We start from the raw sequence: 124,281 nt of genomic DNA, 5'->3' as shown, positions 1-124,281 counted from the left end.
CGAACTCCAACAGTGTAGAGAGCTCATTGTCTAATGTCTGGGAGCCACTCAAGGGTCTTTTGGGCTCCTCCAAAGACTTTGGGTCACTTCCCTGCAGCACACACACAGCTGGTCTTCTAAGCTCTGCTGGAGCCACTCTACTACTGCTAGGGGTTTTGTTGTTGTTGATGTTTTGTTTTGTTTTGTTTTTGGTCATCTCATGGTGCTGGAATCTTCAAAATGCTGCACTTTTACCAATATCCTTTCCTGGGCTCTCTTAGTGAGAGAGCCCGCCACATAGCAAGCCTTGGATGCTTTTCCATGACCCCTCCATGCTTTCAAAACCAGTTCCACTGTAGCGACTCTTACACTACCAAGCTTGGTTGCCAACAGGAGGTACAACCTTCTGCAGCACTTCTGGAAGACGGCTTCTGTGTATTGACCCTAGGGAAACACTTCCCAGAAGACTTGGCATCAGTGATGCAGTTGTCTCCCTAACCACAGCTGATTGTTCAGCCCCAGCTCACCAGCATTCGCTGTTCCATCAGAGTGAAGGTTTTCTTTAGTGGCTCTGACCTCCTGTTAATTACAGCCAATTTTCCAGCATCAGCTGACCCAGCCACCACATTCTTCATACAAATGGCCTGGAAGTCTTTGATTTCCTCAAACTTAACAAGGCAGGCGTCCATTGTCTACACTGCTCTCAGCATTCTTATCTTCCAGGCTCCTACAGAACCGCTCACTGAGCACTCAACACTCAAAGGCTTTTCCAGCCCAGACTTCCAAAGCCCTTCCACAATTCTCCCAGAAACCTCCCCAAATTGTCAGGTCTGTCACAGCAATACCCCCACTATCCTGGTGCTTCTGGTATTCCTGTCTTTCTTAGGGTTTCTATTGCTGTGATGAGACACCATGACCAAGGCAACCTGGGGAGGAAAGGGTTTCTTTGGTTTATTCTTCAACAGCACTGTTCATCACTGAAGGAAGTCAGGACAGGAACTCAAACAGGTCAGGAGCCTGGAGGCAGAAGTTGATGCAGAGGCCTTTATGGGGTGCTGCTTGCTGGCTTGCTCCTCGTGGCTTGTTCAGCCTGCTTGCTTACAGAACTCAGGACCACTGGCCCAGAGATGACACCCCACCCACAAAGGACTGTGCTCTCCACGATCAATCACTAATTTTAAAAATGCCCTAAAACTAGATCTTAATGAGGCATTTTTCTCAATGGAGGGTTCCCTCCTTTCAGATGACTCTAGGTTGTGTCAGCTGACGTGAAACTAGCCAGCACAGAAACTGTAGAGCTATTTGCAGCTGTTTTTCTTTCAGGCAAAATATATACAGTGAAGTGCACAGATCTTTTTTCTTCTGTTTTTAGGGGTTTTTTTTCCTTAGAAAAAAATTTTCATATGCCATATATTGCTCATATTTCTCCCTCCCCCAATTTCCATACTTCTAGATTAAGTTACTGATGGTAACTCTGGAGTGTATGAGTGGGGACAGAGAGCCTGCCTTGTCTGTGTTGGTTACAAAACTTCAGCCAATGACCCTCAGGAGATGAACAGTGGTCCTGAAGGCACTTGGTTTTCATTTGTTTCAATTTATGTATTTCCTCTTAGCACTTTAGTAATCATTCTTGTTAAGTTGGTTTGTTATCCATGTACACCCCAGAATGTAAGCTCCTGAGGGCTGCCATCTCTGACCTACTACTCCCTTGCCGTGTCCGGTGTCTGATCTGCATTGGGAATAAGTGAGAGAGAACAACTCGTTGTTTCCTTTACTAGACACAGAAAGGTGGGCTGAGGTGGGGTGGGGGCGGGGAAGTGACTTGACTCATAGGGAAACAGAACTCCCTTCTTGCTATCCTTCAGCCCTGCTATTCAGATTCTTACCTACAGGTAAGGGGGGGGCAGGGAGACTGAGGGGGGTTTCCACTTATCCTTCTCTTGGTTCCTCCCCCCCCCCCCCTGCTTCTCCCAAGACCGCTCTTGATTGTGCTAATTGGGTAGGGAGCTCTGAAAAGGACCAGGAGTCAAGCAGGACAACAGCTGGGCGGGTTTCACCAGGGAGGCAGTTAAGATAAGAAGTCTATTCTGTAGTTGTCTACACCGAGCCTTCTTTCCCAGGGCCTCTAGGGTGGGTCACTCGCTCTGGAATTCTGTCACTCCTGCACAAATACCACACTGCTCAACTATTATATAGAGAAAAGAAATTTCCAGGTTTTTTTGTTTTTTGTTTTTGTTTTTGTTTTGTTTTTTTTGAGAACGGGTTACTTTGCCAAGCTGCATGTACCTGGAAGGTTCCAGGAAGAGTCAGGTAGGCTCAGGTCATCCAGCACATGACAGGCCTGGAAGCCCAGGGCTCTGACTCCACACCTGACTGCAAATTTTCCCAAGTGTGCTCAAACCTGGCAGCGCCCTTCACTTGGTCTCATGGACAACCACTTATTCTATTTAATTACATTACCAAATATTAGTATAGGAAATCATTTTATGGAGCTGGACGCCATGGCTCACACCTGTAATCCCAGCACCTGGGGAGGCAGAGGCAGGGGCATCTCTATGGGTTCCGGGCCAGTCTGGTCTACAAAGTGAGTCTAGGATAGCCAAGGTTACACAAAGAAACTGTCTCGAAAAACCAAATTAAGAAAGAGAAAGAAAATCACAGGCTTCTTGAACTTGTAACAGTCGTCACTGGCTAGAGTCTGACATTTAGGAGACTGGATAGAGCTCTTGGGTAGGTTGTCTCTGGGGTGGACCTGCTGAGGAAGAGCGAGAGTCACAAATCTTACTGAAGGAGGGGTTTTTACTACCCAGTGGGGGGAAGTTTAAAGAAGGCCCATTTCAAAGCACATTCCCAGGCCCTGGCTCTGGTCAGTACACACTTACTCCACAAATATAGAATTGTTTGCATAGAATTCTAACGTGTCGTCCCAGGTCTTGCAGCATCCAAAGTGCTCCAATTGGGGACTGCTACCTCCTGAAGCACCTATGGTTTAGGAGCACTAGGCGAGGGACCGCAGCCCAGACGTCTGAGAACGGAGTCCGCCGCGCCCTTGGTCTCACAGCGCTTTCAATCTTCCCCGCTTCATCTCCCCGCACGCTGCAGAGCACCACGTGCCGTGCTTCCACCCAGCTGAAGAGAGTCAGGCCCAGCAAGCACATCTGGAAAGCAAGAGAGATTTCCCTGGGGTTCGGGTGGGGATGACGTGGGCTGGTTTATTTAAGATGACACTCACCCGTTCTAGGAACTAGGCAAACTCTTTGCAATTACATCCTTTGTCCTTTAAGTACCTTGCAGCAGGATGCGTGTGGGGATGGCGCGCGGGGGGGGGGGGGCGCAGTGAGGTCGTGGGAGAGATTACGGATGAGGATCTCATTTGGAGAAGGATGGAGCGATGGCTTTCGAGCGCCTGGGCTCTACTGGTGTGGCTTGCGCCTGGTGTCAGGCTCCTCATCTGTAAACTAGGAAGAAAGCCCATGCCCAGGGGCGTAGGACTGTGGCTAGGTGGAAGACGTTAGGTGCCAAGGGAAGGCAGGGAGTGAGGGTCTTGTCGTGTTACCCGGAGACCCCCCCCTGGTCGCCCGGGGAACTCCGAGGCGCAGCCCCGCGCGCAGGGGTGGGGCCCGCGGAGGCGGAGACGCCCGCCTGGCGTCAGCGAACCAGCGCCCGTCTCTCAACGGCCAATGACGAAGCGCCTTACAGCCCAGGCCGCGTCGGGAGCGAGGCTGCGGCGAGTGAGGCGCTGACAGGGACTCGCGGGGCCATCTAGCACAGACCCCCTGGACCACGCCGCCATCGCTTCCTCCCGCCCAGTCCCTCTCTCTGCTGCTTCTCCTCGCCATGGAGGCGAGGCCGCCGCCGCCGCCGCGGGGCTTCGAGCAGCGGACCGGGCGGCGGCCCTGAGGGGAGCGGCGGGCCGAGACGCCGCCGCGGTGCTGAGGCGGAGCTGCCGTGCGCGTCCCCCCCGCGGTCCCGCCCAACGCCGGGCTCGGTAAGCGTTCGCGCCTGCCGCCGTCGGGTGGGCTCGGGAAGGTGGGGTGGCCCTGCCGCGCGTGGGAACGGTCCCGGGATCCCGTCCTGGAGGAGCGCCTCTGGCTTGTGCATCCTGGCACGGGGGCCAGGGGGAGGGGGTCCCGGAAATGTGCGGGGCAAGGACTGGCTAGAACTTTGCGGACGTCCTCCTCCGGCCGGGCCATAGTTCATTCTGAAAGGGGGGGAAAAAAACAAACCAAAAAAACCAAAAAACTTTTGAGCAGCGAGAACGGTATTTGTTCAGGTCCATTTAATGGGAGGAGATAGGTGGCTCACGCAGTGATCATTTTTCGCCCCCTCAAAAACCCTTCCTGGTCCTACTCCTAGGCCCCTCTCTGCCTCCCATTCCCAACTGTTGTGTATGCTTAACCAGAAAAATACGGACTCAAAATTCTTCCCCGAATTCAAAACGAGCCACTCGGGAATGCACATCTCTTCTGTTTACTTTCAGTAAATCTTAAAAATTGCCACTTGGAAGCGGGAGGGGGGCTAACACCTAATTGTATTTCCTAAAAATAAAAACCACAGAGGCAGCGATGATCCTGGTATATTAAGGCTTTTGTTGTTGTCAGTGGTATTTGTAAGACAAGGGGGAAGAAAAAAAAGAAATGTTCCAAGACAGAGCAATGCTGGCTGAAGCCCTTGGCCAGCATAGGGAATCCCTGTTGAAAAGCAGTCTGATGCCCCCGCATATGGCATCACTTGTTACCTGCTAACTATTGAGGCATCCAGAAAACCAAAAGATGGTGGATGGGGATAGACCGTGATAGGATGGACAAACATCTTTCTGCCTGGATACTCCCTTCAAAAACGTAGATCTGATGCTGTTATTGTGCACTTAAAAAAAAAAAACCACACAAACAACCCCTTGCTTTCCTTCCCTCATGAGATGAATGAAACCCCGAATGCCTTATCATTTCCTGCAAGGCTCTAGACAGGCTTGCCTAAACTTAGTCTTTTATGGTTACCTTGATCCTTTCATTCTCCTAACCCTGCGGCTTCAGGATTTAGCCATTCCGAGCTGCTAGCCTGACCCTCCATATTAACTCTTCGAGAAGCTTCTTGAGAGGATGGGCCTATGTCTTATTTAAGTTCTCCCTATTAGAAGTCTTCTTAGTTATCTGGTAGGTCCTTAACTACTTCCCTGACAGCCTGCTTGGAGTGTAAGGCTAGGACTTTCTTTTTCTGATTCCCTGTCTCTCCAAGTCTGGCACACCCAGCACGCATAAGTAGTCACCAGGGAGAAACTGGCAGACTTTATATCCTACTTGCTTTTAATCTGCCCAGCTGTCCTTGGAAGGCCAAAAACTCCTCAGTGGTTTTCACCTCTACCCCAAGTGACCTCACCTGTTCACTCTAAGGCATGGTTGGATCCAGGAGACTTCACTAGGTACCTTTTAGCCACGGGTGAATACAGAATCACAAAAGCAAACAAACCTCTTGGTTTAGTAATTCATATGCTTGACAGGCAAAGTGCTCGGGATTCAAAATGAAAGTGAGAAAGTCATATTCTTACGTTTGAGAAGATTACAGACCAGTGCAGGACAGACGGATATAAACAGTTACATCATAGGTGTTACTAGAGTAATAATAATTGCTGCTTTCTATTTGCCTGTGACAGGCTATATTATACATGCCTTGCACGGATTATCTCGTTTAATCTTTTCAGTAATTCTAAGGGCTCATTCCTACACTGCAGGACTAGGAAGTTGAGTGAGTAGACAGATGAGAAAATAGTCAGAATCTGAATTCTGACAGTCTGTTTCCAGAGCCTCTCTGCCTGGGTAGTCCGGGAAGGCTTTCCTGGGAAGGGATCTTCAGATCATGAGGAGATATCAGCGGGTGGGGGTGTGGGGGTGTAATGGGTGGGGGTGGGAGGTGGCAATGGGAGAACAGGCTGTCTTGGAGGAGAACTCTTAGGGAACTGGGAAGAGGTATGGCTGGACTGGAGGTTTGGTTCAGATCAGAGTGAAGGCTTCTGTTGTTGTGTTAGGGTTTTGACAATGCAGAGGAGGCACTGAAGGAATCAGGGACTGGGAAGGGTCATTTGGGGGCGTTATGGGGCAGTGTGCTCATTGATAGCTGTGTAGTTTAGGAGCCAGTGGGCCAGACCCACAGGAGGAGGATCACATTCTGTTAGACTCAGGATGAATGTTCCTCTTAAGAGAGTCTTTTTTTTTTATTTAATTTTAATTTATGTGCATTGGTGTAGGGATGTCAGATCTTGGAGTTACAGACAGTTGCAAGCTGCCATGTGGGTGCTGGGAATTGAACCCGGGTCCTTTGGAAGAACAGGCAATGCTCTTAACCACTGAGCCATCTCTCCAGCCCCATCTTAAGAGAGTCTTACTCAGTTTAGGAAAAGCCTGTTAAAACATTGGAGAGGAAAATTCTAGCAGCCAAAAAGGATATGTAGAGAAAGAAAGTCTTCCTATTATCTCCAAACCACTTCCAGGGATGGCTGAAGTTTCTAGGATCTAGAATCTAGAATCTTCCATAAACCCTCCTCCTTTATAAGCATGTATTCACTCCTCGCTCTGTGGCTATACCAGTCATACTTTACTCTTTTTAAATTAGCAAGTATGTAGGAAATCATTCCATATTAGCATAAAGATTGTTTACTCTTTGTGTTGATGTTTCTTTTTTTAAAATTTCAATTAAAAAATGTATGTGTGTGTGATTGTTTTGCCTGTATATATGGTTGTGTACAACTTGTGTGCCAGGTGCCCTTGGAGGCCAGAAAAGTTGTTGGATCCTATGGGACTGGAATTACAGACCACTGTGGGCTGCCGTGTGGGTGCAGAGAATTGAACCCAGGCAGGTGGGGAGGAGAGAACAACAGGTGCAGCCCGGGCTGGAGCGCGTGTGGAGCAGCAAACAGGCTGGACCAGCACTCGGGCCAGAGAGACACCTAAGGACCTGTCCCGTGGAACAGATACCGGAAGGTTCGCTCTTTTGTCCCTTTAACTTTTTTTCCTTCTTGTGTAAGCTAGTTGGGTCGTATAATAAAGTTTAATTGTTAAGAAACAGAGTCAACATAAGCTGTTTTATCTAGACACAGGACTGTTACATGTATTTGTAACTAGTCTTTATGTTAAACTTTTGTTTCTAGGTTTTTTTCTTATAAGAATACAGTGAGCATCCCTTGTTATATGTTCATATGTACACTTATCTGAACAATGCATTTTAAGAAAAGGAACTACTGGCTCAAAAGACCTGTGTGTATTTTTATTTTTAGATACACCAACAAGTTGCCACTCCTTTGAGGCTGTGCCTGTTTATTCTCTCCCCTAAAGTGTGGCTCAATAAATTTAAGACAGAATATCTAGCAGAATCGTCTGTGAGGGTTTTCCAACACTCCTATGCCTGCTCCTCTGCAACCCTGAACTCCAGCCTAGTTCAGAAGAAGTCACGTGATTTGTGCAGGAAGGTCAGAAGTGGATCATGGTGGTTTACTTTCTGCAGTTCTGGCTTTTGTATTTGTCCAGTACCGTTCCTGGAGGACCTCAGTGTCAGTTTGTAAACATTGTTGCATTATTTTTGCTATCTTCATATAAAGAAATGAGATACAGGCTTGAGTTTTAAGCAGGAAGCTGGTCAAATATAGAATCTTGTCTTTTTCGTTCTAGTACAGGAACTAGTAAGTGTTCCAAATTCCAAAACGGAAGAAAAAATTTTTGCTTTGGTCCCGGGTGCAAAAATAGTATTAGTGTAACACAGACTTATTAAAGCTCAGCAGGAAACTAACTGCCCAGAATTAAGGTTTATTTTAATATATTCTCCATGGAAAAGAGAATCCACTAAGTAAAACTGTATTTACTCAAAATTCACATCAGTTTGCATCTGACATTGTACTGACATTGATGTTATCTGTAGTCAGTACATGTAGAATACGGTTTCTGAAATTTTAATATCATATTTACTCATTTCTGTATCTTGTTTAAAATGTAGTGTTCCATGTAGTATGTGAAGGCTGTTTTATTATTTCCCTTTTTTCTTTGTATGGTTACTTTTGGATGATTTTATTGGACACTTACCCCTCAATAGGGCTTACTGAGTCCGGGGATTAATTTAGTGCTGAAGTTGAGCTGATATGCAGTAGTGTCACTGTTTCTTGGCATTCTATTAGCACTATCAAAGACAAATCCTAGTCCTTACTTTATTTCTTAAAAAACAGATAGGTGTAGGAGCTAGAGAGATGGCTCACTGGTTAAGAGCACTGAGCGCTCTCGCAGAAGACCAGAGTTTGTTTTTAGCACCCGCATCAGTTGGCTTATAACTGCCTATATATATATTGCCAGCTCCAGGTGCTCAGACGCCTCTGCCCTGCAAGGGCAGCTGCACTGGTGTCCACAAATACAATTTAAGAAATAAAAATGAAACATTAAGAAAAAGGAACCTAGTAGCCATTAGGAGTAAGGACTGCTCTTGCAAAGAACTGGAATTTGGCTATCAGTGTCTACATCTGGCAGCTCTCAGCTGCCTGGATATCTAGCTCTAGGGGATCGGATGTCTTCTGGCTTTGTAGGTTAAACAATCACATGCGCACAGTAATTTTTTTTTTTTTATTAAATAAGCTCAAGGTGGATGGCTCCTCAGAAATGACACGTTAGGGTGTCCTCCATACACACAGGCAGATGGGTAGTTTTGTACTTCCACACATACTTGTACACAAAGAAGAGACTCCGTTCCTTGTCCCCCCTGTGGGCAAACAAGTCAGGTTATCATTCCCTTGTTATCTTGTGGTAGTTGTTGGTGACGTGTGTATTAGTCAGAAGTCTCTAGAGGAACAGAACTCAGAGAATGAGTGTGTGTAAGCACATGCACTTATGGGATTTGTTAGACTGGCTGACAGGCTGTGGTCCAGCTAGTCCAGCAATGCTGTCTACCAACAGAAGGTCCAAGAGTCCAGTAGCTGTTCAGTCCATGAGTCTGGACGTTTTCTCTTGGCTCCAGTATTGCCAGAGCTCCAAAGAAGTCAGGCTCCAATGCCAGCGAAGGAATGGACTTGCCAGCAAGAGTGAGGGCAGCAGGCAGAGAGTGAGCGCTTCCTTCTTTCATGTGTTTTATACAGGCTGCCAGCAGAAGGCGTGGCCCAGGTTACAGGTGGTTCTGCCCACCTCAAATGATTTAATTAAGAGAAAGTTCCTCACACATGTACTCAGCCACTAAGGTTTTAGTCAATTCCAGATGTAGTAAAGTAAACAACTAAGAATAGCCATCAAAACTTCCGTGTGTATGTGTGTGTGTGTGTGTGTCTCCATGTGTGCACACCAATTTTTGCTAGGCTTGGTAATACATACCTATAATCCCCATACACCTCAGAGGCTGAGAAAAGAGGATTAAATGAGGCTAGCCTAGGCTACATGATGAGATCCTTATTTTAAAAACAAATAGCCAGCTTTTTGCTGCCTAAAAAAGTATTAGATAAATAATCTGTGACTGATCTCTTCAAGATTTTAAGGTGTTATTTTTTATTATTGTATGTGTATATGTATGCGTGGCTGCTCTCTGTAGGCACCCGAGGAGGCCACAGAAGCCGTTAGATCCTCTAGTCCAGTGGTTCTCAACCTTCCTAATACTTCGGCCCTGTAATACAGTCCCTCATGTTGTGGTGACCCCCCAGCCATAAAATTATTTCGTTGCTCTTTCATAACTGTAATTTAGTTACTGTTATGAATTGTAATGTAAATATTTGATATGCAGGGTGTTTGATCTGTTACCCCAAAGGGGTTGAGACGCACAGGTTGAGAACTGCTCATCTAGAACTAGAGTTACAAACAGTTGTGAGCAGCCTGATGTGCTTGGAATTGAACTTGGGTTCTCTGAAAGCATAAAATGCTCTTACCTATAGCACCATCTCTCCAGCCGCAAAGGTCTCATTCTTGATAATGAATGAGAAAGTAACTGCTTTTTAAGTTATTTTATTTTCAGTTTTAAATTATGCATCTGTGTGTATAGGTATGTACACATGAATGCCGGTGCCCACATAAGCCAGAAAATCACAGTGGGTCCCCTGGAGCTGGGGTTACAGGCAGTTGTGAACCATCTGATGTAGGTGCGAGAAGCCAAACTCAGGTTCTCTGAAAGAACAGAATAGTCTCTAAACCTCTGAGCCATTTCTCCAGCCGTGAGAGTAACGGCTTCCTTTTTTCTTAGAAAGACAGCCAAGACTACACAGAGAAACCCTGTCTCAAAAAACCAAAGGGAGGTGGGGGGAGGCTCGATTGTCTTTCTGTGTGTTTATGGCTATTAGTATATGACACTTGAAAAAAGTCTCTTCAGATTTTTCAATTTTTAAAACATGGTTTCTTTTATTATTGAATTCTTTATGCATTCTCGATCTGTTCTCTTATTAGGTATATGATTTACAGGGTTTATGCATATAATTTATCAGCTATATAGATCTAGTGGCAGAGGTGCTAAGCAGATGCTTAATTCTGTTCAGTTTGCCGAGGGGCTGCGGAGCTGCTCTCTGGAACCATTACAGCATCTGACAGCCCAGCAGCTGCCTGAGAGTGTCTGTTTCTCCGCTCTCTTGTCTACACTCACTGTTTCACTCCCCGGTCATCTTAGGGGGACTAAAGTAGTTTTGATTTGTGGTTTGATTTACAGACTTAGAATGTCATTATGATTTTGTTCCATCTTTAAAAAAAAATCCTCATAATTTTACACGTAAAGGAACTTGCAAACAGGGTTTTATAATCTTAAATCTGTTAAATGTTAAATCTGCTTCTGTAAAATAAAGTTTCTGTGTGATGATCTAATGAGATAAAGGACCTGTGCATTAATCATCAATAACGTTAAAACCATTTAACAAACTTCAGATAAATCACACCAGCTCCAAAACTGGCATAACTAAACCCTTACGGCTGTGTGCAACAGGACAGGAAGAGCATGGCACCATTCATGAATATTCCTGTTTCCTGCTCCACAAATTAAATAAGAACTACGACTCAAGATGTAACAGTTTTAGGATGTTCTTAATTATGTTGTGAGAAGTGCTGTAGAGCAAAGTGAGCTCATTGACATCAGATGCATGTCAGGAGGAAAGGAGAGAGTGTCTGCATGCGGAAAACAGTAGACACCAGCTAAGTGTAATGTGCAGACCTTATCTGTACCCACATAAGTATAAAACGGCGTTTTTGAGGCCATTGGGAATCACTTGAGTAGCCCTCATATGTTAGATGATTTTCAGTGGATTATAGTCTTTTTACATATGATGATAGTGTTGGCATACTTAAAATGAATATTTCTGTCTTAGAGATAAGAGCTGAAGTACTGGAGGATGAAGTAATATGTCTGGAAGTTGCTTTAAAATATTCCGTGTATCTGGAGGGTTATAGATGAGAAAAGATTTGCCATATATTGGTAATTATTAAAATTGAATAATAGGCCTGAAAAGATTTGTCTTGTGTGTTTGCTCCTGTAGGTACATATGTATGTACACACATCTGTGTAGGCTGGAGATCAACTTGGGTGTTGTTCCTCAGGTGTCAGACACCTTTAAAATTTTTTAAATTTTACATTTACTTCTTTTCTGTGTGTGTGCACTCCTGTGCCATGGCATGTGGTTGGAGGTGAGAGCACAGCTTATGGGATTTAGGTTTTTCCTTCCATTATGTGAGTTGTGAGAAGGCAACTCAGATTGTCAGGCTTGGCAGCAAGCACTTTTACCTAATGCTCTATCTCACCACGCCTTGTCTTGTTATTTTTTAAAAAGATTTTTATTTTATTTTGGGGATTGCATGTATGTACAACCGTATGCAGATGTGTGTGGAGAGAGTGCATGTGTGCAGGGGTATATTCATGTTGAGTAGAGGCCAGACGAGGGCATTGGCCCCCTCTAGAACTAGAGTCATAGGTGGTTGTGAGCCAGCTGACGTGGGTACTGAATTTGGATCCTCTGCGGGAGGACTATGTAGCCTTAACCGCTAAGCCATCTCTCCACACCCCCAACACACACACACCTTGGGATGTTTTTAAAATGTTTTTTTGAGACATAGTTTTTCACTTGGTTTGACCTCACTGTTTAGTCCAGTCTGGCTGGCCAGTGAAGCCCAGGGATTTTCCTGTCTGCATCTCCTATCACTGAGATCATAAGTGCAACCCCCCCCTCCCCACCTTCTAGGTAGTCTCTGGAAACCAAACTAAGGTCCTCATGCTTGCCTGGCAGGTGCTGTCAGATCGTAGTCCAAGTGACATCTTCTAACTAGTTGTTAAGAGTAAATGCATCAGAGAAGATGGACATTTGCTAGACCAATTAATTAGTTTATTTTTGTGGTTCTGGGCTTCTGTTACTTTTTAGGGCAGGGAGTATATGAGATGGAGTTTAGGTTTGTAGCCCAAGCTGGTCTTGATTTCCCCACTTCAGTCTTCTGAGTGCTTGGATTGCATGTATGAAATTGCTTACCCATTTGTGTGTGGGGAGAGGGTATGTGTGTTGCTTGCTGTGTGTGTGTATGTGTTTGTGTTCAGAAGTCAACATTGGGTGTCTTCTGCACTGTATATCATTTTTAATGGTCTCCCACTGAACCTGGAGTTCACAGATTCACTAGACTAGCCAGCCAGTGAGCTCCAAGGATCCACCTGTCTCTGCCTCCTCAGTGCTGGAATTGCAGACGTGTGCCACTGAGCCCGGCTTTTGACATGGGCACTGGGGACCCAAAAATCAGTTCTTATACTTATGTGTTCTGTGGCAAGCACTTGACCCACTGTGCCATTTCCCCAACCCCATATCCAGCTTTTAATTTAAAGCAGAGTGTTTGTGCTGCTGAATGGTGGGGAAATGTCACCTCACAGAGCTTCTTCCTTTTAGAACCGTGCTTACCTGTCAGAACCAAGTGTTGACTTGAAAGTAGACTTTTGCACTGCTTTATTGTGGAACACTAGAATGAGCTTTACAAGGATGGCAGTGTAGTTTAGCAGTAGAGTACCTGCCTCCATGCACAAGGGCTTGGGTTCAGTGCCAACAAGGAAAGGAGAGAAAAGGGGAAGGTAGTTTTTCACCCATAATGATGAAAAATAGTTAATTTCATGGATCACAGAATTTTTTAAACTTTATTTTTATGTGTTATTATTGTGAGTGTGTTTGTATGATATATCTGTGAAGAGAAGTACACATGCCACAGCACATGTCAAACAACTTCATGGAATAGACTTCTTCCTTTACATGGGTTCTGGGATTGAACTCAGGTCAGGCTTGCATAGCAAACACTTTACAGACTGTAGGCTCACATGAAAATATGTTTAAAATTCTTTTAAATTTTTATGTTGATGGGTGTTTTGCCTGCATATATGCCTCTGCACCCTTTGTGTGCCTGGTGCCTGCAGAGGCCAGAAGGGGGTGTCAGATCCCAGGGCATCAGATTCCCCCAGAACTGGTGATTGCATTTGGACCTAGTTTAGTGTGAAGCCATGGCGATGCAACTGGGACGCACGGGTAAATCTGACTAAGTAGGAAAAGTGGTACTAGTTCCAGCTTTGGGGACCAGGCACAGTGGTACACGCCTGTCATCTCAGCACTCTGGAAACAGAGGCAGGCAGATCTCTGTGATTTTTGCAGACAGCCTGGTCTACAAAGTGAGTTCCAGGACAGCCAGGACTACACAAAGAAACTCTGTCTTGAAATACCAAAATAAGCCAGGCTGTGGTGGCGTACGCCTTTAATTCCAGCACTTGGGAGGCAGAGGCAGGTGGATCACTGCGAGTTCGACGCCAGCCTGGTCTACAGAGTGAGTCCAGGACAGCCAAGGCTACACAGAAATAAATAAATAATAAAACAGTTCCATGTTTGGGTCTTTGAAAGAGGGTTATTGGCAACTGAAACGTCTGTGTAAAGGAAGAAGCTGAAATCCAGCTGTTGGGAATTGTGCATGTGGTTTCCAAGTATGAACTGATTAACTGATAAATCAGTAAAGAGAATGGCACTTAAGGACTGTTGCTAGAGTGATGGGGATGTGTGAGGGACCGGATCTTTTCACCTGGATGTTTCTGTTTCCCTTGTTCTTATGGTATCTCCAGTGATGTGCATCCTTCTCCACTTGGCAAGAAGGGAGGCCTGTCAGTAGCTTGGTGCCAGAGCTGGTGCCTGTGCCTGTGCCTGTGCTGTGGCTGCTCACCAGTGTTACCTCCTGGCTGAGCCTTCTCATTTTGTAATAGAACATTCAAACAATATAACACATGGCTTTGGAACTGTTTTAACTATTTTCTTGCATTTAAAAATGATATACATGCTTAAGTAATTGATAGTTGTATATGTTAAAATATTGAGAAAATCATAGTAAAAGGTAATTCTCTTCCTCCCAACCTCCAATTTCCCCTTTACAAAAGCATCTTTAGGAGTTTGGGGAGAAAGTTCAGTCAGTAAAGTGCTTGCAGGGCAAGCATCAGGACCTCTGTTCAATTCTCCTGAACACAAGTGAAAAAGCCAGGCCTGGTGGCACCTGTAACCCTGGCACCAGGGAGGCAAGGACAGGTGGGACCCTGCTATCTTGTTTATCATCACCCAGAGTTTCCAGAGGTTCTGCTTTGAGGGAGCGCCTGTGGAACAAGCTGTGGCTAGAGCAGCCAGTTCTGTGTGTAGATTGGATGCTGGGGAGGGCTTTTGTGAATAGAAGGGCTGTAAATTAACCTAGTAAAGTGGCAATAAAACCCATGTTTTTAAGGCTTGTTTAATTGTAGTTGTAAACAGTAACTTTGTATAGAAGTGGGAAAACTTACTCCTTTTCTGTATTTTGTCTTTACTTTTTTTTTCTTCTGGCTTTTCAGACAGCATTTCTCTGTGTATCCTTGGTTGTCCTGGACTCACTTTGTAGACCAGGCTGGCCTCGAACTCACAGAGATCCATCTGTCTCTGCCTCCCCAAGTGCTAGGATTACAGGCCTGTACCACTGTGCCTGACTCTTCACTCTTTAAAAAAAATAAAATGTTAAAATTTCACAGGTGAAATTCTTCCAACCCCTTAGTGACCTAACTGAACTTCCCAAGTTGTTTAAAATGCCTTCATTTATTTATACATTCAAGTCCAACAAGCACAGCCAGTCCCACCTGGTTGGAGTGAAACACCTTCCCACAGTCTGTCTCCTAAGAGTTGAGCAATCTGGGGCTCTAAGGGGTTAAACCTGCAAAAGCAGCAGAGCGGGTTCTGTCAGCCCAGTGCTTTTCATTGGCAGATCTGAACCACCAACACTTAGAACCACCTAAAGTAAGAAGGATCATTACTTTTTTATTACTCATAGTCTCCCTGGGTCTGAATGTCACTCAACTTTAGGGGACAGTTTTACCATCTCTATTGGATGGGAAAGGCCAACCATGATTACAGCAGTACAGTGGTAGGGCCTATGGTTGGGAGGAGAGAGAGGCTGGGTGCTCTGTTTCTAGGGTACTTTGACTCTCAGGTTGGCTCTGTGTATGTATAGAGTCTCGAATGTAGCTCCTCCAGTGGTTGTTCTGTGTGCTTCATAATCACAGAAACTGCCTTTTTTTTTTTTTTTTTTTTTTTTTTACCTTCCTGGTTTTAACAAAGGAAAATGTAGAAAGGTCCAGGGAGGGAAGAAAGGGAAAGGAATTGGGTAAGTTAGTAAACTATAGTGTTTAAATCCTGAACAGATTTCCCCTTCATGGCGCACTGTCCTGTCCTGTTTATCTTTACCTCTCTGGTCTCCTCACTTCCCTCAGGCTGTCATCTGCCAGTGTTTGCCTGGTTTTCTTTGTCCGCTCTTGGACTTACCTAAGTTCATCATCAGCCTTGTGTCTTACCATACGCATTCTTGGAAGGACTTGAGTGTGTCTGTGGTTTCGTATTTCTTGTGAATTAGGGGGAAAATGTATCCTTAGATCAAATCTGGTTGATAAGCAGCAACCTGCTTGTTTTCCCGTTGAGATGTTTCCCAGACACCTACATCAGACTTAAGACAGACCTGTTCTCGAATCTTTGTCCTGGCGAGTGGAACAGCAACCCAGCAGCTACACCAGTTAAATGTTGTTACTCATATCACTGGCAATAGGTTATGGTTTTGTCTCTCAAATTTGCCTGCTTTGGACCATTTCTCATGTCCCTGTGTCCCTCACAGCAGTCCCCACCTCGAAAAGACTTACACATTCTCTAATCATTATTCCTTCCTTGTTCTAAGTTCTTGGGTGCATACTACCTGAAGAGATCTTTCTGGCTTCCTGATCTAATCATAGTACTTCATGGCTTAAGTCTCTTTAATAGAACAAGGTTCTTAAATTCAGCTATTATTATTTTTTTATTACTGTTATTATCATTAACAACAGTTTTAGTGAGGTATTCTAGTTAGTTTCTGTTGCTTTGATAAAAAGAACACTGGAGAGGAAAGGCCTTGCTTAGCTTACATGTTCCCAATATCTGAGGGATATTGCTTTGATAAAAAGAACCCTGGAGAGGAAAGGCCTTGCTTAGCTTACATGTTCCCATCACTGAGGGAAGCCAGGAACAGAGCTGGAGGCTGGAACTGAAGCAGAGGCCATGGAGGAGTGCTGCTTACTGACTGGCTTTCCATGGCTTGGCCACCTGCCGAGGAGTAGCACTGTCCAGTGGCTGGGCTCTTCCACATGAGTCATCAATCAAGAAAATGTCTCACAGACCTGCCCACAGGACAGTCTGATGGAGGCAGTTTCTCAGTCGAGGTTCCCATTTTGCCAGGAAAAAAGGGAATAAGCCTTTTTAAATTTATGGCTCCAGTTTATATCCAGTGACAAAAACCAGCACATGAGCTACAACAATATGCATTAAACTATATGGTCAATGTGTACAATTTGATCAAGTTTGGCATAGGAAACTGTGAGGCCATCACCAAAATGATTGTAAAAGACATGTTCATCACTTGCAAAATTTTTCTCGTGTGACTTTTATTTTTGTAATAAGAACACATAATACGGGCTCTGCCTACCTAATTTGTAAGCATATCATACAGTGTTGCTGATGCAGGGTTATGCTGTACAGTGGCTCTCTGCAGTCAGTGGAAGATGACACAATCCCCAAGCAGAGAAGCACTTCATTCACTCTCTGTATAGCCCATTATCTCACACAGCCCTTTTAGCATTCTACAGAATCATGGCAAGACTGAAAAGGTTGACTGTTAAACATCTGAGCTGGGTCTTGAACTCATGTCTGCCCAACCCCAGGGTTGTATTTGTTCTACAGGACCAGGCCTTCTACAGATGGGCTGAGTGGTAGCCCCTGAAAAGAAATTTTTATGGAAAAGGCGTCCTCCCTGCAGATACGGTGTTAAGATGGAATTATTTTGAATTATTTTGGTGGGTCTAATTCAAGTACTCTTATAAGAGACATCCAGTACACATATGTATGTGAAGAAGGAAGCAATATTAGAGTTGTATCAACTTTCTTGTTTGTTCGCATTTTTTTGGTTGTTGTTGTTTTTGTTTTTCGAGACAGAATTTCTCTGTGTAGCCTTGGCTGTCCTAGGCTTGCTTTGTAGATCAGGCTGGCCTTGAACTCACAGTGATCCGCCTGCCTCTGCCTCCCTGAGTACTGAGATTGAAGGCATGTGCCACCATGCCCGACTCAACATTTATATTTTAAAAACAGATAGTCTTCCTGTGTAGCCCAGACTGTCTTCAGACCCTGTCCTCTTGCCTTTACCTCTCAAGTGCTAGGATTATAGACACAACCCACTAAACTCAGCTTCAAACAGTATTTCTTCAGTGCTGCAAGTCTGGTGTCAGTATTGGTTCTGTGTTTCTGTTTCTTTTAAGATTTGTATCTGATGAGTGTTTTGCTTGCATGGGCCTATGTGTACCACATGGGTGCCTGGTTCCCACAGAGGGGAGCAGAGGGCATTGCATCCCTTAGAACTGGAGTTACAGAGGCTTGTGAGCTACAATGGGTGCTTCAGGGAACTTGGGGAGCAACCAGTGCTCTTAACTGCTGAGCCATCTCTCTAGTCCTCTATAATTTTTCTGTCAGGTTACTTAATCAAATCATGTGGTAGTCCATATGCTCGTATGATAATCCACATAACATATAATGTAAATGTTGGTCTCAGAAGGAACTTTGTGGTCTACAGTTTGGTGATGCTCTTACTTACTGAAGCATGCTTTGCATTACTTGCACATTGAACTCCACGGCAGCAGAACTGAGCTGAGCCCGGGTAGCTTCACCTAGCACCTCATTCTGCCTTCTGTAACTCACTTTGGTTACAAAGGACTAAAACTTTCTGTATAAAAAGTAATATTTATGGTTGGGTAATTCAAGGGCTACCTGGCTACGCAGTAACTTCAAGGCTAACCTGGTCAAGTTATAGTAAGACCTTGCTTAAAAACAAAGAGTAAAAAGAGCTGGAGCTGTCCCTCAGTTGAGAGCGCTTGTCTAGCATGCTCAGGATTCAGTCTCTACCAGAAGAAAGAAAAGTACTTGAAGGAATCTTGTGTCATCAGATTAGATTTAAATCATAACTGCTGTCCAATAGTGCTTGAAAACTTCTACTTTTTGAATTTAATGTTTTTATTTTTGAGGTAGGATCTTGCTGTATTAATAGGGTGGCCTCAGACTTGAACATTCCTTCTGAGAGCTGGGATGATAGGCAGCTGCCACCTAAGCTCACTTCTCTGTTTTCTTTCTTTTTATATTTGTTTATTTTATCTTGTGTATTTGGCCTACATATATGTGTATGTACCATGTGCATGCCTGAAGCCCACGAAGGTCAGAAAACGTCACCAGATCCTCTGGAACTGTAGTTACAGATGGTTGTGAGTCACCATATAGGTGCTGGAAACAAAACCCAGGTCCTTTGGAAGAGCCGTAACCACTCTTACTTGCCAAGCTATCTCTCTGGATTCCTAACCTGACTTTTTATGACTCCTATTGACAACATTCTGTTAGTTTCTTTCCTTCATATACTAAATTACTCTCTTGAGGACAGAGGTATGAATCTTAATTGTTTTACAGGCTTTTTTCCCCCTTTATCTCAACTCTAATATGATACCTAGTAAGTATGAGTGAGTGGTTAATCAACAGAACCATCTTGACTCCACTCCCACTTTGTGCACTGCAAGATAAGTGAACTAGAACTCATTTCTTTTTCTCAGTAAAGATCTCTCTCAGTAGTCCAGGCTGGCCTAGCATTCATGACCTTTGCTGCCTCAGCCTCCCCAGTGCTAGGATTTCAGATGTGTGCCACTGCCAAGCTTGAACCAGTACTCCTAAAGGAAACAGCGTGATCTAATAAACATGTGACTTCCTGGCCAGTCCAACAGGACAACTCTTGTGAAAAAGATAACTCTAGAAAAGCTTTAAAATTGTATTTAAAGAAAGGTAGATACTAGATACTAACTTCCTACTGAAGCAGATTTTTTATTTTAAAGTTATTCATTGTAATTAAAGATTAATAAGTTACTAATAGATAGTAACTTAGGAATGCTTTGGGGTTTCCGTCCCTGATCCTCTGGCTCCGTTGCTGGTGATGTATAATAGTGTGACAGAGGGGGCTTACCTCACGGCAGCCAGGAGGCACAGAGTGACAGGGACAGATACTCAGGACAGTGAGAGCTTATCTGCACCAGTGCTCTCTCTTCTGTCCTGTGTTGCAGCTGGAACCCTGGCTATCAGATGGCTCCACACACCTCTGTGGTGAGCCTTTTCCTGCGGGTGCGGCCGTGGCGGTGATCTTGGAAACGCTCTCGTAGCCACACCTAGAACTGTGCTTCACTGACTCCAGGCAGCTCTCCATCCATTCAAGTTGATAATCAAGGCAAAGTGTATCCCTGTGGCTTAGGGATACTGTTAAGCACTTGCTTGTCATGTTTCTTCAGTCTCTTTCAAAGAGGAATGGTTCATCAGACTTCTTTTTAGTAATTTGACATTTTTTAAAGATTTATTTTAATTTTGTGTGTATGAATGTTCTGACTGCATGTGTGCCTGGTACCCTCCAAAGACAGAAAAGGGTGTCAGATCTCCTGGAATGGGGGCTGTGGACAGCTGTTAGCCGTCATGCAGGTGCTGGGAAGAGCACACAAGTGCTCACAACCACTAAGCCATCTTTCCACCCTCTGACCCCCCACTCCCACCCAAACACACACAAACTTAAAGAGATCTGCCTGCCTCTGCTTCCCAAGTGCTGCAATTAACAGCTTCCACCACCACCTGGCTGACTTTTTTTTTTAAGTAGTCTAATTATTTTGCAGAATGTTCCTCTATCTGAGTTAGTTTGATGTCTTCTCACCAGTAGATTTGAGAATTTATTTTTGGTTGTGTGTATATGCTTTTGCATGTTTGATTGCTGATGCTCATGGAGTCCAGAGAGGTTGGATTTCCTGTGGGAAATTTGTGCATTGTGAGAATCGCATTCAGGTCCTCTGCAAGAGCCGTTCTGAGCCATCTCTGTCTCCTCAGGAGTACATTTAGAGTATACATCTCTGGCAGAATACTACAGATATTTTGTGCTTGCCACTGCGTTTTGTCAGGAGGCATTGCCATTACAGGTTATCTTCAGTTCCATCACACGATCAACATATTGTCTGACAAGCCTTTGAAAAGTTAGCTAAAAGGTATTTTTGTGCTTATTAATAAGTAAATGATATGTATTTTGTGGGAGTGACACTTTGAGGTTATTTAAATTGCCTATTTCAAATTCTGACCAACAAACTTTAGTAGCCATTGAAGATTTGTGACTGAATCCATTATTACTACAGTGGTTGCCAGATGGCAAATTAAAAAACAAATTCATCATTCATCTGACATTTCCTACAAGAAAAAGCTTTCACTTTGTCTTTTAAATTTGTAAAATTACCCAACATGGTTTCCTATTTTATTTTATTCCTTTTAAACTTATTTTGATGATCAAGTTGTCCCAGATTTAGCCAGCTGTAACCGTTTCAGCTTGTTTCCTTTTTTTCATGTATTCATTAATTTTTCCTTTAGGCATAACATGATTTTTCATTTTCGTCTTGTCCTTTATCAACCTCCCCCCCCCCCCCAGGAACTCTAGTTCTTTTTAAGAGAATGTAGTTAGGCATCAGATCTGATCACTACATGTGCTTCTTGCAAATAGGATGTGATTCCCCCTTATACCTTGAGTGCTGAACTACAATTTGTTGTAGAGACAGGGCTCATTGATTCTGTAGCCTAGGTTGACTTAGAACTCATAGCAATCCTCCTGCCTCAGCCTCCTAACATATAGGGGCGACTGAGTAACAGCCCAGGTCAACACCATTAAAAGCTTATTATTCCATGGTTTCCAGAAGTAGGATGTACACCATGCTGCTGTGCAAGACCAAATGAAAAACCACTAGGATGGTCATAAGGCATGAAGCCAGAGACAGACATGAGTGGAAATCATTTTCCTATAGTGGTGAGAAGATGTTGGGTCTGTGTATGGGCTGTTATCATTTGACTTGTGCACGCCCTCAAAAACAAGGATGGAAGAATGGAAATAACTTTGCCTCTAATTTTGGCATCTGCTTCAAGGTGCCAAATAATTATAGGATATTAAGATTATTATACATGTCTGAATATACATGTGCATATAAATAAACACAAACACCTGAAAGCCATTTTCCACAAAAATACCTCTAATTCTGTTCTAACCAATAGAATTGGTTTTTTTTTATTGCTCCTCTTTTTCAACATTAACAGATATGTCTCTCATTCTTTTCATTACACCCCCATACAGATATCAGTCTTCTGTCTGTGAAGGCCATCTCATTGGCCCCACCCCACAGAATACCCCTTCGAATTTGATAAGTTGTTCTAACATCATACAGTCTTTACTTTACACAGCTCCTAAATGCAACATTTCTGTTAACATTATTTAATTAAATAGCATTGGTCCCAGTCTACTGAAATAAATGATCTGTGGAGAATGGAAATGCAGCTTAGTTTATAGAGTACTTGCCTCACATGCACAAAGCCCTAGGTTTATTTCCCAGCTGCACATAAAACGAGGCTTATGCACATTTCTGTAATCCCAGCCCTGGGACTGTAGGATCGAAGCAGGAGATCAGGAGTTCAAGGTCTTCTCAACTTCATAGGGAATTTAAGGCCAACGTGGCCTACATGAGATCCTGTCCCAAACCAAGAACAGAATATAACTTGTGATCAGAAACAACTCAAAACTTTTACAACTTGTCTGATGTTATAGAGGCTAGCTAATGTGTCTCTGAACACTATAGTTGCACCTTTCTCAGCTAAACATTAAATAGTTCTGCAGTCATCCTGTCAGTTCCTCTTGGAGTGCTTGGTGGGTAGCAGAAAGCGGGATGTACGGATTTGTACTTTTAGTTCTTTAGAACAGGGGGGCTGCCCCAGCAGTAGTTCAGGGAAGGAGGTGGTGTGAATCCTGCTTTAAGAAAACCTAGGATGAGGCTGTACTTATATCATTTTAGCTTAAAAATATAGGTGAAGCACTTGGGGTATGGTGGCTGCACCTGTAACCCTGTCAGTGTCTTCTCTGTTGCTGTGATAAAACCATACCAAAAGCAGCTTAGAGTCTACCATCTGGGGAAGTCAGGGCAGGAGCTCAAATAGGAACTTGGAGGCTGGAACTGAAGCAGAGGCCATGGAGGAGTGCTACTTCCTGACTGGCTCCTGATGAGTTGCTCAGCCTGCCTCTCATGTTATCTAGGCCCATCTGCAGAAGAGTGGGATAGGCCCTCCACTGTCAAGTCATCCATCAAGAAACTGCCCCACATACATGTTCACACCCATCTAACGGCAGTAACCTCTCAGTTGAGGTCCTCTCTTCTCAGATGTCTCTATAAAGTTGACAAAACTAATGAGCACAAATCTCCAGGAAAGATTTGGGGTTTGGAATGTGTCAAGGCAAAAGCACAGCTCTTGTTTCAAAGGGGAGAAGAGAAAAAAAATCCCTCTGGAACAGAGATTTAGGTTGCCCCAAATTCAATGTTTCAACATGGAAGCAGATTGATCACATTTTTATAGTTACAGAACAAAGGAAGTCTCAAGTCAAGGCACTTTTCACACACATTGGTAGAAACATAAAGTGAATGCTGATGGCACAGAGGATTCTCTGTTGTAGGCTTAGATGCTGTTTGAAAGCATTCTCAGGGCTTTGGTTGGCAGAACTAGGGTTTTATTAAATTAATACATTCTAAAGGTTTGTTCGTTTTATCTGTTAGGATATTAGGTACAACTTTATTTGTGACCCAAAGGGGCACAAGGAATAGCTACTTTGTAAACTAACAGTAGCCCAAGATAAATTGCAATTAGGCTCTCTGCCTACAACCTTTCGTCCTGTCCATCATTGAAGTTCTTATAAGTCAGCCAGTCTTTGCAGACGCAGCTTCTGTCTTAGCTTGCTTTCTGTTGCTTTTCTAGCTTGATCTAGTGATCAAGACTATGGCAAAGGCAATTTGGGGAGGAAAGGGTTTCTTTCTTTGGCTTACAGGTTACAGTCCATCATGAAGAGAAGGCAAGGCAGAACTCCAGGTAGGAATCTGGAGGCAGGAACTGAAGCAGAGATCATAGAGGATTCTACTTATTAAAAGACATATTAGTGCCATAGATGGACAGACAGACGGCAGCACGTCAGGGGCTCTCCAATGCCATGTGATAGTACATACTTTCAGCCAGGCTGTCTGGTTCCTGGCAGGCAGGTGGGAAAGAAGGAGTCTGTTAGGCTGGGGCCTGTAAGCAGAATCAATTTAGGGTGAGGAGAGCAAGAAATTAGAAAAATCAAGAAAAGCTTTTCAAAATGGCCACATTCCAAACTTATGTTTCTCTTAGGTAAGTGAAGGGCAGGTGGGGGCAACTATCACCATTTTATTTGCCTTAGTGTCCCCTGTGAGAACCAGACCTGAAACCTTTCACCTACACTTGAGATGTAGAAACAGGAGGATCATGAGTTCAAGGTTACCTTGGTTATATAAGGAGCTCAAGGCCAGCCTGAACTACAGGAAACCCTGTCTTAATGAAGAAGAAGAGGAAGAGGAGGAGGAGGAGGAGGAGGAGGAGGAGAGCTTGTAAGTGAGATGAATGCAGTATTATGTTAGGAAATATAGGTATTTTGGTGAGCATATTGAATGTTTCATAACTTGGGAAAATCTCCCATTTTGGCGTTTCCAGTATTTAACACCTGAGACAATAGGTCCTTCCAGAATATCCAAGGGTATGTGTAATTCAGGTGTTAGTAGCATGCAAGTTGTACAGGAAAGGTACTTTAAAAAAAAAAAACCTAATAAATGGGACTTCATGAGGCTGAGAAGCTTCTGTAAGGCAGGAGACGCTGTCAACAAAATAAAGTGACAGCCTACAGACTGGGAAAAGATCTTCACCAACCCTACATCTGACAAAGGTCTAATATACAAAATATATAAAGAACTCAAGAAATTAAACACCACCAAACCAAGTAATCCAATTGAGAAATGGGGCTCAGAATTAAACAGAGAATTCGCAACAGAGGAATATCGAATGGCTAAGAAACAAAGAAATGTTCAACATCTTTAGTCATCAGAGAAATGCAAATCAAAACAACTCTGAGATTCCATCTTACACCCATCAGAATGGCTAAGATAAAAAATTCAAGCGACAACACATACTGGCGAGGATGTGGAGAAAGAGGAACACTCCTCCATTGCTGGTGGGAATGCAGACTAGTGCAGCCACTTTGGAAATCTGTCTGGCACTATCTCAGAAAACTGGGAATAGGGCTTCCTCAAGACCCAGCTATTCCATTCCTTGGAATATACCCAGAAGATGCTCCAGCATACAACAGGGACATATGTTCAACCATGTTCATAGCGGCCTTATTCATAATAGCCAGAACATGGAAATAGCCTAAGTGTCCCTCAGTAGAAGAATGGATAAAGAAACTGTGGTACATTTACACTATGGAATACTACTTAGCTATTAAAAACAAGGAATTCCCGAAATTTGTGGACAAATGGATTGATCTAGAACTGATCATAATGAGTGAGCTAGCCCAGAAGCAGAAAGACTCCAATGGTATATACTCACTTATAACTGGACACTAGCCCAAGGGGCGTGTCCCATGAAAGTCTTCACTTACCAGGAAAGTGGGATAGAGGAGGACATCCTATTGGGACTCTAGGTGAGAGAAATATAGGAGATGGGGAAATAGAAGGATCCAGAGGATCCTAGAAACCTACAAGAACATCACTATGATGGGCAGATCTGGGCCCAGGGGTTCTGCTCAAACTATGGCACCAGCCAAGGACAATACATGCAGTAAACATTGAACCCCTACCCAGATCTAGCCAAGGGACAGGACATTCTCCACAGTTGGGTGGAGAGTGGAGACTGACTTTCACACAAACTCTGGTGCCCCATATTTGGCCATGTCCCCTGGATGGGGAGGCCCGATGGTACTCAGAGGAAGGATAGCAGACTACCAAGAAGAGACTTGATACCCTAGCATCATATTCACGGGGACGAGGACCCCCTCAATCACAGTCATAGGGAAGGGGGATGGGGTGAAAGCAGGAGGAAGGGAGGAATGGGAGGATGCACAGGATGGGATAGCAATTGAGATGTAATATGAATGATTTTATTTTTCAATAAAAAAGAAAAAACTAGTAAACATTTTCCTCATTTAGATTTAGATATGATTCATAAAGTCTGTATTAGTACATCTTATATCACTATTCTTTTAAAGATTGAAAACAAAATCATACCCCCCCCCATGAATCTAATTTGAATTTTTCCACTCAGGTCCACACAGCTTTCTCAGGATAAGACATTGTCTATGATTGTTGTGTGCAAGAGGCACATTAGACCAGCTTGAAGTATTCTAAACCAATCCCTCCCTCTGCAACCCCCCCTCATCTCTCTCCTATCCCTTTCTTAATTGAGGGAAGCAAAAAGCTGGTTTCCAAGGATACGCATTCTCTTATGCTGGTTTCAGATTGTTGTAGTCATGGAAACTAGGCTAGTAAACTCGGTTTTTGGCAGCTGCTGGCATTGGCCTGATCTTTTCTTTAAAACGCATTACAATCACAGTTTAAAACAATGCATTTGGGGAAGGTTACTACCATATGATTCTATGTCATCCTAGAAGCGGGTTAGGGATGTTGCCGAGTTGGTTTAAGTGAGTCAGTTAAATAGTAACAAATGGCTAAATGAAACCTCACAGATTTAACTAAAGGTAATATACACAGAAGGACCTACATAGAAGAAATTAGTATTTAGTCTTTTTATTTGTTGTGTTTTTATTTGTGTGTGCACATGTGTGTGTGCTTTTTTTCCCCCCCATGTATACGGTGTGTGTGTGTTATATTTGTGGAGGGGATATGTGTGTAGGCTGGAGGTTGGTACAGACATTTTCTTGATTGCTTTTCCACTTTATTCTTGAAGCAGGGTCTCAGTCACACCCAGAGCTTGCACATACAGCCATTCTCCTCCTCTTACCTGGGTGGAATCGGTTACCATGCCCATCTAGAGCTTATGACAGCAGGTTGTCTGGTAGGAACTGTTCCCGATAGCCCTGACTGCATTAGGTAGTCCAAGGCTGTTTGACAGTTATTTTGCTCAAGGCAGCCAGTAGCTGCCAGTTAGGGAGTCAACGTGCTCCATTTTCCTCCATCTTTGTTTACTGAAGAAAAAATGAGTGTCAGGAATGGTTATAATAAGAAGTTAATGAACTTATTATTAACATTAATAGTGTTTTTAGCAGTGCTTAACACTGCCCCATGCCCTAGAGAGAGATGAGGTCTTGTATCTGTCTCGCCCTTATGTAACAACTGTTCCATAATAGGTGGTACTTGTGATATGATGGGATTTTATTATGTGACTATGTTACATCTCCTCACATTAAAGGAATTTTACAAGCATAGTAAAGTTATTAGTCAGTTAGTTCTCAGATTGTCAAAAGGAGGAGTATCCAGATCTGACCTAATCACATGAACCAAAAGTCAGAATCACAAGAAGTAAAACCATTTAAAGCATGAGAAGGATTTGATGAAAGGAAAATTTATTTATGGCTTTAAAGATGGAGGTTATGTGTGAAGGATTTCATACTTCTTCAGAACTGAGAGTGGCCTCAGGTTGAGAAGTTCAGAAACAGGGACCCTGGTCCCACAGCTTCAAGGAAGTGAGTTTTGGTATAGCCTTGAGAATTCGAAGAGTATCCAGAGACGGGAAAGTTAAAAGTCTAGCAGACATACTGAGTTTATCTTAGTGAGAACCTAGCCAAGAATCCAGCCAGGCTGCACCTGAACTTCAGACATCTAAATGCGTGACTACTAGGTAGTGTATAAAATTAATACACTAGCAAGATGATAAAGCCTTTCTCTTATTAGTTTAATTAGATTTATCTCTTTATTTCTATGAGTGTTTTGCCTGTATACTGCCTGAGGGAGTCAGAAGAAGCCATCAGGTCCTCTGGAACTGAAGCTATTAATTGTTGTGAACAACCACACGGTGCTGGGAACCTAACCCAGGTCCTCTGCAAGAACAGCAAGTGCTCTTAACCATTGAGCCATCTCTCCAATCCATGTTCTCTGCCATTGCTTGTCATAGCATACTATCAAGTTTGCTGTCAAGAACCCGTCAGCTTTTCTTTATCAAAGTAGTATTGGAATTCTTGTGTGTATTTTACAAGCACTTGCGTATTTATATACGTACAAACACAGATCTGCTGGAAGTCTAATTGAGAATGTGCTTAATATATAGATCAGTTTGGGGTTACTGCCTTTGTAACAATTTTGAGAGGGGGGGGAAATGAGAATGTGTGTGTTGTTGTTGTTGTTGTTTTGTTTGAGATGGGATCTCTTGAGGCAGCCCAGGCTAGCTTAAAACATACAATTCTCTTGCCTCAGCCTCCTAAGTACTGGGTTTACACCTGAGCCTCCATGTGTGCCTTGAGTCTTTTGATCCAGGGAGAGACTATATTTTTAAGCTTTTCTTAAGGGGCTTATATATGGTATATTCCCGTGTGTGTGTGTGTGTGTGTGTGTGTGTGTGTGTGTGTGTGTGTGTGTGTGTAAGAAAGCTGACCTGTAACTTGCTATGTAGACCAGGCTGGCCAGGAACTCAGCGATCCACTTGCCTTTGCTTCCAGCGTGCTTGGATTAAAGTGATAAGCCACCAAGTCTGCTGGGTTTTGATTTACTTTTTGTTCTGCCAATTGTGGTTTTCTCTAATATCACTTATGCTTTTCAAAGTATATTAGTATTTATCCAGCATTTCCAGGACTTAGTAGCCAAAAAAGTTTTAATTCATTTTCTAGACTGCCCTATTATTAGTTGGTGGGGGGGGGTGAAGAAAAAGAAGAAGGGGGAAAAAAGCTGTGCTTTAATGGTTAAGCTTCTTTATTAGTGTGTATGACAGCTTTGTACTGTTAGTGCTTTTGCCCACAGAACCATCCTCCTGGCCCCTAAACATTGAATTTAATATATGGAAATACTGAGTATTAGCCAAAGTACAAAACTATTTTTTACATCGTCTTCTATTTAAAATTCTATTTTTAAACAGCTCCTGTTCAACAAGTAGATCCAGAACCATGCTTTCCTGTCTACTTTCCAAAGAACAAAAATTACAAAAAAATTGTTGAAGAACAAAACCAGTGGTTGCTATAGTAAGCCAGGAACTTCCTGTCAGTGGTTCTGTTGACTGTGGGGAAAGAAACCATCGCATGCCACTCTAGTTGGCCACAGTTTTGTTTTCCATCTCTGAGAGCTGGAAGCTAAGGGCTCACGATTGGTTCTTCCCATTTGGTTTGTTCAAGTAACAATTGAAAAGTCTTGGTGAACTTTGTAACGGTATAACAGTTGTGATATACTGGAAATGAACTTTGACACTTGACAGTCGAGAAAGCCTCTTTTCTCGTGATTTAGTGACCTGCCTGGGTTTAGTCTTTCTGCAGTCAGTGAGTGACAGCATGATTTAACAGTTGAGTCAGGGTCTCACTCTGTGCCACAGTTTCTTCATCTATACGATCTACAAAATGAAATAAGGCTAAACAATGTATGCCGTGGTCTGGCAGGATAAATACTTAGTGACAATTACTACTGATCTGTTTAGCTGTTTAGTTGCTTCCCTTTGATGAGTTCTGTCAATTATGGCTTATCTCTGCATGATAATGAGCTTTTTAAAAAAGTATTTTGAGACAGCATTTCCCTTGTGGTGTTGGTTGTCCTGCAACTCATTCTGTAGAGCAGACTGACCATGGACTCAGAGATCCACCTGCTTCCGCCTCTCAAGCCCTGGGACTAAAGATGTTCACCCAGCTGGGAATCAGCTACTCTTTTGGTATTCTCAAGATTTAACTAAATACTAAAGTTCTAAGCAGAAGAAGCTGTCTCAGAAACAGCTTTCAAACAGTTATTAAAGCACTTAGTAATAATGGCCTCATATGTTACCTGTGCTTATTAAGGTGTGTATGCTTTATTCCTGCCTTCACCTTTATTTTATATGTTCTAAATGTTACTGTCTCTCTTGGTATGGTGATTCATGTCTATAACCTCAACACTTAGGAAGCAGAAACAAGATCATCTAGACCAGCCTAGACTTATGTAGTGAGACCCTGTCTCAAAAAAAATTGCTGGTTTTCTTTTCCCTTTAAACCTTACTAACAAATTCAAGAATAAGCTAAGCTAAAAAAAAAAAAAAAAAAAGGTTAATGTCTTAACATTAAAAAAATACTAAAGTTAGCTGGGCGGTGGTGGTGCATGCCTGTAATCCCAGCACTGGGGAGGCAGAGGCAGGTGGATCCCTGTGAGTTCGAGGCCAGCCTGGTCTACAAGGCAAGTCCAGGACAGCCAGGGCTACACAGAGTAACCCTGTCTCGAAAAACCAAACCAAACCAAAACAAAACAAAACAACAACAAAAAACTAAAGTTAAAGTACTTGCTCTGTAGTCATGAAGACCTAAGTTTACCTGCTGCTAGTTTTTGCATGGAGGATAAAGAATTGTTTTTACAGTATGTGTTCCTTTGCTGGTGCCAACATGGGGGTGGGGTGGGATATATATGTTGAGAGGGGTGCACATGCATGCACATGCCTGCAGAGGTCAGAGGACCACCTCCAGTTATTCCTTAGGCACCTTCCACTTTTGTTTGTAACAGGGTCGGTCATTGGCCTGGAACACTGCAAGCTAGCAGGCTCCAGGAATCATCCTCCTATCTCCAGCTCCCATGTCACCATCACCGGGAGTAGAAGTGTATGCCACCAGGCCCCCATCTTTTCATGTGGATCCTGGGGAGCCGACCTGTACACGTGTGGGGTCGTTTAACTAGAAATGGTGGCTAAGAGAAGTGATGGCTGTTGTGACTTGAGAGCAGAGCTAGTAGCCAAACCACAACAGAGCGTCCCCTGGCCCTGGGTTTTGCATTTTTAGTAACTGAAAAAAATCAAAATAAGATTAATAGTTTTTGGCATGAAAATTACATGAGATTCAAACTTTAGTGTTCACAAATATATTAGAATACAGCTGTGCTAAAATGTTATTTATAGTCTGTGGCCCCTTTTATACCATGATAGCAAAGCAAAGTGACCATGACAGAGACTATTTGGATTACAAAACCAAACCTTTATGTTACTGATAGTTGCTGGCTTCTTGGATAGATATGATTCTAAATTATTTTAATTAGCATACAAACCAATGGATTTCATTATGGCATTTATATATATTTGTTCTAATTCATCCCCTTCTTATGTTCTCTCCAGTGTCTTCCTCTAAATTTTTCTAAAACTTTCTTCAGTTTTCATGCCATACATAGTTCATTACCATCTCTTTCTCCTCCTCCCTTAGGAGCTCTTTCTTCCCTCTCCTGATTCCCCTTTCTAATTAAATCAAACACAAGCACACTCATGCACACATACACACTATCTAGGTTCTGTCTGTGAGAGAAAATATTTTGTCTTTTATATCTGCCTTACTTCTCTTAACATAATGATTTCTGATTCATCAATTTTTCTGAAAATTACATGATTTTATTTTTTGTGGCTGAATAAACTTTATTGTGTATAATGGTCTACATTAGTGCTTCTCAACCTGTGGGTCTCAGTCCCTTTAGTGATCAAATAACCCTTTCACAGGGGTTGCCTAAGACCATTGTAAACACAGATATTTATGTTATGATTCATAACAGCAAAATTACAGTTATGAAGTAGCAATGGAAATAATGGCTGGGGGTCACCACAGTGTGAGGTACTGTATTAAAAGGGTCACAACGTGAGGAAGGTTAAGAACCACTCTTCTGTGTTGTATTTGTCTGTTCATCTGTGAGCGGACTTCTGGTCTGGCTCCATTTCCTGGCCATTGTGAATAGTGCAGAAATAAACATAAGGTGCAAGTACTCTGGTGCCTTAGCTTAAGAGACCTTTTCATATACCAGAGTAGCCAGCTATAGGGTAATTATACTTCTAGTTTTGGGAAGCCTCCATACTGATTCCCATAGTTGCTGAATAAAGCTGTGATTCTCACTTGCATTAAGGATTCTCTTTGCCAAAATCCTTGCCAGCAGTTATTGCCATTTGTTTCTTGATGATAACCATTTAAACTGAGGTAAAAACCAAATCTTAAAGCAGCTTGAGCCTGCATTTCCCTGATGACTAAGGATGTTGAATACTTTGTCCAGTATTTTTACTTCTTCTTTTAAAAATGCATTCAGCTTATTAGTCCATTTATTTATGTATATTTTATTTGCTTTCAGAGGTCTCTGTTCTTTTGTTTTATGTACTGACTGGCCTGGGACTTGCAATGTAGATCAATCTGGCCTCAAACTCAGAAATCTGCTTGCTTCTTCCTTCCAAGTGCTGGGATTAAAGGTATGGGACCACCATACCTGTCTTTATTTAGTGTTTCTTTAGTGTTGTTTCTTTAGTGTATATGGGTGTTTTGCCTGCATGTATGTTTCTATACCATGTGAATGTCTGGTGCCTGAGGAATTTGAGTGTCAGATTTCCTAGAATGGATTTACAGACAGTTTGTGCGCTACCATGGGCGGTGCTGGGAATTGTACCGGGTCCTTTGCAAAAATAGCCAGTGCTCTTAACTGCCAAGCCATCTTCCCAGCATCTTTTAGTTTTTTAAGACAGGGCTTCATGTAGCCCATGCTGTCCTCAAACTCTTTGTAGTTGAGGATAATCTCGAATGCCTGCTCCTTCTGCCTTTACCTTTCAAGTGCTGAGGTTACAGGTGTGAACTTCTGATTCAAATATATATGGTGCTGGGATCAGACCCAGGATCCAGTGCATGCTCATACCAACCAGGATAAGTCCACAGCCAAGGCCATTTTTATTGATTAACTTTGTCCTGACAATTTCGTACACATATATAATGCAATCTGATTATATTCATCCCTCTCATCCTCTCTTATCCCTGTCTCCTCCTTACCAAGCCTTCCTCTCCTCCCTAGTTGTCTTTCTCATCTTGTTTTATGAGCACAGGTATGGAATGATCCAGTGGAGCCTGCTGGGCCCACTATTGGTACACATCTGATAATGACAACCTCTTCCCTAGAACGCATCAGAGTTAATGGTTTCTCTGGAGGGGAGGGACATGAGGTCAGATTTGTATAGGTCCACCTTAGGCAACCACGGCTGTTGTGAGTTGGTTGGTGATTGGAATGGCCATGCCTTACCCAGAAGATAGCATTTTACAGCCTTCCTCCCTGCCTTCTGGCTCTTACATTATTTTCTCTTCTTTTTCCATGATATTCCCTGACCCTAGAGGGGGTGATAGAAATACCCACTTAGGGCTGAGCACTCAGCCTTTTCTCATTCTCAGCACCCTCAACAGCCAAGGGTCTCTGCATTCATTCCTGTTCATTGTAAAAAGAGGTTTCTGTAATTAATGCTGAAAGTAATATTTTTCTGTGAGGTATAAAGAAAGATGTTCAAAAGGCAGTCTAGTGCCATGTGAATTTAGCTAAACAGCAGCAGTAAGTTCTGTTGTAGAGCCTATTTCTTCCCTAACCATGTTTATTTGAATAGATTTACAGTACCAGTTATGGATTTCCTCCTGTGGAGTAAGCCTGGAATCCAGTCATAGAGCAATTGATTGCCACCCCAACCCCCCACCCCCCACCCCATGACAGTTATGCCACCCCTGCAGCAGTGGACACAGCTTACCTAATGAAGTGAGGACAAGGTGTGGTTGAGGAGAAGGTTTTTATTGTAGATATGTAGAGAGAACAGCCAGAGACATCTGGAAGAGAAAGTGGTAGGCTAAATGGTCAGTAGAAGGTTTGGGGTCATGATGCTGGGAGGGGTATGTGTGTCAAAGGAGGAAGAGAAAGAGAGGGGAGTGGGGGGGGGAGAGGAAGAGCTCACAAAGAGAAGGGAGGAAAAGAGCCAAAAGAGCACATGGCCAAAATGGCAGTGTTATGTAGGAATGAGAAGCTGAGAGAAAGGAGGCCCATGAGCTGGAGAATAGGGGACAGAGTGGGAAGAGCTGAGAGGAGCAACAGGTACTGAGAGAGCCTGCAGGCCAGCCGACGTTGTGGTATGCTAATAAGTACACAGTTAGCCATTTGTCCCCGGGGTTGTTTTGGACCTGATACATGGTAGGTTGGCATTTGTAGGTTCGCTGATGCGTTTCCCCCCTAATAACCTGCATAGCTCCTTCCAGCATTATGAAAGCTAGCCAGCAGGGAAGAAAATTCCAGCTTAGTTGCGCTTGATTTCTTTATATCTTGCAACCAGAGTATCTTCAGCAATAAGGTTTTCTCTTCTAGTTTTGGTGAGCCCAGCCATTTATTGTGTGGTTTGGGGAGTTTCAAGTACATAATCTTTGCAGTTCTTTATACGTTCTAGCTATTAATCCCCTCTTGTGTGTAGTTGGTTAAATTTTTTTTTTCTATTTTGTTGGCTATATTCCTTGCTGTACAGGAGCTTTTAAATTTAATTTGTTAACTTTGGGATTATTTCCTGTGCTATTTGAGTTCTTTTTAGAAAGTCCTCACTAGTGCCTGTATCTGGACATGTTTTATCTATGTTTCCTTCTAGCATTTTGAAAGTTTCTCACTTTACATTAAGGCTTTGGTCCATTTTAAGTTTGTTTGGTTTTTTTGTTTGTTGTTTTGTTTGTTTTTGTGTTTTTGTGAGAGATGAGAAATATGGATCTAGTTTCATTGCATATTCTCTCTCTGTTTCTCTTCCTCACCCCACCCCGTGTGTGTGTGTGTGTGTGTGTGTGTGTGTGTGTGTGTGTATGGTGGTAGTGGTGGTGGTGGTGGTGGTGGTGGTGCTGCTGCTGCTGCTGCTGCTGCTGCTGCTGCTGCTGCTGCTGCTGCTGCTGCTGCTGTTTTGATTTGTTTTAAGGTAAGGGCTTGTATATCCAGGCCTTAAACTCAAGTGGCCTTGAACTACTGGTCCTCCTACCTCCATATCCTGAGTGCTGGGATTTTAGGCAAATATCAGCATACTTGGTTTTATGTGGTTCTGGACAATGAACCCAGGCCCTTGCGTATGCTATCCAAGCAGTTTATCAGTAGAGCTACGTCCTCAACCCAAGAAGTTTCATTCTATATGTGGAAGTAGAGTATTCCCAGCACCATTTGTTAAACAGGCAGCCTTTTTTCTGAATATATTCTTGAAACATTTGTTTAAAAATTTATTGGTTAAGGGGCTGAAGGGATGGCTCAACAGTTACGACTCTCCTTGGCTCAATGGTTAAGAGTACTGACTTTTTTTCCAGAGGACCAGCGTTCAATTCCTAGCAGCTACATGATGGCTCCATCTGTAACTCCAGGTCCAGGTGATTCGGTGCCTTCCGCACTAGTGGCCACCAGGAGTACATGTGCTACACAGACGTCAGACAAAACACTCACACACATACAAGCTTTTCTTTTTGTTTTTAATTAGATGTCTGTAGCTATGTGGGTTTATTTCTAGGTGTTCTATTTTATTCCATTGGTCTTTGTGTCTGTTTCCATGCCAGTATCATACTATTTTTGTTACTATTGCTTGGTAATATAATCTGAGATCAGTGTTGTGACTAAATGCCTTAGCCTTGTACTTTCTGTTAAGGATAGCATTGGCAGTTTGGCTCTTTTGTGCTTCTTTCTATTCCTAGCTTGGGGAGGAGTGCTTTTTATCAGGAAGGATGTTGATTTGTTGTTGTTATTGTTGTTGTTGTAGGCCTTTCTGTATTGATTGAGATAGTCATGTGATTTCTGCCCTTGAGTCTCTCTGTGCTGTATAACACTCACTGATTTGTATATGCTGATTCAGAATGAAACTAAATTGGTTATACTGTATGATTTTTTTTTTAGCTTTTTCATTATTTTATTTTTAACTATAATTTTTAGTGTTTGAATGTTTTGCCTGCATATATGTCTGTGTTCCACGTGTGTGTCGGGCTGCTGGGGTCCAAAAGAAGGCATCAGATCCCCTGGAACTGGAGTTAGGGTTGTTGTCATTCACCATAAGGATCCTGGGAACTGAGCCGCTGCAAAAACAAATACTTTAAATCTCTGAGACATCTCTACACACACACACCCATTTTTCTAGGTAATTGTTTTCAGGATATGTCCTAATAATTCCCTATATTCATTGAGATGTGTGGTACTTTCTTCTTTTTAATCTCTAATTTTATGAATTTGAGTCTTTTCTTTTGATTAGTTTGTCTGTGAGGCTGTCAATCTGGTTTATTTTTTCAAAGAACCAACGTTTTTTAGTTAATCTATATATTATCCTTTTAAAATACTTTTATTTATTATGTGATATGTATGTGATTTCTGGCATACATGTGCTATAGTGCACATGTGGTAATCAGATGGTAGCTTTTGGGATTCAGTTCTCACCTTCCATCTTGTTGAGGCAAGGTCTGTTTTGTGTCTGCTTGAGCTTTACCTGCTCCCAGATAGTTTCTCCATGAGCTTCTGGGTGATTCTTTTGTGTATGCATTGTCCTTTTAGTCTCCATCACTAATTTCTGCCCTGATTTTCATTACTTCACACCATGTAAAAATTTTAGGATTTAGATTGTCCTTGTTTTTCTAAGCTTTTGTAGTGTTAGGTTATTTATTTGTGATTTTTCTGGCTTGTTTATTTGAGACAGTCTCACTTTGTAGCCCTGGATGGCCCAAAACTTTGTAGACCAAACTGGCCTTGAACTCACAGAGATCTGCCTGTTTCTGAATATATATTTTTGTTTTCTGTTTTTAATACAAGCATTCATACATGTAAACTTTCCTCTTAGAACTGCCCTAGCTGTATCTCGAAATTTGTAACAATTTTTGCTTTCATTTTCATTTGACTCTAGGAGCTTTTAAATTTCCTCCCAGATTTCCTTCATGACTTACTGGTCATCCAGGAATAAATTGTTCAGTCTGCAAATTCGTATAGTTTTTATAGTTTTTCTTCCAATGATTCTAGTTTTATTGCTCAATAATCTGATAAGATATAAAAATTACTTCTGTTCTTTTGTATTTGTTACAATTTGATTTACAGTTTAGAATATAGTTGTTTTATATAAGACTTCATGAGGGCCCTTGAGAAGAACACGTATTCTTTATTTATTTAATGGAATATTTGTATGTCTATTAAGTCTACTTGATCTGTGATATCATTGGGTGGTTGTTGAATTTTAGTTTCTATGACGTATCTGAAGATGAGAGTGGGATATTAAAATTACCCATTATTACACTAACATTTTTAGTAGTCTAACATCTATTATTGTGTGTCTAACATTTTATGCTCATTAGCATTTGTTTTGTGAAATTGTTAGGCTCAGCATTTGCTCCTTATATATACTTATAGTTATTACACCTTCTTAAGTAAGTTGCTCTTCTGTCACTGTGAGAGAACACTGTGACAAGAACCAGTTGAAGGAAGGAAGAAAGGGCTTATTTTGGCTCACAGTTCCTGGATACGCTCCATCTTGCCCAGCAGCTTGAGTTTTAGTCGATTCTAGATATAGTCAAGCTGACAACCAAGATCAGCCACCATACTCTCTAAATTAATACCTTTTTTGTTTGTGGTGTTGTTGTTGTTGTTTTGGGGTTCAGGGTTTCTCTGTGCAGCCCCGGCTGTTCTGAAACTCTCTTTGTAGACTAGGCTGGCCTTGAACTCACAGAGATCTGCCTCTTTCTACCTCTGCAGTGCAGGGATTAAAGGCATGCGCCACCGTACCCAGCTCTAATTTAATATCTTCTTTGGTGGTGGTGGTGGTGGTAGGTGGTTGGTTGGGTTTTTGTTTTGGGGAATTTTTTTTTTGGTTGGTTGGTTTTGTTTTTATTGTTTGTTTGGAGGTTTTGTGGGGTTTAAAATTTTTTGTTTGTGTGTGTGTGTTTTTTTAGGGTTTCTCTGTGCAGCTCTGGCTGTCCTGGATTCTCTCTGTAGACCAGGCTGGCCTTGAACTCAGAGATTCTCAGAGAGGCAGCGCTGCCTCTGCCTCCCGAGTCCTGGAATTAATGTAGTACACCATCACCACCCAACAATATCTTATTTTAATACATTTTTATTATATAGAAGTAGCAGATGATCCTTAGGAAATATTTGGGTGGTGCAGAAGCCTAACTACAATTGCTAACATTTTGATTTACTTCTCTATCATTATACATACATTTCATCTAATCTTCAGTGTGTTCAGTGGGCTCGTTGGGAACAGTGACAGTGGAGAGAACAGGCTTGTGGGAGTGATCAGACTGCAGTGGACGCCTGGCTGAGTCTCTGCCTACCTAGACTGCCTAACAAGGCAGGTAATGGAGCGGAAATTCCATTCCACTGCCTAGTCACTGATTAAGGGCTAATGCTGAAGAAAGGTGTCTTGTGCTTAAAGCTGAGCTGGATTCTAAAGAAGCAAACAGTAGATGCTCTCAAGCTGACCTTTTCCTCACATGATAATCAGTTTTTGTGTGCAGAAGGGCTGTGTTCATCTGAATACATTTCTATGCACATGTGTATGGAGCCTATTGGTCAACCTTGGATGTTGTTCCTCAGAAACCATCCCTTTGTTTTTTGAGAAGATGCTTCTCATTGGCCTGAAGCTCACTTAGTAGGCAAGGCTGGCTGGCTAGTATGCCCTAGAGACTCACCTGTCTGTCCCCACCACTCCTGGACTGGGAGGACAGGGAATCTAAGCCCCGTCCTCGTGCTTATGCTACCAGCTGAGCCATCCCACAGCCTGAGCCTCTTATTTTTTCTTCTTCTTCCTTTTAAAGAGCAATGTATTTGTTGTTATCTTTGTATCTCCAATTGCCGTAAAATTTTGTGTCCTGCATTTTCTACTAACACATGCAGGTTTTATTGTGGTCTTCATAAACATGTAAATGTATATATAATATTCCAACAAGTGCTTAGCTCGTTTGACCTATCTACTCCCTGGGTTTCTATATTTTCCATATTAATAGAAACATAGCAGTGAACATCATTATTTTAGGTAAGATAGGATTGTTTTATTTCAGTAGAGTCTCAGAAATAAAATAGATTGAAGAATGGGAAGGTTTTTGAGTCCTTGAGTGAAAAGAGTAATTGTCTTTAGTGTTTATGTGTCAGTGAAAGTAATAAGCAACCTGTGGCATCAGAACCTCAGTAAACGTTTTGTTCTTGTTGTTTTAAATGTTGAGACAGAGTCTCTAGCCCAGGCCTGCCATAAACTCCCTGTGGAGCCAAAGATGGCCATCAGCTTCTTATCCTCAGGCCTCTACCTCCCAAGTGTCAGGATTATAGGTGTGAGTCACCACACTATGAGATACTGGAGCCTCATGATGACCCACACTGGATCCCTTGCCCCCTCAGCAGCCTTGGACTGCTGCTCCCATATGGCATTCAGTAGTTTGTAAATTGAATGAATTTGTTGTTGTTGTTTTGTTTTTTTGTTTTTCAAGACAGGGTTTCTCTGTGTAGCCTTGGCTGTCCTGGACTCACTATGCAGACCAGGCTGGCCTCGAACTCACAACGATCTGCCTGCCTCTGCCTCCTGAGTGCTGGGATTAAAGACGTGCGCCACCATGCCTGGCTAATTGAATGAATATTAATTGAGTTCTTTGTCCAAAGGGATAGGGGGAAATAATTTTAAGAATGAAGGCTTCAGAACCAAACTCACCAGATTCAGACTTTTGTCTTTGCCTGTTTTCTTGTTTTTAACAAGTGTCTGAGTATTAGCTATTTCCCTAAATAGCAGGAGTAATAGTTTTCCTCTTACAGGGAGGACTGTTTGGAGTGAATTAAATAAAGCAGAACATAGAAAAACACTTTATGAGTTTGTATCTCATTGGAAGTTCCTAAATGAAGCAGGTGGTTGTTTCTGGGTTTTCTTGTTGCTCTTCTTTTTGTTTGAGACAAGATCGGGCTATGTAGGTAAGACAGGCTCACCTCAAACTTGTGATCTACCTGGCTCAAGCCTTCCAGGTGCTGGCATCACAGGTATGCACCACCACACCTGACTAGGAATTATTTTATTAGATATTTGTTTGGTTATTTTAGTTGTCCATGAGTTGAGAGAACATTTTTTTAAAAAGCTAATAATGTCTATCATTAAAACTTATAGCTATTACAGTGGTACTTTGTAGCATGCTACCATAATGAATAAAAGACATAGATACCTGTGGTGTTTTAAAATAAGCTTTATTTTACCTGTGGCTGGGCAGATATTAACCCCCTAAACTGCCTTCCATTATCTCCCAGCCCCCATCCCAAGCTTTAATCGTTCCTTTCTGGGCTATTTCCCATCCATAACCCCAAATAGAGTTCCTCCTCCTGGCCCAGGTGGTTCTCTCCTATGCCGTGGCGGATCTGCTCCTTGGCTGCCCCTCTCCTACCCAAGATCCTTTTCTCCCCAAAGCCCCTCACTTCTGCTGGCCCAGTTTTAGGCCTTTTAAAAATTAGCCAGTCAACCTTAAATTAGGTAGAGCAGGGTTTACACAGGGACAGGTGTGTGTGAGACAGCCAGATCTCAGGGAACAAAATCATAACAGTCAGATACAGAGCACCAGGCTGTGCCGTTATACGCTCCCTCTCCTCCAAATACAGAGCACCAGGCTGTGCCGTTACACACTCCCTCTCCTCCAAATACAGAGCACCAGGCTGTGCCGTTACACGCTCCCTCTCCTCCAAATACAGAGCACCAGGCTGTGCCGTTACACGCTGCCTCTCCTCCAAATACAGAGCACCAGGCTGTGCCGTTACACGCTCCCTCTCCTCCAAATACAGAGCACCAGGCTGTGCTGTTACACGCTGCCTCTCCTCCAAATACAGAGCACCAGGCTGTGCTGTTACACGCTGCCTCTCCTCCAAATACAGAGCACCAGGCTGTGCTGTTACACGCTGCCTCTCCTCCCAGTCCCTCCCATTAATCCAGACTTTCTAAGAGGGAGGAAAAATGAGGCTTAAAGAGAGATGCGTAGATTTAGCCTGGATCACTTAGCCTGAAAATAGATTTCTGCCTAGTGTATGGCTGAAAAGCCTTGACATTAGGGATATTTTAAGGCTGGAGAATTGTTTGTTTTAGGAGATTGTCCTGTTGATTTATAAGATGTTTAGTAGCATCCTAGGTTTTGATCTCTACACATTAATAACACAGTCCTCCTGCCTTCATTATGGTGATCAAAAGCAACTTTAGACTTTGCCCAGTGTCACTGAGAGACAATGTACCTAATGGTACAACAAACGACTCTGCAGCAGCCCCGTCCAAGCTTTTGCACAAGCAAGCCATGCCAAAGGCCCACTTGGAAAGGCTGGATTTCTTGCGAATTCAGTTCTCCTGAACTCCTTAGTAAAAGCTATTAAGATGGTACTGTGTTCTGTAGTTCCTGAATTGTAAGCACATCTTTATGAGATAATTTGTAAGGGTGCTGCCCAACCCCCAGAACAGTGTATGATATTCATATAAGGTTATTTTATGTCTCTCATACCCCTCTTTGGTGGCAGTTGGGACAGGGGTTAGAACTAGTACATGAACATGGGTGTACAAGTGTCTGTTCGATTAACTGCATTCAGCCCTTTCACATCTGTATCTAGAAGTGGAATTTTGAATCATACAGAAGTCTGAGATCCAGTAATTTTTGAGGGACTATCATAGTGTTTTCCATAGTGGCTGAACTATTTTATATCTCAGCAGCAATGTTGTTGTTTTTTTAATTTAATTTTATTTTTTTAATGTGTAAGGATATTTCTCCTGTATATATGTTTGTGCATGTAGTGTCCACAAAGGCCAGAAGATGCCATCAGATCTCCCAGAACTGGAATTACTGATGGTTCTGTGCCACCAAATAACTGCTGGGAACTAAAGTCTTCTGGAAGAATATCAACTGCTTTTAACTACTGAGCCGTCTTTCCAACACTGCAGTGTTGTTTTAATGGCCTCCATAATTCTAGATTATATACATTTATACTGCTGGGATTTTTTTAATGGACTTTTTTCCCTCTTTTTATCTTTCTTTAATTGAAAATAGATTTTTTTTCATGCATTGTACTCTTGATTATGGTTTTTATTCCCCCAACTCCTCCAAGATCCTCCCTACCTCCTCCCAATCTGAATCCATACCCTTTCTTTCTCTTGTTAGAAAACAAACAGGCATCTAAAGAAGAATAATAAAGTCAGAACAAAACAAACAGAACAAGAGCCAAAGAAAAGTTCGTGCGCATGCGCGCACACACACAAAACCATATAGACAGAGACAAACACATTTGCACACACAGAAATTCCATAAAAAAATATAAAACCAGAAGCCAAGGATCTGTAAGGTTTGGGGCAGGAGTAAAGCTTTGACAAAACGTTACGAGACAAAGAAACTTAAAAGATGATGTTGCATTCATTTCTTGTTAGCCATTTAATGATGGGCACGGAGCCTGTTCTTAAGAGTGGCTTGTATCCCCAGTGAGATTCCCATGGGAGAAAACTAATTGTTCACTTGCAAGTAGTCTCCAATCTGAGGGGAGGGGTTTGATGGACACATCCCACTTAGAGCTGAGTGTGCCAAGGTCCCTCACTCTTTGCACATTGGTTATGTAGATCTTTGTATTTATCTAAGAAGGTAATCCATGGGTATTGTAGAATGTCATAAGATGTCATTTTGTTGCTATGTCCCTTTAGAATAACAGTAGCATTGGGTTTTCCCCTAGGTCCCTGGCCTATTTTTTCTGAGGGTTTTGGCCAGAGCAGTGTCCAGGATGGGTTCCATCTCATGGAATGGCCCTTAAATCCACTAGCGTTGTGCTTCCAGTGCACCAGCACACCTTACGTTTCCCCTTTGGTGTTTTGCAGAGGACCTTCCAGTACCGTGACTAGTCCTTAGGGATACAGGCTCTAAGTGGGCACAGCTCAACTTCTCCATGTTCAGTGAGTGTGTAGGTGTGCTGTCTTCAGCAATAGCCCTTTAGAGGCAGTTTTTGGAGCTCAACCAGTACCCTTGGCAATAGCCTGTATTGTTTGGGGGTTCCCATAGGGCCCCTTTGACCAACAACTCAGGAGGATGTATCCTATTCCCAATATTGGAAACTTCATTTGGTGATGAGATGTCCAGCTGGGCCTATGCTACCCCCATTATTTGGCAATTTCATTTAGATCACCTCATATATATTTAGAGTGCAGGAAGCTTCTACTGTATTAGGTTCCAGTACAACCCCTCAAATGGCTGTTACTTTAGTAGTCCCTCCTCATATTCCCTTTATCACCCTCCTCCTCCTCCTTCCCCTCCCCTCTGACTCTCCTCTTCCTCCTCCCATCCCCATTCATCTATAACAGTCTCCTTCCTAAGATCGATTCCCCCTCCCTGTCACTTACTATTCATCTAACCTTTGTGGTTATACAGATTATAACTTGCTCATCAAAGACTTAACAGCTAACATCCACATATAAACAGATGCATACCATATTTGTCTTTCTAGATTTGAGTTACTTCACTCAGAATGATTTTTTTTCTAGCTCTATCCATTTATTTTACCTGTGAATTTAATTATTTCATTTTTTAAGAGCTGAGTAATAGTTCATCGTGTAAATGTACCACACTTTATATCCATTCATCTGTTGACAGACATCTAGGCTGTTTTCAGTTTCTGGCTATTTTGAATAAAGTAGCAATAAACACGAATGAGTTAGTGCCTCTGTAGTAAGATGAAGTATCCTTTGGCTATATACCCAAGAGTTTTATAGCTGGATCTGCAGGTGGATCGATTCCCATCTTTCTGAGGAATAGCCACAACTGATTTCCATAGGGGCTGTACAAGTTTGCCCTCCCACCAGCAATGGATGAGTGTTCTCTTACTCTACATCCTTACCAGCATGAGCTGTCATTTGTTGTATTGATCTTGGCCATTCTGACTGCTAGAAGATACAATCTCAAAGTAGTTTTGATTTGCATTTCCCTAATGGCTAAAGATGTTGAATATTTAAGTACTTCTCAGCCATTTGTGTTTCCTCTGTTGACAATTCTGTTTAGATCTATACCCCATGTTTTAATTTTTCTTGATGTACAGTTATTTTTCAGTTCTTTATTTATTTTAGATATTAGCCCTCTGTTGGATATGTAGTTGGTAAAAATATTTTCCCATTCTGTAGCCTGTCACTGCGTCTGAATGATGGAGTCCTTGCCATGCAGAAGCTTCTCAGTCTCTTGAGGTCCTGTTTATGAATTGTTGAACTTAGTGCCTGTGCCATCCGTGTTCTGTTCAGGAAGGCTTCTGTGCCAGCGAGTTCAAGACTATCCCCTGCTTTCTCCTCTATCGGATTCAGGATATCTAGCCTCATTTTGCAGTCTTTGATCCATTTGGAGTTGAGTTTTGTGCAGGTGATAAGTATGAGTCTATTTGTATTCCTCTACCTTCAGCCGTACAGTTTTTAGCATCGTTCGTTAAAGATATCTTTTTTCCAGTGTGTACTTCTGACTTCTTTATCAAATTATGTACCCATAGGTGTATATCTGAGTCTTCGATTCAGTTCCATATGTCTTTTTGTGTCAGTACCATGCTGTTTTTGTTACTGTAGCTCTGTAGTACAATCTGAGATCAGGGGCAGTGGTACCCCCAGAAGTTCTTTTATTATTCAGGATTATTTTTAGCTAACCTGTGGTGGTGGCGGTGTGTTTACATACAAAGCTAAAAATTATCCTATCAAGTTCTGTGAAGAATGTGTTGGAATTTTGATGGGGATTATGTTGAATCTGTGGGTTGCTTTTGGTAAGATGGTCTTTTTTATGGTATTAATCCTACTGATCCATGATTATGGGAGATCGATCTTTTGATGTCTCCTTCAGTTTCTTCAGTGTCTTAAAGTTTTTATGATGCAAGTCTTTCACTTGCTTAGTTAGAGTTACTCCCAAGATATTTTTTATTGTTTGAAAATATTGTGAAAGGTGGTGTTTCCCTGGTTTTCTTTCTCTGTCTGTTTGTAAACAGGAAGGTTAGTTCTTTGTGTGTGTTATTTTTGTGTCTTTTTTTTTTTTCTGAAAGCTGTAGAACTTCCTAATGGAATTTTTAGGGTCATTCATGTATTCTACCACATTGACACATGAATTAACCATCACAAACCCCACACTCTATCAACTTATTACCAATCTACATCTTTTAAGACATGCTTAATCTCTAAATAAAGACAATGGAGATTTCATATTTCTGACTAATATGATAGAACTATGCTGCATATAACCCCAAACACACATTTCTTTCAGAAGAGGATATTAGGCACTTGCGTGGTGTTTACTTTCATTGTGTATTACCAGTGAGGTGGTGCTAAGGTCCTTTGGCTCTACCTGGACAGGATTCTTGGATAGGTAGGACTTCTAGCTCTGGCATCTCCTGCCTTTAAGTACCAAGTCTGGACTGGATTAGCAGATCCAGCAGCCAGGGGCTTAGAGATCCAGCTTTTAGAAGCAAGAGGCTTGCTGCTCTAACTATGCACACTGGGGATTATTGCTTGGCATCTTATAATCCTGTTTCTGGCAGTTTTCAACAGCAAGCAGCAGTATGTGGCTCCTAGGGTTAGAGCTCTTGTATAGGCCTTGGGTATTGGAGTCATCAGGCCTTGACAGTCTAGTGTTAAACTCTCAGACCTAGGGTGTCTGAGACTCTTGGCTCTGGAGCTCCTCGTGACCAGGGCGCAGCTTCTCACCTGCAGGCTCTGGAGCTCCTCATGACCAGGGAGCAGCTTCTCACCTGCAGGCTCTGGAGTTCCTCATGACCAGGGAGCAGCTTCTCACCTGCAGGCTCTGGAGTTCCTCGTGACCAGGGCGCAGCTTCTCACCTACAGGCTCTGGAGTTCCTCATGACCAGGGCGCAGCTTCTCACCTTCAGCTCTTCATGGCCCTTGTCTCTCTTCCTCTGCTTCTCATCATTTCTGCTTAAGCTGTTCTCCAGATCCCTTTGGTTCTCTCATTGCTGCAGCTGTATTGGCATGATAGCTCCCTTTTATTTGTTTTTAAATCTACCTATTGAGCTCTTTTTAATCAATTATTGTTTTTATATATTCTAGGGAATTTTGGGGGGAGAGATTGATCTCCATATGTAACTTTAGCTGGCCTGGAACTCACTGTAGAGATCAGCCTGCCCCTGCCTTCCCAGGGCTGGCGTTCAAGATGTGCAGCACTAAGTCCAGAGTTTGTCTTCTTAGCTTTACAGTGCTGGAGGCCAGACTCAGGCCTTTGCCCTTCTAAGCAAGTCCTCAGCTGATAAGCCTTACTCTCAACACTCTAAAATTTCTAGCTCACACTTATTTTAAGTCTGTTGTTACATTTCTTGGGTTTTTTGTTTAATTCTTGCATCCCAGCCTGGCCTCAAATTCATGGTCCTCTTGCCTCTACCTCCCAAGTACCGTCATTATGGCGAACACCTGGCATTACGTTTATATGGTATTGATTGTTGGCCGATATTCAAATCTTCTTTCCACTGGCCCCCATGTTGTCTCCTCATGGGCATTTTAAAAATTATTTGCAGTTTCACATGAGGACATATTCCTAATATCCCAGCACCTGGAGGCCAAGTGTGGGGTAGATAGACTGAGTATTCAGTGCCTTCACGGGCTACTCTGTATCTTTGCCCAAAGAGAAAAAAAATTGTGGAAAGAATTTGTAAAACAGGATGACAACAAAAAGTATGTGAGAAAAATGGCAAAGGGGATAATGTGAGAAGTGGTTTGAAGTTGAATTGCAAGGATGGAGAGATGGCTCAGAGTTTAAGAACACTGGCTGTTCTTCCAAAGGTCCTGAGTTCAATTCCCAGCAACCACATGGGAGGGTGTTGGTCGTCCTGGGACTGGTGTTAAATATGGCACAACTATCTATAGTGAGATCTGGTGCCCTCTTCTGGTGTACAGGCACACATGCAGGCAAAGACTATAAATAATTAATATATAAGTCTTAAAAAAAAAAAGAAATTGATTTTCAAATATGAGCTCTGGAACACAGACACACACCCTCCATTTTTCTCCCATTTCTCTTTAGGGGAAAACAAAGAAGTGCTGCATCTAGGCTCTGGGCTTAGTTTCATTCAAGGAAGAGAAGGAAGAAGAGGGCAAATATGGAAGCCGAATAATGAAAAAGAAAGAAGGTGCATAAGGAGAGACTGTCAGATTTCTCTGTGTTCCTCCCAAGTGTTCTCACTGTTTGGGACCTGTGGTAAACATTGTAAGAATACCTATTGAGTTAACAGACTAAAACAGAGCAGATCCTTTTCTGTCATTAAAGAGAAGATGTGCTAGCTGGGCGTGGTGGCGCACGCCTTTAATCCCAGCACTCGGGAGACAGAGGTAGGCGGATCTCTGTGAGTTCGAGGCCAGCCTGGTCTACAAAGAGAGATTTAGGGCAGCCAGGGCTATTACACAGAGAAACCCTGTCTTGGGGAAAAGAGAGAGAGAGAGAAGATGCTATAAGAATTTTCCATGTTGTTTGTGTTTGAAAGAAAAAATAGGGGAACTGGAAAGAGAACTCAGCTGCTAACAATATACGTTGTCCTTGCAGAGGACCCAGGTGTGGTCCCCAGCACTCACAAAGACATCACAGCCATACCTAACAGCAGTTCCAGAACAGCCAGCACCCTCTTCTGGGATCTTTGGGCACTGCATACACATGGTGTGTATACAGACTGTAGACAAACACTCATATGCATAAAATAAAAATAAATCTTTAAAAAGAAAGCCTGAAAACAGTGGCTCATTCCTTTTATAGTAGCGTGCAGGAGGCAGGGGCACAAGGATTGATTCAAGTCTGAGGCCAGCCTGGGCTACCCTGTCTCAAAAAGTCCTAATTAACTAGTTAAAAATTAAACAGTAGAAAGGGGGGGAAAAAAGAAAGAAAATGAATCAAAATGAAGAAAAGCTGTGTTCATCTTCATCTCCTGGATGAAAGAATTTTATTGACTGACTGAAATATTTTGGGCAGCATAGGGAGTGAGAAAGTGCCTGACAGGTGAGCTCCTCACTTTGCTTCTCAGTGGATCCTCAGTTCTCCAAGATAACATTGGAATTAAGTTGGACACATGAGGAAAGGAGTTTCCCTGCTTTGAAATAACTTGGACTGTCATTACTTTACAAATCAAGTTTAACTGTTCATTTACTTCATATGCATTCCAGGAAGAGATTAAGAAAGTATTTTCTTTTTTTATATTACCAGCCCAAAACTGGTCTGATTAGCTACAGAATTTAAATTTAAATTTCCCAGGGCTTGCTGCCAAATTTAATGACCTGAGTCTAATCCCTGAGCCCAATGGAAGGAAAGAACTGACTCCCACAAGTTGTCCTCTGACCTACACATGGGTACTTGACATGTACACAACACACACACACACACACACACACACACAATCAGTGTAAAAATTTTTACTTTTCTCAGAGCCCACTTCACACTGAAATAAAGGGCCTGTTCAGAACCTTGCTCAGTATTTTCTGACCTCTATGACATGACAGGCAGTGATGGGAACTGGTGAAGTTATACTTCCTGTGTCTTAATTTTTCAGTTATTGTATAAAGTTTTCTTTTTCTAGAAAGAGACTAATCTGGAATGAGAATGGATTCTCATCAATAAAAGCAGAGCTTTAAGTAGGTCATCTGACTTTGCTTTTGTGCTCCACATTCACATGCTTATAAAGGGGCCTTTCATGAGTTTTCTAGGCTTTCATTGCTGTCAGACTCTCCACAGGCATTGTGAAAGAACTAAGCTACCCACCCCTCCCCCATGCTGGTTGCATGGACTCTTTCAGGGCCTATTTACAGACTACGTTTAGCTCAGCAGGAACTGCTAACCCTGAGTCAACGTTCTTCCAGATAAGTGTCATAGCCAAAGTTGATGTCTGCCTGATGGAGTGACTTGTGATTGAAATTTTATCAGATTATTACGCCATGATTTAAGAAGTGTTTGTTTTAAATTAACTTATATATAAAATTTGTCTATAGATAATTTCTGTTATCAACTGGATAAGAGATTTATGAAAGCCTTCTATAACCTAGATATCTATTCAGAACTCTTTAAAAGAAGCTGGTCTGCTGGTAAATGGTACACATCTATAATCTCAGTACTGAGGAGACAGCATGGTCAGGGTACAGGCTGTCCTAGGCAATATAGTGAGCCCTTGTCTCAACAAACAAACCAACCCAAAACAGGAGAGGACAAGGAATAAGTCACAGCTTCTGATCAGCATTGCAAATGGTTGTTAGTTCAGGTTTCTATTGCAGGAGTAGAGATATCGAGGGAATATAGAATTTAAAAGGGATCTTTAGTAAGGCACTAGTGATATAACTGAGTAGTAAAGTAGTTGTAATAGTTTAACATGGTAGAGGCCAGGGTGGAGCTGAAAGGTGGCATGTACTGCTCTTCAGAGGACCCAAGTTTGATTCTCAGCACTAGTTAGGCAGCTCACAACTCCAGCTCCAGAGGATCCAGCATCTTTTTCTGTCCTCCATTGGTGCTGCACTCATACGCACAAACCAAACACAGACCAAACAACACATGCACACATAGCTTAAAAATAAAATAGGTAGTTTTTTTTAAGAGAGGGTCTCTCTATGGGCGTCCTAGAACTCACTATATAGATCTGCCTGCTTTTGCCTCCCCCAGTGTTGGGATTAAAGGCATGTGCCACCACTGCTAGCCCCCAAAATAAATCCTTTTTTAAAAAATTATTATTTACATGTTATTGGCATCTGTATCCTGCCAATACCTGTGCTGTAACTATACAAAGTTAACCATATTTACTGATTTTTGAAAGGCATCCAAGGATGTATGGTGAAATTAGTTCTTAAGGACCCCCCTGTCTGTGTATTGTACATTATTTCCACAATTAAATATTCCCTGCCATCTTCTGCATTTTAGCCACTTTTGTATTCTAAAGTATCTCTGTCAGTACTAGACTCTGACTCAGTAACTTAACCATTCTTTTGCCATGTACACTGGTTTTTACTATCCTAATTTCTTATTATGAAGGCAAAGGGGGCTGGAGAGATGGCTCAGAGGTTAAGAGCACTGTCTGTTCTTCCAAAGGTCCTGAGTTCAATTCCCAGCAACCACATGGTGGCTCACAACCATCTATAATATAATCTGGGCCCTCTCCTGGTATGAGTACTATATAAATAATAAATAAATCTTTTTTAAAGAAAGAAAAGAAGGCAAAGACCTCTCAGTGTATTTGCTAGACATGGATAGGAGTCTTTATTTCTGATTTCTTTTTTTTTTTAATATTTATTTATTTATTATGTATACAGTGTATTCCTTGCATGTATGCCTGCATGCTAGAAGAGGGCACCAGTGGTTGCTGGGAATTGAACTCAGGACCTTTGAAAGAACAGCCAGTGCTCTTAACCTCTGAGCCATCTCTCCAGCCCTATTTCTGATTTTCAAAAGAATATTTTCAGTGTTTTCCTGTTGAAGATAATATGTGTTGTTGTTTCTGTTTGTTTGGTTAGGTGGGTTTTTTGGTTTTGGTTTTTTGAGACAGGGTTTCTCTGTGTAGCCGTGGCTGTCCTAGACTCACTTTGTAGACCAGACTGGCCTCAAACTCACAGAGATCTGCCTGCCTCTGCTTCTCAAGTGCCAAGATTAAAGGTGTGCCACCACGCCCAGCCATTTTTGTTTGTTTTATTTTGAGGTTGTTGTTATTGTTGCTGTTGGTTTTCCAGACAGGGTTTCTCTGTGTAGAAACAGCCCTGGCTGTTCTGGAACTCAACTTTGTAGACCAGGCTGACTTGAAACTCAAAGAGATCTGCCTACCTTTTCCTTCCCAGTGTTGGGAAGAAAGGCATGCACTACCATACCCAGCTATTTGTTGGTGGTGGTACTGTTTTTAGGTTTGTTTGTTTGTTTATGTTATGTGCCTGCATGTATGTCTGTGTACCATGTACTTTCAGCACTTATAGAGAGCAGAAAAAGACATTGGAACTCCTGGAACTGGAATTAAAGACAGTTGTGAGCCACTACATGGCCAGTGTTCATAACCATTAAGCCATCTCTTAAGCTCCTATTGTTAAAATAGTTAATTTGGGGGTTAGGCATGGTGATGCACACTTTTAATCCCACCCAGCACCTGGGAGGCAGAGGCAGAAGGATCTCTGAGTTGGAGGCCAGCCAGGGCTACATATTGAGACCTTTCTCAAAAAAGAGGGAGGACTTTGGAGTGAGAATGCTCAGTGTGGTGGCAAATGGCTATAATTCAAGTAACCAAAAAGTTGAGATAGAAGGGTCACAAATTAGAAGCCAGCCTGGGCTATTCTGCAAGACTTTACTTATTTAATTAATTAAATGGGGATAGAGAGATGGCTCAGTGTTTAAGAACATGTGATTGCTCTTCCAGAGTACCTGGGTTTGAGTCCTAGCATCTACATGGTAGTTCACAGTCATCTGTAACTCTAGCCGCTAGGGAGCCAACACCCAGTTCTAGGTTCCATGGGACTGCACATGTGGTACACAGACATACATGCAGACAAAATGCTTATACATATAAAAATATATAAGATATTAAAAATTATATTAAAAGTCAACTTTAAAAATAGTGGGGTGTGGTGGCACATACCTTTAATCCCAGCACTTGGGAGGCCGATTCAGGTGGATCCTTGTGAGTTCAAGGCTAGCCTGGTCTACAAACCAAGCCTACACAGAGAAACCCTACCTTAGAATGAGTGAATGAATGAATAAAAATTTAAATAAATTAATTAAATAAGAAGTAGCTTTTTAAAGATAAAGAGCTTTTCTTCTATTCCTAAAAGGATTTTTAAAGATTTTAAATTCATAAACATTTATCTACTATATTTTATACATCTATTAAAATATATAATCTTTAACATGGGTGAATTGCACTGAAAGTTACATTTCTGTTGCTGTGACAAAATACCCCGACAGAAAGCAATTTAAGAGAGAAAAGGGTTTGTTTTAGCATACAATTTCATGTTACAGACTATCATTGTGTGAGCAGTCTAGGTAGGAACTTTAGATACCTGGTCATATCATCAGCAGTCAAGAACAAGAGAGAAATGAACACATTGCTTCCCTTTTTGTTCTTTGTTCACTTCTTTACTTGTAAGCAGATCAAGATCCAGAACCTAGGAAATGGTGCTGCCCACAGTGGCCTGCGTCTTCCTACATTAACTTAGGACAATACCAACAGGCATGACCGCTGACCAACCTGTGTAGACAGTTTCTCATTGATAATTCTTAGCTTATTTCAGGGTGTGTTAGGTTGATGTCTTACTTCTGATAAAACATCATGACCAAAAGCAACTTTGGGAGGAAAGGATTTATTTCTCTCACACATCTAGGGAATAGGCTATTATTGAAGTAAGTCAGGGCAGGAGCTTGGAGGCAAGTCTGATTAAGAGTCTGTGGAGGAATGCTGCTTACTGGCTTGCTCCTCTTGGTTGTTTAGCCTGCTTCCTTACAGCACACAGGACTACCAGCCTAGGGGCAGTATCATCCACAGTAAACTGAGACCTCCCACATCGGTCATCAATCGAAAAGATGGACCACAGTCTTGCCCACAGACCACTATGGTAGGGACATTTTCTCAATTGAGATTCCCTCTTTCAAAAAGACCCTCACTTGTATCAAGTTGACATAAAACTAGCCAGCACAATTGGCAATTAACTATCACATGTATTTATAGACTTTAGATTAAAATATCCTTTTAAGAGCCAGGCTCTGTGGTACACACCTGTAATCCCAGCACTCAGGGAGGCAGAGGCAGGTGGATCTCTGAGTTTGAGGCCAGCCTGGTCTACAAAGTGAGTCCAGGACAGCCAAGGCTTCACAGAGAAACCCTGTCTCAAAAAACCAAATAAATAAATGAAAAAAATAATCCTTTTAAAACATCCTTAGGTATTTTGGATAAATTTAAATTGGTCATGATTAACTTATTTGTATGTTAACATTCAATTTAAGTGTTTAAATCATTTGCCCTAATAATTGCGTGTAATATTTGTTGTTCTATATCCTATGTATAGATGCTTCCACTTTGCATTCGTGTTAATTTGTGCCTTCTCTGTTTTTAAGTATGTTTAATATTTCATTTTATTGGGAATACGCTAGTATTTTCTATTTCCCAGAGGATTATTGAGTCTCACATGTTTTTCGTGTGTTTGGTTGCCTTCCAAATACCTTCCTTTGTTGTCATTTTATGGTGTTGGGTCTAACCCCAGGATATTTTGTAGTGGGGTGGGGAGTTCAAGATAGGGTTTCTCTCTGTGGCCTTGGCTGTCCTGGAACTCACTCTATAGACCAGCCTGGCCTTAAACTCACAAAGATCCACCTGCCTCTGCCTCCCCGAGTACTGTGCCACCAGTGCCTGGCTCTGACTTTCTTTTTTATTTTTGTCTATTTTTAGGTTTACAGTTCTAGGGCTCTAACCCAGGCCTGCTCTACCACTGAATCACTCAGAGCATATTAACCTATACACAGACAAACAAAAATAAGCAAATACCTGCAGAGCAGACACTTTACTGACTGAGCCATTGACTCAGCCCCAAGCTTCCTTTTTTTTAGATCTCACATTTCAGTCCTAATCTCATTTGAGTTCGTTTATATGTTTAATTAAAGGTAAGAGTCCAACTTCACTCTTTTCGTGTGATTATATTTTTCAAGGCATTGTTCTCTCTTGCTGAGTGCTCGTGTGTGTGTGTGTGTGTGTGTGTGTGTGTGTGTGTGTGTGTGTGTGTGTGTGTGTGTGTTGGGAAAGATGAGGTGTATGTGGCAGGAAAGCAAGATCAGTGTTGGATATATCTTCTTTAATCATTTTGCCATCTCCCCTCCTTTTTTTTTTTTTTTTTTTTTTTTTTTTTTACTTTGTTTGTTTTTTCAAGACAGGGTTTTTCTGTGTAGCCTTGGCTGTTCTGGACTCACTTTGTAGACCAGGCTGGCCTGGAACTCAAGAGAGATTCACCTGCTTCTGCTTCCCCAGTACTAGGATTCCAGGTGTACGCCACTTCGAGTGGCTGTACTTTTTTTTTTTTTTTTTTTTTTTGAGACAGTGTTTCTCACTGAACCTGGAGCTCAGATAGACTAGCTAGAAACAGACCTGGGTTCGATCTCCAGAACTGAGAAAAATCATAAATATATAAATAGAAATTCAGGCAGATAGCCTGAGTTTTGCTAAGTGAAAAAAAGCTAGATATAGAAGTCAAATATCACAGGACTTCCAAACATCGTAAAACTCAGAGTCAGAAAGCATAGTGGTGGTTGCCAAAACCTAAGGGAGGATGTAGAGTTGGTGTTGGGGCCTTCCCTCAGAAGCTCTCCATCGTTCTCTCATTCGTCGTTTTCCATTACTCATCGCTCACTGTTCCTCTTCCACCCTCTCTCAGGCAAGCTTCAGTTTTGTACTCAGCATCCGCCTACTGCTTCTAGTGCCTGTCAGATGTCTCCTGCCCGGCTTGCTTATTGCTGCATTTGTCACTTGATCAGCTGTCTTTGTCCCTCCTGGTATTTTGCCTGACTTCCATGGCAGCTGCTCTGTCCCTTTCCCATCACTCCTGGCAGATACAGTGTGTGCTGTAGCACTGTACACTCTGCACACTCAGAACCAAACTCACCCATCACTTCCCTCTGTATGCCCCAAACTTGGCCATCCTTCTACCAGTGGATTGTGGTAGCTAACTCCACCACAAGGGCCTTGCCCGCCTCCAGCATCTCACTAGTCTTTAATGCTACACCCATGGACTCTGTGGAGTCTATCTTAAGAGAAGCCTTACCCTCCTCTAGTTGCACTTGCTTTCAGCTGGGTTCTTTCTGAGGGCACTGGTCAGTGACTCCCTTTCCTCACTCTCAGCCATTTGAGCTCCCATGCTGTTGTACACTAGTCTAAACTCCAGATTGTTCTGGCAGTTTCCTTATGCTCTGACCATTGGTATTTCCCAGTTATTCTCACTGGTAAATCTTCTATCATGAGGGAAATTTTTAAAACCTTTTGGTTGTGGGCAGCAGCCCTTTGGGGATGTAATGGTTGTGTCGTCTTACCTCATGTGCATTATATCCCCTTTGTTTCATCCTCCCAGACACTAGTCTGTTGTTTCCAGGTTTGTATTGAGGTCCTGCTTGGTGCCTGTGTTGGAACTGTGTCCTCTGAGCATGACATGGCCATTGCTGTATTGAAATCTGAGCAGCTATTGTTACCCCAAGGAACATGCACTGGAAATAGCAGTCACCACTCCCCCTGCCCTGCTACACTTAGTCTTGGGATTTAAGAGTATATAGGAGATGGAAGTTTGGCTAAGATTGAGATTTCCTGATTCGTCGCCAGTGTCAGAGGTAGGGCTTAGTCTCTGTGCAACTGCCTAATAGTCTGTTGTTCCTGTAAGTAACTCCTCATCCAGGTATAGTCCCTTTTGGTCTGTAATCAGCTTGTCATTGATGATGGTACCAGACAAACTGTTTTATGCTTTGAAGACCTCTCTGCTTAAAGGACTACCTGGTCCTTCTCTAAGCTGACTTGCATTCCTCCAAGTTTTGTTTAACATCATCCTCACTGGAAATTTCCCCCGCCTCATTGTAGTGCTTATTAGCTAACTTTTTATGACAGGTAAGAATTCAGGATTTGAACAGTTTATTTGTACCTCACTACAGGCTACTGAAGCCCTTGATAACATATTTGATCTATGTTTCCTCCAATATCTAGTGAAATAAAAGGAAAAAAAACCATGGGCTGTGGAGTTGGAAAAGTCCATGTTTGAAAACCAGTCAACATTTATTAGCTATGTATCCTTAAGCAAATTCCTTGATCTCTAGAAAGATCTATCTAACTCATACATTATGAGAATTACTAGGAGAGAGCCTATGAACGCCTATCACAAAGGCACGAGGAAAGGAAGCAAGGGTTACAGGGCTATGTATTGTCTCCAATAGTATAGATACAGTGCTGAGCAAGTGAATAGTACATATACAGTGCTGAGCAAGTGAATAGTTGGCTGAAGTGGCCAACCCCCCTTCTAGTCACTTTTTGTTTTAAGTCAGATCACCTGAGCAGCCCCAGGTGATGGCCCAGAGCAATTTGAAATGACTACCAGCTGTCGTTTTATCCCACACTTGGGAGGCATCTTCAGTAAGACAAAGTTCTGAAATCATATCTTTCCCAGTACAAACTTTGTCTCCACCAAAGAGGCGAGTTTACTTAAAATCAAGACCAGAACCAAATACTGTATGTTTAAACGTCGGCGTTTGATTAATCTGACTATGTTTTCAAGGCTTACCATTCCATTATTGAAAAAAATCTGTAAAATAGAAATAGAATTACCAATTTGGTTTAGTTGACATTTTTGGAAGATTTATCTGTTTTTAGTGATGTGGAGAAAACCCATGTGATCTTAAATCTGAATTCTACCTATTGAGAAACTATCTTTAAAATTTTTTTAAAAATCAGGGCTGGAGAGATGGCTCAGTGGTTAAGAGCACTGACTGCTCTTCCAGAGGTCCTGAGTTCAATTCCCAGCAACCACATGGTGGCTCACAGCCATCTATAATGTGATTTGATGCCCTCTTCTGGCCTGCGGGTGTACATGCAGCCTGTATACATAATAATAAATAAATCTTATCAAAAAAATCTATAGAAAAAACTTTTTTAAATCTGTAAAATAGGAATAAGAATAAGACAGAGGTGGGCGTGGTGGTGCACACCTGTGACCCCAATACTCAGGAGGCAGAGGCAGGCAGATCTCTGACTTGGAGGCCAGCCTGGTCTACACAGTGAGTTCCAGGACAGCCAGAGCTACATAGAGAGATCCTTAAAACAAAATAAAAATAAAAATAAATAAATAAGACTTGTAACAGAAACAAAATGTTTTGAGTAGTAGTGCGTACCTTTCTCTTGGTCACATTTTATTGGGGACATGTTAAATGTAGAACATGTAACTTACAGTGTAACTTTTTCTTTTGGTGGCACTAGCAGTCTAACCAAGAGTCTCATACTGTGTGCTGGGCAAATGATCTGTGACTGAGGTACATCCCTAGCCCTTTTTATTTTTATTTTGAGACAGTGTCTTGTTGTATAACCCAGGCTTGATCTTCCTACCTCAGCCCTCTATGTAGCTGGGACTAGGTGTGTGCTCTTCCACGTGATTAGAAAGACGTACTGGAAGGGATTAGAAGCACAAGTCTGAGGAATGCACAGATTAGCTCTCTTTCACACTAGTAAGGACTTCATAAATGCTGTTCCTGTTGTTTCCCTGAGATGAGGCCTCGTGCTTAGCCCCAGGCTGGCCTTCAACTCTAGATCCTCTTTTCTCAGCCTCCTGGTTGCTGGGAATGTAGATGTGTCCCATGACACCTGCGTAATGTGAGTGTTTATAACCGTTTCCTTTCATAAATGTATGCAGAGCACCTTCATCAGTCTCACCCTTAGGTCATCAGTAGTCATAGCATGAGGAGTTGTTCTCGCTCCTTATGAATTGTATCTGAGGTTGTTGCATCTGTCTGAAAACATCTATGTATGCGTGTCACATGTGTGCCTGGTGCCCTTGGAGGCCAGAGGGCATTGGATCTCCTGCAACTGGAGTTACAGACAATTATGAGCAAAACGGAGATCCTGTGCAAGAGCAGCAAGTGCTCTCCACTTCTAAACCATCTCTTTAATACCTGGAATAGGTTCTCAGCATCACATTCCTAGAGATCTCACAACACAATTTAGCTTATTAGTCCTTTGGCTCTAGTTTGCTGGATAGTCTACACCCATCTGGATGCCAGGCATGTTCTCTAGCACCTCAGTTAGCTCTCTTATCTTTGCCCTCCTCTGAGAGGTTATGGCTGCCATCCTTGGCATCTTGGCAGAGCTTATATATCGGAGCAAGAAATATTGTTCTTTGGCCAGGAGCCAGCAAAGTCAGGCTTTCTCTGGCAAATATTCAGTGTGCCTCTGGTGGTTCATTCCTTCATTTTGAATGCAGGACATATTTTTCAAATAAATTAGCCATGAAATGTGTGTAAATGCATATAATTGATTGTCCATGAATTAAACATTCAGTTTTCTGGGCTGGGGTTAGAACTCAGCAATAGAGTGCTTAGCACGCCTAAAGTCCTGGCTACTGTTTCTTGCACTGCTTGGGGGTGGGAGGGCGGTTCCAATTTAACGTTTACAATTTCTATAATGGGGGATATAATACCAACAGCAAAGAATACTTACTGTAAGTTATGGTAACTCTAATCTGCACTGTCAGCATGGCAGAATTGATGAGGGCTAAGTGAGAGGAAATATAAAAACAATTTAGAGTGTCCTGGTCTTTTTAGGTGGAAGGGAAGATGTGAGAAATCTAAGAGCCAGTGAGCGTTGCTCATCTTCTCTTTCCCTAATAGAGAACTGAGAGCCTCCACATCCACCCATGGAAATGTCTCATGTTTGCTGTGCTGAATTCGAATTTTATGAACATTTAGAAAATATTCTTACTTAGTATCAGGAAAAGTAAAGTTGTGATGGATGAGAGCTAGACTCTAGGAAGTGGACCTATGGCCATGCCGGTCAGGGGTTGTCTTGGTTGGGCAATAACTGAGGAGGAAAGACTGCCTGCTGCGGGAGGCACCGTTTCCTGGGCTAGGATCCTGGACTGTGTGAAAAAAGAAGGTGACCTGAACAACAAGCATTCATCACTCTCTGCTTCCTGACTGTGAGTGCAGTGTGATCAGCTTCTTGGGGCTCCTGCCTCTGTGGCTTCCCCATTTTGATGGGCTAGAATCTCAAACTGTGGGCTGGAATAAACCTTGCCTTAAATTGCTTTTCTCAGGGGTGGTAGTGGTTTAATCACAGCAGGAAAAGAAATGACGACAACAGCTATGATATTTTTCCTTCATATTTTCTTAGTCTTTTATCATATTGCTTTCATGCATGTTAGTGGCATCTGAGTTTTCTTTATTGATTAAATGTTGAACTTTGATAATTGATCAACTTAATGTATATGTAATGGAAACATTTTAAAATAAGTTAGAAATGTCTTTGTAGTAAGTCTACATACAGGCAAGAGCGAGGGAAAGAACACAGTGTGTGTGCCATTGTATTTGATATACTAAAGAAACAAGGAGCTTTCATGGTGCATCATCTCACAAACAGCAGTTTACCAAAGGCTTATGATTTACAAGTTTTTGTGTTTGTCGTCATTTTTAAATAAATAATTACAGAGCTGGGGAGATGGCTCAATAGATAAAGCTTTGCAAATGTGAGATCCAGAGTGCTGATACCCAGAACCCACCTAAATGCATAATGGCCCACCTGCTATTTCAGCCCTCAGCAGAGATTTGGGGAGTCTCAGAGCAAACTGACAAGCTAGATTGGTCACATTGGTGAGCTCTCAGGTCAGTGTGAGACACCCTGCCTCAAAGAATAAGACAGAGTGATTGAGAAGACTCCGTCAATCTCAGGCCTACACACATATACCACCACCACTACCACTACCACCACAAATAAAGGGAAAAAATAAACTATTATAAACTTGAATTTCTCCCATTATTTTGGCTTTTCTAAAATACACAATTCTGTCTTACTCAGGCCATTGTTGCCTGATGGAAAATAACTTACAAAACAGGAAAATAAATTATAATGTGTACAGACAATTCTTTTTTTTTTTTTTTTTTGGTTTTTTTTTTTTTTTTTTAGACAAGGTCTCTCTGTGTAGCCTTGGCTGTCCTGGACTCTCTTTGTAGGCCAGGCTGGCCTCGAACTCACAGCAATCTGCCTGCCTCTGCCTCTCGAGTGCTAGGATTAAAGGCATGCGCCACCATGCCCGGCTCAAACAATTCTTTTTTACATACGACATCCTCTATTTAGTATAGATTTTTAAAATCTATCTTTTCAATCTGTTCATACACAGACAAAAATAAATTTGTGAAATATTTAACATGCTACAGCTTGCCTATGTAATCGTTATATGGAGATGGGAAAATTATCCCTAATGTTCTTAACCGGGAGGCCAGTTCATCTGCTGACCTCCAAGAATGTGGGGATGAGTATAGACTGTCCCCTGCCCTGTCCCCTTCCTCCATCACCATTCAGTAACAGCTGTTCCGGCCCATTTCTTGCTGATGACAAGACATTTCAGGGTCTGAGAAGACTTTCATTATCTGCTGCTGCAGAAAATTGAGCTCTGTGTTTCTTGGATATCACCAAAAATGTGTTAATGTTTTAGGAAAATGTCATGGAAAGCAAGACGCCAATCATCCTTGAAAATTATTTTGGCCAGAATTTTCTTATCAATGATCTTCCCAAAGAATGTGTCACCACCAGGCTGGGTGACCTGAATCTAGCAGTCCATCTGCTTCCAGCTGGGCAGCAGAGAAGGATCTGGAGTAGGGCAGAAGCACACAGAGGCAGGGCAGGCGGCTTAAGCCAACACTCTATAGTAAATCCTTTACTTTTTAAAGATTCATTTTATTTTTAATTTCTTAATATGTGGGGTGGGGTAGGTGTGCACAAGTACAGGTGCATGTGGAGGTGACTCAGTTGTGAGTCACCCAACATGGGTGCTGGGAACCAAACTCATCCTCCACATGAACAACAAACACTTTGACCTGCTGAGCCATTTCTCCAGCTTCCACGATAAACTTTAAATTTTTAAAAATTTCATTTACTTGTATGTATGTATATGCATGTGTGCATACATATGTGGAGATCAGAGGACAACTTACAGGAATTAGTTTTCGGAATCCTAGGAAGTGAATTATGTCATCAGCTTGGTAGCAAGGTACTTTACCAACTGAGCCATCTGGCCGGCCCTACAGTCAACTCTTAACAGAAGCAAACAGAAAAGACTGGTTTAAATATTATTGGCATATTCATATAGTAAAACACTGTAGCAGTTGACAAGAAAGGTACCTATGTGCATGGAAGATGTTTAGGATTCACTTAGGTAAAAAAATGAAGCACTAGACATTGTCATCTCATAATAAGGTTTTGGGGGGGGGGTTATTTGGTTGGTTTGGTTTTTTGAGACAGGGTTTCTCTGTGTAGCCTTGGCCGTCCTCAAACTCACAGTGATCCGCCTGCCTCTGCCTCCTGAGTGCTGGGATTAAAGGTGTGCGCCACCACACCTGGCTATAATACGTTTTTAAACGTGTAGGTGTGTGGCAGTAGAGAAAGAGAAAATTTAAGATTACAGACAGAGGTAGCTAGTGGTGTCCTGGTGAGTGAGTGAGACTAACAGTGGTGAGCAGGGCTTGTTTTGCTTTATACCCCTGTTCTGTTTGCATTTATTCTTACAAGTGTGCGTTACTTTTGTAAAAGCAGTTTATAATACATGACAGTAAGAGATCGAGCAAGTTTTCCTGTTTTCAACTTTTTGTTTTGTTTTTTGGTTGGTTAGTTGGTTTGGTTAGTTTTTGTTTGTTTTGTTTTGTTCAAAATCTCTGTGTAGCCCTAGATATCCAAGAACTGACCCTGTAGACCACCTGCCTCTGTCTCCTGAGTGCTGGGATTAAAAGCGTGTGCCATCACACCCAACTTTGTTTTCAAGTTTTTTAATGTTTATTTTATGTGCCATGGCACATGTGTGGAGGTCAGAGGACAACTTTCAATAGTCTTTCTACAGTTCCAATGATGGACTGCCAGCAGGCTCCTTAACCTCCTGAGCCATCTGCTCCTACTCCACCTCCCAACCCCTAGGCTTTCTTACCTAACAGAAGTAGTAAGAACGCTACAAGACTCTATTCACCATGGTACAAAATAGTGTTAGATGCTAGGTCCTGAGTTTGTAAGATCTGATTTTGCAGCAAAATCATTTCTTGATGAGTCACTTATAAACATTTCAAAAATATAGAGAAAAAATGAAATAAGTTCTTTGTTGGTTTTCTGAGACAGGATCTCAAGTGTACCCCAGCTTAGCCTCAAGCTCACAACAGTCCTCCTGCCTCAGATTCCTAAGTACTGAGGTTATAGGTATTAAGTCGCCATCCCAGCTGAGAGAGTTGTGTATGCATAGATGTGTATGCGTAAAGGGTACACACACGTGTGTATAGAAGACAACTTTGGTTGTTCCTAAGGATGTTCCTAATGGCCCTAGGGTCTGCCGCCTCTGCAACCCCAGCACTGGGATTATAAGCATGTGCCACCACACTGAGGATTATAAGCATGTGCCACCACACTGAGGATTATAAGCATGTGCCACCACACTGAGGATTATAAGCATGTGCCACCACACTGAGGATTATAAGCATGTGCCACCACACTGAGGATTATAAGCATGTGCCACCACACTGAGGATTATAAGCATGTGCCACCACACTGAGGATTATAAGCATGTGCCACCACACTGAGGATTATAAGCGTGTGCCACCACACTGAGGATTATAAGCGTGTGCCACCACACTGAGGATTATAAGCATGTGCCACCACACTGAGGATTGATTATAAGCATGTGCCACCACACTGAGGATTATAAGCATGTGCCACCACACTGAGGATTGATTATAAGCATGTGCCACCACACTGAGGATTATAAGCATGTGCCACCACACTGAGGATTATAAGCGTGTGCCACCACTCTGAGGATTATAAGCATGTGCCACCACACTGAGGTTTCCTCATGAGCACTGAGGTGCCACTCATGTTCTCAAGCTTGCAAGGCAATTACCTTATTGAATTTCCTCTTCTCCAGTTAAAAAAATTTTATACCTATATTCTTCTATACATGTTTTATCATATATCTACTTACCAATTCACTTTTAAAATGTGTGTGTGTACACATATAACATGTTCATGTGTATATTAAGTGCACATGTGAAGGACAACTTGCAGGAATAAGTTCTCTCCTTCCACCATGAGGGTCCTGGTAGTTGCAAGCATTTTGTGTCAGTCAAGGTTCTCTAAAGGAATGTAACTTATAAAACACACACACACACACACACACACACACACACACACACACACACTTGTTCTCCCTCTTCCTTTTTGTCGTCTTCTTCCTCCCTGTCCTCCTTCCTCTTCTTCTTTTTCCTGACATTTATTAGTGTAGCTGATAGCTGTGGTCCTGGTAGTCCAACAATAGCTGTCACATCAAATACCTCAAAACCTAAACCATTCTGGAATTCCAGACACTTATTGTCCCTAGCTAGATACTATTCAACATCATTTTCTTTCCAGTAAATCTCTTTTCTAGGGAACTCTTACTCTGATTTTTTTCCCATATAAGTTAATTTTGCTTATGGTAGAACTTCATGTGTATAGAATCATAATTATGTACTTTTGGTCCCAACTTTTATCATTCACCTATGAAATTAATCTTTTTAGATTCATCCCTAATGATGTGTATCATTGTGCCAGTAGTTCTTTACTCTTACTAATCTGAGAAAAACTCTTGACAACATATGGCTCTGTCTTTGGTCTCTTACTCCGTTCCACTCGTTTATCATGTATCTGTCTTCACCTCCCCCCCCCCAACATTACAGTAAGTCTTGATATCCGGTAGTGCTGATCCTCTAATTTTTCTATTCAATATATACCTTACTTTCTTGAATTCTTCACTTCCATATAAACTTTATAAACAGTTTATCAATATCTCACACACAAAAAAAGCTTGTGATTTTTATCAAAATTGTGTTACCTGTTGACTAATTGGGGAAGAAGTGATATCTTTGGGGGCCGAGAGGCAGGGTTTCTCTGTGTAGCAGTAGCCATCTTGGAACTTGCTCTAGACTAGCCTCAAACTCAGAGATCTACCTGCCTCTGGAGTGTTGGGGTTAAAGATTTGCCACCACCAGCTAGGAAGTGACATCTTGATAAAAACTAAGTTCCTACCTGTGTACATTGTTTATGATGGTTTTTTAACTTGTTTTTTCTTGTCAGGTTCCATTTTTATTTTTATTGTTCTTGCATTGTCCTTATGCTTAGAAACTTATTTCTTAGCTGTAATTCACAAATATGTGCTTATTCTCTTTTTTAAAAATATTGTAAACATTTAATTCTGTAAACCAACTTATTTTCTGTTGATGTACCCTGAATAGCTGAGCACACATACACAGTAGCGCCCAACCTGCTAAGTAAATGATTGTATGCATTCCCAACCTTGAAATATGATCATGTAGGAATTGAACTGGATTCTGTCAGAGATCAATATAAGTTCACTACCCAGTTCTTCAAGAGTTATAGACGTCTAACATAATGTGACACTGACTTCATTATCACAACCTACAAAGAATCGAAAAGTCTTTGCACTTGGAGAAGGCCACTGCTGAGTATATTCCCCTGCTAGGCAACACCATTGACCCATTGCAACATCTTAGAGTTGTATACAGTATGCCCCACCTCAGTATTTTCATGTGCCTCTTAGGGAGACAGGTCTTCTTTGTCTGAGATAGTGGCTACCATATTGATTTATTTCTACATATAGTTTACATCTATAAACCATGTGAAAGCATGGCTTGTAAATAAAATGGTCCTCAGTTCTTTCTCTAGAACCTAACTAAGATCAGTTTGTACACCGGTCCTAAGCTGATGAACCTAGGAAACTTGAGAACTGCCTGTCTCTCATACATAGGGAGGCAGTCTCATACCAGAGTTTTTAAACAGTTCTTAAAGTGCAACCAAGTTTGAGAATTATACTTTAAAATATGTTATTTAAATTTACTTTTATTTCTATGAAGAGACAGTAGCTGATCTTCTCGGGGAAACAGCCCATCAAGCAGGGTCAGAAGACCCTGTGTGCATAATTTTAATAACTAAAAAAGATGTTACCCAAAATAACCTTTATGTTTTGAGTCATTTGGACATAATTATAATAATGTAAAACTTCATCTCGTTTCTCCCTATTTTCTAGGTCAGCATGGATTCCTGGTTCATTCTTGTTCTGTTTGGCAGTGGGCTAATACACGTTAGTGCCAACAATGCTTCTACAGGTAAAAATTGTCATCTGAGAAGGCTAGGGTTTGAAATAGATTTTGATTTTCCATATAATGACCTAAATTTGAAGGAATCCATATTAATTTAAGTCATTCTAAACCATCATTTAAATGTGACTGTGAAGCTTCGGGCAATCTCTGAATTATATTAATTCTCACCTTTGTTCTGTATGCTAAAATAAATGGAGAGACTATTTTTTCCTAAAAATTATAAGAATGTTAATATTTACATCCATACATAGTGATTCTGAAGAAGTAAGTGAAAGGCCTCTACTTCTTCATCCCATAGGCGTCAGTCCTTTGGAGGAAGGGTCCAGCATTAAGAGGGTGGAGGTGTCTAGCCTTTGTATGGTGCCCATATAAATGTGAGGCATTTATTAATGCTTGCTACTATGTGTCTTCAGTTTTGAGCTTCACATTCTTCATAAGATGTTTCTTTATTCTTTTTGGTGTTCATAGTTTCACCTTCTTTAGGAATTACAAGATTAATTAAAACATCAACAACAGAATCAGCTAAGGAAGAGAATAAAACTTCAAATCCAACCTCTTCGGCAGTTTCTCTTTCTGAGGCAACAACATTCAGCCCAAATCTAACTCTGGACCCCACCTATGTAACTACTGTTAATTCTTCACACTCTGACAATGGGACCAAGAGAGCAGCCAGCACGGACTCTGGGGGCACTACCGTTTCACCGAACGGAACATGGCTTATTAATAACCAGTTCACAGATGTCAGAACAGAACCCTGGGAGGGGAATTCCAGCACTGCAGCAACCACTCCAGAAACCTTCTCTCCGGCAGGTACCAGAAATGCTTTCTGCTTTTCCATCTTGCTCTGTTTATTTTCTGTGTTAGTATCCTTTTATATATTTTATAGCCACAAAATCCTTTAAATATATGTTCATCCAAGAAAAGTAATGAAACCTGGAAAGGGGGAATTTTTTTAAAAATATTTGTTTTTATATGTGTGTCTGTTTGCCTGTATCGATATCTGTGTGTTTGCATGAGTTTTTTTGTGTAACACATGTGTGCAGGTGCCCTTGGAGGCTAGAAGAGGGTGTTGGATCCCCTGGATTTGGAGTTTCAGGTAGTTATGAGCCACCTGATGTGGGTGCTGGGAACAAAACCCAGGTCCTCTGAACGGACAGCAAATGCTCTTAACTATAGAGCCATCTCTCCAGCGCCCATCGTGTAAACAGTTCTTTGGTTGGTTGGCTGGTTGGTTGGTTGGTTTTTCAAAATAGGGTCTCTCTGTGTAGCCTTGGCTATCCTGGACTTGCTTTGTAGACCAGACTGGCCTCAAACTCACAGCGATCCACCTGCCTCTACCTCCCTGAGTGCTGGGATTAAAGGCGTGCGCCACCACGCCCGGCAGTGTATAAGCAATTCTTAAAGCCTGGTAGCATAGCACTTTCTGTGGGATATTTTTAGATCATGATTAGATTGTGCATTTAAAGGTATTGGATAAAAAGAGGGGAGCTAGTTGTGAGTCAAAAGACTGAAGATGGAAAATACAAACTGGGCAGTAAAATGGCCTTAAGAAGGAAGCAATCCTTGGAGGCCATGGGAAGAAAATGAAATGGATGTCCCATGACATAACAAAGCAGCAGAACAATGTCCACAGCGACAGTGAGGCTCAGGGACCCTCATGCATTTCAGAGCCATCTACGCAGCTCAGGTCTCTGTGCCCTTGAATTTGAGTCACTAGATTGAAGCAGCAGTAGCCCAGAGGATAGGCTCTGAACCCTAGGCTGAGCCTAGCTTGGGTAGGGCACATTTCTGACTCGCTCAACAGATTCCTGGTCTATTAAAGACAGTTAGAGAGCCCTTAAATAGCTTCTACATGGAGTAAACTAATTGCCACATAAAAGAAGTTTCTTTTCTAGTAAAATGGCTGTTTGCTGATCTACGATCACATCCTTATAGTTCAAATTTCTTACCTGTTTCAGATTCTTTGGCTCATGGTGGAATTCCAGAATTACTTTTGAAATTTAATCCTATTTGACACTAAAGATGACATCTTTCAATTAGACCTTATAGTGCAGACTCAGTCCCTGCCCAGTAAAGGCAAGATAGCATTAGTAGTCACAGTTAAGAGCATAGTTTGCAGACCCACACTACTTGTTCCTGTTTAATCCCTGTTCTGCCATAAACTCCATTGTGAGCAAAGGTAAATTTACTTGATATTATCTGTACCTCAATTTTTTTCATATATGAATTTTAAATGACTGATAGTAATAGTTCACATCTATAGAGAAGCTGTCTGATGAATTGATCTAAGCTGGGCATAGTGGTGCATGCCTTTAATACTAGCACCTTGCCTGGTAGAGTCAGGCAGATCTTTGTGAATTCAAGGCCAGCCTGGTCTACAGAGCAATTTCTAGTACAGCCAGAGCTATACAGGGAGACCCTGTCTCAAAAATAGATAAATAAGTTGATCTAAGTAAATTACATATTACAGTACTGTACATGGTGATAAGCAATTTTTTAAGAGTCAGCCGTTACAACTTGTTACAGTCACATGGCCAGGCAAGGTGATACATGGCTGTGATCCCAGCACATAGGAGGCTAAGGCAGGAGGCTTTATAGTGCCAGAGCAGCGTCTCACAAAGGGCTGGGGCTAAAATGCTCAGTGGAGGCACTTGCCTATTGCACAAGAAACCATGGATTAGGGGTACAGTAAATGTCAGTGGTTGCCACTTTTCTTGATTGGATTGAGAACTGCAAATAATTTTGCCTTGTATTTTAATGTTAAAGTACAGATTATGACCCATTTCATAAAATGTTTAATGGGCCAGCATCATTAGTGTTTATTTTGTCTCAGTGGGTAGTCCTGTTCCACTTCTATTCTTGTTATTTGTATAATGTTTTGAAACTTTCGTTATGCACAAACGCATATGTACCCTAAATAACAACAAAATGTTCGTGTGTGAGCTGTAGCCATTCCTTAGGGGAGAAGGCAGCGTGTTTACTCAGGCCGAAGGAGTGATATGGAAGGTAGGACTGTGGTAACACAGGTGACGTCACAGCCCGAGGCTCACTCTGTACTGCCTTACACTTCACACTTCTGTGGGGTGACCACGGGTAATTATCTCCTGTTGGTGCCTGCTGACTGTAAGACTAAATAAGATAGTAGACTTACAAATAGCAAAATAGACCTAATTTTCACACTGAGATTCCTTCCAACACACACACAATGTAATTTTTAAAAAATAACCTTTTAAAGGTGAAATGAGGGCTGCAGACCCTCAATAGGTAAAGTGCTTGCCACAAAAGCAAGGACCTTAGTTCAAATCCCCTGAATCCATATAAACCTAGGCATGGTGATTCCCATTCATAATCTCAGTGCTCCTATGGCAAGTAGAGGGTAGAGACAGAACAGTTCCCAGAAACTCACAGGCCAGTTAGTGTGGTGTATACAGTGCAGTGGCAAACAGTGAGCAGACCCTGGCTCAAATAAGATGGAAGGTAAGGTCCTGTGCTGGCTGAAACGCCCCCACCAGGTTGGCCTGTGGGGTACTTGGTGAGTGACGTTGAGGGCCGTGCTCACTGTGTGTTACCTCCTTTGAGCTGCTGGACTTGGCTTCTATAAGCAAACTGAGCAAGCCATGAAGTATGCAGTACTCCATCATGGCTTCTGCATCAGTTCCTGCCTCCAGGTTCCTCCAGGCTTCCCTGGATAATAGACTAAAGCTGTAAGATGACATAAACTCTTTTTCTCCCCACACTGATTTTGATTATGGTGTTTTATCACAGCAATAGAAATGTAAGACAAGTCCTATGTCCAAGGTTGTCCTTTGACCTCCACACATGTATTGTGCTACTCATAAGCCCTAACTCACATACATGAAAATGAAAACAAATAAAAGATGAAATGATACCTTTGTTATAAATTTAATTTTCATATATGCAGTTAATTACTTTTATCATTTTCATACATACATATAATATCCACCCCACTTGCCACCCATCTTGTCCTTCCTACCACTGTACTGATCTTCCTCCTCCTAGCTAGGCCCACTTCAACTTCCATGTCTTTTTCTTAAAGATTGTTACATACATGAATGTTTTGCCTGCATGTATGTGTGTGTGTGTGCTATGTGGTGGCCACAAAGGCCAGATTAGGGCATCAGATTCCCAGAACTGGAGTTGCAGGTGACTGTGAGCCTCCATGTGGGTGCTGGGAACTGAACGTGGCCTCTGTGAGAGCGGCCACCCATCTCTGTAGGGCCTGCCAATTAGAATTGTTTTATTTTTATCTTTTTAATGGCCCAAGAAATTTCATTAATATTGCTTACAGAAACATGTGTGAGGAGTTGTGTTATTATTTAGAATATTTTCCATTGATACTTACAAGTGGTTTGTTGTTGTTTGGGGGATCTGGGGGTTTGAGACAAGGGTTTCTCTTGTAGCCCCTGCCTATCCTGGACTTGAACTCATGGAGAAAGATCCACCTGCTTTTTGTCTTTGGGCTGGGATTAAAGGTGCATACCACCACCCCCGGCTTTTTGTTGTTTTGTTTGTTTGTTTGTTTTTTATGTGAGTTTGGTCTGTGTTTTTACTTTGCAAACATATATTGTTGATGTGTCTGTCAGTAGCTAATGTTTTGTTTTCATTAAAAGAAAGAAAAAAAGCAAAAAAAAAAGGACAGAAAAAAAAAGAATTTGAAAGTTTACATAGAAAACTATGCATTTTGCTCATATTTTCAAATTCAAGTGAATTTGAGAGAAAGTCTTCTTATTCATAATAGTTTAATTTCTTGCATAGCTATGACTATTTCTCACTTTACATATTTTTGTCTCCTTTTTTTCTTAGGGTGCACTATTTCATAGTTGGTTGTATCTTCCTCCCAAGTACCCAATGTTTTTATTGGTTCTATCATGTTAGCTTTTTATTTTATCAATTATTTTTATATTTTCTGCTTCTTTTAGATTTTTAAAGTTAAGGCTGACTTTTTATTTTTAAGACTTACAAATTTAATGGTGTGATGAAGACCAAAGGACCCCCTCTCCAGGTATAGCCAGAGGCTTGCTTCTCCTCAGGAACCAGGCCCCTCTTATATAGCCCTGACCTCCTAGCGACAGCCTTCCTGTCTGCATGGCCATGTTCTCAGCGCTGGAATCAAATTTCAGCCCCATCTCCCCTGCCCCAGAGGAAATAAAAGCAGTTCATTCTCCAAATGTTATAACCTACACCTAACCATAGTTTTTTCTCATAGCCCATTAGCTGGAATTTACTGTATAGCCACACCTAGTCCTAGAAGTATAATATTTAATTGGACAACTTTGTACTTGGCTAAAAAACACAGATATTTTCATTATATGTTTTTATTTTAATTTTCAAATTTTGTTTGTGTTAGTTAATTTCTACTTTTGTTGTATAGTGATGAAAGAATATTATAGTTTGTCTTAGGGATCTGTTTAGTTATTGGTGGTGGTTGGGAGCAGGTGTGATGGAGTCGGTTTTCTCCTTCCTTCATGTAGATTTTGAGGATTGAACTCAGGTCTTCAGACTTTGTGGGAAGTGCCTTTGCCTGCTTAGCCGCCTTTCCAGTCCACCATGGGTTTCTGAAAACAAGCTTTTCTGACTTGGGTACATAGCAGTTAAACTGGGGTTTTTGCTTTCTGTAGGGTTTTTTGCATCTTATTGTGTATGTAGATCTTCTATATCTTTAAGTTGTCATTTTGTATCTCAGAAGTCCAAAAGATAGAATATCTTGTGTTAGCTTACGCTTGTGTTTCCCCTTGCATTTCTGTATCTTTGGTGATACTGGATGCTGCACTGTGTGCGTACTTAGGAAGAAGGAAGGAGACCACTGACTCAAGTGCAGTAAACCTGGATAATCTTGTTCCCCATTTACTGCAGCATCCTGAACATGGAGAAAATTACCTATAATGGGTGGGGAGTTTGTTTTTCCTTAAGTTGAATGGCAATGTTTTCCTTTAACCTGAGTAAATGTTTCTGTTTTTTTACTTGTTACACAGGTAATTCTGACTCAAAAGACAGGAGAGGTGAGCCAGTCACCTTTTATCTGTTGTCCTTTAAAAAGTGTACACTGTCCATCCATGTTTCTTCTGTGTGGTCCTTGTGCATCCATGGCTGTGTTGTTTGTTTACTGTCCCTTAAATGTTTCTATATTTACCTTAGAAAAGAGTAAAAGAAGTGAGCGTTCAATTTTTATGTATATCATAGATTCAATTTATTTTATATATTTTTTTAAGTTTTCATGTATGTATATGAGTGTTTTGCCTTCGTGTACATCTGTGCACCACACGTGTGCCTGTTGCTCACAGGAGCTGTAAAAGTGCATCAGATCGACTGGAGAGATGGCTCGGTTTAAGAACACTGTCTGTTCTTCCAAAGGTAGTGCATTCAATTCCCAGCAACCACAGTGGCTGAGAACCATCTATAATGAGATCTGGTGCCCCCTTCTGGTGTGAAGGCTCATATGCGGGCAGAATACCATATAAATAATGAATAAGTAAGTCTTTTTTTTTTTTTAAGTGCATCAGATCCTCTGGGAATGGAGTCACAGGTGGTTGTGAGCCTTCATGTTGGTGCTGGGAATTGATTCAGAGTCCCCATAGCCAGAGCTCTTAGCTACTGAGACCTTTTTCTGCCTCTTGATGTATTTTAATCAACAATAAAATAACTATATATTTGTTACGTCCCCATGCTAACATTTTACCATATGGTGATATATTAGAGCACAATTTGTTTTTAAATTTTATTTATTTTATATGTATGAGTGTTTTGCCTGCATTTATGTCTGTGCACCCATATGTGCTCAGTGACCGTGTAGCCCAGAAGAGGACATCTGATCTTCTGGAACTGGAGTTACAGATGGTTGTGAGCCACCATGTAGGTGCTGAGAATTGAATCTGGGTCCTCTGAAAGAGAAATGAGTTCTTTTATCCACAGAGCTATCTCTTCAGTCCTTAGGACATACTTTTTATGAATTAATTGTTGACTTTGAGTCTACTATTACCTTTAAACATTTTTGTTTCCTATAGTTCTTCCTCTTAATCTATAAAATGATGTCACTTCATGGCTTTTAGGGATTTTCAACCCTCTAGTAAAGCTCCTACAGCCCAGATAGTGTATTAGTTACTTAAAGAGGTTATTGTTCCAGAGGAATAAATGTCTGTAGTAGCAAGCAAGACATGGTGGCAGGAACAAAAGGCTAAAGAGATCACATCCTAACCACACACAAGAAGCAGAGAGCAGGAACAGAAGGCCGGGCAAAGTTATAAACGCACAGAGGCCCCCCACTCCCCCAGTGATGGACTTCACCAACAAAGTTGCACCTCCCCAAACAGCACCAACTGGGGACCCACATTGTAAATAGGTGATTTTACGGGGGACATTTCTTATTCAAACCAACACAGATATTATATGTCTGATCTAGGCTAGACTCTGAATTCCTGGGGCATGAGTGTTTGTGTACAGACTTCAATGATATATATACAGATGACAATAATAGGATACTTAGAAAGATTGAGTTGGAGGCAAGAGGCAGAAGGATAAGTCATCCATTCTAAGATATGGTCATTATATTTGAATTTGGAAAATGAAGGCCTATTAAGAAGTTTTTTTTATGACTTTGGCATTTGGAGGTGTATATTTGTTTGTATGTTTTTGAGCTAAAGTCTTATGTAGTCTGGGCTGGGCTGGCCTCAATTTTACAAAAAGCAGAGGATGATATTGAATGCCTGATGTTTCTGCCTCTATCTCCCAAATGCTGAGATTACATTCCTGTACTACCAAACCAGTGTGTATGTGTGTACTTAAAGTATTTTCTTCTGTTGCTCTCAACCTTTTTTTGGAGACAGGGTTTCTCTGTGTACCCTTGGCTGTCCTGGACTTGTTTTGTAGATCAGGCTGGCTTCCAACTCACAGAGATCCACCTGTCTCTGCCTCCCAGGTGCTGGGATCAAAGGAACACTTTAGGGAGGGGGCAGAAAGGAAGACAGACAGACAGAATAACCAATGGCTAACGTGTTCATGAGCTCATCAGGCTACTACTGAGGTAGCAAGGGAAAGAAAGTAGCTGTGAGTGCTGTCAGTGAGTGTTCACCTGGAGCACAGATAGTTCTTTGTTCCTGTTTAGAGCCTGATCTCCAGTGAGGTAGTGTGACAACCTACTTAAAGTTCTCGTCCCTGGGAAGGGTCCTCCTTATATTTACTGAGAGCTCTCCACTTATTTTTGAAACAGGCTCTTTCACTAACCCTATAGCTAGACTGGCTGGCCATCATTGAGCCCCTGAGGATCCGCCTGACCCTATCCTGCAGTTCTGGGGTTACAAACTTGTACTGCCATGCCTGACTTTTTCTACCAGTGTGCTGGATGTCCAGACTCAGGTCCTCATGCTTGCACAGTTAACACTTTGCCCACTGATTCACTCCCCAGCCTCATAATTTTCTGTTATTAAATCAAAATTCTTTGTTATAATTCTGTTATTTAACCATATCCAGTTTTCAGTGTCTGATTTGAAGGCTTACGAAGAGCCACTAAGTAGAGAGTATTTGCATCAGAAAAGTGGACTCTCTGAGCCTTTATGCAATGCTATCTGACCTTTCGCTTGTACTGTGTGCAGAGTTCCCTCACCTTTCCAGCTCTCGCTTTCCTAACTAAACTAAGCAACCAAAAACTGAGTGAATGGGATTGCATCATTGCTCAGACTCCTCCATCAAGCGTAGAACTTAATAGTTTTCTAATGTAGGCATCTACTTACGTTTGTTTTCTAAAACTGTTCTTTTAACCTCTTACACTAAAGTTATGTCAGAATGATTCACCTCAAGATTAAAGCCAAAGCTTTTTTAGAAATGAGTCAACTACTTAAAAATAATTTGTATTATCATTTATGCAAATGAATTAAGGGTTTTACATTTTTGTACCTAGGTCTTTAGGATGATTTTTTTAAACAAAAATGGCTGGCTGTTTAGCATATTTAAATTTGAGACAGTCTCACTACTTGGCCTGCCTGGCCTGAACAGTGTAGAACAAGCTGGCCTTGAACTCCCAAAAATGAGCCTGCTTCTGCCCCCTGAATGCCTTTGCCACCATCCCTGCACATGGGGGTAGGGGATTCCTAGTATCTCAGCAATTTGCCATCATACTGGGTTTTGAGGAACTTTTTTTTTTTTTTAGATGGCAGTATGCCCCTAGAAACATATGTATAGACACAACCCTGGACAAATTTCTCTGTTGATTTGTGACACACCCAACAACAATTTTCTTTCCAAGTACTGTTTCCTTTTATTTGCATATACACTCTCATGTAAAAGTCCTCATTAATGAGTGGCTGTGCCCTTCTCCCCCTTTCCACCCTTCTTTGCATTACATTTAGGGTTTCTCACCCATACTCGATACAAACTACTCCAGAAACTTACCAGCGACCATCACCTGATCAAGTCCAGTTTAATTTCTATTTTCATCTTACTTAACCTGCCAGCAGTATTTGAGTTAATTTCTCATTCCTTGGGAGACTGTTCTTGGCTTTCTACTGAGATGACTTCCTACCTAATGACTGCTGCTACTTGCCTTAAACAAAGGCAAGCAAATTTAGTTATTTGTGCCCTTTCATGTCACTCTTCCAATAATATTATGTTTTTATCACATTCAGAATTAAAGCCACACTCTCTGCCATGGACTATAACTTAAGTTTTCTGCCTCCTGCCCGTCTCTCCAGCTGCAGCTTAAATCTCACTGGCCTTTGTGCTGTTCCTTGCCAAACCCCTAAGCCGCTGGGCTTGTCATTGCCCGTGTCTAGAGAGTGTTTCATCCCGATCTCTTCCTGGCTCACACTGCTCTCTTACATAGTGCTCTGCTCAGGTGTCACCTGTGAGGGACCAGGACGGATCTCAGGAGCTCCTCAGACACTCCATTGCGCCTTCCCTGCTGCTTTGCCTTCTTGTCATTTCCTCCAAATTCCTTGTCCCTGTTAAATGACACATCTGTGAACCACGTAAGCTTTCTGTCTCTTGTATGCCTAAGTACTGTTATCAGTGTCCCAAACAGCCTAGCATACAGTTGCTGCTCTGTAAACATATTTTGAATTAATTCTGGTAAGAGTGTGAGTCAGATGAAAATGGGACTGTTTCTGTAGATTTTGTAAATGCCTCTTTTTTTTCCATATCCTTGCTGAGCCGCACTAAGTAGGGGTCTGCATAAACTGATCAGGAGAGCCTGGGAGTTAGGAAATTTAGAAAAGGAAGCAACAGTTGTGAGAAGTTAGCTGAGACAGGATAAGTGGGGTCAAGAATGTAAAGTGTTTGAGGTGACAGCAATGGACATATTCCAGAGACCACATGGCAGGACTGCCTTCACATAAAGGGACATGTCCTCACAAGGCAGAGAAACACGTGGGTTGTGAGGGTTGTAATGTGGGTAGAAGTGGAGTCCTGATCTGTTCTGCTGCATGAGAAATGTGGCAAGGTACTGAGCTAGGGGCTGTGGGATGGAGGGAAAGCTTGACTCAAACCAGACTTTGTCCCTGTTGGGATCCTTGCAAAAGGCAGCCAAGGGAACAGGATATAGAAGGTGGTAGAAGGGGATAGGCAGCACCTAGCAGCAGTGCTGCATGGTGCATGAGGGTCCAGCAGTATCCCCTTGTATACACAAAACTCCCTGTGCCAGGAAATCACCTGGCTTTATGGTAGTCCTTCCCTCTCCTGTTTTTCTCCAGGCAGAACTCACTGAGTCCAGGAAAGGGTGTAATACTGGTCGTACGTTTCTAGCTTGCCGGTATTTGTACCTCCATATCCTAGAGTACTTTTTGTTTGGCTGGTTTTGTTTTGTCAGCTTGTTTTCTCAAATGATAAAGCAATGAAAGACTCTCTGACTTAAAAGACAAATTGTATCCCAATGCAGGAAATCTACAGTAAACAAATGTATGATACATCAGAGATGGGTAGGACTCTACCTCATCTCCCTGCCTCCCCAGTGGCCTAAGATGGTAGATGGTACTCTAGCACATGTACTTGCTCCTTGCTGTGCTGTGTGCATTTCTGTACACACACACACACACACACACACACACACACACACACACACACACACTCCTTCTGTCTCACATTTTGTTCTCTTGGGGGTGTGTGGGGTGTGTGTGTGTGTGTGTGTGTGTGTGTGTGTGTGTGTGTGTGTGTGTTTTCTACATCCTACCATCTGCAGAAATAGTTAATGGGTGGTGCCCCAACCCCTGCATCAGTGTGTCTTCTTGAGCTTCCAACTTGAGCCTTTCATTTCAAAAAACAGTTATGACCTATCCTTTTCTTTGTTTCAGATGAGACACCAATTATTGCAGTAATGGTGGCCCTGTCCTCTCTGCTGGTGATCGTGTTTATTATCATAGTTCTGTATATGTTAAGGTGAGTATGTTAATGTTACTGCTTTTGCTTAGAATATCCTGATACCCCAGTGTCTCAGTAAGTCCACATAATCCAGAAGACAGTAGGCTGAGGACAGAGGGACAGTGAGTAGGGTAGAGGGTAGAATGCCTAGATTAAAATACTGCTTAGAAATGGTTTCAAAACTACACCCTTGCTTAAGACCTAGCCTCTCTAACTGTCCAAACAGAGTCTCCCAACTCTAGTTCAGCCTAAAGCCTAGAGTAGAGTAGTGGTTTGGAGATGGGAGACTTCATATTCTCTATCAGTGATGGGCGTCTAAAGATCTTCAGCTCTTGTCCTTTGATACACCCCCTAAAGGCCCTGGTAAGATTTTATGTACACAAAAGCTTACTTCGTTTCTGGTTGAGGCTTTGTTGCCAAACCCTCTAGGGCCCCTGGCCTTTTTCTGCTAGGCTGATCTTAGGGGTTAAAATGTTCCTCTGGCTGACCTTTCAAAAGCTTCTAGACAATGAACAGAAGCAAGGAGGGGGAACCCAAGAAAAAGAAGAACCTGGTTCATTTGTTCTCTCCCTGCTGAAGCTACTGCCCTGACTACCTGGGTTTAACCCTACCTTCTCTTGGACCCAACTTACTCTAGGCTCCCTTTGTTCTTCTGTAGGAATTAAGAGCGGGGGAGCCTGTGTGCACCTTAGAATGTGGCATGTGTATGTGTGTCCATTAAACCTGTGGTCACTCATTCTGGAGCTCAGGGGTTCTCTCCATGACTGCAGTGAGGAAACACCAGGATTTTGTTTTCTAAAGATCTTACTATCCCATCCTGTCCAGCCCATTCTACCCACCTTACCTCGGTATATCACACTTGCCCGTGTTTCACCTGTTATGACTGTGCATGCAAGTGTGTTACGGAGCTGAAGCTACACAGATGAACTATGCAGGCCAGAATACAGTGGTGCCGAAGCTGCACCGGAGGGCACCAAGTGTCAGGAAGACCATCTTCAGATACTCAGTCACCACACAACAGATGTGCCGACTTCTGTCTCTTTTTCTAAAAGTTTGACTTGACAGAAGAGATTTAGAAAGGTGGAGTCGGTAACAGGGATACAAAGACAATGATTTACCTCTGTGTCTAGTTTTTCATTGCAGATACTTTCTCACTAGGTTTAAAAAATACAAGCAAGCTGGGAGCCATTCCAATTCTTTCCGTCTGTCAAATGGCCGCACAGAGGATGTGGGTAAGGCATGAGGAACCTCTGGAGAAGGACACGAAGAAATTAACATGTTCCCTGTTCTTTTTTATTTATTTTCCCTTTTTTTTTTTAATTTTGTTGTTGTTGTTGTTGTCTATTGTTTTTCAAGACAGGGTTTCTCTGTGTAGCCTTGGCTGTCCTGGACTCCCTCTGTAGACCAGGCTGGCCTCGAACTCACAAGTGCTGGGATTAGAGGCATGCACCACCACGCCTGGCTTATTTTCCCAGTTTTATTTATTTTATTTGTGTCCATTTACCTTGACATGCTTGTGGATATCAGAGGTCAACTTGCAAATTGGTTCTCTCCTTCCATCATATGTATTCTGGTCATCCAAGTGAGGCCATCACACTTGGTGACAAACATCTTTTACTGACAGAGCAATATCCTTGCTTCTTTCTCCCATTTTTTCCTTTTTTCGGGGGAAGGGTTGTTTTGGGGTGTATTTTGGGTTTTTTTTCTTGGATTTGGTTTTGGGTTTGTTTTTTGTTTTTGTTTTTTGAGTCAGGGTTTCTCTGTGTGGCCTTGGCTGTCCTGGATTCACTTTGTAGACCAGCCTGGCCTTGAAACTTACAGAGATCCGCCTGCCTCTGCCTCCCGAGTGTTGGGATTACAAGCGTGCGCCACCACACCCAGCTTCCCCATCTTTTCAAAAGAAAGATACCACTAGTTTTCACAAAAGGGACTGCATCCATCTCCAGGGTACCTAACTGACCTTCCCTTTTGTACACTACAGAGCCCCAAAGTGTACCACTGCTGGCCAGGTCCCCAAGCACCAACAGGAAGTACCCACCACTGCCTGTGGACAAGCTGGAAGAGGAAATTAACCGAAGGATGGCTGATGACAATAAGCTCTTCAGAGAGGAATTCAACGTGAGTTCTTTGTTGTTAGCAAAGAGGGAAGCCTCAGGTCTGGCCTTTGAGTCATGGGATATAAAATAGGTGTCTAGTGGGTAATGGTGAGAAGTGTTTACCAAGCTCATCCTGCTCTTTTCCTGTATAGTCATGGAAAGAACATTTTTTTAAAAAAGGAAATTGCTTCTCCTTCTTCATCCACCTATCCGTTCATCATCATGTCTAGTTAACTCATTTGTTTGATACCTACAAGCATCTTATAGGTACCAAGTAATAGTCTAGGTGCCAAGGATGATACAGAGAAATACGAATTCCACTCCCAACTTCAAATAACTCTCTGCCCACTTGGAAAACTCTACTTACAAGAACAAAACTACCTAATCCCAGCACTCAGGAGGCAGAGGCAGATGGACTGCTGTGAGTTCCAGGCCAGCCTGGTCTACAAAAGTGAGTTCAGGACAGCCAGGATTGTTACACAGTGAAACCCTTTCTTGAAAAACCTTAAAACAAAACTGCCTATAAAGCCAAACAGCAATTCAAGATGTAGTTTATAGCAGGTACTAGGAGTAGTTTGATGTCAAAAGGAGAGGCTACAACAGAATGCAGAATAGTGAGATTTGTTTTTCGTGTCTCTCAAGGAAGCAGAATGAGTATAAGCCAGCAGCTGCTGATCTGGGTCAGAAGCTTCCTGCTGAGATGTAGCTCAGCGATAGCTTGCTCACCTAGCGTGTACAGGCCCCTAGGTTTATTCCCCCGTGCTACAGAAAAGGGTGGGAGAGGCTTTAGACAACTCTAGTTTGCAGCCATGTTATCCCAACTACTTAGGAGGTTAAGGCAGGAGGATCACAGGTTCAAGGCCAGCCTGGACAACTTAGTTAGCTGCTGTTAATGGAATATGTAGCCAGTTTTGAGCACAGTTTCCTTGAAGAAGCAAGAAGAGTAAAGAAAGAGAACTAAGGAACTAGAAATAGAAGGAACAAGTGTCAGGGGTAAGAGAAAGGCATATTAAGAAGTTTTTTAAGGGGCCACATAGCCAACAAGCAGTGCTGTGTAGCAGTTTCCTTCTAACTGAACTGTTCCTTCATGAGGAAAGAAAAGATCATTAAGACTCAGGAAGCCCAGCTGCCAGCTCCTATAGGGAGCTCCAGAGAGGCACCTGAGTGGTCATGTATGCTGGGGTGGGCGCTTCATTGTTTCAGCTGCCTTCAAGTCATCGTATTCCTACCCAGTAAACTTTTTAGTTTATTCTGCTCGACTTGGGCCAGACCACTCAGCCCGAGATAGTTGCAAGTAAAGTGGAAACCTGTAAACTAAGCAGATTTGTATTTTGAAAAAAGTGATTCTGTTTGCTATATGGAGAATAGTCCATGGGAACCAGATTAGGATTGGGAAACAGTCTGTAGCAGTTGTTAAGACCAGTACTGACTTTAATAATTAGACAGGAAGTAGATTTAAGGACAGAGGAGAGCAGTTCCAAGACTGTTGGCTTCCCTTGCCTTTGAGATTGTGTCATGTGTCACCCTTGTCTTATAGGTAGGGTCTTCTCCTAATGCCAAAAGGGCTACCCCAGTTCTAAAATTAATATAGCATGATTCAAATTTGAATTTGATTCTGCATTCCAATCTTCAGAAAAATCACAGTCAGGTCCACTGGAAAAAGGATGATTGTTTTAAGTTTCTGGAGACTTCTTTTGCCACATGTTTCTTCTTAAAGTCATCCTGGGTAGGGGAGAAAGCTCCTGCAGCTTACCAAGGTCAGTGAGATTATTTCTGCTCTAGACAGATAACCTGACAGGGGAACTCAGCCAATAGAATATCATTCAGACCGAGGTCCTGAGTTTAGATCCCCTGCACCCATAGAAGAAATTCGGCACTTTGGCATACTCCTTTAATCCCTGAGCTAGAAATCGAAGACTCGCTGTAGCTCCCTGGCTGGCCAGCCTAGCCAACTTGATGAGCTTCTGGTTCAGTAAGAAATGCTATTTCAAAAACAATAAAAAGGTAGAGCGTGATTAAGAAAAATGCCCACTGTCCACCTCTGGTTTACACACGTACACACACATGCACATTCATCCATCACACACAGGACAAAAAAAAAGAAAAAATGGTTATCATGTGGTCATAGCAACCTCACAACTGCTCTGTCACTGAAGGGCTTACGTTCAGATGAGAATCTTCAGAAAAATCAGTGGCTTCAATGTGAAGAGTTAGTAGAAGGGAGGAAACACTTGAAGCCTACAATCATTTACCAGGTAAGAGTGACAGACTAGTTTAGACATTTTATTTTGTTTTAAACTGTTGGGAAAAAGCACAATTTAATACTCATTATTGATTGAGAATGTTGGCACATCCCACCAGCAAGCCTCACAGATGGGGCTGTGGTAGACATTGTACTGTTCTGTAATCTGTAGCACCAGCTGCTTCTGGATTGTGGTGTATATGACCCTATTGACATACGTTTTGTAAAATTAATTGTTTTTTGGAAATAATATTTTCTGAGATACCATAGTAAAGCATTCTGGTAAATCCTTGGAGAGAAGTCCTAGCAGTAGGACTCCCTGGGGGGCAGGGAGGCAGACAGACAGACAGAATAGCCAATGGATGGCTAACGTGTTCATGAGCTCATCAGGCTACTACTGAGGTAGCAAGGGAAAGAAAGCAGCTGTGAGTGCTGTCAGTGAGTGTTCACCTGGAGCACAGATAGTTCTTTGTTCCTGTTTAGAGCCTGATCTCCAGTGAGATAGTGTGACAACCTATCTTCACTGGGACGGTCTCTCCTTATATTCACTGAGAGCTGTCAATTAAGTGTATACTCTATTGCAGTCTGCTTCTGTACAGCTTGGGCCAGCATAACACACAGTCACATATCTACCGGAGAGGATCTTTCCGCTCTTAGTCAGCCATTGACATCAACAAGAAGTCATAAATGTCTTGAAGGAGAAGGACCATAGCATGTGGCAGGTCTTCTGCACACATCGCTTCCTTCTGTGGAGCATATCCACATTTGTAACTTAAAGATCACCTGAGTAACTTATGACGGGAAGCTGCTATGCATCAGGTAGTTTCCACTCTAGGGCTCAAGTGATCTTGCAGACAAGATCATGTGCTTTGTAATTAACTGTCTTCCTCAGCCTTGCTGTGGATGTTTTAGAATCCCACAGAACCTGGTAGAACCTGTGTGCCACAGCCTAGATTAGTTCTGCTCCCATCACTCAGTAAATAGATTAGAGGATACCCAGCGTATGCCATGTCCTTTCTCCAAGATTCAAAATGCCCAAGCAGGTATCACTCCTTTTACTGGGGGAGAGCTGGTGGAGGACGGAGCAGCAGCTCCTCCTTTATGTCAGAGGAGGCAGCCTGCTGTGCCTACAACTTTGGCCTTGAGAAAACTTGGCTCAAATCACAAGCCAACTGTGGGTTTTGCTTTGTTGTGTTTGCTTTTATGTCCACTGTACATATCTAAGATGTATAACTTCCTGCTCTTGAAGTTCTATCAGCTTGGCATCATTTGCGTGATGATGAGGTTAATGTCCTGAGACAGAATACTCATAAACTTGGCCACAGCATAGGAAGATCAGGGTTATTTATCAGTGAGGCAGCTCTTTCCATGGAAACGGGAAACAGATTCAAATAATGTGTGCAACGTAAGAAGACAGAGATTCAGGTATTAGGCTCTACATTAGGAGGAAGAGTTGCTGGGAAAGCCACATGTTAAGTGTACAGCTCCAGCTGATAACTGACTCGGTTATCATAAAGCCAGTATTTATGACTTACTTTCTTCCTGTCCTGAAATTTACCATGTAGCCCAGACTAGCCTGGAACTCAAGACCTCCTGCCTCAGCTCCCTGGTTCTAGAAGGGCTGAAGTGCTACAATTACAGACACGGCCCTGAGACCTCCGTGTTGGGGGCTTTGGGATTCCCTGTGCCTTCCTTCCCCTCCCCTTTCCCCCAAGGCATTACTGTGCCTCCCACACTGGCCTCCAGCTGAGTTCACAAGGCTCTTCTGCCTCGGTAGCTAGGACTGGAGCATGTATTACTATAGCTGGATGGTAAGGGCTTTTAGATGCTCTGTAGCACCTAGGATCTGCTTATGTAGGGGCTTAGCCTCCTGGAGCTTACATCTGCTTTTTCTAAAACAGTCTCTATCTAGTAGGTAGGTAGGGAGTCATATACCTATGGATATTCTGCGGTAATGAGTATACCCAGTACAACCCAACTCAGGCCAGAGCCCCTTCCTTTACCTGCCCTATAGATGCTCCATTATAAGGAACATGGCATAGTGATACCCTGGCTTCCCCAGAGATTAGTTAGTTCAAGGCCAGAGACCAGTAAATCCTGAAAGTTTTGTTTCCCTTTGCAGTGTGAATTACCACAGGAAATGTGATTCAGTTTCTTAAGATGGAGAAACAGGATCATGGAATATAAGTGCAGATGTGGCCAGAGTTTGTCAAAAACAGGTGCCTGGCCTCACTCTAATTAAAGGAATGACCCAAGTTTAGATGTCAGCCGAGAAGTGGCACTTTTTCTGACAGGGTAGTCTCGTTGGTCTCCTGGGGTGACTTGAGCTAGCTGCCTCCCATTTCCTGTAGAGTCCAGTGTTTTCCTCACCAGTGCGTGTCATACAACAAGGACTATGCTAGGGACATACAGCAAAACCCCACTGGGGACAGAGCGAAGACGTCGTTATTTCCCTGGGCTGGAAAGTGGGAGGCCAGGCTGAGGAGAAGGCTCAGTCAGCAAAACCCTGTGTGGATCTAAGTTCTATACCCAAAACCACACTAAAAAGCCCAGGACCTTAAGTCACCATGCTGAGGACCTCTGGTACTTTCTGACCAGATAGTCTTAAAGAAGAAGGGGTGAACACCTCCTGAAGAATGACACAGCACATAAAAGTGTCCCCTGACACCGCCCCCCCCCACACACACACAATCAAGAATTCAAGTAAATTGAGGGGTGGGGGACAGGAAAAAAATACAGCTGGTTTTCTTTGGGAAGACACTGCATAGTTGGCAAAATCAAAAAAGCAGTTGATGAACCAAGCCTCAGGCAGACTAGACCCTACCTTGATGGTTCTGGGCCCTCCTTGGGAAGCCTCCGCTTCTTCCCAGTTTTCAAAATCCAGGAAAAGAGAATCTAGCCCAGCGTTGTTCAGGGTCACTGCTTCCATCAGTCATCCCAGGCAGGGACAGTGAGCAACAGTGAGCCCCCACTATCCTAGAAGATTCTTTTACAGTCATCAGCTCAGAAGGTCCTTTTAAGAAAATGAAAGATTCAGAAACCAGAATGAATTGGGCATGGCACACATCTTTAGTCTCAGCACTCAGAAGGCAGAAGCAGATGGATCTCTGAGTTTGAGGCCAGCCTGAGGGTATATAGGAAGACCATATCTCAAACAAACAAACCAACAACAGCAGAAGACAGAATGGAAAAAAGATTGAAGCTAATACATTATAATGTTCTATTTTTAACTAAAACAGAAAACCTCTACGATATGACAGATTATGCCACTAAGAAAACTGTCAGCTGAAAGTGCTTTTGTTTTGGTTGCCTCCAAATTGGCCCTCTGACCTCCACATCTGCATCATGGCACTTCAATGCCCCCACACACAGTCTTTCTTTCTCTTTCTCTCTCTCTCTCTCTCTCTCTCTCTCTCTCTCTCTCCCCTCTCTCCTCTCCCTCTCTCTCTCTCTCTCCTCTCTCTTCTCTCTCTCTCATACACGCTGACACTAGTTTACAACAGTAGTGTCCATCAAATAACTGACTGACTTGATTATTTCGTCTATATGCCATGTCACATAAGTGCTCCCACACAAAGTCACACACAATCACACAAGCTTACAACAGTATGCAGTACAGTACTAGCCACCAAATAGCTGACTGACTTGATAATTTCTTACAGCCTTCATGAAATTCCTCACTGTCAGATAAACATATTGACATAGCAAGGTATATTATGTAATAAAGAATATTACAGATAATAAATGTAGATGTGAAGATTCCAAGTTTGAGCCAGGCATGGTAGCGCACACCTGTACTCCCAGCACTCGGGAGGCAGAGGCAGGCGGATCTCTGAGTTTGAGGCCAGCCTGGTCTACAAAGTGAATCCAGGACAGCCAAGGCTACACAGAGAAACCTTGTCTTGAAAAACCAGAAAGAGGAAGGAAGGAAGGAAGGAAAGAAAGACAGATTAATTCCAAGTTTGCTTTTTAAAATAACTATTAATGCCTGTGTACATGTTTAGGTATACTAATTCAAATCTGGGAGAAACTGAATGCTAACAGTTGGTTTCTACAAAGGATTATGGAAGATAGAAACTGCTTTCTGCTGTGTTTGGTTTTTTTGAGACAAGGTTTCTCTGTGTAGCCCTGGCTGTCCTGGAACTCACTCTATAGACCAGGCTGGCCTCGAACTCAAGAGATCCACCTGCCTCTGCCTCCTGAGTGCTGGGACTAAAGGAGTGCACCACCCCTTCTGGCTTTAACCTGAGAAATGCAGCTGAGCTGTAGTGTGCTTTGGCAGGTGTCTTGCATGTGGGATGAAGCAGTTGCGTTTGAACTGGGCCAGCACATGTGAGGTCAGGTCCCTGTGAAAAGGTATATCACCAAATATGCTGTTCTGGAAAAACGGGCATTCTTCCTAGCTTAAAGGAGCAATGGGTATAGGAATTGACAGCTGTTTCCAGATGTTTGCCAGGCTTAAGAAAGACTGTACAGTAGTGTTTCAGTGACTTCCTTCTGATTGGAAGTTCAGAGCTGTATCTTTCATCTTAATTACAAACTGGAACTTTACTATTCACTAACATTTGTCTTAGGAAAAAACATTAAAGTTGTTCACACATTAAAAATCCACTTCCTAGGTTTCCTAAAATGTTCAAGGTTTAAAGAGGAAAAGAAAAAGAAAGAAGATTTAGTTCCCAAGAGAAAAGACAGAGAAGAGAGGAAAGAGGTAAAGCCAGTGAGATCATCAAAACCTGTGTGTGTGGCCCTTCTCTGGGACACGTCCTTTTAGTAACAACTTAATTTTTAGAATACCAGGTAAAAAAAGACATGAAAGTCATGTAACAGAACTGAACAGACATTTGAGTTACCTTGAGCTAAAATGCCATGAAAATTAACAAGAATTGTAACAAGGCTTTGGGTATTTACCATAGCTGCGCTCTGGAAGGCTACAGTAAAGGCATCAGCTGTCATCGGGTTTACTTAGTGTGTCTGAGTGTTGTGTTCTTTTAAATAGAACTGTTGTAGAGGACCGTGGAGGTGCTGGTGACTGTGAGCTAAGGGCACTTGAAGGGAGATTTGGCAGTAACAGGGAATTGAGATTCTGCAAGTTCTGGAGATCGCTGACAAGACAAGAAAGGATTGAAAAGCCAAAGATAAAATAGGTTTTTACTACAAGTATTGTCTTCAGAAAAATTCAGTCTCAGGAGATAAATTATCAGATATAAAAGCAGCATAAAAATATGTTTGTATGTAGACCATAAAATCTAATACTTTTAAAATATATCTCTTATATTAGTATCCCAGTTGTAAAGTACTTAATAAATTTAACAAAATATTTGCAAAGTCTTCAGAGAAATTTATAAAAATGTTTGCACACATTAAAGGAAAACATCTTAAGCTAGTGAAGAAATAAAATCTTGGGTTAGGAAGCTCAATGTGTGAAGATACCAGCTCTCCTCAGACTGATACACAGATTCAATGCAATTCCAATAAAAATCCCAACAGGTTTTTTTGTGGAACTTGACAAGATGATTCTAAAATTTTTATGAAGGAGAAAAAGAGCCAAGACTAGCCAAGACAATCCCGAAGAAGAAGAACAAGGTGAGGAGAACCGCCTCAGCAGACACTACGAGTCCTTATGTGACATTTGATGTTGCCCCTGGGGTAGGCGGACTGACAGTGCAGCAGAACGCCAAGAGTAGGACCCTGTGTATAAATGGAAACAGATCATCACAGAAATGTTGTTGCGTTTTTGCTTGAGGAAAGAATGGCCTTCACAATATGCAGTACTGGGGTACTTGGGCAGACCTATGGGAGCAGATGATGTGGTCATTTGTCTCATATAAAATACAAATCCCAGTTCCACTTGGCATAGAGCTTGAAGTCTAAAGGACAAGTTTATAAAATAAGAAAATAATGTAAGAAAATACACGTATAGGATTTCTTTCTTTTATTTCCAAGATAAGATTTTTCTGTGTAGCCCTGGCTATCCTGGAACTCACTCTGTAGGCCAGGATGGTCTTGAACTCAGAGATCTGCCTGCCTCTGCCTCCCATAGACTAGGACTGAAGGCGTGTGTTACCACTGCGCAGCAGAAAAGGATATCTTAAACCTGAAAATGTTGGTAAAGTGAAAGACTGATGAATTTGACTACATGCAATACAAAAATTATGTTGATAAGTACAGACAAGAAGGAAAGGAAGAAAGGAAGAACACACGCACGCACACCTGTAATGGGAAAAGTAAGACAACGGAGAACACAGTAGCTGAGGCACTGCGTTGACCCTTTTAACCAGTAAACCACAAGTAGGACAACCCTGTTGGTAACATAGAAGTGTGAGTTATGACTATATTTAATATATTTAAAGTGTGACAGTAGCTGGTGTGGATGAAGGTACCACATGGGACCTCCTATCACAGCTGGTAGTGTAAATAGGCACAGTTACATTGAAAAACAGTTTCTGGCCTAGAGAGATGACTCAGCAGTTTATAGAGTACATAATGCTCTTGCAGAAGTCCTGAGTTCCATTCCTACCACTTACGTCAGACAGCTCACAACTACCTTTTACTCTAGCTCCCTGGGATCCAATGCCATCTTCTGGTCTCTTTGCAGGCACACAAACACTGCACACTTAGACAAACATACATGTATGTGAATAAAACTAAATATTATTTTAAAAGACCAAAGCAGAAACTGTATCTCTCATTGGTTAAAGAGAACAAATGCCAGTTACAAACAGAAGTCTGAGCGACTTTAGACCATGTCTTGGGGGCCCTAGTGCTATAGTAAAGTTCTGTGATCAAAGCAACTTGGGGAGGAAAGGGTTTATTTCTGTTTACACCTCCAGGTGACAGTCCATCACTGAGGGAAGTCAAGGCAGGAGCTTGGAGGCAGGAACTGATGCAAAGACCACAGAGGAGTGCTGCGCACTGGCTTACTCTGCCTCCTTTCTTAGAGAACTCAGGACCACTCATGCAGGGATGGTAACCATGCACAGTGGGCTGGCCCTCCCCCATCAGTCACGCTTGCCTATAATCCAGTCTTTCTCACTTGAGGTTCCGACCTCTCCGATGATTTGTGTCAAGTTGATACAAAACTATCCAGCACAAGAACATAGTGTTGACCTAAAAGAAAAGCACATTAGCACTTCATGTTTCCATTTTCACCGCAAAATACACTGAGCAATAATAATGGGATGCAATATAGGAGATAGACTATAACAAGATAATGATCTCCAAATTACCTGTGGAAGGAGATAGAGGAGTTCAGAAGGGATAAAACAATCCAGAATGAACCAGGATGCACCTTTTATTTTTATTTATTTATTTATTTATTTATTTATTTTGGTTTTCCAAGACAGGGTTTCTCTGTGTAACAGTCCTGGCTATGCTGGACTCACTTTTGTAGACCAGGCTGGCCTCGAACTCACAGCCCCTGTCTCCTGTCCCCTGTCTCCTGCCCCTGTCTCTTGAGTGCTGGGATTAAAGGCATATGCCACCATGCCCAACTTCAGATGCACCTTTTAAAAGACTGTTTAACCTATACTTGGTTCCCCTTAAGGTTTAACTAGAATGAGATGATTCTTGATGCTTCCTAGCATTTCTAGAGATTTTAACATCTTCTAGTCATTCAGTTCTGTTGCTTCCTCCGGGAGTTGCATAAGCTGTTTCTCAGAGTAAAAGTTAAAGCATTGTAAGGGCCGCTTTGTTTTGTCTCTGACGTCAGCAGAACAAGCCCTCTTTTCTCTTGTTTCTTCCCAGTTTTCCCTGGTGACCCTGATAAGACTAGGAGGCAGTGATCACTCATTCCTTTTGCTTGTGTTTTAAGGATTGTGTTCTGTGGGGCTAGGCCTAAAGCCCGATTGGGAGACTATTTGCTTTGTATACAGAGCCCTAGGTTCGATCCCCAACACCACATAAAATGGGGTTATAGTGGCACACTCCTTTAATCTCTCTATGGAAGTGAAGGCAGAAGGATCATAAATTCAAGGTTACATAGTAAGTTCAAGGCCAGCCTTGGCTAGTACTGTAATCTTGCTCTCTCACTCCTTCTGCTCTATGTGATTTCTTAAAGAAAAGAAATTTGCAGGACTCTCAAAAAAGGATTAGTCTAAGAACTTTAAAAGCTGGCATTTCACCTGTCCTGTGCCGGCATGGAAACAGCCTAAACGAAAGAAGATGCAATGTAAGTGAATTGGGAAATTCCAGGATTAGCTGTGTTCTTAGTTTTATATGCAAGAGTTGGCACAAAGAAAAGAAAAACAGGAAACTTTTCTATCATCATGTGCTGTGACAGCACAGACGTCAAAGAGAATCGCCTGTCTTAGTGAAATAACATGCAAAATCTCCAGGATTTAAACTCTGAAATCTCTTGATTTCAGTAGACTGAGTAGACTGAGACTGATTGCCCTTACCTTAGATTTACAGTGTAGTTTATACCCCTGCCATGCAAGTCCCAGGAAATAGCCTTATTCTCTCCTTAAAGCACCTCTCATCTGACAAAATTAATTGCCCCAAAGCTGACAGTTTTTTCATTTAATCATTTTTATTTTATTTCCAAAGTCAGAAATCTGAGAGCTCTCCTTCATTTCTTTTTCTCTCTCTAATCTATTTCACTTCCTTCCATCTCCAAATGCCATCTCCAGCATCTATCTCAGGTGCATCCACTTCCTTATATTGTCATCTGTCATAGGCGCTGTTGTGTTGCTGTGAAGAGACACCATGACCAAGGCAACTCTTAAAGAAAGCATTGAGGCTTGTTTGCAGTTGTTCAGGGTTAGTCTGTTATCATGACGGTAGGAAGCATGGTGGCACACAGGCAGGCACTAGAGCAATAGTGAAGACCTACAGAGAGCGGGGGCCTGGCCTGGGCTTTTGAAACCTCAGAAGCCACCCTCAGTGACACACTTCATCCAGTAAGGCCACACCTCCTAATCCTGTCAAATAATGCCGCTTCTTGATGACTAAGCATTCAAATGTAAGTCTATGGAGGCCATTCTTACTCAACACGCTACCTCATCGTGCCTGTATCTATTCCATGCTTTGACCCTTGCCTCCTTCAGTCTTATCTCACACAGAGCAACCACAGGCATTCCTCCTTATCAGTAAACTAGTTTCACTTTCAAACCCTCCGTGAGTTTACTCACATACTTAGGATCCAAACTCCTGTCTTCACGATCTCCTTGAAAATGAATAGTCTCACCTTGCCAAGGCCTTCCCACTTCCTGTATCCCTTTTCCTTCTGCTGTGTCCTCCAGCCTATTTTGTATTACACTCATTGACTTTCAGGCCTTCCTGCAGGAGAACCTTCTGCCACCTCTGAGTCTTCAAGGTAGTATGCTTTGTTACTGAAATAGTATCCCCTACCTCATCCTTCCACATAGACATCTGCCTTTGATCTAAATTTTGTCCTTTCTGATACCTTTTTACATTTATTTACTTCTATTTTATATACATTGGCGTGTGTGTGTGTGTGTGTGAGAGAGAGAGAGAGAGAGAGAGAGAGAGAGAGAGAGAGAGAGAGAGAGAAAGAGAGAGATATTACCTGAAATTGGAGTCACAGACAATTGTGGATGCTGGGAATTGAGCCAGGTCCTTTGGAAGAGCAGCCAGTGCTGTTAACCACTGAGCCATCTCTTCAACCTAAAATTTTATTTTTAAAAAAATATATATAATTGACACTTTGCTTGCATGTATGCTTGTATGCGGGTGTTAAATTCCCTGGAACTGGAGTTACGGACATCTGTGAGCTACCATGTGGGCACTGGGAGTTGAACCCCGGTCCTCTGAAGAGTTGCCATGATCCTAACCACTGAGCCATCTCTCCAGTCCTTCTGATACTTTTTAGAATAACATTTTCCTTTTAGTACATATTTTTTTCACTTGTATTACTAGTTGAATGTTGTCTATAGTTTATATTGTACACAAGGGCAAAAACCATGTGTGGTTCTCACCACTGTTGACTGTATGCGCAGCCTTGTAGGCACTGAATATATATTGCATGAACTGTGATATGCTTCACTGGTTCCCTGCTGCTGAAGACCAGATTGTCTCAGTGTTGGGTCACTCTGAAGATGACGAAGGAAATGAATTCACATAGAAATGTTCTGATCACTCAACTGAGCAGTTATCCAAGTTAAATAAGTTCCTTTTTTTGCTTTCTTTGTTTTGAGTATTTACAACATACAAGAGGGGAACAGTTAAAATAATATTCAACTTCACACTTTCATAAAATTTTTTTTTAAATTTGTTTCTTGAAGTCAGGCAGTGGTGGCGTGTGCCTTTCTTCCCAGCACTTGAGAGGCAGAGACAGGTAGATCTCTGAGTTCAAGACCAGCCTGGTCTACAGAGTGAGTTCCAGGACAGCCAAGGCTACTCAAAGGAACCCTGTCTTGAAAAAAAGAAAATGAACAAAATAAAATGTTAATTTATTTAATACCGCTTTCATACCGCACATGGAATTATATCATTTACTCCTTGTGTGGAAAGTATTCTCTCAGTGTTGCAGAAGAGGTAATACAGATTTCATACAACCAGGCTGTCTTGTGTGAAAACACTTTAGGCTTACCTACATCACCCCGTGTGCCAGTTAAGTTACAGTTGCTCCTAAATAGAGAGCCATTCTGTGTCACCATCCAGCTCCACTGCTTCCCACCTGCACATCCATGTGAGATGCTGCCCCCCAGTCCTTGCTTCCTTGCCATGTACACAGAAGGCCGGGTGCCTTGTCTCTGACAAACCCCCATAGAGGCCCTGAAGCACCTAACTGTCCAGAGCAGTTCACTCCTGAGTTTCAGCTTGTCTTTGCCTGACGGTTAAAATAAATATGTACGTAAGTAAATGACCCACTTCCCACATTATAATCCCCACTCCCAGGTTACAGGACTAGCCCATCTTGGTCACACATTGTAAAAGTGCCCCCTAACTAAACAATAGCCATAGAAAAAGCATACATCCCCCCTCTGTGGATTCTTCATATTGAATTCTTAAGGCATGAAGCTATTTAAGAGAAAGATGGATTTTCTAGCTTAGGCTGTTGATGTTCACCTGGGTCTGTGTTCCCTCCTCCTCTCCCTACTCCCTTCCCCTTCAAAACTTTAACTTACTGCCAGATCCGGGTTTGGTAAAGCAGAACGCTTGCCTGGTGTTCATCCCTCTTAGTAACCACCTTAATTTCTCTTAACCTTTCAGGCTCTACCTGCTTGTCCTATCCAGGCCACCTGTGAGGCTGCCTCCAAGGAGGAAAACAAGGAAAAAAATCGATACGTAAACATCCTGCCCTGTGAGTGTTTGTAGGGTTCCTTGGAGTGTGATCTGAAACTATGCCTCTAGATAGATTCCTCGTGGATGGAAAGATTCTTGGAGTTGGTAACAAGAGGACAGTAAGAATACAGTTCATCCTTAGGGCTGAAAGAGCATGTGTGCCCCTCCCGCAAGGCACCCTCACAGTCAGGTGGGACAGTAGATCACACTTTGAATTGCAGGCCTGTTTCCAGAGACCAGGCAGGGCAAGCTTCATGGAACCAGGCAGAAAGTAGGTTGTGTGGTTTGTTTGCTTGATACACACACACACACACACACACACACACACACACACACTGCTTACTCAAACAATCATAAAATGTTCTGCTTTTTAGCTGTCAAGAATGCAGTGAAACCACCAAACTAAGCCACTCTATGGGTAGAAAGGTCTGTTGGGAAATCAAACTGCAAAGACTGTTTCTCAGGGACAGTGAACAGTAAAAGCAGAGAAAAGACTTGCCGGTTTTAAGAGGAGGAGGTAGTGGTGGGAGGGGTCTTGTGAATTAGTGAACACCCTAGGAATTAGTGGAGCAGGAAGTGGGGAATGGCCAGAACAGCCTGGGGACCAGAGTGGGGACTTTGATCTATAGACTTCCAGTTAGCTAAGAACTAGGTGCCCATTGCCAAAGGTAGTTGGCTGTAGAGGTTGGGTAAAGGGACTAATGGCTGTTCCTGACGAACAGAAACAAGATTTCTGAGGATGCTGAATTAAGGTAGCACTCCTTCTGTTTACTCAGTCAGAGTCCAACCTAAGCTGAGCCTAGACTATCATTTAGGGCATTGTCAACAGCACTGCCATTTTGGGGGCCCTCGTATAACCTAACAATAACAATATCAGTTACCACTGATAATCCATTGACCTTATCTAACAGATATTTTTCTAAATCTATGTGGTGGGGTATGTATAACCCAGTAGAGTATGAGACAAAGATATTTGAACTTCTTTGTATTTATATATTGGCTTTTTAAATTTTTACTGTTTGGGGCCTGTGGAGAGATGGCTCAGCAGTTAAGAGCAATTTTTGCTCTGGCAGAAGACCCAGGTTCAGTTCAGCACCCACATAGAAGCTTACAACCATCTGTGACTCCAGCTCTAGGAGATCTGACACACACAATAATAAATCTCATCTAAAAATTTTATCCTATTAACTTCTTTTTTTTAAGATTTATTTATTTATTATGTATACAGTGCTCTGCCTGCATGCATGCCTGCAGGCCAGAAGAGGACATTAGATCACATTATAGATGGTTGTGAGCCACCATGTGGTTGCTGGGAATTGAACTCAGGACCTTTGAAAGAACAGCAGAACAGTCAGTGCTCTTAACCTTTGAGCCACCTCTCCAGCCCCCTATTAACTTCTTTTTACGTTTTAATTACATTTATTTGTGTATGTGTATGGCCACACATATGCCTTAGTGCATATGTAGAGGTAGGAGAAGACGGCTTGCCTCTCCTTCCACCTTGTGGTTCCTTGGATTGACAAGCTTAACAGTAAGCACCTTTACCCTTTCAGCAATTTCCAGGCCCTCATCCCTTTAAAATGTTTACTTTCTAGTGTATAGTAAGTATATTAGTGCTTGTGCATAGTTTATCAGTAAATGGACAACTGAAAATACCTACTCAGGTGTGATTGCTAGAACCTACAATCTTATTTGTATGCATATATATGGGTGTGAATATATATATACACACAGTATTTTTACATATAGTAGGTATATTGTACAATGTCCATTCCTCTGACTTTAATATATATTGTCAGCTCATCTGTCAAGAAACACTTTCCTTTTTATCAGCTGTTTTATATTCTACATTATAGATACAGTATAATACCCTAATAATAGTGGAGGTGTTTATATATTTAGGGCGTGAGAGCTGGCTTAATGAGTAAGCCTAAGAACCTGAGTTCAATACTTAGAATCCACACGAGTGTAGAAGGAGAGAACCAGCTCCACAGAATTGTCCTCTGACGTCACATGTATGTCATGGCGCATGTACCCACACATACATCATCATCATAAGTAAAATAATGTTGAGGGCTGGTGACATGGCTCAGTCAATAAAAACATCCCGAGTTTAATCCATAGTGGAAGGAAAAGACCAACTCATGAAAGTTATTCTCTGACCTACACACACACACACACAGAGAGGAGAGAGAGAGAGAGAGAGAAGGGGGCACAGGCCTATCCGCACTCACACATACCATATTCAAGTACACACACATACACGAACATGTATACAGTAATGTTAAATTTGTTAAATTGAGACAAGGTTTCCTCTGTGTAGCTCTGGCTATCCTGAAACTCAGTGCATAGACCAGGCTGGCCTCAAACTCACAGAGATATGCCTGCCCCTGCCTCCTGGATGCTAAGACTAAATAACAGTTTTAAAGGGCAAGTATGGATGGCAGCAAGGGGGCTCAGGGTAAAGGCATGTGCTGCCAAGCCTAGTGACCTGAGTTCAGTCATGGAAGGAAAGAACTGACCCTCTTCACTTGTCTGCTGAGCTCCACAGCACATACACAGACGCACACAAAATAAGTGTAAAAAAACTTGTTTTCTACACTCTAAAAGCTAGTACAGTGGTTTACTTCTATGAACCTAGCACGTGGGAAGCTGAAACAGGAGGACTGCTGTGAGTTCAGGCAGCCTGGGCTACAACGGGAGTTGTGGGTTAGCCTGAGCTACAAAGTAAAACTATATAAAAACAAACAAAGAAAACTAGAGTGCCATGTCTCAGTCTCATAACCACAGGTGTCTGAGCTGATCTGCTTCAGGGACAGTGAGAAACAAAATTAGATCAATTGAAATGTGAACTTCTGATAGCAGGCTACCAAGAAGAGACTTGATACCCTATGAGCATATAAAGGGGAAGGAAACCCCCTCAGGCACAGTCATACGGGAGGGGAGAATGGGAGGATACAAGGGATGGGAAAGCCATTGAGATGTAACAAGAATAAATTAATAAAAAAAATCATAAAAAAAAAAAAAAAAGAAATGTGAACTTCTTGGGGCTGGAGAGATGGCCTAGCAGCTAAGAGCATGGACTCCTCTTCCAGAGGTCCTGAATTCAATTCCCGGCACCCACATGGCAGCTCACAACTGTCTGTAACTATAAGATCTGACACCCACAGACATACACACAGGCAAAACACCAATGCATATAAAATAAAAGTAAATAAATTATAAAAAAAAATAATGTGAACTTCTTGCTTGGTTTTTTTTTCCAGATGACCACTCTAGAGTACACCTGACACCTGTTGAAGGGGTTCCAGATTCCGATTACATCAATGCTTCATTCATTAATGTAAGGAGCTGTGCTCTTTTTATTTATGTATATACCATGAAAAGCTATTGGCTGCCATCTAGTCATTCCTCCCCAGCTATGTTTTGAGAGATTGCCACTGCAAGCATTTCCTAACAGAGCTGATTTTTTTAAGTGACTACTTTTTAAAATTTGGGTAATTTAAAATATATATATATTGTTTATTCTTTCATCATTCCTTATAGTTTCAAGTGTAGAAATCTGAATCTAGATATATATTTCTGGAAATCGTTTTTTTAGCATTTTCAAATTGCTACTAATAAAATAAGGGAGGACAAAACAAGAAAAGCTATTCCTCTGGTTAATGTGTCCCTGTGAGTCAAGGCCTGAGGGAAGGGAAATTGCCTCAGGTACCCTGGAGTGGTGCAGACAACAGGAAATGAGATCTAAATTCTAGGCTACACAAACTCACCTGTTAAAGGTCACAGGACTTGATGAAACAAAGCCTTTACAGGGAGAGTCCAGTCTAGACTGGGAGAAACTAACTTCTCACCTTAGATGCCTGAGGGCACATAGCAAGTCTTTCAAAGAGTTTCTATTGGTAGGAGTGTACATTCCACTTACATAACCAGCTGGGACTCAGGTTCCAGAACTCGAGACAAGGAAGAAGCTAAGGAGCCACATCCTTCCCTCCTTAGTTTTTCCTTCTACTCTGCTGATTGATTAGACACTGCTGCTGTGTCACTGTGGACATCTTTCATGGAGGGAACTGGCCCACTCCCAGTAAAAAATACCACAGGAAACACTCAGGGGCTGGCTCTCACATCCATGTGTATACTTGTGTTTCTTTTTTAAGCTCTTTGTGTTCCATTGAGAATCTAACAGTGGCCTTTCATGAAGTCATGTTTCTTAAGAGCCTCTCAGTTCAATTTCAAGTTGAGAACCGAAGAGAATTGAACATCCTGAACTAAGGCTTTCTTGATTTTCTTGTTGTAATGGCACTTAAAAACATTTCTGAAAACTAAATTTCTGCTCTTAAAAGAAAGTTTTAAGAAGCTTGCTATTTATTGATGACTTTAAATGTTTTCTTCTCTGCTAGGAAACAGCTCTCTTCTGCCCTTGTTTGACCTAGAAAAGGAAATGACTTTTCAGACTTAGGTCCTTTCTATGGCTTCACCACTTCCTTGGGGTGGCCTGGCGTCCCAGCAAGACTGCTTCCCGTTGCCCATCTTAACTGCTGTCAGCGCAGGGAGAAAAGAAAGTCCCTGTCTGCTCAGAGTCTCCCAGAGGCTGGGAATCCCCAGTCTTCTTTGTTCCTTGTCTCCCACTGACTAATGGAGAAGCTCATTGTCAAACCTGGCTATTTCTAAAGCATTTTCACACCCTAGAAGCATCCTCAAGATCAAATGCTTTATCCTTCCTAGTGTCAGCCCAGCTGCACCCTTGGAACCACCTCACATGGTCTGCCTTGGAAGGCCTTCCCCACCACACTAAACCCACATCACTGGGTACTCTCCCACCAGTGTTCACTAATAATCCACCTTGAGAAGACTACCTAACCATTTGGGCGTCATCGTCCTTGATTCTCCTCTCCAAAGCTAACCGCTCCCGGCTTTCTGTAGTGGAAGTTCTTATGAATTGCTGCACCATTTAACAGGGAGGCTCTGTTAACTGAGAGCCAGACTGGAGGGCATCATTCCTGCCAGCTTCTGGTTTTCACTTTTCTTTTTCATCCCTTTCCACCCAGGGCTACCAGGAAAAGAACAAATTCATTGCTGCACAAGGTAATGACAACTTTACCCTTGGGCTAAACCATGGTCCCATAGTGGGTTAGTTGAAGGTGGAGGGTTTTTCCCAAATACTAAATGAAATAATGAAAATACAGTAGCTTTTCTCTAATTATTACCACCTACTAGAAGTATATAGGGCTGGGGAAATGGCTCAGTTGGTAAAGTCATTGCTACACAAACATGGAAACTTGAGTTTAGATTCTTAGCACCCTCATTTTTAAAAGGCATGACAGCACATACCCAATTCCAGTGCTGGAGAGGCAGAGACTGAGAGATCCTAGGGACTCACTGACTAGCTGTCTATCTAGTTAACAAGTTCTAGGTTAGTGAGAGTGTCTGCAGAAAAATAGGTGGAGAGCTGTTGAGAAAACCCCAGTTTTCTTACCCCATAGCAAACACATGCACCTCTACAGAAATATGAATGTGCATACAAACACACATGAGCATGTGCATATGTACTCTCATACACAAGAAGGAAGGAAATATAATACATCTCACAGGTTTGTAACTAATAACCTTTATCTCGATGACTTTTTTAAAAAGTCCCTTGGAACTGGAGAGATGGCTCTGTAGTTAAGAAAGAGCACTAGTGGGGCGGTGGTGGCGCACGCCTTTAATCCCAGCACTCGGGAGGCAGAGGCAGGTAGATGGCTGTGAGTCAAGGCCAACCTGGTCTACAAAGTGAGTCCAGGACAGTCAAGGCTACACAGAGAAACCCTGTCTCGAAAAACCAAAAGGAAAAAAAAAGAAAAGAAAAGAAGAAGAAAGAGAGGAAAGAAAGAGCACTAGCTGCTTATAAAGGCTGACAACATAACCACTTCGTGGTATGGTTAAGGGGAAAGTTTTGGGGGTTTGTTTTGTTTTTAATTTATTTATTTATTATTCGTACACTATTCTGCCTGCCTGTGTGCCTGCATCTCAGAAAAGGACACCAGACCTCATTATAGGTGGTTATGAACTACCACGTGGTTGCTGGGAATTGAACTCAGGACCTTTGGAAGAGCAGCCAGTGCTCATAACCTCTGAGCCATCTCTCCAGCCCCAAGGGGAAGGTTTTTATTGTAGATTTGAGAGAGAAAGCATCCAGAGGCATCTAGAAGAGTCCAGAGCAGAGAGAGAGAACGAAGTAGACTGAACATGGCTGTGAGATAAATAGGAGGAGAGAGACAAAGAAAAGGGAGGCTGGGGGGGGGGGTAGGGAAGGAGAGAGAGAGAGAGAATAGTCAAAATGGCAGGGTTAGAAGGAGAATGAGCAGCTAGGGGAGGCAAGGCTGGCGCTGGAGGGAGTTAGGGTAGGAGAGGAGGTAAGAAGGGCATGGACTTGAAACCTGTATTTGTGAATCTGAAGGAGCCTGGAGGCAGCGTGTACTTTGTATGCTCATAGGTACCACAGGTTGCCATTTGTTCCTTCTACCAGGGATAAAGAAAAATGACCCCCTCAGGAATTCTGGTTTTTGTCTAACAGCCAAAAATCCCCTTGTAGTACAGGTTGAGCCCATTTTTGCATATTTGGACGTTGAGGAATTGGAATCTGCTTTGGATCTAACAATGCTCCTCCAGAGGACCTGGGTTCAATTCCCAGTACCTACAGGTTACAAACCTATAAGATTGTGGCTCACAATCATCTGTAACTCCTCACAGAGGAACCAAGGCTATATCCAGGAGGGCCGCTCCATGATTGGGGCAGGTCTTCATTGTGGTAAGAGAGAGAGTGTCCAGAGCAGAGAGGAGAAGCAGCAGACAGGCATGGCCAGCAGAGAGATGCTTCCTCAGACTTCTATATACCTTTCTGGCATGTCTGCTTATTACTTCCTTTCTTTTCCTATGCTAATCTTTTCCCTTTGTGTTGTTGTTGTTTTGTGACAGGGTCTCACTGTGTATCTCTGGCTGGTCTGGATCTTGCTGTGTAGATCAGGCTGGTCTCAAACTCACAGAGATCTGCCTGTCTCTGCCTCCCAAGTGCTAGGATTAATGGCGTATTAAACTTTTTTGCTTTTTTGACATGCGGTTTCTCTCTGGCTGACCTAGAACTTGCTCTGTAGACCAGAGATCCACCTGCCTCTGCCTCCCAACTGCTAGGACTAAAGTTGTACCACTACCAACACCACCCAGCCCTAGCATGTTAATTTTAAGAATATTCTACTTTGTTCCAGATGTGTAGCTCAGTGGTTGAATGTTTGCCCAGCACATATGCTACAGTCCTAGGTTCTCCATGGTTGAGTAGTTACCTAGCCTGTATGACACAGTCCTAGGTTCTCCGTGGTTGAGTAGTTACCTAGCCTGTATGACACAGTCCTAGGTTCTCCGTAGTTGAGTAGCTACATAGCCTGTATGACACAGTCCTAGGTTCTCCGTGGTTGAGTGGTTGCCTAGCCTGTATGACACAGTCCTAGGTTCTCCATGGTTGAGTAGTTGCCTAGCCTTTATGACACAGTCCTAGGTTCTCCATGGTTGAGTAGTTGCCTAGCCTGTATGACACAGTCCTAGGTTCTCTGGTGGAATATTTCTCCAGCACATATGACATAGTCCTATAATATATTTATTATTCTTTTGTTTAATATATATAAACTCTTTTACATTTATCATTTTATATATTTTGTATGGGATGAGACAAAATGTTATTTTGTTATGTGGATATTTTATCATTTATATAAAATGTGTTTTTGTTAACACAAGTGAAATGTATAGTATAATATGTCATATTTTAGCTGGGCATGGTGATTGCATGCCTTTAATCCCAGCACTCAGGAGGCAGAGGCAGGTGGATCCTGTGAGTTTGAGGCCAGCCTGGTCTACAAAGAGAGTTCAGGACAGTCCAGGCTAACACAGAGAGTCCCTGTCTAGGAAAAACAAAAAACAAACAAACAAAATGTCATTATTTTGCAGTTTTTTCCTTCTTTTTCAAGATTAATCGTTGTCTTGATTTTCTAGTCATCTAATTTTTTTTTTTTATAGAAAGTGCTACTGGTTTTCCCCTTAACCACTCTCCTAGTAGTGTGTCTCCTTTCATCACCTTTATAAATGAGATTTAATTTTGTTGTTGTTATGGTTGTCATCAGGTAGGTCCTCACTGTGTGGACCTGGCTGGCCTAGAACTCACAGGCATCCCTCTGCCTCTCATGTGCTGGGATTAAAAGCATATGTTACCACATCCAGCTGAGCTGGACATTTGGTTTTGTCTGTTTGTTTGTTTGTTTGTTTGTTTGTTTGTGACAAAGTCTTGCTATATAAGCCAAGATGGACTCAAGCTTACAGAGGTCTCTCAGACTCTGCCTCCCAAGTAACAGTATTAAAAGCATGTACCACCATTTTAACAAGCTGAAAGTTTTATTGGGGTGGGGACTAGCATTGGCACACACATGCTGTGGAATACATGTGAAGGTCAAATAACTTTAAACAGTTGTTTCTTACCCTCTACTACCTGGGTCCAAGAGATTCAGCTCAGTTTATCAGGTGTGGCTTCAGGCACCTTTACCTACAGCTATCTTGCTGCCTTCTGAGGTTTAATTGGGTGTTTGTTTGCTTGTTTATTTTTGCTTTTTGAGGTTTAAATGTTTTAAGGACATTTGAGGGCTTTCCTAAAACCTTTAGCGCCATAGCAGATCCAGTGCCCCGAGCTCCTGGCAGAGTTCAGTTGCAAACACTTCAGTTTGCCATGCCTGGAATTCCACGAGCCTCTCCACTGTTAAACCCCATCTTCCTCTGACTGAACACAGCCTCACCTTTGCCTAGGAACATCTTATGGCTTTCTGAGAAAGGCTGTATAGAAAGTAAATTTAGATTCCAGCCTGAGCAGGTGCCTCTCAGCCTTTCTGAGGTTGATGACATTCATTCCAGAGTGTGACAGGAGTCCAGAGTTAGCCCTATTGTCTGGACTGTATGCAGTAAGCAGTCATGACTTCTAATCCTTACCCTGAAGAAACCATTGTGTTCTTTCCTACTTGTAAGCCTGCTGCCCACAGTCCTAATGAGGTGTCTGGTGCATGCATGGTAGATACATGGGAAACCTTCAGTTAGCAGGTAGATGATGGATAGTAGGGTGAATCTTCCCCTGAAGATGTGTAGGCACAGAATTCAAACAGTCAAGGATGAGTATTATCAGTTTCCTAGCACTGTGTTCCTTCTTCTAATCTTCACTTTTGGCTACTTTAGGACCAAAAGAAGAAACAGTAAATGATTTCTGGAGAATGATCTGGGAACAAAACACAGCTACCATCGTCATGGTGACCAACCTGAAGGAGAGAAAGGAGGTAAGTTGAAAATTTAGAAAGAAGACCCTAGTGTAGGCATATCTGGTAGAAGAATCTGCTCCACTGGAGCTCTAGCCTTGAGCCCAGCTGCCTTCTTTTTGTGGTTACTGTGCTAATAGATCATCCAGACAGGCTAATGTGCCTCTTCCGGTAGCCAGGAAACCTCAGATGAATCTGGGAGCAGAGGGTAGAGGTGTCCGTGGCACACTGCCATGTCTGGTATTAAAACAGCTCATTCTGGTTCCAAAGTAACCGGGAAGAAAGACACGGGCCGTTAGCTAGAAGAGACAAGGGGTTTTCATTCTTTGGTCCCTTGTTCCCTTAGTCTCCTGCAGCACTTCCTAAAGCCTTTGATATATCCTCAAACAGGTAGAGGGAGCCATATGAACTGGCAGAGCCCGTAACATAGGTGTGGCCAGCAGGGGTACAGTGACGCTGAAGCCTACACCAAATCCTGAGGCAGCTCCTAACAGCTCCTTTGTGGCTTGACCAGCTCTGTAGCTGGGCCACAGCCAGTGTCAAACCTGGGTGTCTTAGTCACTCTTCCATTGCTGTGAAGAGACACATGGCCAGGGTGACTCTTAGAAAAGGAAGTATTTTCAGTTGGAACTTGCTTACAGTTTCAGAGGGTTAGTCCACTGTCATCATGGCGGGGGCATAGCAGCACACAGACAGGCTTACTGCTAAACAAGTAGCTGAAAGTTCTACATCTGGATCTGCAGGCTGCAGGAAGAGAGAGCCACTGGGCCACACTTGGGCTTTTGAAACCTCAAAGTCCACCCCTAGTGACACTTCTCCAACAAAACCACATATACTCCCAAAATGCCACACTTCCTAATCCTTCTCAAAATAGTGCCACTCCCTGATGACTAAGCATTCAAATAAAAGAGTCTATGGGGGCCATTCTTACTCAAACCACTACACTGGGTCGTAGATCAACCCGCAGAGATGTATCTGCATTCATGGATGCCCTCTGGCCCCTTGTGTGTGTGTTTTGGGTGTATCATTCAACAGCCCCCCAGTGCTTAGAAGGGCTGTTTGTGGCTGGGCTTTGCCTTAGTAAGCTCTAAGCAGACCTCTAGCTCTTGGAAGCTGTTCAGGACTCAGTCAACAGGAAGACTTTGGGTTGACAACAAGCTGATAGTCTGTATGGCTGTGCTGCAGTAGCTCTGTCACAGCAGCTGCCAGTCCCTCCCTTACACAGGCTCACCTCGAAAGCCTGACTTGGGAGACTGGGAAGTACAGTAAAGCAGTTCCATTTGCCTTGAGTTGAGTAGGAGTGGAAACTATGGAGAGCTCTTTTACTCAGGCCTGGTACAGTAACTAAACTTTACAGTAACTTTAGCTACAGTAATGTAGGTGACAGGAGATTTAAGCATTGTGGGCTTTTTCTCTCGGTCCCTTTACATCTGCCATGGCAGTCGTGAATGAGAGACATGTGTCTGTTTTCTTTACAGTGTAAATGTGCCCAATACTGGCCAGACCAAGGCTGCTGGACCTATGGGAATGTCCGTGTGTCTGTCGAGGATGTGACTGTTCTGGTGGACTACACAGTACGGAAATTCTGCATTCAGCAGGTACAGTCTTCTGCCTTCTTTCTAGGCATTTGTGACAGAAAGAAAGAAAGAAAGAAAGGTCTGGGTTGCCCTCTTCTTATTCAGGATGTCAGAAATTGCATAGTATTCAGTCTGTGTGGACTGAAACCAGAAATCTGACCTTCAGGAACATGTCTGTCAAAGCTAAATGAGCAGAGTTTCTATGTCTGGAAGGAAAAGGGCCTGTTGAGGTGAAGTTTGATTGCCTTGAATGTGACCAGACCACATGAAGAGAGGGTTCAGGAAGGGGGACAGTCTTCTGGGCATTGTGTTCACCACCTCTCTAAGGATTCCAACACCGAGGATGTACTGAGCTATCATAAGCCTTCCAGGGTGACCTGGAGGGCTGAGCTGGAGGTGGGGGTTGGGCTGCTGTGCAAAGAGGACTTAGAAGAATCAGGAGGCCTGCTAGGATGGTGCTGCACACCCTTCATCCCAGCACTGGGAGGCAGAGGCAGGAGGCCAGCCTGGCCTACAGATGAAATTCTGTTTAAGAAGAAGAAGCAGCATCAGGAGCCCTGCATTGTGTCTCTAACTCTACTGTTTACTTAATAATTCTTGGGCTTAGACCAGCTCATTTAAGTTCTCTGAATTTCACCTTCATTAATTAATCAGGGCGCAGCCTAACGTGTGGGGAAGATTCTCTGTCTGTGATGAGAGCCCCTCTGGGTGCCTCCTTATTTTGCCCTCATCCTGACCACCTCTGTTCTACCTTCCCTGCCTCCGTGCTGCCCTCCTCTGATTATCAGAACAAACACAGAGTGTCCTCACTTTACAGGTGGGCGACGTGACCAACAGAAAACCACAGCGTCTCATCACTCAGTTCCATTTTACCAGCTGGCCAGACTTTGGGGTGCCTTTTACCCCAATTGGCATGCTCAAGTTCCTCAAGAAGGTGAAAGCCTGTAACCCTCAGTATGCAGGGGCTATCGTGGTTCACTGCAGGTCAGTGTGGCCTGACCCTTACCCACTTTCTGCCCCCTTGGCCAGAGCAAGGGATCAGCACAGGGACTCTGACCAAGGAGGCTGACACAGAAGAAATGCATAGGTGGGACCCCAGGCAGCAGCCAGAGAGAATCTTCACGTTCTAGTCTGGGGTGGAGAATACGTTTTGTACAAAAAGGGGAGTTAGGCGACTCTGGTTCTGAGGTAACTGTGAAGGAAGACTTGAGCCAGAGGCGTATCCACCTCTAGAAGCAATTCTTGCAGTTAGGGGAGAATCTGTTCACTGGTTCTCATTATTTTCAGTATATACCCTGACAATGCATGAGGTAAAATCGACTTTTGCTATTATATTGACTAGAGTTAATATACCTTTCTTCTTAGGAGGCAGCCCTCCAAGGTTAGGAATAGAGAGACTCCACTGTGAAGCCAAGCAATGGGGTCAACTGCTGGTTCAGTTTTCTTGCTACCTTGAGACCCTTAAGTGTCGGGGTACCCAGGCCCTGATAACTAGAGACCAGAAGTTCCTAGCACAGTAGGATTGTTGATGCTGGGGGAGTGTTATACCCCACTGGAAATTAGAATTTAGCTGCCTAGAGAAAACCTGAGGTGTGCCACCCTCCCTTGTCTGCTCCCACTAGCTATACCTGGCCCCACTAACCCTCGCTCTCTGGCTACAGTGCAGGTGTAGGGCGCACTGGTACATTTGTTGTCATCGATGCCATGCTGGACATGATGCATTCAGAACGGAAAGTGGATGTCTATGGTTTTGTGAGCCGGATCAGGGCCCAGCGCTGCCAGATGGTACAGACAGACGTGAGTGATCTGTGGGGCGAGGCAAGGGAAGGGCTTTCTAATGCCAGGACACCTGCCTACTCTGAGGTCTCCAGTTCATTGCACATGAACATCATGTAGTATATATACATGTTCATGCATGTACCCATGCATGTAATATGGAATGCATGTGTTGGTCAGAGGACAAATTACAAGTTAGTTCTTTCCTTCTGCCCTATATGTAAAGAAACCAAGCATGGGATCTGGAGATGTGGCTCAGTGGTTAAGAGCACTAGCTGTTCTTCCAGAATAACCCAGGTTTAGTTCCCAGCATCCACACGGGAGCTAACGACTATCTGTAACTTCAACTGTAGGAGATACAGCATCCTCTTTTGGACTCTGTGGGCACTAGGCATGCACATGGTACCTGTACATACATGAGGCAAAACACTCACACATAAATAAAGGTCTTTTTAAAAGAAATAACACAGAGGAGGGTGTAGCTTTATGGCTGGGGAAACGGGAAGGCAGCCATCATTTCCATTGGACCTCATGGACAAAGGAAGTGTTTTTAATGAGTGCAAACATGCCAACTCCCACAGTCCTGATGAAGCCAAGTCCAAGAGCAACAATGAGATGGACTCTGTGGTCATGTCACAGACCTGGGGTGGAGGCAGGCTGGAGTCTGAGATCTTCTAGACTAGCAGCCTTTGTGTGTGTCCTGTTCCTGACAGACTCTTCAGACTGAATTCTGGCAGGTCAGGACCCTATCTTCCACCCTTAAGCACCCCAGGAGAGCTCATGCATTTCAAGTCCTGCTTCACTGTATTGGGGTAGTGAATCACTTTGTCCCTGCCCAAATAAAGGCAAAGTAGACTAAGTAAAGATGGCACTAGGAGTGACCAGGTCCCACCTGGGCCATGCTGTTCGTAACTGAGACCTCTGTGTCATCCACATTCCAGATGCAGTACGTCTTCATATACCAGGCCCTTCTGGAGCATTATCTGTATGGGGATACAGAACTGGAAGTGACTTCTCTGGAAACGCACCTGCAAAAAATTTATAACAAAATCCCAGGGACTAGCAACAATGGATTAGAGGAAGAATTCAAGGTGAGCTGAACCTGGACAACCTCCAAGCTGAATGAACCACACAGAATGGGAAAAATAGATCTAGTTGAGTATGTCCTGCATGTTAAAGTCATTTGAATTTGTCTTTAAGGAAAATAAATAGAAACAGTATTTCTTTAAGCCCCTCAGGATTCTTAGATAATTGTAATGTACAACAAATGTGAAGCCTAGATAAAAAATCTTTTGGGCTATGCAGGTCATACAGTATTGCAACTACTTAATACTGCCATTGTAACACAAAAGCAACCAGTGACAAGTCAACGATTAAGATAGGCTGTTATTTCCAGGTAATAGGCAATATTTGGCCTATGAGCCTTAGATTGCTCACCACTACTGCGTGCTTTAGACAGTGACTCAACACTGGGCCTGTGACTCTGGGTTTAACTCAGTGTAGAAAGTATGCACAACATGTGGCTGTGGATCCAATCCCCAGCAACCCCCTCCCCAAAAAAGCAAACAAGTAAAACCCCATGTCACACTCTCATCAAGAAGAGCTTCTAAAAAAGAAGAAGAAGAAGAAGAACTTCTAGAATCCAGGCATAGTCATTCACTCCTTTAATCTTAGCATGGACAAGAGGATATCTGTGAATTTGAAGCCAGCTTGATCTACATAACAATCTCCAGGACAGCCAGAACTACATAGAGAGGCCCTATAGAAAGAAAGAAAGAAAGAAAGAAAGAAAGGAAGGAAGGAAGGAAGGAAGGAAGGAAGAAATGTATTCAAGCCTAAGCTGGGCCTATAATTACAGCTATTTGGGAGGCTGAGTAGGAAGATTGCAAGACTCTATCTCAAATTTTTAAAAATGGAACATATCTTTATTCCCAGAGGCAGAGGCAGGCACATCACTGTGAACTTGAGGCCAACCTGGTCTACATAGTGGGACAGGCAGGACTATGTAGAGAGACCCTGTCTAAAAAGGAAAGTTAGTATGGCAAGTGTGCATTCAGAAGCAAGGCTGAAAGTGGATACTGAAGTGGGACTGAAAGTACAGGGAACCATTGGTCTTAAAGCATCCTTACTGCACTTTAGTATATACTTGATTTGCTGGGACACTGCACAAGCATGACTAATGGATATTCAACATCCATGTGAAAAACGAGGCAGGATGGGATGAGCCTGTAACCCTACTACTGAGGAAACAGATGGGGAAGGAGACAGTCGCTGGCCAACTGTCCAGCTAGCTGCAGCAGCACGCTTCAGGTTCCATGAGACCCAAGGTGAAGAGGGATAAAGTAGGTCACCCAGTGTCAACCTCTGGGCTCCACATGCACACATATAAGGAATATACCCAGACCCACAAGGAAACAACCTCAGAACGAATGAGGAAGGAAGAATACAACTTGAATATTTTTCTAAATGGCAGAAGACTGGCCCAGAGGAGTCTCAGAAAGTTCTACAGGAGCCTAGAAGGCATTGCCTCTCAAACATCCTTTTCACTTCCTACTAAACTTAAAGACAGAAAAATTACATCTGGAAATGGAAATGAACATTTCAGATGAAAATACATCTGAAGCCGAGCGCGGTGGCACACATCTTTAATCCCAACACTCAGGGAGGCAGAGGCAGGCAAGTAGATCTCTGTGAGTTCAAGGCCAGCCAAGGCTACATAGAGAAACCCTGTCTCCAAAAAAAGAGAAAAATACTAATGAAAATGCAGTTGGGGGTGCCTGGAGGTATTTACCTCGTGCTGGCAAGAGTTGGCTCAGGTTCACTTACTAGGAACAATAGTGTCTTTCTTCTTTCTTCATTCAGAAGTTAACTTCAATCAAAATCCAGAATGACAAGATGCGTACTGGAAACCTTCCAGCCAACATGAAGAAGAACCGAGTTTTACAAATCATTCCATGTAAGTATACACACACACACACACACACACACACACACACACACACACACACACACACACACACACACACACACACACACACACTCTCACTCCAGAGTCTTACTGCTCCAGCTCCATGTCTTCCACTACTCCAGCTTCTCGGGTATGGTGACTGGCCTGAAGTCAAGGGTCACAGCATTGCCTGCTCCTCTCCTTCTTCAGTGGTTTCAGGAAATGAAAAGGCCTAAAAGCCAAAGAAACATTGATATCTTTGCCCCACTGACTTGAAATTGATAAGGGGAGTGAATGTTGGTGAGGTGCAAGCCATTCATTTTCCTCCTTGCAGATGAATTTAACAGAGTGATCATTCCAGTCAAACGAGGTGAAGAGAACACAGACTATGTGAATGCATCCTTCATTGATGTAAGTGATGGGTTCTGTCCCTGAGTCTGTCCCATGGGGCTTCCAGCGCCTCCCTCACATCCCTGCTTGGAGAAGAACATCTTTGAGCCAATCAGCAACTACTAAATTCATTGCCACCTATGCACCCTAAGCACTAGGCCTGTCTAGCAATAAGGAACAGAATGTAAAGAAGACATGCTACCTATTTCTAGAAGAGACGCTTACAGTGTAACACATCCAAGAATCTAAAACTGATCCAATCTTCCCTATTTCTACTCTCTTCCTCCTATCTCCATACCATTTTCCCCTCCCTGAGTGTGACCCTTGCTCAGAAAAGCTCTTTCTGGAATGGGTGTGCCTCCGAGCATTCCTTGTCTTTTCCTAAGGGCTCGGCTTACTACCTTCCAGATAAGCCTGTCTTTACACTCTCTGATCCTTGACAAACCACCTCTGTGATTAACCTGACCCATACAGGGCTACCGGCAGAAAGACTCCTACATTGCCAGCCAGGGCCCTCTTCTGCACACAGCTGAGGACTTCTGGAGAATGATCTGGGAATGGAAGTCCTGCTCCATCGTTATGCTAACAGAACTGGAAGAGAGAGGCCAGGTGAGCTCAACAAGACACTGGGCTATGAGAAACAGAAAGGGTGGACAACAATAGGATATATTTGGATCTCTCTTTAATACTGCTCTGGGGAGCTGGGGATAGAGGCACACACTTTTAATTCCAGTATTGTGGAAGCAGAGGCAGAATGATCTATATGAGATTGAGGCAGCCTGGTCTACAAACGGAGCTGTAGGTGAGCCAGGGCTGCATAGTGAGACCCTGTCTCCAAAAAAAAAAAATTATTTGCAAGGGGGTTCCTCAGTTAGAGAAAAGAAGAGAGATCTGCCCTAATGTTAGGCCAGCAGCTGCATAGCACATACTTAAGATCCTTTTTTTTTTTTTTAAGAAAAAAAAAGACTTAAAACCAACTTGAAAGTCGTGTTGTCTGGGACTCCCGAGTATACAGAGACCTCAGAGATGTCCTAGATAGCTCCTCAGCATAGGAAATCATTCCCCACTCTCTGTCCCTGGTCATGCAGCCTCAGCAGGGCACTCTCAACTTTAGGGTATCATCTTTCATCTCTTATTTCAGGCTGTGTTTCCATAGTGTTTATATTTTGAAGCCTCTTTGCATCAAGGTTGTACACCGTAGTAAGTACATGGTTCACGGTCCATGGAGCATTATTTAGCAGAGATCAGCATCAATAGAATGAACTGGAGAAGCTAGTGTGGCCTGGTAACAGTTGCTTCTAAGGTACAGGGAAGACTTAGGACTTGAGAGGCTGGGGAGGTGCTCAGCAGTTACTGCTTGATGCACAGTCAAGACCAGCTTCGAGTCCCAACACCCTTCCAATAAGCCAGGTATCCCTCACAGTCCTGTAACCCTGCCTCCAGTAGACACAGATAGGACTGCTGGGCCTTCCTAGTTTCCATCCTCACTGAGAAAATGAGAGCCTGGGTTCAAGGAGAGACCTTGCCTCAAATAAGTGAGGCATAATGGACACATGATGCCCTTTTTTGAGCCTCCTCCTATGTACACTGGCACATGCACACACATGCTCAGAAGCACCAGTTAGTTTTTTTTTTTTAGAAAGAGTCTTTGACAAATCTAATTTATACATCTCTTAAAAGCTCTCTGGGGTTACTAAGATGACCCAGTGGGTGAGGATGCTATTCTCTGACTTCCATATGCAGTCCATGGCACATTCATACACACAGACACACATGCACACACACACACACAAAATAAGTGTTCTTTTATAAACAGGCCTCTTTACTCTGCAAGGCAGCACACACCTGTAATCCCAGCACCTAGGAGGCTGATAAAAATGGTTCATCACTCCTTCACTTAACTCTGCGCCCACCTAAGTAAGTAAGTCTACCTCTCTCTCAGTTGCTCCTGTCACAAGTCTAGAGGTTACCTTCCTCCCCAGCCTTTCCATAGCCTCTACGTGAAGTCTGTCTGTCTTTCTATCTGTTGGTGGTGACTCCTGATAGCTGCTGAGCACGCCCACTTTCCTACAGCAGGCCCACTGCCTGTCACTATTATCTCTGACATGATGTTTGGGGCAGTGGTGATGCCTCCCATGCATCCCACCAGCACAGGCACCACTTCCACGTCCTGCCCAAACTTTAGTTCTTCTTGTAGCAGCCATGTGGTACCTTTTTGAAAAATATAGATGTAATCGTGTCATTCCTTGTCTTAAAATCTTGTTTGGGTTTGTGAAAATCTCACTTTAAAAAAAATAAATAAATAACCTTTCGTGGAATATTTAGTGCTGACAAATAGTTCCTAACCTTGGGTTCAGCCCTTCTTCCTCATTTCACTTACTTATTTATTTACAGCAAGGTTCTCATGTATCTCAGGATGGCCTCAAGTCCATTGTGTAAACAAAGACTAACCTTGAACTTTTGACCCTCCTGCTCCCACCCCCCTCTTGAATGCTGGATTACAAATGCACACTTCCATGCCTAGTTTTTTCTATGCTGGGGAACAAACCCAGGACTTTGAACATGCTCAATAACTTAGCTACATCCCCAACCCTGTTTGTTTCTGAAATTCTTTTTTGTTGTTGTTGTTGTTGTTGTTTTTGTTTTTGTTTTTTTTTGAGACAGGGTTTCTCTGTGTAGCTTTGGCTGTCCTGGACTCCCTTTGTAGACCAGGCTGGCCTCGAACTCACAGCGATCCGCCTGCCTCTGCCTCCCGAGTGCTGGGATTAGAGGCGTGCGCCACCACGTCCAGCTTGTTTCTGAAATTCTTAACAGTATTTCCCAGGCTGGCTTTTTTTTGGGGGGGGGGGATTGGTTTTTCGAGACAGGGTTTCTCTGTGTATAGCCCTAGCTTTCCAGGACTCGCTGTGTAGACCAGGTTGGCCTCAAACAGCGATCTGCCTGCCTCTGCCTCCCAAGTGCTAGGATTAAAGGCTGCACCAATACGCCCGACTCCAGGCTAGCTTTTAAATCAGCATCCTTTTAACAGAGGCAATGGTGTATGCCTTTGATCCCTGTGCTCCAGAGGCAGAGGCAAGAGGATCTATGCTAAATTCAAGGCCAGCCTGATATACATAGTGAGTTCAAGGCCAACCAGAACTACATAGTGACATTATGAGACCTTGTCTCCAAGGAGGGCAGGAGACAGGGAGGGAAAGAGAGAAAAGGAGGGAACAGAAAGAAAAGAAAAGAAAACTCAGAATCCTTTTACCTAACATCCTCAAAACAAAAATTATGGGTATATATGCCATGCATCTTTATCTCTTGCCCCCTCCGCCTGTAAGTAAATGATTTATGACCTAAAAGCTGCTAGGTGTGGTCTTCAGTACCTATTTATTGGTTTGGTTTGATGGTTGGTTGGTTGGTTGGTTGTTTTTTGAGACAGACCTTACGCTGTAGCTCAGGCTAGCCTTGAACTCATAGTCTTCTTTGCCGTTGCCTCACAAATGCTGGGGTTGCAGTCATGAGCCTTCACACCTGGCCTTTGTTACCAAATTCTCTTTTAATGTCTGATGGTACTGGCTTGTTCTGCCCACTAGCAAAGATAGAAATGCTCACGCTAGGAATTTTCAGACATCCCTTTAACTGTTACAGATTAAAGGGCTAAGAGGACACCGTGGGGCCAACATGGTGGTACATACCTTTAATCTCAACACTTGGGAGGCAGAAGGGTAGATCTCTTGAGTTTCAAGGCCAACATGATATGCTTAGTGAGTTCCAGGCCAGCCAGGGCTACATAGTAAGACCCAGGCACACAGGTGGTACACAAACATACATGTGAGCAAAACAATCATACATAAATAAATCTAAAAATAAATGTCAGAAGAAAAGGTCTCTGTGCTGTGAGAAGACAGGCTATTTATGAGCACTGCTGCTGCTCTACCATCCAGGACTCTAGCCCCGACCTCATATACCTCTCCATTTGCTTCTCCAGGAGAAGTGTGCCCAGTACTGGCCATCTGATGGCCTGGTGTCCTATGGGGATATCACAGTTGAGCTGAAGAAGGAAGAGGAATGCGAGAGCTACACTGTCCGAGACCTCCTGGTCACCAACACCAGGGTAAGATGGGTGCGGGTGGGGCTGCTCCTACAGGAAGAGCAGGGCTTCCACTGCTTCCCTGATCCCCCTTCTTCCACAGGAGAACAAGAGCCGGCAGATCCGACAGTTCCACTTCCATGGCTGGCCTGAGGTGGGCATCCCCAGTGATGGGAAGGGTATGATCAACATCATTGCAGCAGTGCAGAAGCAGCAGCAGCAGTCGGGGAACCATCCCATCACTGTGCACTGCAGGTACGCATGGGTTGCAGGTGGAGGATGATGTGACTATTGATCAGACCCCAAGGAGAGACACACAGCAGGTACTACTGAGCACCGAGGTGTTGGGCGACCCAACAACTGGGTAATCAGAGGAGTCTTGGAGTTTGAATTCTGCACAGTGTTTGCTGAAGGAGTGGTGATGCTCAGATCTTGAGAAGAGCATGGAACAGTGAGGGGATTCAGGGGAGTAGCAAGGGAGGTCTACACTGGGGAGACCAGTGAGATAATGTGGGGTGTAGGCTGGTCTCCTGAAGCATGGGGAAAGAGAAAAGAGTATTTTGAGGATGGTTTGAGGGGAAGAATAATCAGTGAGAGTGAGAATAGAGGCAAGAAGAAAAGTCAAGATGCCTCCCAGGTTTCAGCCCTAATCAGTAGTAGCATTGACGTAACCAACAGTGGAAAGAAGACCTGTTGGGGAGCCGGTGATGCTCATTTGAGATGGCATTTTAGACGGAAAACAATATTAGCCTGGGGATGTGCTACAGCGCTTGGCTAGCATGCTAAAGGTCCCGAGTGAAATCCTAGCACACCCAAGGGGGAAAAAAGTTTATCCAAAGGCATGTCCTTAATAGTGAAGTCTCAGCAGGTGTGGTGGTGCACACAGTTACTCCCAGTACTCAGGAAGAAGTAGGCAGATCTGTAAGGTCAAGGATAGCCTGGTCTACATAGCGAGTTCCAAGCCAGGGCTTCATAGTGAGGCCCTGTTTAAAAAGATAGGTAGGTAGGTAGGTATTGCCCCTTCTGTAGGGCTGAAGATGTAGCTTTGTGCACACATCACATAAAACCAAGCATCTTGGCACATGGTCTGTAATCCCAGCACTCAGGAAATGGCAGCTCCATCAGGACTACCTGTGGCCTCAAGATGGCTGGAGACAATGGTTTTTCTTTCACACTGGACACAAGTCACTCATCTCTTGGTGACAAGCTTTAATGGCTGCTCTCGTGGTTTTCATCATGAGCTATTTTGTCTCTGTGCCTATGCTGATTCTGCTCCATCTGTAGCCAGGCCTTTGACTCCCAATCCAATAGGCAGTGCCTTAGGTAGCCCATCTAAGCCCCTTTGCTTGTATTATCCACTGCCAAATCTTGGTCTCTGGCTCAAACTCCCCCTTAATTTTCATACTGTTGTATCTGGCATTTATGTATCTAGTACACAGATACCTGATGCGCAAGACTCAAGTCACAACTCCTGGTCTTCTTCCAAGTCAGTGTCCTGTCCACTCTGGCTCAGCTCCTTGTTGTTGTCTTAACTTTATTTTTGTGTGGGGTTTCTTGTCTACATGTGTGTCTTTACCCCATGTGCATGCCTGGGGTTTGAGGAGGCCAGAAAAAGGCATTGGATCCACTGAGCTAGAGTTACAAATGGTTGTGAGCTGGCTGCCATGGAGGTGCTAGGAATGAAACCCAGGTCCACTGCTCTTAACCTTTGAGCCACCTCTCCAGACCTCTCTTTTTGTTTTTGTTTTTAGTTTTGTTTCTAGAGACAGGGTCTCTAGCTGCCTCTGCCTCCCATGTGCCAGATTAAAGGTGTGTGACACCACTTCTGGGGACCTGCTTAGGATGATCCTGTTCCCTCCCATTCTCCACATCTAATCTGATCAGTGAACCCTATTCTATCTGCCCTGTCTTCTCAGAACCCAAATATTACTTCTCCCTCCCCCACAGCTCCTCAGTGGTTCTGCTGGTAAAATCACTTGCCATGCAATCCTGACAGCCCAAGTATTATCCCCAGAACCCACATAAAAAGCCAGATTGGTATTCCTGCATCAATAATCCTAGCACTCCCAATAGTGAGGCAGGAGGCTGAGACAGGCACATCGCCCAAAAGCTCTCAGACCAGCTAGCTTGGTGTTGACTGTGTGTAGTGGCAGAAACAAGAAAGAATCTGCCTCAACAAGGTAAAAAGCAAGACCCAACTTCCAAAAGTTGTCTTCTAACCTCCATGTGTACACTATGGCACACCCTGCAGCCTGCTCACACACACTCACACACCATCCCCCCATCCCTCACACACGTATAAATACAGATTTTTACAAAAACAATCAGTAAGACTGGACCACTCCTACCTAGCGTCCCAACAAGGGCCCAGGAGATGTTAGGTGTCCTTGCCTAGCCAGTCAGCTAAGTGTACCCAGCATTCTCCTGGGCCCCTTCTGCACCAGGACCAGTACACCACTTCGTCACCCTCGGCCCCTAAGAGGCTTGTTCTCAGATAGCCACCCGTAGTGCATCACTGTCACTTTGGTGTCTGCTCATGCCCTTTCAGAGCGCCTTCCCTGAGCATCTGCCTGGAGTGCTGTTACTCTTCTTTGTTTGTTTGTTTTGCTTGTTATATATCTTACTGTCTCGGAGGACTGCTGAGTTCACAGTCCCTGCCCTGCAGCCGGTACTCTGTGTCTGCTAAGGGAATCAACTGGTAATATTGGACTGAGTAGATTGTGTCAAGATGGACATTTAGATTCCTTAGAAAGAGTGGAAAGGAATTGGCAAACACCAATGTTTGAGTCAGCAGCTGGTGAAGACAGCTTAGTCATTGTAGGTAGACAGCAAGGAGTCAAGCCAGCAGGTGTGTCAGAGTTGCCTCTGTAGTCCTATAGACACATCACAGTGCCCACAGGAGGGGCAGCAGGGATCCATCAGCTCTCCAGAGCTTTTCTCTTGCAGAGCTCCAGGTTAGTGGGGCAGAGGTGAGCGTGGCTCTCCTGCTCCACTGACCCCTTCCCTGGGTAGCTCCATGGATGCACTCATGTTCCCAGAACCAGCCTCAGCCTGCACCTGCTCCTCACACTTGCCCCTCAAGACAGACAGCAGGTGTGTAAGTGTATCTGCTCTGTTTCAGCGCCGGGGCAGGACGAACAGGGACCTTTTGTGCCTTGAGCACAGTCTTGGAGCGTGTGAAAGCAGAAGGAATTTTGGATGTCTTCCAAACAGTCAAGAGCCTGCGGCTACAGAGGCCACACATGGTCCAGACACTGGTATGCTACCCATGTCTTTGTGTCAGTACACTATCTACAGCTGCTCCCTGTGAGGAGCAAGCCTTCAGAGAGCTCTCCCACTCAGAAGACAGCAAGTACCTTGGGAAGCAGGGTCAGAGTGGGAGCACAGCCTGTTACCAGAAGAAATGGAAGAGGCTAAAAGGAAGGGCCTTGCGGCTGGGGAGATAGCTCAGTGGGTAATCGCCCTTGTTCTACACGCACATGCAAACCTGAGGTCAAATCCGCATCTAAATAAAAAAGTAGGTGGGCTGTATGTACTGTAACCCCAGCATTGAGGGCAGATACAGGCAGATCCCAAGAGCTCACTGGCCAAGCAGCCTAGCTCTCAAGGGAAGAGAGAGAGAGCAATTGAAGATGACAGGCCTGCGGGTGCACAGTCACACCCAAATACTCACATACATTCACCACACATGCGTGCACATGTGTGCAAAGGGAATGCCTGAATGGCCCACAAGGTTTGTCTGTACTCTGCGTGGATTCTGTGTGGAAGGAGTGGGCAGGAGGGCCTGCCTTGGCTTGGCTTTCCTGTTCAGAGGTCTGACTCTTGACGGTCTGTACATCCAGAAAGGTTTTCCTGAATCTTGTGGACCTAGAAAGGTTTAAGGGGAGACAAAGCTTTGCGTGTCAGGATTCATCCAAGCCTAGCAGCCTGGGCAAGCTGAGGGCCACCCTAGATACCCCATGCTCAGCCTGGTACATTTACAGCTGACCTGCAGAACCTAGGACTGTCCTCACATGTCTGGTCAGCTCTGCCTATAAAAGATCTACTGTACTCACAAACATTCTTTTTTCTTTTCTTTTCCTTTTTTTTTTTTTTTTTTTTTTTTTAATACCTCTCTCAGTTTTCCACTTGAAAAACTGGGTCTGCTAAGCCAGGGTGATGGTATTTACCTTTATTCTTAGCACTATAAGACAGCCTGATCTACAGAGCGAGTTCCAGGCCAGCCAAGGATACACTGTGATAATTCTAAAATGAAATGGGGGTGGGGGTGTCTCTTAGGAACATCCCTTTGGTATCCCTTAGCGTCCCTTTGGTGACTCTGGTTTTCTTCCCTGTTCTGCTTGTTCCCAGGAACAGTATGAATTCTGTTACAAGGTGGTGCAGGAGTACATCGATGCCTTCTCAGACTATGCCAACTTCAAGTAACAGGTGACAAGGTCCACAGACAGGAGAATTGCCTTTAATATTTTGTAATATTCTGTTTTGTTAATATACCCAAAATTGTATATATCTTATAACTGTTTTAGAAATGGCACATAGGCTTCTATTACCTATTAGGTGGAGATTTTGTATGTAAATGTGTTAGCACTGATAGTCCTCTTTCCAGTGTTTTATTGAGGAATTAAATAGTGTGATATTTGGACTGATATCATGAAATTCGCAGCCTGGAAGTTGGGCTAGATTATTCTTTGCTTCAAACGTCTTTTCCTAAAGAAGATAAACGCAAGACTCATTCTCGGTAGCGTGGCGCCGACTAAAACAAAGCACAAAGTTCTCAGAGCTCTTGAGGAAGTGGTTGTCTCACTGTCCCCATGCAGCCTCTTTCCCTCCCTGGACTGTAAATATCCCTCCCCTTTCCAGTCCACCCTCCTCTCCCACCATGGGGAATACTGGGCATGGGGAATACTGAGCCCAGAATGGCATCTCTGGCACCACACTAGGGATCATCAGGTAATAAAACTTTTGGTTCCCTGAGGAAATACTGGTCCTTGTCTTGGGCAGGGCAGCCTTGTTAAGCTGCAGCTCTCCTGGGTTGTTCTTAGCCCTGCTGTTGGCTGCTGTCTTTCACTTCCCTAGCCCTCTTTTCTATCAAGTGTAGTCATCCCAGCCACCCACCCAGCTTTGCTCCCTAGGACAGACACAGGTAGGGTCTCACTGAGCTTCTGTAAGGGAAAGGACACCAGGAGGGGAGGAGGAGCTGCTGGATGGCATGAGTTGAAACCACTTTGGCCTCTCTAGTTTCTGTTCAGAATAAGTTTCTAATTTTCTTCAGAAGGTGTATTTAGTTCTATGTGTAAGTGTAGGCACACACATGCCACAGCACACTACTGTTCAGTAGTTGGGGCTCTCTTTTCAGCTTGTTTTTTGAGGCAGTCAGGCACCATCACCAAGGCAAGTCACAGAAGAATTTAATTTGGGACTCACAGTTCCAGAGGGTGAGTCTCTGACCGTCGTGGTAGAGCATGGCTGCAGGCAGGCATGGTGCTTAAACAGTACCTGAAAGCTCACATCTGGGTCTATAAGCATAGGGCAGAGAAAGAAAGACACTGGGCCTAGTGTGAGCTCTAGAAAACTTCCTCCAACTAGGCCACACTTCCTAATCCTTCCCAAACAGTTCCACCAACTGGGGACTAAATACTCAAATATGAAGGCCAGTGTCTGTGTCTCTCTCTCTCTCTCTCTCTCTCTCTCTCTCTCTCTCTTTTTTTTCTTCAAGACCAGGTTTAGGGTATCTTGTTATTTCTGCTGTTGTAGTGCTGTTTTTTCAAGATTCTGTATTCTCTATTTCCCACCTTTTGATAGAAATACTAAGGCTGAGATTACAGACACTGGCTAGAACCCAGGCCTGTGGCTACCCAGGGCTATTTTAGAAGTATGACCATGCCTCTGCATCTAGCTTTTTCTCTTTCTCTCTTTGTTTATTTTGTTTTGTTTTGTTTTTTTGAGATAGGGTCTCACTGTGTAGCATGGACTGACCTGGAACTCGCTTTCTAGACCAGACTGGCCTTAAACTCACAAAGGTCTGCCTACCTCTGCCTCCCAAGTACTGTAACTAAAGGCGTGCGCCAATATGCCTTGCCAGTTCCTTCCAGTTTCTGTTGCTAATATCCTGAGGGTGTATTTCTTGTCCCCAGGATGGGAGCTAGGCACTGCTACCCACCTGAAATAGGAAGAATCTCAGAAGGCAAGCAACTTCATTTTTACACTTTTCTATTTTCACTAATCCCCACTGGCTAGAACCCAGGCCTGTGGCTGCCTCGGGCCATTTTGGAAGTCTGACCTTCCCGAGGTGACGTGGAGGGTGGATTTTCCCACCTCCTCCAGCTCACAAGCCACTTCTCAGCACAGCAGGTACTCTGGTAGCCATGGAGGGTTGGGCACGCCCTCTGCTCTTCAGAGGTTTCAGCAAGTACCTAGTGTGCTTCCCAGAGGCACGTTCAGAGGCGGGTGCTATTTGGACTGCTTGGGAAGGGAGGCCTTAACCCAGACCCAGAGAGAATTCAGGTGAGTAGAAAGCAAAGGTCAGTTGGAGCCATAAGGGGCGTTTAAATCTAGACAAAATGGTTATGAAAAGGAAGCTTAGTTGTATACCACATTCAAAATGTTTGTGTGGTGGGGGGGGGGGATGTGGGCTATAGAGACAGCACAGTGGTTAAGAACACTTGCTGTTCCTGCAGAAAACCTGGGATCTGTTCCCAGCACTCATGTGATGGCTCACAATCACCCAATTCCAGGGCACCAAAAGCCTTCTCACTTCCATGGGCACTAGTCAAGCAAACAATGCAAAGACATACATGCAGGCAAAACATCAAACAAAATACACCTGAAACAGTTCTAAGATTGGGCATAGGGGCACACACCTTTAATCCCAGTACTTGGAGGCAGAGACTCAAGGACAGCCTGGTCTACAAACTGATTTCCAGGACAGCCAGAACTATATAGTTAGACCCTATCTTGAAAAAAATAATAAAAGCCGGGCGTGATGGCACATGCCTTTAATCCCAGCACTCGGGAGGCAGAGGCAGGCAGATCACTGTGAGTCCGAGGCCAGCCTGCTCTACAAAGCAAGTCCAAGATAATCAAGATAACAGAGAAACCCTGTCTCGAAAAAAAAAAAAAAAAGAAAAGAAAAAGAATAAATTTTTTAGAAAAAAAATTTTAATTACTTACTATGTATATAGTACTCTGCCTCCATGTACACCTGCAGGCCAGAAGAGGGCATCAGATCTCATTATAGATAGTTGTGAGCCATCATGTGGTTGCTGGGAATTGAACTCCTGACCTCTGGAAGAGCAGTCAGTGCTCTTAACCACTGAGCCATCTCTCAAGCCCATAAATTAAAATTTTGAGAGAGACTGGACAGTGGTGGCACATGACTTTAATCCCAGAAGGGTCAGGCAAATCTCTGAATTCACAGCCAATCTGATCTACAGAGCAAGTTCCAGGACAGCCAAGGCTACACAGAGAAACCTTGTCTCAAAAAAAAAAAAAACCAGATTGAATCTATTCAGCCGCAGCCACCCAGGCGGAGCCTGTCTTGCAGCCAGTGCAGTGTGCAGCCCGTCTGTACCAGGCAGCTCACTGACCTGGAACGCTTCTCGGTGAGGCCCCTGCACAGCCGCAGCGTGGAAGGGGGCGGGAGGCTAGCTGTCAGCACTGCGCTGCAGCACCTCGAACCCAGGGACTCAGGAGCCAACCCCAGGAGGGGGTCTCATGTGGTAACGCAGAGCCCTAGCCCCTGAGCCCGTCCCTGGGCGGCCATGTGGAGTTCGACAGCCTCCCTGACTAGCTGGTTAGCAAGTAGGTCACTCAAGGGCTTCAGCTTCAACATTCTCTGTGTGGAGCTGGAGAGATGGCTCAGTGGTTAAGAGTAAGGACTGATCCTCTAGAGGACCCAGGTTCAATTCCCCGCACCCACATGGGAGCTCACACCTCTATAACTCAGTTCCAGGGGATCCCTTACACCCAGCATGTATGCAGGCAAAATACCCATACACTAAATAAAATAAATATTACTAAAAAAAATTTTTTTTAAGTTAAAAAAAGATGAGGATGTACAGAAGGAAGCCCAGAAACCTGTGAGAGCAAAGCAGGGACAGCAGACCAGCTTTACACTGAGTGTAAGTCACTGGAGTCGCTCTGTCCTCTTAGAAACTGAATCAGGAATGTTCTGTGAAGAATGTCCTGTTCCTTGCACACTGTACCGTAAGTCAGCAATGGAAGGGTATGGCTATTGGGTCAGCAAGCCCTCAGTAAATACACCACTATGAAGGTCCTCTGTGCTGCTGTCCCACCTGCCAACAGGCTGGGCTGCCAAGGCTAACCAAGAGGTACTAGAGTGGCCGGGCCAGCATTCCGCCAGCATCTGTGCTGACTTGCTCAGCAGCTGCTGCTGTTAAACACCACCTGCTTGCTAATAGACGTCTTCCAGTAGGAATGACCTCATCTTTGCTCCCCTCCATAGAAGTAGCCCTCGTCCTTTCCTTCTCCTTTCTTTTTAATCAGGGCTTAAACCCCAGAAGGGACCTCCTGTGTGTCCAGAGGACAGTGTGACTCAGCACAGTTGTGTGGAAAGAGCAAAAGTGACTAATTCACCCATGACACTCCGGCGTGTCAGCTGCCACCTGGGTCAGGGGAGGAGACAGAATGGAGATGCGCATTTTCTCAAAGGTGCAGCCAGCCTCAAGCACACACCGAGAGTCCTGCCACTTAGACCTTATTCGTTGACTCCTCTTTGCCCCCAGTGTTCCTCAGGCATGTTTCCCAAAGCTTAGCTTCTCGTTTGTGACAGGCTTCCGCACAGTCCGAGTTCTTCCTGTACCCTCCATTCCCTCCCCTCTTCTCATCCATGCTGAGTAGGAAAGCTCAGGTACTGGAACCCCAGGATATGGTGTCTGATTCACTAGTTACCCCCTTTTCACAGTGTCATCCCCAGAGATGGAGGATCTGGGACTGTGCAGACTTTTGGCCTTCCTCCACCCCCAGCTCCCAGACCCCAGCATTTCCTACTGGATGACTCAGCAGAACTCGAAAAGCAACCATCTCTGCCCTTCTTTCCCCCCCCCCCCCCATCTCCGCCCTTCTAACCCCTAACTCCTGAGTGCTTCACCACCATGCTGCAGCTCGGAACATCCTTAGCCACCCTCTCTGTTTTGCCGCTCCCACTCCCGCAGCGTCTCATTTTGCCTTTCTGCTTCCAAGCTCTAACTCACTCACTTTCAGTCTCTGCACAGGGCTAGTACACTGGCCTCCAACAGCTGACTCCTCCGGTCAGCTCAGCTTTGGCCATGTTTTCCCAGATGGTTGCAAACACCTTCAGCTGCAGTGATTTTTGTATCCTGACATTGGCAGAGGCTCCGTGGTGAACAAATGGCTTTCCTGCCCTGCTGAATGGACACAAGGGGGAATCTGAGTTGGTGGTCTGGAAGGAACAGCAGACAGTCCTTAGAAACATGCTGGCACAGGCTTTCAACTCCAGCACTTGAGAGGCAGGGAGAGCTCTGTGAGCTTGAGGCCAGCCTGGTTTTCTTAGCAACTTGTAGGCCAGCGAGGGCTACTCACAAAGATCCTGACTTTAAAAAAAGATTTAAGTTACCAGGTGGCAAGGGCCAGAGCTTTTCCTGGGAAGCATGGTTCTTCTTTGGATTTTTGTTTGTTTGTTTGTGTTTTGGTTTTGTTTTTCGAGACAGGGTTTCTCTGAGTAGTCTTAGCTGTCCTGGACTCACTCTGTAGACCAGGCTGGCCTCAAACTCACAGCAATTCATCTGCCTCCCGAGTGCTGGGATTAAAGGCGTGCACCACCACACGTGGCTTCTTCTTTGGATTTTTTAAAGGATAAATAAATAAATAAAGTGAGTAAGTAACTCATCATTTAAAATAAACACTATGGGCTGGTAGGATGGTTCAGCAGGTAAGATTGCTTTGTTGTACAAGCATTAAGGCCTATCCTACTTAGGGTTTCTGTTGTTGTGAAGAAACACCATAACCAAAAGAACTTGGGAAGGAAAGGGTTTATTTGGCTCATACTTCCACGTCACTGTTTGCTTATCATTGAAGGCAGTTAGGACAGGAACTCCAACAGGACAGGAACCTGGAGGCAGGAGCTGATGCAGAGGCCATAGAGGGTCCTGCTTACTGGCTTGCTCCTCTTGGCTTGCTCAGCCTGCTTTCTTATAGAACCCAGGCCCACCAGCCCAGGGATGGCACCACCTACAATGGGCGGGGCCCTTCCCATCAATCACAAACTAGCAGGATCTTACAAAGGCACTTCTTTAAATGATGTTCCCTCCTTTTAGTAACTTTAGCTTGTGTCAAGTTCATATAAAACTAGCCAGCACAAGACCTGAGTTAGATCTTCAGAACGCACATTAAAGTTGGCCATGATTGAACCTGTAACCCCAATACAGTTGGTGAGCACGATACAGGAAGGGCCTATAAGGGTTTTCTGACACCAGCCTCCCCTCAGGCTTAGTGAGAGACCCTCTATCAAGAGAATAAATTGGAGACTGATAACAGCAAGTTCTCCTCTGGCCTGCAGACATGCTTGTACATGACCAGTGCGCATACACAGGAAAAGGAAACACTAGGAACTTTGAATGAAACACGCTGACAGCTAGAATACAGTGGTGCCACTCGCCTTTAATCCGAGCAGAAGCAGGTGGATCGCTGCATTCCAGGCCACGCAGCAGATCTAGTTCTGTGACAGCCAGAGCTACACATTGAGACCCTGTCTCAAAAAGCCAAAATAAAGAGTCATCCACTTAGCAGAGTCTGTGTTTCTGGGAATAATTTAACATAGCATACATGTCCCTGTTTTGTTGTCTGTTCCTGCTAATAAGACAACTCTAGGAAGTTGAAGTTACAAGCCATCCTGAACCTCATGCCCCACACCCACAGTGGTACCTCTTACGCTGCCCGTCATTATCCTAAAGCTGGGTACATGTGATCACCCAGTGGCTCCCGTCACCATTATGCCGTGCGTGACCCTACCTTCTTATGTGGTTTTCAGTCTAAATACAGATTGGCTGTTAACCCTATAAATGTTTCTTCTTACCCTGCCCCCACTCCCAGAGTTTATGGCTGTCAGCGAAAGCACAGCTACTGCTCAGACAGTCCCAGATCTACAAATGACTGGATGAGCACAAGAGGAGGAGGAATTAGATTATCCCCTGATAGCCCCTGTCACTTCTACTGGGCTGCCCTCATCTGTCTGCTTGGAGGAAAGAGAAGTCAACCCCGGGTTGGTACTACTCCACTAAGCCCACCTCTGTCAGGAGTGTCCAAGTCTTCGTGCTAAATATGTATTGAGATGAAGCCTGTCACACTGTTTGAAGGTGAGCAGTTATGAACTCTCAGACCTCTGTACAGGCTGCCGAGCTCCTTGTTCTTAGGCCAGAGGTCCGAACTAGGTGAGGCAGGCACTCCTCAAGCATTAACTGTCTCCATGTCACAGTTTCTGTTCAAGGTTAGGAAGGGCAGGAACTAGCATGCAGCCAACAAGTAGGGAGATGAAAACAGAACGTAGACCACTGTTGGGCATCAAGATGGCTTACTGGACAAAGGTGCTTACTTACCACCAAGCCTGACAACCTGAGTCCAGTCCCTAGGGAAGCAAATGCACTCCAGCAAGTTGTCCCTGAACTTCTTGTGGCACATGTGTACATACACAACATAATAAACTCCACGACAGATACCTAGCTGAGTTGATTTGCACATTTGAAGCAAATCTCGTTATATTACACCAGTATTCTACCAAGCTTGGTGTGCTTGGACATTGAGGAGGAAACTACGAATATTTTTAAAAGACAAAGAGGATTGAGGCAAGTTCTGCACCACTCAGGGTGATCATAAGTTCTGTAAATTCACTGCATGTCCAGGTCAAAACTGGTACTTGGATGTTTCTCAGCCCTTAAAAGGTATTGTTAGACTCCAAAACAGGCTTGGAGATGTGGCTTGGCTGATAGAATTCCTGCTTAGTGTGTGGAAAGTCCTGTGTTCAGTCCACAACACTGCATGAACTGATCATGGTGGGAACACCTGCTGTCCCAACATTCATGGGATGAATGGAACAAAGAGGCTCAGAAGTTTGAGACCAGCCCTAGTAAAGAAAGTTTCCCAAAAGTTCCCTGTGGATTTGTCCCCAACATGTCTATATGGCAACTTATCTGTTGGTGAAGTTGAAAAGCTCAGGAAAAGGTCTGTGCCCCATTCTGACCATTTTGTAGCCATTTTCAGTCTTTATATTTGTGTGTGGATGTGTACACGTGCACACATGCCATAAAATACAGGTATGGAGGTCAGAGAACAAACTGCAGGAGTTGGTTCTCCCGTCTACCATGTGACTTCCAGGACTGAGTTCATGTCCTCGGGATGACAGCAAGTGTCTTTACCCTGTGAGCAGGCCTACCATCTTCATTATTTTTAAAGATTTGCTGTTTCGGGTTAGAGAGATGGCTCTGTGGTTAAGAGCACTGACTGCTCTTCCAGAGAACCTGGGTTCAATTCCCAGCACCAACAGACATGGCAGTTCACAGCTGTCTGTAACTTCAAGATTCCAAGGGAATCTTACACTATCACGCAGACATACATGAAGGCAAAATGCCAGTGAACATAAAAACAAATTATTGAAAATTTATTTTTTTAAAACTGGTTTTAAAAAAGATTATTTTTGCTTATGCATTATATGCACACATGTATGTGAGTCTCCCATAGAAGCTAGAACAGAGTGTTGGACCCCTAGGAATTGAAATTACAGGCGACTCTGAGCTGCCTGATGTGGATGCTGGGAACCAAATTCAAGATCTCAGTGCTGAGCCATTGTCTGGCTCCATTTTGATTTTTGTTTCAACCTCAGATCTCTGGGAAGACCTAAGATAGGGGAGCATTTGTCTGGTGACAATGAAAAGCCAGTGGCAACTTCTTATTTGTTCATGAAACTGGATGCTGTGGGAAGAGGTTTGAGTAGCAACTTGGACCCCCTGTTTCAAGATGTCACTGTACGTTGGTATGGTAACACACACAGTCTTAGCACTTGGGAGGCAGATACAAGTGTATTGCTACAAGTTCAAGGCCAGCCTCGGCTATGTTAGAAATATAAGGCTGTTGCTTTTTTAAATTATCAGTATTGCCTAATAATTGCCCCATG

At 43.2% G+C, this 124,281-nt stretch overlaps 1 protein-coding gene across 3 annotated transcripts; it reads left to right on the top strand.

The window, feature by feature from the left end:
- Positions 1 to 3,708: 3,708 nt before the first annotated feature.
- Positions 3,709 to 115,785, top strand: PTPRA (protein tyrosine phosphatase receptor type A). 3 transcript variants are annotated; one of them, XM_084774223.1, is made up of 22 exons: positions 3,709 to 3,967; positions 64,037 to 64,115; positions 64,578 to 64,919; positions 70,103 to 70,129; positions 75,404 to 75,488; positions 76,629 to 76,702; positions 77,452 to 77,588; positions 90,981 to 91,071; positions 94,319 to 94,395; positions 96,101 to 96,137; positions 100,296 to 100,393; positions 101,851 to 101,970; positions 102,767 to 102,933; positions 103,611 to 103,746; positions 104,667 to 104,816; positions 106,588 to 106,681; positions 107,007 to 107,083; positions 107,537 to 107,671; positions 111,036 to 111,161; positions 111,241 to 111,392; positions 114,259 to 114,394; positions 115,488 to 115,785. In XM_084774223.1, exons 2-22 carry the CDS (start codon positions 64,043 to 64,045, stop codon positions 115,560 to 115,562), a joined length of 2,409 nt encoding a protein of 802 aa, XP_084630349.1. In that variant the 5' UTR covers positions 3,709 to 3,967; positions 64,037 to 64,042; the 3' UTR covers positions 115,563 to 115,785. The 3 variants fall into 3 exon arrangements, with proteins under 3 accessions (XP_084630349.1, XP_084630351.1, XP_084630350.1); XM_084774224.1 differs by lacking the exon at positions 3,709 to 3,967 and adding an exon at positions 6,770 to 6,953; XM_084774225.1 differs by lacking the exon at positions 70,103 to 70,129.
- Positions 115,786 to 124,281: the final 8,496 nt, after the last annotated feature.

Source organism: Acomys minous, assembly GCF_964271855.1.
Source record: "Acomys minous genome assembly, chromosome: 3".
Taxonomy (NCBI): Eukaryota; Metazoa; Chordata; class Mammalia; order Rodentia; family Muridae; genus Acomys; species Acomys minous.
Note: the sequence above shows the minus strand (reverse complement) of the source record. Positions and strands in the feature narration are given on the sequence as shown.

Bases quoted from the DNA above. Each gene is read 5' to 3' on its own strand.
- PTPRA (XM_084774223.1), top strand. From the start codon at position 64,043: ATGGATTCCTGGTTCATTCTTGTTCTGTTTGGCAGTGGGCTAATACAC. The intron at 101,971-102,766 runs GTACAGTCTTCT...CTCACTTTACAG, and splicing joins GGAAATTCTGCATTCAGCAG to GTGGGCGACGTGACCAACAG. The intron at 114,395-115,487 runs GTATGCTACCCA...GCTTGTTCCCAG, and splicing joins CACACATGGTCCAGACACTG to GAACAGTATGAATTCTGTTA.